Source organism: Neofelis nebulosa, chromosome 14, assembly GCF_028018385.1.
Source record: "Neofelis nebulosa isolate mNeoNeb1 chromosome 14, mNeoNeb1.pri, whole genome shotgun sequence".
NCBI classification, from domain to species: domain Eukaryota; kingdom Metazoa; phylum Chordata; class Mammalia; order Carnivora; family Felidae; genus Neofelis; species Neofelis nebulosa.
Window position 1 is genome coordinate 61,079,385 of NC_080795.1, and position 144,179 is coordinate 61,223,563.

Genomic DNA, 144,179 nt, shown 5'->3' on the forward strand with positions numbered 1-144,179 from the left:
GTTTCAAACTTTATTTTTTCTGTGCCCCAGGATATCCAGGAGAGGTGTGTGGGCATTTCCTTATAAGAAATGTCCCAGGGGTCATTGAGGGAACTGGCTGGCTATGGTGCAGGGACTGTGCCCCTAATCAAGGTAGAGTGGGAATGTAAACCCCTCATACCTAGAGAGAGTTCCAGCAGTTCTTCCACCATTTGGCAGGGTTCTAGGGCTGGATCTTTTATATACTGGTTGCTCTTTTCCACCACGGCTCCTTTTCTGTGCCCCAGGGCAGATGAATCTGCAGTCAGTCCCTCAGTACTATCCCTCCCATCACCATTCATAGCATCTGATTCCCTTGTTGTCCTGTCTGCCTCTTGCTTCTGTATGTGGTCTCTCTTGTGAAGGTGTCGTCCAACCCTCTTCTTCAGGAACAATGGTCCTATAAATAGGCATAGATTTGGTGTGTTCCTGATCTTTCTACGATGCCATCTTGGACCCTAAATCTAAGTTATTTTCCATCTTTTAAATGTTGGCCAAAAGATTTTTATTTTCTGGGACGTTTTCTGGACCATCCCCAGATATTTTGGCATGCTGTATTCTAGACTCCATCACTTTCACATTAGGTTATAATTTTCCCCTAGTCTGTTTTACCATAGGTGGTGAGCCTCAAATTGAAGAATGTTTGGGTTTGAGTACAATAGGTGCTTAGTAAACACTGGTTTTCCTATTACAAACAGCAGTAAACTATTTAATGCTTAAGATTTAGCAAGGCTTAAACCATCTTAGTTTCTTAAAGCTCACAGTTGGGAACAGGGTAAGGCTGAATGTGCACAGGTAGGGACATGTCAAATTACTGAATGCCCAGGCTTTCAGTAGCCTTCTCAGATGGGCTCAGGAAACCTCCAGTTCATCGGCTAACTTTGTTTAGGGCTGCAAGGGCATATACCAATAGGCACGTCATAATTTGCAGGTACTTAGCAGTTACAGGGATATATCTGTGCCCCAAAGATTCCTCAGCACTAGCCATTGGTTACTTTCATTTTAATTTCATTACATGCTAATATATATCTACCCAAGTTTCAGATCATATGGCCCTTCTGTTTTTTTAACCCAAGACTTCTTTTTTTTTTTTTTTTTTTCAACATTTTTTATTTATTTTTAGGACAGAGAGAGACAGAGCATGAACGGGGGAGGGGCAGAGAGAGAGGGAGACACAGAATGGGAAACAGGCTCCAGGCTCCGAGCCATCAGCCCAGAGCCTGACGCGGGGCTCGAACTCACGGACCGCGAGATCGTGACCTGGCTGAAGTCGGACGCTTAACCGACTGCGCCACCCAGGCGCCCCTAACCCAAGACTTCTTGAAAAATTCACTATCTGTATGAACAATTATTCTAGAGAAGGCAAACAAAAGATGAGGCATAATTAACATTTTTCCTGGGGAACACCATCAACAAAACAATACTCCAAAATTTACAGCTTATAACACAACTTTTATTAGAAAAGTTATACATAACATAGCATCAACTATTTTCAAGAACAATATTAAACCCGATAAGCAACAAAACCAGACTAACAAAATGTGTTAACAAGAAACTAATGACCTTTCTATAATCAAACATTCAATTATCTACAATGACTTTTTACAAAGGGAGAAAAATCCATGGTTTACAGGCACATATTGAAAATAAAGCTGCAATAGCAATTTTATACAATTACCATTCTCAAGAAACTGAATCATCAAAACAGTAATTACGAGTTCACTAATTTAAAACATTTCACATAATTTAAAATTATTGGGTATACACTGAAGTCTGAGTTTGAAAAGTGATTTTTTTCCACAAAAGTGCCAACATTTAAGCTAGAACTTTCAGTGTAATTTTGCCCTAAAAAGTTAAGACATATTTTGAGAATCATAATAGTCACATAATTTCTGGTGCTATCTGGTCTGTTAATAATAAAGCCTTTATTTGGATGTTTTTCTTAAATTACAGGAAACCGGATATAGGATTTCTGTTGCAAAGCCATTAAAAATAAAGTTCCAAACATAGGAGTGTGCAGCATTGGGAAAAGATCAGTACTAAAACTTGTAATAAATATCAGAGAAGCCATTAGTTATTAACAGCATTGTCTGCTTAAGGGCTAAGTCAACCAGGTGTACAATTTCCCATCAGTCTGTCCTTTCAGTTGGCATAGCAATTTCTATTTTCATGATCTGAATACTCAAATATATCCAAACATCTTTTTAAAACTTTGATTTATAGCTTCTGGAAAGTTATAAAATGTTTTTATATTTATTCTACTCTAAAAAGTCTACTTTGGCTCATTTTAGAGCCTCACTAAAACAACAGATTTCAGGATAGTCAGGTTCATTAAAAAGTTTCAAATGGAATGACTTACAAAATAGAACACTTTAAACCAAGTTCTATCATTTTGTAGCTGAAAGGTTTTACTTATATATAGCACAATTTCACACGCCCTCTTGGTCATTAGGGAATTACACTTTAAAATGTATCTCAAGAGGACAATTTGTTTTGGGCACCATCCCTAAAAATAGGTGTTAAGATTGCCAGTGTTACTAGTGGGAAAAGACAACTTCTTTCTGTCAAAGACTCACACCATAGTTCTTAATTAAACTGTCCAGCGTTTTTTTCCTGACATGTTTTCCTTTCCACTGCAATAATGGAGAACTAAGATAAAAATCCCGACTTTCAACTGCTATTCATCATCACATGCGCCAATATTGCACACAACTGTTCTGAACTGTTAAAATGATCTTCTGGGTCCTCGGGTGTGCTTGTTTCTCCATCAGAACACAAACACATCCATATAAGCAGTTTCTCTTAAAGATGAAACTGATAAATTTAAAATACTGGAAAATGAAGAAAAAGGCAGAGACTTTGTACAGACAAAAACCTAAATTTTCTCAAAGGGTTTTGTGTGCCCTACACATGGGGGCAATTTGTATACACTAGTGAAATGAACACTAGCTATAATGCTTCTAGCTGCTCAAATAATGTGGAACCTTGGTCCAGGTGTTGCAATGATGTCACTGTATGGTTCTTCCTGTGTCAGCTCGATAGCTTGTTGCTTTTTAAGAACCAAAAAACTGTAGAATTTTGCTGCAGCTTGCTTTCTGTTTGTGTTTCGACATAACTCAAGCAAACTGATAGATTCAGCTCCAGTTTTAGCAAGAGCTCGCTGAAATAAAACAAAGGAAAAATTAAAGTAATCTCACAGGAAAGTGCTATTTTTTTTTTTAATGTTTGAGAGCCAGAGCATGAGCAGGGGAGGGGCAGAGAGAGACAGAATTGGAAGCAGGCTCCAGGCCCTGAGCTGTCAGCACAGCCTGAGGTGGGGCTCGGAACTTATGAGCTGTGAGATCATGACTTGAGCTGAAGTTGGACACTGAACCGACAGCCCCAATAAAGTGCTAACATTAAAAAGATGCTAATTTTGGATACTAGGAAGAGTATACTATGTATTCTGGGGGGAGTGGACTTTTTTCAACAGTGAGTGAAGGTAAAGGGGAAAAGCAAATGTGATACGATAGTAAAACTGAGCACTAACTCTTCCTAAGATTTCAACTTATTTTTTTAATGTCTTTGAGAGAGACAGAGAATGAGTGGGGGAGGGGCAGAGGGAGACACAGAATCCGAAGCAGGCTCTGAGCCAAAGTCAGGTGTTTGACTGAGCCACCCAGGCGCCCCTCAGCTTATTTTTAAAAATCTCTCGATCCTTTGACTCTATTTTGGGAAACCTTAGGCAACATGCCTGGTATTTCATAGATGCTCAAATAATGATCCAACAAATACATTCAATGATCCCTAAAAAGTAGCAGACACACAGAGGAATTCCATAAGCCACCACCACAGTTTACCTTCGCAGCATAACCACTGCAAATTGTTCACCTGGATGCTTTTCAGGCTTACTCTTTCTTTTTAAGGCCTTATTTGTTTGAAGGGGGAGAGGCAGTGTGGAGCATGACACAGGGCTCAACCCCACAAACTGTGTGATTATGACCTGAGCAGATATCAAGAGCTGGACACTTAATGGACTGAGGGAGCCCAGGCTTACTCTTGGCATATGTATTGGAATACGTAGTGCTGGAAAAAGTGTCACAAACGTAGACTTTCTGGTTATAGCATGTTGCTTTTTGAGGGAGCAATGTCAAGTTTTCACTCAAGTCTTTCTAAGTCTGGACTGGCACACGTACCTGAAGACCATGAAGCATCTGCTGAGTCCTTTTATTCCATCTTCTTTCTTCTTGATCCTGATCACCTCCAGAAGCATCTTCATCCTGAATGAAAATGACCCCACCCGACACATAAAAAAGCTGACAAAAGTGTTCTGCAAAATGTTATCCTTAAAGGTCTAATTTAAATTGTGTATTGAGTAACAGAAAGTATCTGTGTCTAGTATGAACTTGCCTAACTTACAGAAGAAAGTCTTCTGTAAGCAAACACTTAACTGAATATATAGCTCATCTCCTTGCGGACTAGTACCAAAGAGCATACAGATTAGCAGATGAGGAAGTACTACTGGTCTGGATAGTGTTTTAAAAGAAATGGGCTAATACTTGATTTTACTTGAGCTGCCTGGCTCCCAGTCACCTGCAGACCTGTCTTCTGTGAAGCTGGCATGGGGCGACTGCTGAGACCTGCTATGCCGGAACTACATACCCCATTTCCAAGAACCGGGAGTTTACAGCTTCATACATAATAAAATGCACAAGAATTTTAAATACTGACTCAACACTGAGTCCGAGATAATGTGGCATACATTAGTGCACAGAAGAGCAGCAGCTCTGGGGCTAAATCCTGACTGTAAAAAAAGGTGGTACTCAAGCACTAAATGGTTATAAAATCTATGGTTGGCATGATGATGATAAATTATAAATACAGATACTCATGAAAATATATACCCAATCCATAACCTTTAGTCTTTAGAAGAAATTTAAACTTCCTGGAAGATATTTTATTAACATTTTTATTGTAAATTTAAAATATCTGACAGCATCAAAATAATAAATCTTAAGTTACCTAGAACAGCCTCAAAGGTCCAGAAAGACCCCAAACAGCCAAGAAAAGCCATTCTCAAAGCACCTCTTCTTTTAAAAAAATAAAGCCATTCAAATCTTTCTTTTAGCCAAGTCACATCTCACCCTAATCTAATGAAAACAAAACTCATGGAAAATGGTTATGTGATTTCCAGGCCACAGAGAGCGAGGTCATACCAGAGGCAGACACTAATAGTAAGAATTGGCCACAGGATAATAAAAGCAGGTACAAACCACCTAGACTTTAAGAAATCCGTGAGAGGGCAGTCGTGTGTCCTTCAAAAGCCCACAAGGGAGCCAATAAGGTATAGCAGAGCATAAAACTTGATGTTCTTAATGATGATCCAGATCATTAAGAATTTGGTTAAATTTTGTTTATGTGTGAACATTTTTCATCACTGTGATGCTCAACATCAATTACCTTAGCTCTAATATGAGAAGTAAAAGAGAGCTGTTTTAAGATTTTTGCTAAATCTGGGATGGGAATTTATTCATCAGATCTCTTTTCCAGTATTTCCTTACCTCCTCTTCCTCATCATCTTCCTTCTCCTTCTCTTTCTCCTTCTCTTTCTCCGGTAGAAGTTCTAACTCTGGAATTAACTGACAGATATTTGGAGGCTCTTCTGGGGGCAGCTCTACAGGGGGGATTTCCACCTGCTCTACCTGCTGGGGCTGAAACAGTAGAAAGAAATACTGGGTCATATTGCCATACTTCCTTAAAACCAAAACTTGATCTGTTCTTCTTAAAGAGCTTTAACATTAGGGTACAGAAAAAAATTAACCCATTGTAACAAAAGTGTTGTGTTCTTATACTTACTTTTTAGGCATCAAATACCTATAAAGTCCATGTGAGAAAGTTGTAAATCACAAGAAAAACTAGGAACAGAAAACCCCCCGAACTTTGTCTAGTAGCATTTTAGGAAAAACCATACAAAACAGACCCACCCACTAACTCTAAGGCAACGCAAAAAGGCTTTAACGTTAAATAGCCTGTACTACCAACCATTACTACATACAACTGTCTTAAGATTATTACAACTAATAATGGGCTTGCCTTGGAGCTCTTACTGGCAGCAAATTACAGGAATGAGGAGACTATCTTTCTGAGTCCATCTCTTGAATATCCTTCCTCTCACAGGCTTAATGTAAACAGTGAAGAACATTACAAAACAAGTTCCTCCAGGATAGTAGTACTAGAGTAACTCTCTTGATACCTGTTTCCACCCTCATTCCTGAGCTCATACAGGAAGATGCTCTCCTTGACAACTCTACCATCAGAGGGCACAGGAAACTAGTTCTTAAAAATTGGCATTAAAATTGGCAGAGGAATCTTCTGCCAAAACCTCCTGATGGAGGCTGAACCAAGAGCCTAAGGTTATAAAAAATCATCCTTTTGCCCAGATTCATTTATTCTATAAACTTAGGATTAGGGAGCCTCACGCTACACCTTACTCCCTTTATACTTATTTTAGTTTTCCTATCCTACATGAACTTGAGGGTAGCCAGATGTTACTTCATGACCAGTATATTCTGATTATTTAATAAGATAGCCTAAAATGGTCTCATACTACAGGAACCTGGAACAGAATAGAGAGCCCAAGAATCAACCCGTGTATATACAGCCTACAATGCAGAAATCTTATTTCAATAATGGTTCTGGAAAAATTGGACCCCTATCTTATACCACACACACAAATCAACTCAAAATGTATTAAAGACTTGAATGTAAGATCTGAAACCACAAAACTACTAGGAGAAAACACAGGATGGGTAAGCTCCTCAAAATAGGTCTTAGCAAAGCATAAGAGACTGTTAAAAACTGAGAACAAACTGAGGGTTGATGGGGGGTGGGAGGGAGGGTGGGGGATGGGTATTGAGGAGGGCACCTTTTGGGATGAGCACTGGGTGTTGTATGGAAACCAATTTGACAATAAATTTCATATATTGAAGAAAAAAAAATAGGTCTTGACAATAAAAGAATAGACCTACATCAAACTAAAAAGCTCTGCAAAGGATGCTATGGATAAAAGGAAAAGGCAGTCTATAGAATGGAAAAAAATCTTTGCAGATCATTTATCTGATAAGGGGTTAATATCCCTAATAAAGAATTCACACAATTCAAGAGCAAAAATAAAACCAGTTTGATTCAAAAATGGACACAGGAGGTGAATAAACATTTTCCAAAGACCCTAGAGATGGTCAAAAGGTCCATGAAATGGTGCTCAACATCTCTGAAGCAAGGAAATGCAAATCAAAACCACAATGAAGGATCCCCTCACACTGTTAGAATGACTAGCATCAAAAGAGAAACCCTTGTGCACTGTTGGTGCAGCCACTATGGAAAACTGTATGAAGGTTCCTTAAAAGATTAGAACAGCACTTCCACTTCTGGGTATTTATCCAACAGAAATGAAATCACCACCTTCAACAGTTATCTGCACCCTCATGTTCACTGCAGCATTATTTATAACAGCCAAGATATGAAAACAACGTGTCCATTAATGGATAAAGAAGATATGATACATATACTATGGAATATTTACCACGAGAAAGAAAATCCTGCCTTTTGTAACAACATGGATGAACTATAAAGGCATTATGCTACTTGAAGTAAGTCAGAGAAAGACAGATACTGTATGCTCTCACAGGTAGAATAAAAAAAGGTTAATTCATAAAAGAGTACAACAGTAGTTACTAGAGGTTAAGAAGATGGTCCAACAGTATAAACTTACAGTTGTAAGTTCTGGAGATCTAATACACAGTATGGTGATCTTACAAGTTCTCAGGACAAGAAAAAAAATCATGTAAGACAATATATATATGTATGTGTGTTGGGAAATGATTCCATAGTATCAAATCATTATGTTGTATACTGTAAAGTAATACGTATGTCATTTGTATCTGTCAAACTGGAAAAAACTGTTCAATCTTGCTTACAAGGAGAAGAAAACCTATTAAAAAACTGGTCAGACACCTGGAACTAGGTGTTAATTACAAAAGTGACAACCTGTGTTCACTTTACTCATGACATATTTGATACTTAAAGAATTTAACAGGTTCTATATAATGATTTTCATCTTTAATCTAGAATTGTCAGATTCACCTGGACTATTGTCTGAGAAAGAAAAATAATAAACTGGACCCAAGTTCAGAATCAAGGATTTCACATTAACCAAGGATGGTCATGTTAGGCCCCTCTGAAACAAAACTATCCAAGAAGAGTCAGAAAGGCTCAAACTCCCAGGTATCTTCTCCCACTTAGGACACACTGTGTTCACATCTTCGGTTGCCATTCTTTCTCTCTAGACCCATTCCCTGCCATTAATACTTCATAAGAGCTCCTTAGATAACCTTATTACTAGGGATCTAAAATTCTTTTTATTTATTTATTTATTTATTTATTTATTTTTTTAAATTTTTTTTTTCAACGTTTTTTATTTATTTTTGGGACAGAGAGAGACAGAGCATGAACGGGGGAGGGGCAGAGAGAGAGGGAGACACAGAATCTGAAACAGGCTCCAGGCTCCGAGCCATCAGCCCAGAGCCTGACGCGGGGCTCGAACTCACGGACCGCGAGATCGTGACCTGGCTGAAGTCGGACGCTTAACCGACTGCGCCACCCAGGCACCCCGGGATCTAAAATTCTTAATGACTGATATGCTTACTTACAGGGATCACAGGCTCTGGGTCAATTTGTCCTGCTTTTCGCTTCACTCCCTGGGGAGGTGGTGGGGGCATGGCTGAGTCATCCAAGTTTGTCCTGCTGGTCTCCATCACGGACTCCTGGAGGCGGCTTGGTTCTTCCAAAATGGGCTCATCTGCAATTGGTCATATGAAAAGGAGATGTGGATCATACACTCTTTAATAATATTTTAGAGAATTTACTTTTAATATTAATATATTAAGAGTACTTTTTCTCTAATGAAGAAGGCCAAATAAATTTTTACCACCTCTCCCCACCCCCCCCCCCCCAAATATTACTCAACTTGTCAATACATTTAAAGGTGGAAAAGGGCCTTAAAAGGACAAGTTTCACCACCTCCAACCCAATGCAGGATAATCCTTTTAGTAGAAGATTACTCAGCCAGTCCTACTTTAAACCTTTCCAAAACCAGAAAGCTTATATTTAACAAAGAAATCGAACGCTATAGTAAGGAATGTATTTCCAGGTCCAAAAATTTGAGTATACCCCTTTGTTCCTGATTTCTTCTACTCTGCCAATATACAGGTAAGTCATCAAGGAACTATTCTAACAGAACATACCGATAACATCACGCTGCTGGTGCTGCTGCTGCTGGTCCTCTCTGGGAACCTCTGGATTTTCAAATTCTTTGAGGAATTCATCCAAATTATCAGCCTCTCCTCCTTTCCTCCTTTTTCTAAGATCTTCTGGTACTAGTGGTGTAAGACAGCGTGTAAAGAGCTAGGGAAAAAAAAAATCTCAATTATAAAATAAAAATCATATTAAAATCCACCACTGACATTTCTATTTTCCATTAAGTACATTTTAATATAGTTGTATGATTTCTACTTCATGTTAAATCCACACTTCATTCCGTCTTAATTTTTAAATACAGGTTAACAAATTATAAGTACAGCAATTTCAGAAAAATCAATAAAGAAAAATTATCCACTATCCTGTAACCTGGAGAGAACACTAAAATTTTAAATTTGTTTGCCTGCAGTTTATTTTTTTTTTTTTTAATTTTTTTTAACATTTATTTATTTTTGAGACAGAGAGAGACAGAGCATGAATGGGGGAGGGGCAGAGAGAGAGGGAGACACAGAATCGGAAGCAGGCTCCAGGCTCTGAGCCATCAGCCCAGAGCCTGACGCGGGGCTCGAACTCACGGACCGCGAGATGGTGACCTGAGCCGAAGTCGGACGCTCAACCGACTGAGCCACCCAGGCGCCCCTGCAGTTTATTTTCATATTCATACACTTACTCTAACTGGAAACATACCAAGTGGTTTTACATCCTGTTTTTTTTCACTTAGTTAATAAGATTTCCATATAATACTATCATTTTTAATTTTAATAACTATTTAATATTCCAGAGTGGAGATATATATGTACATGTGTACATACCACATTTGAACCATTTTTTTGCTATTTTGTTGTTGCTCTATTGCAAACACTGTAATGGACCATACTCACAGAAACGGCTTTTTTTCCATATTTTGAATTACTTCCTTAGGAATTTTCCTAATAATGAGATCACTAAGTCAAAGAGTAGAAATACCTTAAAGACTTTCTTCCAAATAATTCCATCACTCAGATTCCAATAAATAAATTTTACAATAGCATTGCTGCTCTGAAATACTTTCTAGTAACATCTATTGTAAAATCAATTCTATGCATATTTCAACTTTAGAATAACAGTCTAATAGTACTGTTTCACTCAGCATTCTCCACTTTTGGACCTTGTTTTGGAATAGTATGGAACCTAAAATGAGTAGAAAAGAGCCTAGAGATGTAAGTAATTTTTATTAAATAAATTTAAAGCCAGAGAGATTTGTTTTGTTGTTTTTTTTTTTTTTTTTTTTTTTTTTGAGAGTGAGCAAGTGCACAAGCAGGGGAAGGGCAAAGAGAGAGAATCCCAAGCAGGCCTCAAACCCACAAACCATGAAATTGTGACCAGAGTGGAAACCAAGTGTTGGACGCTCAGTGGACTGAGCCACCCAGGTGCCCCATCAGAGAATTCTTTATTCCAGGAAAAGGAGAACCACGCCATGGTTTGGCTTGAAAGCGGTATCTAAGGATTGTAGGCTTGAAGCACAGTGTATGCTAAGGTAATAGAATTAGTAATTTATCAGAGGTTGAGGAGAGAGAATTATTAAAAACCACAGCAGCTTTTTCATACAGAAAAAATTCCTTCTGCATCTTTTAGAAATACAGGTGTCAACACAATCTTTCAGATAGGTTATGTTCAGTATATTGTGATTTAAGTAAAAAAAAGTGCTATATAGTTGAAAATACTTGATCAGAAATGATTCAAAAGTTTTAAAAATTAACTTAAAAAAATTCTGCAAACTCTATTACCTTCAGTAGTCTGTTATTCCATAAAGGCTGAGCAGGTAAGGAGAAGAGTTTTTCCACTCCCCCTGTTTCTTTCCACATCATCAATTTCTTGGTGGGTGGTGCCAGATCCAAAGTAGTGACAATATCAGAATAATCACTGAGCTGGGCTCTAATGGTCTTACTATCCAACTCTTTGACACTATCAACAATCAGCTTCCTCTTCCTCTTGGCTTTTGTTTCTTTGACTGGAATGATAGAAGAAAATAAGGTCATTTTCCTGTGAGGCCATCATGAAATAAAGAGCCACCAGAGTTGGTCTCATTGTATCCCTGCTTTTCTATATACCTGGTAGAAAAACATCAAGAGGGCAGAATCCGTTTTAACTGATGTTTCTGCAGTACCATGTAGAATAGAGACTGGCATACACAATAGGTGCTTGATAAAAATTTGCTGAATTATTTATAGACTTTAGGCACAAAATGAGTAAAATAATTCAAGTGCCAATATATTTTTCCCATGTAGGTTTACAGTGTAAAAAGGACCCTATCATACTTGATTCAGATCTGGGCTCAAGAACTGGGTTTTGTAATTTATTATTTAACCCAAGTGACCACTTAGAAAAGTTAACTTCACCTTGCTTATCCCTTTATTTTCTCACTTGAAATAATGCCTACCACTTATAGGAGTTGTAAAATACTTAGTCTTCTGTAAATGGTTGCAATTATTATGATTTTTAGTGGAGAAGTTACAATTCACATATGGCACTTGTACAAGCAGACTGATGAAGTAAAACAAAAGCCCACACCCAGATGGACCTGGAGCTCTACTCTCCATCCTGCCTGTACACTCACTCATAATCCTTACCAAAAACTCAGCAAAGTAGGCAGCATTCTCTCAATTTCTTAAGCTACAAATTCCTCAACATCACATCCTGTCAGAAATGTTATACCTCCACTGATTTTTATGTATAAAACATTCAGGGAGTTCAAAATTCAAGATTCAAAAAGATGTTATACAGTGACAGCCCCTGTACAACACTTATTCTCCAGCTACTGAGTTCCCGTCTCTGAAAGTTGAAGTTCTTAAAACAGACTGCAAATCCTGATTATTATTTTTTTTACTATTTTTTTAGAGAGTGCAAGTCAGGGGGGAGGGGCAGAGTGAGGGGGACAGAGGATCCCAAGTGGGTTCTGTGCTGACAGGCTGACGGTAACGAGCCTGATGTGGGCTCAAACTCACCAACTGCAAGATTACGACCTGAGCCGAAGTTGGACGCTCAACTGAACCACTCAAGCGCCCTCTGATTATCCTATTTTAACCAGTGCGGTGTACCTATTTTGCCTTATTTATAGCTCTCTACAAAATCGGTCACTAATACAGTACATATTGTACTTACTCATGCTCCCCTAACTAGTACTTAAGTTCCATGGGATAAAGAATTGTTTTTTGTTCTATTTTCAGTTTCTAAATAGATGTCTACCAAGCACTCTTTATATACCAGAAGCCCAAGGCAATTTTTGGTGATCAAATTCTAGTTTTAGGTAGAAAAAAAGTTTATCTTGTTCTATTTAAAAGTGATAGCTGTATCCTGAATTATAGTGTAACTAATTTCAAGTATTCACCCCAAAGTACCCATAAACCATCTAGAAATTTTAGTTTCACATCTAATTTACCTATCTTAAATTGCCCTTTTTATTGAGAAACAGCACCCCAGTATGTTTGGCTTTGTTTCTTAATAAGCACTAAAAGTGCTTATTTTAGAACCACATTTCCAGTTAAAAAAATAAAAATAAAAAAATAAAAAAATATAAAATATTTATAAAATATAAAAATAAAATAAAAAATAAAAAAATAAAAAAATAAAAAAAGAATATGCTTAGCTTTTCCCAGATTGTAGCCCAACTCTACAGAACCTAGAAGAACTTTGGAAGGTAATCAATCTTGTAAAATGCCTTGTAATGTTTTCTAATTGTTACCTGTGATCTTTTTTGGGAACCCCCAAAGACTAAGATACATGTTAGCAAAAAACGTGTTCTCTATATTTCAGAGCGACCTGTACAGATATTCTGTAAGATATCTGGATTATAACTGAAGATTCTATAATAGATACCTGACAAAAAGAAAGAAGCTTAGTTATCTAAAACAAGAGTAGCAGATTAGAGAAGAGCAGCCAGAACCAGGACCTTATATTCTAAATTTTGTATGTCGAAAAAGTCTGTTTGCTCACCAGTGATATCAATAGGTTCCAAAGCAAAGGCTTCTTCCTCATTTGGAACAAGTGTTGTCTGATCAGTCATAGTTGGCATTGGTTCAACAGGATCCACCGAATCAGGACTATCAGGCCCACCCACTATAAAAACAGAAATTTGGTCACAAAAGCCTTGGGTATGTAATACATCTCCTACAAATGGCAGGACAAAATCCCCTTGAGAAACTGAAAGAAACCCACTGGTAACAATAACCAACACTTTTCTAGTTATGAAGGAGTTGCTCCAGACGTGAACCCTACTGGCCACAAAAGGGGAGGGACAGAGTTAAACATGAAAGAGAATAAGAACTAAGCACTGTTTTTTTAATTTTTTTTTTTCAACGTTTTTAATTTATTTTTGGGACAGAGAGAGACAGAGCCTGAACGGGGGAGGGGCAGAGAGAGAGGGAGACACAGAATCGGAAACAGGCTCCAGGCTCCGAGCCATCAGCCCAGAGCCTGACGCGGGGCTCGAACTCACGGACCGCGAGATCGTGACCTGGCTGAAGTCGGACGCTTAACCGACTGCGCCACCCAGGCGCCCCAAACTAAGCACTGTTTTTAAGAAGATTTACAATTCATTAAAAGCTGGAACTTTTAGTTTATGGTCGTCTACATTAAATGCCTTTCTAGCTACCATATAATCATGTCCAGGTCACTGAACAGGAAATGCTTACTTGATACGTTATCATCCTCATCCATATCATCATGTGCAGGCTGTTCTGGCAACATCACACCTGCCTCAGACAGGGCAGGGGGATCGTCAAAGATACCACCATCATTATTACTTATAAGTTTGTCATCTGAAATAGGGAATGTAATTTAGTTATAACTTGAAAAAGAAATGCTAAAAGAATAGCTAATCACTAGGAAATACAATTACATGAAAATCAACCAAATTAAAAAACTTCAACTTCCATCTGTTTCTCTTCAAGGTAGCATACAAAAGTATAAAACCATATACAAAAATATTTCTCATTCTTAATTTAGATTTTCTGGTTCATATCTCTATTTAAAATATATTTACTTAATACAGATATCAAACACAAACAGAGAAGTTTTAAGAACTAGTAAACCTTAACACTCTGAGACAAGCACCTTTAAGAAAATCAGGTACATCATATTTTTAGGATAGTTCCAGAGAACTTCAATGAAATCAAATGGTCACAATACACACATCTGTACCAAAAGAGCTACTTAAGGCATAAAATTAGTGACTGCTCTAAAACACCACAACTGAACAAAGAAATGTTATAAAATAACCACCTTGTTGTGACCTACCTAATATACCACCATCATTTCCTTCTCCAAAATTGTCATCCTTATATTGGTCTTCATATTCTAAATGGTTAATTTTCTCATTCAGATTGCTGGTGCTCTGTTCAGGCTCTAACAGGAGGTTAGAGGCGCTAGTGCTCACTAACATGTCGTCATCCTCAAAAGCGCTGCCTTCTCTCATTATCTCACGATCATCCATTCCAAAGTCGCCTGAACAAATTTTAGTGATAAGGTAAACAAAGTTACAAACATCACTGTTATAAAAGAAAGCACCTAACGATTTATGATAATTGTGATGCCACATCTACTTATGGAAGTCTTACTTGAGTATTAAAACATCTAGTTTAAACTTTAAACCTTTAGCATTTATATTTCATAAACTGATTCTGGGGCATGACTAGCAAATTCAAAAGTAGGATCCATATTTACATCATCTTAAATATATCAGGTAAATTTAAGTATGTATGTAGGTTAGGTCGCATAAATACTCAGATTTTGTTACAATGTGTTTTCATCAAGAAAATACTTCCCCTAACTTGTTTTAAACACTATTCAAAAAGAATAGTAGGTACATAATGAAATTGTTCCAAAGTGATTAGTTTAAATGTATTACTTCAATATTCAAACTTTTCACACAGATCCATACATAGGTTCTATCACTGTGTATGGGGGACAGGAGTAGACAAAATCAAGTTTGGTGCATAAATGGAAATGACGGTTCATATACTGGTAGGAAAGCAAATTCTTTTTTTGATGAAAATACAGGAGATAAAATTTTGTTTTTCTGTCATCATAAATGTAACATATGTCTGGGTTTTCTTTTTCAAGTTGCTAGTAGTGCAACAACATAATTCTAACATTAGCTAGTGTCTAGTGATCTGTTTCTCTATTACCAAAATCATTTTCTTGTAGAATACTGATGTTCCCAACTTCTTCTCTCATGGTTATTTCTTCCACTCTACTCTGGTTCAGGCTGAACTGCTGGGCCACATCTATGTCACTAAAAGAATTTCAAATACGTTTTAGTCTCAAGACTTACTGTAACACATATATATATATATATATATATCCTAATTCTCTCTATAAGGAAAAAACATGCACACAAGTTATCATGGTTTATAAGTCTTAATATAGAATACTAAATACAATTAAAGAATCTTTTTCAGTTTTTTTTTTTTTAACGTTTATTCATTTTTGAGAGATGGAGAGAGACAGAGCATGAGTGGGGGAGGGGCAGAGAGAGAGGGAGACACGGAATCCGAAGCAGGCTCCAGGCTCTGAGCTGTCAGCACAAAGCCCGATGCGGGGCTCGAATCCATGAACTGTGAAATCGTGAATGACCTGAGCTAAAGATGGGATGCTTAACTGACTGAGCCACCCAGGCACCCCTACAATTTAAGAATTTTAACAGTGATTTGGAATTTATTTTGTATGCTTATTTAAAAATCATAAGTGACCGGCAGGCAAAATAGAATATGCTGAAATCACTACATAAGGTAATAGAGTATACAGAGGAAAAACTTAGAAGTGCATGGTCTAGACAGGCATGAGTTTTCATCAGGGTTGTGAAACTTACAGGTGTTATGAACACTGAAGCTACCCAGCTTTTCTGAGACTTTCTTCTTCTAACAAATAATCTCTATTATTTAAAAAATATTAAATAAAAAACATGTAACATTAAACAATGTAGAATATCAGGAAAATTCAGAATGTAAATGCTTCAAAACAAAACATCCGGTTTTTTTTTGTTTTTTGTTTTGTTTTGTTTTTTTTTTAGCAAATGCCAACAAAAACACGAGAGACTTCCGAAACATACCACCAACCAAATGCAGCTTACAGAATGTGTACAGACCCTAACTTAAACTGGGGGGAAAAAGGCCTATGTGTCAACGGGAGACATTTGAATGCTGACTGGATAGCACGTTAAAGAAATATTGTATTTTTAAGATGGGATGTTGTTATGGATATATTTAGAAAATTCCTGGGGCGCCAGGGTGGCTCAGTCGGTTAAGTGTCTGACTTTGGCTCAGGTCATGATCTCACGGCTTATGGGTTCGAGCCCCGCGTTGGGCTCTGTGCTGACAGCTCAGAGCCTGGAGCCTGCTTCAGATTCTGTGTCTCCCTCCCTCTCTGCCTCTTCCCAATTTGTGTTTGCTCTCTCTCTCTCTCAAAATTAAATGTTAAAAAAAAATTAAAAAAAAAAAAAAAAGAAAATTCCTTACCTCAAAAGAGATACATACTGAAGTATTTACAGAGAAAGGAAGATCTATATTCTTTAAAATAATCCAGTGTGGGTTGGAGGTTGAATTGGGGAAATACATATGAAATAAAACTGGCAATATATTCAAATTAAACAACAGTGCATGGGGTTCATTATACTAATCTAATTTTTGGCTGTTAAATTTCCATGATAAAAATTTTTTAAAAATGGAAGTTTAAGAGGAAAAAGAAAACGGGAAAGGAGCTAGATAGCACCTAGCATTATTTCACACACACACAAAAAATAAATCAGAATTAGGAGTCATAGATCATTTTACAAAGCAGAAAAATTTGTCAAAAAAAAAAAAAATGGGCGTAGTGTAAGAGTTTTCTGGTTGTCACTTGTGCTACTAAATCACATGGAAAGTTATAGGCACATTCCCTGTCATGGTAACAGCTCAATTTTGAGGACTTGAGAAAAGAGAAATATACTACAGTATTATGCTAGAATGGTCATCTCTGTACAACTTTCTCAATTGGATGTTGTGACAGTGACCCTTTCTTGCTCTTTAAGTTAGCTTGGCAAAGAGAATAACTATAGATGACTTTAATATATACCTCCAGAGAAAAGTCATGAACCAATAGTTCATGTTTACTAATATCCTTATGTAAAGCACAAACCTGGGAAACTGTTTACACAAGCTTTGGCCTAAGCACATGTGAATTCTATCTTAGCTTTGTTAAAGTTGACATCTGTACAGTTTTCTTACAGAAGAAACAATTCTAGGTTATATGTTTCATATTTATACATTATCCTAATTGAAAGCTTATACATTTGAGCCTCATGTTAATTTGGTGTCAAAACATTCCAAGGAAGGGGCGCTTGGGTGGCTCAGTCGGTTGAGCATCCAACTTCAGCTCAGGTCATGATCTCACTGTTGGTGGGTTCGAGCCCCGCGTTGGGCTCTGCACTGACAGCTCAGAGCCTGGAGCCTGCTTCCGATTCTGTAACCCCCTTTCTCTGCACCTCCCCCCCTTGCATTGTGTGTGTCTATCTCTTGAAAGTAAATATTAAAAAAAAAACATTCCATGGAAAACTATACATTTGGAAACCAATAACGTTATTCGTAGACCAAGTCAACAATTAAAAGAGGGAGAGACATACTCTAAGTCAGGCAGTGGCTGATCAAAGTCATGAAATTCTTCAGGTAAGGTAATAGCATTGTAAGCAGCTTCTCGATTTTCTTCAGGTAGGTCAACAACACCTGGAAAGGAAATGGTAAGCTTGAAGGCCTGGTTATATCACAGGTTATCTAGGGATCAGAGGAAGGTAAAGTCAGTATAATCTCCTAAGGTTATAGTCCCGAAAGATTGATAATGTATGCAAAGTACCACCAAAGCTCAAGTACTTTTGTTTTTCTATACTCATAAGCCAAATTACTTGCTTTCCAAAAAAAGTCAAAGCACTAATAATGCATTAAGGTGGTAAGTCTTGAAAAGGACCTGACAAATCAACATTAATAACAGTTTTCTTCATAAACATGACATTTATGAAGAAGGGGAATGACTGGAAAGGAACACCCTAAATATCAAGAGGAGTTGGTTATTTTAGGGTAAGTGGGATTACATTATTTTGATTTTCCTTATATTCTTCAGTGTATGCTAAAAACGCATTGCTTTAAATAAGAAAAAATAAAAAAGCATGGTTACTTAAGCAAAATGCAATTATCTGCATGTTAGAGATCATTCAAGTACCATAGCCTCTACCTAAACATTTTGCTTTTAAATAAAATCTTAGATCTCAAAAATTTCACTGTTCATATGTTAAAATAAACTGAAGTAGTAAAAATCGGTAAAAACTACCATATAAGGCATCTCTTCATTATTTTAATTAGAATAAAATTCCATCATTGTTTTAAAAATCATAAAATGACATATGAAGTCAGATAAATATCATAATTATTATCTATGCAGATGGAAATTTGGTTGCTAGAATCCAGTTTTAGAGCCAATCACTACCTAAAACAACATAACACTATAAAGAATGTTTAATAAAAGTCTCAAGTTAAAAGTGAATTTTAAGAATATGCTAAACATTTATTTGGGAAAAAAATTTTAAATCCTAAGATTTTCTTAAGTTACATTTAAAAAATTCATGTAACAATCAGCTTTCAACGTTTCAATTCTGACTCAGTTCTATGTAAGATAATGAAAAGGCATTTAAAAAGGGGTGACTGCCATAATTCCATATGTACGACTGAAGTGGGTTTCTTCCCTTGAACCACTGCCTCTCCAAGCCTAGCCCTGTTTTTGAAAGGTTCCCCTGTATTAATATTAGAACAAAACAAATGGAACTAGAATATAGGTTTTGCAATTTTTCATACTGCATGAGAAAATCCAAGGTTAAAAAAAAAAAAAAAGTCAACAATACCTGGCCGAAAAGCCATCTTTATCTTAATGAATGCTTCATTACAGTCTGCAAGGAGATATTTGGCTTTTCTGTGATAGATTCGAACTACTCCCAGTAAGAGATGTCCTGATGTTCGGAGCGCCATCTTCACCTAGTAATAAAACATTAATATTAATCTAATTTACAAAGTTATTTTTTTTGGTTTTAGAGGTAATCATACTTCAAAGCTTGTATTCTGTGCAATTGATGGGCAGTTTTCACTTTCTCTCTTCATACTTTTAATCATTTATTTGAAGTTACCTTATAAATCACCTATAATTATTTTACTTGTGCCTTACCTATAAATTTCGAGTATCTGTATTGACCAGGACTAGACTAGCAGTAATTCACGAGTGAACACAGACACAAAGGAAGCTATGCAGCAGGTACCAAGGCATCCCACAGACTGCCATCATAAGCACATTAAGGAATGTGTGGCGCTTTTGTTTGCCAATCCAGAGCGATTGCTTCTTGCTAGCTAGCTGAACTCTATTTTGTCCGGGGAGTGAATGTTCTCAGCCTTGAAGAACTCTTTCCTCTTTGCTAATGCTTTTTGAGTGGGCACATAACCCAGTTTAACCAACAAGAAAAAGTATAAAGTATGTCAGCTTCTGAGAGAGATTTTCCCAATAAGAAGAACGCCTCCCTCTTTTTTCCCTCCTGTGTTGTGAGCAGTGGGGTTTGGAGCTGCTTGTAGTCATGAGGCTGTAAGTACAAGAACAAGAAGCCAACAGGAGACTGGTGAATCCTTAGATGAATGACATCATTGAATGAACTCAACTAAACCTGAATCTTCCTATCTCTAAACTTCTAATTAAGTGACTGTTAATTTCTTCGCTGTTTAAGACCTTTTTCACTGAGTTTATCGGTTGACTGGAAGGCATAATAACAGTTGAAAGGTCATGGTAACCCATCTTTTTTTTTTTTTGTTTGTTTACAAGAAAATACATTCCTCAGCCTGTTTTTTTGTTTTTTGTTTTTTTTCCCCTTTCAAGGTAGATCTCAATCAATGCTTGTGTGGGATGAGATGCAGTAGTTGGGAAAAGAAAGCGCAGTAAACACCGAACTAAACAGCATGATTCACAATTCCTCTAGCTAGAATATGGAAAAGTTTTTGAGAACAAGACAACATGAACTCAAACTTTCCCAGATTATTTTCCAAATCATACCACAGATCTCAAATTCTAAGGCAGCAAAGAAAGCTGTTAATCATTTGCTTCAAATATAATTAGTATGTTACTTATAAAATGTTACTTATAAAATGTTATGTTACTTATAAAATGAAACACTGTATTTCTCAGTTATATATGTACTGTCTATAGCAGCCTAGGATTCCATTTACAAGGACTCTCAGGCTCTGTCTTAATTTTTTTTTTTTTTTCAACGTTTTTTATTTATTTTTGGACAGAGAGAGACAGAGCATGAACGGGGGAGGGGCAGAGAGAGAGGGAGACACAGAATCGGAAACAGGCTCCAGGCTCGGAGCCATCAGCCCAGAGCCTGACGCGGGGCTCGAACTCACGGACTGCGAGATCGTGACCTGGCTGAAGTCGGACGCTTAACCGACTGCGCCACCCAGGCGCCCCACTCAGGCTCTGTCTTTATGGCAATTTCACATGACTTACAACATAAATTATAAAAGTTACTGCTATTCTTAGTATATCTAAAATTAAAAATTTGTCATCAAATCCAGGACTTATCATCCTTGATATGAAAAGACCCAATTAAAACACTGTTCCTAATGGAAAGAAAGAATCTACTTTTATGATGTGGTCTTAGAAAATTTAATATTGACTTCACCTTTACCTAAGAAAGGAGGAAGCATTTAAAATTAAAACCCACTGCATGCCATTATCTTGTAAAGAATTGGAAACTTTTTAAAAAGGTGGTGTTTGGGCAAAAGATTTCTTTCTGGATGAGTTTGGTTCAGAGTTTAGCAAAGAAGTAGGTAATATGAAGTATGGCCATTTTTGCTGTTGAGCTAGCTCACGTTAAGAGTATAGGTGTAATACGGAACACAGGCTATGTACGCAGGGAAAGCTCTACAGAGGTTACCAGTGGCTGTTCAAACAGAGGAGTGTCGTGAGGGGGCAGAAGCCACACGGTTACAACTGAGCTGTATGTCTGACGCTTGTTCTAAAATCCCTCACAAGAACTGCACAAGAGCAAACAGACATTTTTGAGTTAGTACACCTGTGGAAATATATATTCTATCAAAATAAAACAAGATCAATCATAAAAACCCACTTAGACGGGTGCCTAAGTGGCTCAATTGGTTGAGCACCAACTCTTGATTTTGACTCGGGTCATGATCTCACAGTTTGGTTCCTGAGGTTCATGAATCAGAGGCCCACATCAGGCTCTGGGCTGACAGGGCTGAGCCTGCCTGGAATTCTCTCTCCTTTGCTCTGCCCCTCCCCCACTCACACCTGCTCTCTCAAAATAAACATTGAAAAAAACCCACTTAGAAATGGTTTTTAAAGTAAGTTGTTCTTTCTCACACCCTCCACAGTTTTTTACATTATTCTTGAACTGCATGCCTTACTTTTGTGGCAACTGCTACATATCTTCACGTATCAGATTATCTTGTATTCTTTTGTAGTGTCCCTAAAGGTGTACAAAGTACTCTGCACATACTATGAAAAAATGTTATCCTTTTAAGCCAAATCACCCTTAATATTTGCTTATGGGTGTTAAAGATTAGTCACACATATCAATTTCAAGAAAAGAGCTCAACTTCTCCTTTTTCCATTCACTTCTCTCAGTAAGCATACCTATAAAAAGTAGAAAACCTCATATTCTCATACAATTCGACCAGCAGTGCAAACTGGTACTATCTCCCCACAGAGCAAAGTATTAATGCATATCAGAAATATACCACCCGGCCCATCATTTATCTTCCTAAACATCAACACTAAGGAAAAATTTACAGATGGGAACAAAAGATCAATGAAAATGCAAGACTGGTTTTGATGTATCCTAACCTCACATAGTAAACAATCTTGAGTCAAAAAAAAAAAAGAGGGGGGGCATCTGGGTGGCTCAGTTGGTTAAGCATCCAACTTCGGCTCAGGTCATGATTTCATGGTTTGTGAGTTCAAGTACCTTGCCTGGCTCTGTGCTAACAGCTCAGACAGAGCCTGGAGCCGGCTTCAGATTCTGTGTCTCCCTGTCTCTCTCTGCCCCTTCCAGGTTCGTGTTTTCTCAAAAATGAATAACAACAACAAAAAGTCCACAGATGTGACCAAAAGATTTTGCAAGCAATGTTTATTCAATGGTTATTTTTTAAAAAGAGGAAAATAAACCTGTAGTCCTACCAAGTAGAAAAATCTTTGTAATTTTAATGGTTGCACAGTACAGGACCAGTGGAAGTAAAATTCAAAAAATTAGGAAAAATTATAGATTATCTAAAAAAGACACTGGTAAAATAAATCATGTATAATCGAAACAACGAATTACAGGTCTATAATCTTTTATGTTAAATCCTTGGGGCCAAAAGTGTTTTAGAATTAAGGTAATACAGTGCATACGACATATATTAAGACATTCCCAGGATCATCTAGTTCAAGCTGTTTCCAATAATCATTTACATTAGTAGTTCTACAGTGAACATATGAATACACAAATGACCTGTTTCTATGTTTTGTATTTAAATTCTGTGGATAAGAGACCATGACACTATACAATGCAACCATGAAAAATGATGGTAAAGTTATGAACAGAGCTTTTCCTGAATGTAGTCTTGTTATAAAACATATAATGCAGTTTGTGTATACATGCTTATGTGTAAAATATATGCACACATTTTAAATGCATACCAAAATACTAAAACTTTCTCTAGGTGGTAGGACTAGAGGTCACCTATTTCCCTGTTAGTAAACTTTTCATTTTATAATTTTTCACTTTACATCTTAGAAATAATATGATAGAAATTTCCTTAAAACCAATAAATGCCACCAAATTTAACTCTAAAACCAGCCAAAATTCTGTAGACAAGTGGAAACTCTGTAATTTAGCTCTCATTACACATATAAACTTTCACTTTTCTCTCCTAAAACATATCCTCTCCCACACGACTTTTCTGAACAAGTCTTTTCTAGATCCCAGCTTTATTCATCTGAGATCCCCTTGCTTCTTCAGCAATAAAGAACTACCCTTATTTATTTAACACATCATGGCAGCCAGCATCATCCAAACTGCCAATTCTAAGAGTAGCTCTCAATGCGGTCCAGACAGCTGTATCTGGACTATTTTCACGACAGGACAACTAGAGCGCATATGGGTTAATACAAGGTCCACAAAAGGACCTTTAAAACACAGACGTAACGTGTGTGTGTGTGTGTGTGTGTGTGTGTGTGTGTGTGTGTGTTGTATCATATTTAAGGACTTTTCCTTTGAGATTAGTCCTTATACATTTTGAAGTCAACGTTATCTCAACAAAGTGTTAATGATGTTAATACATGTAATTGTGTATGTTGTAAAGGTCCTTTCTTGGCAACACAAAAAAACATGGATTATTTCTAGTTACACTGTTTGTGAAATCCAAGGGTGAAAACCACTGTCTCAGAACAGTTTCACAGGATGTTAATAAAAGCTCCTCTAGGAACAGAGCCGTAAACAAGGCAGATAAGGTAAGGACATTCATGAGGCTTCCATGCTAGTGGGAGACACACAATAATTAAATATTTAGGGGAAGAGAACAGCAAGTATAAAAGTTCTGAGACAGGGAAAAAGCTTGATATCTTTAAGAAACAGCAAGTAGGCCTGTGGAGCTGAGGAGGTACAAGAGTTATGGATACTATTTACTAGATGGCTACAATAATTAGATCTGATCCCTACAACAGTTTCTAATTAAAGGGTCCTTATTTTGAATATTTTATAAATTCCCAAATTAGAAACACCTATACACATGTTTAAGTACAAAAACATCTAGAAATATATTTGGGTAGTGCCTGATCTCACGCTGATCTACCATGAAAACAGGCAAATGAAAAGATCTGTGCACTTACAGAATTTTTAAAGGGAATAGCATACCAAACTGGAACTCTGGGTAATCTAGAAATTTTTCTTTGCCTCCAAAGAAGACGTAAACCTAAAAAGCTGTTTTACAGAATTGTTTCACATATCAATAAACAATCTACAAAGTGAATAAAAATATCAACAACAAACATACCTTTGGTGAGATGATACTCTCCACACTGCTCTCTAAATTACACTCAAACACATGGGCTTTGGTTAGCTTCTTATCCCAATGGGCCGCTAGCCAAATTTTGGCCAGAGGCCCTCTCTTACTAAGGACAAAATGTGCGTAGAACATTGTTCCGGCTGATTATGAAACAGGAGGAAATCTGAAAGGGGAAAAAAGTTAATATAACTACCATATGAAAACAAACATTAATCAAGACATAGAAGAAATATGAAAATAAAAGTTTCCTATTCTTTTTAATATGGAATCATGAAAGGTGGAAGAAAGTACAGTATATACATTTATGAAAACAATCTACTGTGTTAGTTTTGAGAGGGCAAGAAAAAGATCCCAAAATAGCAGCTGAAGAGAAAAGGGACAAAAGAGTCAAATCATTTTCATACCCAAAATAAAAGGGCCATTTTTTTTTAAAGTAAAAATTGTCACCAGAAAACTCTTTTCCATTTTGAAGTTCCATCAAGTGTTCATTCCATTCCTACCCTGATCACTAACTTGTGGAAAAGAGTCTGCCTCTGGCCAAAAAAAAAAAAAATTCTTTATTGCAAGAAAAGTATGTCCAAGAATACTCAGGAACAGATATTAAACAGTGTGTAAATTTACATTTTTAGAACCCCATTAACAATGGATTCTCAGCTAGATGCTTTATAGGATAATTGCTACCTCATGACAAGTACTGTGCTAACAAGTATTTCATATTGTACCAGATAAAAGTAGGTGGGTTGGTCCACCTTTACAGGTGAGTAGTTTAGAAAAGCTGAGGCTTAAACAAGCATTATATATATAGTTTTTCCAACTCAAGAACTTGAAAAGCACTTGTCCAATTATAATTTAAACACTAACAGGACATTGTATCAGAACAATGATACAGCGTAACATTTATCTTATGACTGAAATAGTCTTAGTGGAAATACAAGTGCACATTTTTCTTTTAGCAAGCTATGTGTTGATATAGAAGGAAAAAAAAGGCACCCTAAAAAATCCAGTTTATAGAGTACATTAACTGTGTATGTTTCCTTCATTTCCTGTGTTGCTATTTCCTTTATTTATTTACCCTTACATAGAAGATTAAAAAAATCTATTTCGCCAGATGAATTTCTTTAAAATGTCTACGACTACAATACGATATACAAGTCATGTTTTTACAGAAATAAACTCAAGCACACCCATAGCACATGAAAAGTACATGAACATTTTTATAACATTTTTTCTCTTGAAATAATTATAGGTTCACAGGAGTCCCAGAAATAGTAGAGAGGTCCCACTTACCCTTTAACCAGTTTCCCCCAATGGTGACATCTCACATACAGTATCAAAACCAGGACAGTGACATTGGTGCAAGTGTATGTATAGTTCTATGCCATTTTATCACATGTGCAGATTTGTGTAACCACCACTGCAAGTGAATAAGATACAAAACTAGTTCATCAACACAAAGCTCTTCCTCTCTATCCTTTTTAATTGTCACCCCCATTCCTTCCTCTCTACCATTCCTAAGTCCCAGCAACCACCACTCTGTTCTTCATCTCTAATTTGGTCATTTTGAGAAGATCATATAAGTAGAATCATATAGTATGTGACTTTTTGGATTCAGCAGTCTAACACTCTTTTTGAGATCCACCCAAGTTGTTGCCAGTTATCAATAGTATGTTCCTTTTGATCACTGAGTAGCATTCCATGGGATAGAGAGGTACACCACTATTTGCTTTGTCAATCACCTATCGAAGGACATTTGGTTGTTTCCAGTTTGAGGCTGTTTCAAATAAAGCTGCTATAAACACCTGTGTATATAGACTTTTGGTGAACAGAGTTTTCATTTCTCTGGGGCAAAAGTCCTGAAGTATGATTGCTGGGTAGCACGACAAGTGTATGTTTATTTATTTTTTTTCATGTTTATTTTGAGAGAGCACATGCATGTGCATGCAAGCAGGACATGGGCAGAGAGAGAAGGAGAGAGAGAATCCCAAGCAGGCTCCAGGATGTCAGCACAGAGCCCAAAGTGGGGCTTGATCCCCGGAACTATGAGATCAATGACCTGAGCTGAAATCAAGAGTGGGATGCTGAACTGAGCCACCCAGGTGCCCCTGTATGTTTAGTTTCAAAAGAAACTTTAACATCATGCCTATTGAAATTCTTTTGAGTTTTTTTTTTATAGCCATTGACAAGATTTTTGTAACATTTCTTTGGAAAGGCAAAGGAACGAGAATAGCTAAAACTACTTTTTTAAAAAAGAATACAGTGGGATGAATTTGTCTAACCAATTTCGAGATTTACCTAACAGCTACAATAGTCAACATTATGTGGCAGAAAACACACACACACACACACACACACACACACACACACACACACACACACCAATGAAACAAGACAGAAACCCAGAAATAAATCCACATAAATAACTCCAACTGATTTTTCACAAAGATGAGGAAGCTTGACAAAGGAGAAAGGACAGTCTTTTCAGCAAATGGTGATTGGATATCATCCACAAAATATGAATCTTGATCCAAACCTCATGCATTATATAAACAGTAATTCAGGGGTGCCTGGGTGGCTCAGTTGGCTGAGGTCCAATGCTCGATTTTGGCTCAGGTCATGATCTCATGGTTTCATGGGTCTGACCCCCGCACTGGGCTCTGCATGTGACTGCAAGCTGGCTATGCAGAGACTGCTTGGGATTCTCTAGACTCTCTCTCTGCCCCTGCTGTCCCTCTCAAAATAAGTAAGCTTAAAAAAAAAAAAAAAAAAAGTAATTTAAAATAAATCACAGACTTAAATGTAAAACTATAAAATTTTTAGAAAAAACCAGAGGGGAAAACCTTTAGTACCTAAACCTTGGGAAGAATTTTTAGACAGGACACCAAAAACATGTCCCATAAAGGAAAAAAAGGTAATAAATTGGCCTTTATCAAATTAAGAAATTTTGTTATATAAAAGAGTTCACTGAGAATGCAAAGATACAAAATGGGGAAAAAATTGAAAATGACATATCTGACAGGAACCTAGATCCAGAATAAAGAATTCTAAAAACACAAGTAAAAAAATCTAATTAGATAGGTGCCTGGGTGGCTCAGTCAGTTAAGCGTCTGACTCTTGGTTTCGGCTCAGGTCATGATCTCAGAGTTTCCGGAGTTGGAGCCCCGCATAGGCTCTGCACTGACACCCTGGAGCCTGCTTGAGATTCTCTCCCCCTCTCTTTGCCCCTCCCCCACTTGCACATGTGCACTCAAGGACTCTCTCTCAAAATAAACTTTAAAAAATCTAATTTGAAAATGGGCAAAAGAAATGAAGAGAAATTTCACAGAAAAGGATATACCAAAGGTAAATAAGAACGAGAAAAGATGTTCAACATCACTAGTCATTAAGAAAATGCAAATTTAGACCCACGAGATATTACTGCACATTATTAAAACGTAAAATAAAAAATAATGGCAACATCAAAGGCGGGTGAGGATACAGAGAAGCTTCACCTCTTATACACTGCCAGTGGGAATGTAAAATTTAGAATTAGCTTAAAAAAAATATCCAGAGTAAGTTAACTCTAAATTTTCAAGTTTTTGCAGAGACTGTAAATCTTAAAATGAGAATCTGTAAATTTTATGAGAATTTTGCTTATTGTATTTTGAATTAACAACTGTATCCATTCTTTCCAGTGCTGTACAGGAAATATATATTAGTTAAACATATTATAGGCAAGAGATTTCATGCCTGTCAAAAAAGTTTGAAAGGGTAGAGGGTGGTGGTGCAAGAGTAATTCAGTCAGGTTTGCCTCCTTTCCATTTTTCTATTACTTAATGGCAAAGGGTCCTGAAATTTTCAATCGCTGAACCAGATGTGTCCAGAGGATCATTATTAATTCACACTAGGAAAACTGTTTCAAAAGAAAACAAAAAACAAAAAACAAAAACAGGCTTCATCAACTGCCCAATGTTGTGAACTCTCTTAAATGTGACTAAGGAATGTGAAAAGTAGGAAGAATTCAGATTAAACACTCTACGACAGAATTAAACACTAACTCCTCAAGTGTATCTTATATCCTGCTCAGCAGTATTTTATATTTCCAAATATGCTTCCCATAATCAAAGAGAGCCTATGTTGCAAAGCAATGCTTTTACTTTAAGCCTTAATGTTTGTTAGCCTGAAAATTAAGCTGCCTCTACAGCGCTATAAATAAAGTCTACAGGATTTTGTAGAAATCCAATATGGCAATGTGTTCTTAGAAATACAGTTGCTGTCATACACAAGAAGTCCCAATTTTCACTATAGAAGATAGCTGTATTCCAAACAAATATCTCCTTAATATTTAGGTTTTAGAATACCGCCTGCTACATAACAACTACTAAATACGTGCTTAATGAATAAGGAAATGAGATACACCAAGTGATCTCATAATTGACATATGTAAAAAATTCTGGAAATTTTAGAAATTAAAGCTACTGGCACTTTTCAACAGGTGTCAGTAACTCATGGCCAGGACTTAAGCTGCTAGTCAGAGTACCATGCCTAAAATATCCCAGTTATGTGGAGGCAAAGATTCCTAAATAGATGCTTTCTTGGCATGGGATGGGGTAACTAAAGCAAAGTGGTGCGAAAGTTATTCTGGGAAACAATTAGCAAGAGGAAATCACCCTAATAACTATAGGACGTCTGAAGCACAGTGGTAGATCAACAACTGGCTTATATCTAAATAAAGTACAATCTTTTGAACAATCTTTTTTCTTAGTATTAGCATACTTTAATTAAAAAAGTTGATTAATCTCTGTAAATGTTGAAAATTCTAAGTCTGTTAATCCTTTGTAAAAGATCTTAGCATAAAGCCTGTATTTGGTCTGAGAGGATAGCTTATGCAATTTCAGGATTTCTCATTTTTTTCTAAAGCAGCAAACTTTTTTCAATATAGCCTAAAAAGTAATTTAAGTCTAAAGTGAAATGACAAATCAGTATTTTTGAACATATTTAGAAACGGAAAAAATGACAATTTATGATCTTACAAAAAAAAGGCAAATTACAGCCTTGTTTCTACAATGTAGATACAATGTTTCTACCATGATATTAGTCATTATGATATTTCACTCATCTGTTAGAAAGCAGGGCAGGACAATGGTTGTATAAATTGGGATAACCTCTTTTAAGGGCAATTTGCCAACATCTTATGAAACTCTCAAACACTCGAAATAGAAACTGCACTTCCAGTAATAATGCCAATGGCATACCTTGAGATATATAATAACAACAAAAAATGTTAAAAACTGATGTGTCCATCCTTTTAACGACAGTCATGAGGTAAGCACCAGCCCATTTTACAGATGAGGAAACAGAGAAAATGGACAATGTACCAAGGTCATTAGCATTTAATGCAAGCGAAACTTGAATTTCAGAGCTCACACCTCTAACGCAACACTGTGTTGCCTTGCCAGCATGTCTTTTAACAGCAAAACATTAGAAATAATTTACCTGGCTGCTAATTAGTGACTTTTAACAAATTAATACAGCCATATAACAGAATTCCATGCAGACTTAAACAATGGTATACATATATGTATTCTTTAAAGGAAGGCTCTCTCTGTAAGATATATTTAATGCACTTACATAAATTATCTGTGGTGTACAAATGAAACTGATGACACTGGTTACCTTTGGAAAGCGGGTCTGCTGGGAAAGTGACACCTATCTTTTTGTACTGTTCGACTTTAACTTGGAACATACACAAGTATCACCCAAAATAAAAACTCTTATATTGCAAGTCAAGACACAATCCTGCTTTGCCATTAACTAACAAGTTAAGCTGCTTAGTCTGTGTGGTTCATTTTCACAAACTATAAAAACCTGGAAGGTTGAAATTCAGTGATTTACTAACCTTGGAAAACATCTATACCTAAAACTCAGATAAGAATGTGATGATCTCTGGAGGTTTGGGGGCTGTCTCAGGAACAGAAGTTATTTCCAACCCTGCACACTAGAGCTCCCCACCCTTCTGCTACTAACATTCTTTGAACAACAATTTTACAATCAAAAGGTCCTAGATTCAAATTCAGCTCCCTCCTGAGTTGTTCTGTAATGGTTAAAAGTTATTTAACTGAGTCTTAGCTTTCGCATCTATAAAATGAGGATGTTAACCAAAAAGGATGAGAATGAAACAGAACAGCAAACTAGCACAATCCTACCGGGATGTAAATAAACAGTAAATTTGAAAAAAATCTCACAGCAGAAAATAAAAAGCATGATCATGCCTAACAATCTGACATCACAACATTTAAACAAAATACACAAAACCTTTATTTCTTAAACATTAGAAATTTCCCTTCTGCACCAAACTGTGAAAGATAAAATTTTTTCAGAATACTTTAAACCTACCACTCTAAGTGAAAAACAAGTGTAGAGTGTACTAATGTGTCGTCTTTATAAACAAAAAAGTTATTAAGGTTACTCTTTACCAATGTAATTCTGACTTGTTTATGAAAAGCACTATGTCCATCAGTTATGCACTGCTGTCACCTCAACAATTTACGAACTGTTAAATAATTTAATCACTGGTTACGGTATATGTCCTCATCAGTGTCTTTCTAAAAATAATTGTAAATTGCCTCCAACATTAAAAACAAAAATAAATTTAAAGACTCTACAACTTAGGAAAGCTTCTCCAGCCCGTCTCTAAAATTCTGCCGATTCACACAGCTCATTGGCATTTGCATTCATTTTTAAAAAGAATTTTTTTCTGGATTTCAGTGATGATTCTAAACAGCATTATGAGAGCAAATATTAAACTTCGCTTGCAAAGAAAGCTGACAGACATAAGCCTTTACCAGAAATCATTAAAAGCACTAGCGCGGTTTTGCACCCTTAAGACAGCGTTACAATCATAGGGTGGGCAGACAAACCCTCCAGCGTTTCCTTCTTCCAAATTTGAAAGAATGCCGCTAGGTCTGGCACCACAAGTAGATAGTGTCACCCCACTCTATCACAGCAGATCAATCGCAAAGACTTTCTCAGAAAGGAGAAAGACTTCAAGCATTTGTCAGAAACCACCTTCCCAAAGCGTCTCTATATCAATTATCAAAACACTCAATATCCCTAATCATTAGAAAAGTAGGGTGGGGGGGGGACCAATTATGCTAATTTCCTAAGAATCAGAAGCAACTTCCCTTGGTCTCGTTTTCTATTGGTCTGTCCAGTGTGTAATATTCCCAACGTAAAATATTTCCTTAAAAAAAGGGGAGGGGGAGCAGCAGCAATCCCTGGCGAGGGGCCCGTCGCCGTGCTATGAGTCCACAGCGCCCGCAAGGGCAGTGCCCGCACGTCTCCGACCCCCCGCACCCAAGCTCGGCAGACGGTTGCTGCCCCACCGAGCTGCCACCGCGGGCGCCGACCCGCCGCCGCCGCCCGCCCCGCGTCTTCCTAGACAGCCATTTTTGCCCGAGTAGGCGGCCCAGTCCCAGAGCGGGCTCGTTCAAACCTCCTCCTTTCCCTCCAGGACCCAAGGTTTCCTCTGCCTCCTCCGGGAGATGTGGCTCCCGAGGGACTGGAGGAGTAACGGCTTTTTCGGCCTTGGAACGGACCAGAACCATTTGTTACCAGACAAGCGATAATGCGGGCCCAGGTTGCGCGGGTCCTGGCCGAGGGCGGGCCCGGGGAAAGCGGCCTGGGCAGGCGGCGCTGCCGTTCCAGGGCTCGGAGGGTGGCAGCACGGCCACCGTCCCGGGATACGGCGAGTGCTTTCCTCCCTCGCTCCCCCCCCCCACCCCCCCCTCCCCGAGCCCGGCTCCTAGGCGGCAGGACGGCAGGGAAGGGGTAGGGGGAGGGAGCCGGAGGATAAGAGGGGCCGGCCGAGTATCTTACCTTGTACTCCGCCGGGAGCTGGGCGGGCTGGGTGGCCTGGGGAGGGGAAAAGGGTCGGGGGAGGGGGCGGGGAAAGGGGGGGGAGCCCCTGTGAGGTGTAGCTTCGGAGCAGCTCCCGCCGCCGCCACAGCCACCGCCTCCTTTCCGATTCACTCAAACAAACAAGATGGCTGCCGTTACGCCGAGGCTCTTCCTGCCGCCCAAATCCTCGGTTCAAATCGGCAGGATGTTTACGGTCAAAATGGTACATATGCGCCTGCGCAGCCAGCCTAGGACCCAGAAGGAGCGGACGCAGGCGCAGTGACCATTTCCTCCTCTTTGGACCCCGCCCTCTGGTTGTGCAGCCCCGAACTAAGCAGGCGCTAAGGTGATTTTCTGGCCAGAGCGTCTTCAAGAGTTGAGAACCTGGCAGATAGCGCACGCGCAGTGCTTGCCAGGGAAGTGAATCTCTCCCTGGCTTTTACCTTTATTCTTGCACTTGTTTTAGATGGAAGAGCTATCGTTGTTTGCCACGACACAAAAACTCATTTTAATGGCTCTGTAGCGACAAAAGTAACATAAAACCCTTAAACAAGCTCCATAAAATCTAAGGGTTCAGTCAACCTAGATTTATAGATAGTTGGGGTACAACAGAGATAGAACCTGCCTCCATGAAGCTTTCAGTATAGCTAGGGAGGGATTTTTAAATTTTTAGACATGCCTGTGGCACAAAAAAAGTCAAATATACAAGGAGACCCAAAAGTAGGGCAGTTGGGAGTGGAAGAGAGGTCTTTCTTGAGGAATTTTGCAGCTGGGATGTGGAGGTTGAGTCCCAGGAAGAGAGAACAGCATGTACAAAAGTCCTGTGGCGGTAGAGAACAAACTAAGGACAGAAGAGAAAAAAAACGAAAGTCATGTATATGGACACTGATGGAGGATTCTGCATTTTAGAAAGACCATCCAGGCATATTGGAGAGGACTAGAGTAAATGACCAAGTGTAATTTGTGTTCGTTTGTGTGTGTGTGTTTTGTTTTGTTTTTAAGGAAATAAAACCAATAGGAAATGGTAACTGATTCCTTATGGAGTTGTGGTAGAGGGAGTTGCAAAGATGATTCCTCTGGTTTGGAACTTATAAGGATTATATGGTCTAGACTGGGTAGCCATACACTGACACAGAGCAGATGGAGGAAGGTTATATAAAGGTTAGTTTTGTTCTGTTTTTGTTTGTTGTCCATTTCACCAAGTTTCTATTCTCTCATTGACTACTTTAACTGGTCTCTCCTCTTCCACTCTCCTTCAATCAATTCCTTGCAATGCAGCCAAAAGAACCTTTGCAAAACACGTGTGAACAGTCCCCTCCCCTTTAAAAACTCTTCCATAGCTTTTAGGCTATTACCCAGAATACTTGATGTAGCCCCTGTCTCCTGCTCCAGCTTCCTCGCTGCACCACCCCTGCGCCCCTGTACTGTGCTCCAATCACTCCACTTTTAAAATCATCAAATGCACTATGAGTACTCCTGCCTCAAGAATTTTGCACTGGCTGTTCCTTGTGCTTAGAATAGTCTTGTATTTCCACCCCCCACCCCCAGTCTTTTTTTTGTTTTTTTGTTTTTTAATGTTTATTTAGTTAAACAGTGCTGTCAGCACAGAGCCAGACATGGGGCTCGAACTCACAAACCATGAGACCATGCCCTTAGTCTAATTCTTAATCTTCCACAATCTTAGTTCCACAGTTATTTCCTCAAGAGAATCTACCCTGATCTTCTGTATTACTTAGGGTAATGTTATAACTGTAAAGTAAATCCCCTCCCTGCCCAAAATTTGAGGGCTTTACAAAATGGCCCTACCAATTACCGCCTGTATGGGGATAATAATTTTCATGATTGTTGAAAGAATTAAATGAGATCATATATTCAAAGTATGTAGCATAATGCTTGGAACTGAGTTATTACTCAGTAAATTGTGGCTATTGTTCTTGTTCTTTCTGAGCAATGAAATAGCAAGGTATGGCAAATATTTATCAGATACTCAAGTTTTAAGAACATTGAAAATACCTGGATACTCTTAAATGTCCCTCTTAACTATACTCTGTGTCCATCTTGTACTCCATATTTGAAAATGTCTCTCTCTCTCCCCCTCTCCCCTTCTCTTCTCTCACTTTTCTTCCGCTCCCACTTTCCCTCCAGTACTGAATTCCCAAGGTACTATCACTTCTTTCCTCTTGAACCATTTTTATACTTAGTCATTAGATCTCCACCGAAGCCCACCTTCCCTTTCATGGATTTTTATATAGTTTCTTCACATACAGCCCTAGTCACCTAAATCTGCTGAATATGATTCTTTTGACCAAGGTTTATGTTCTGTTCTGGCTTAAAGTCCCATCCTATCGACATATTCATTGATCTCCTTGTACCAGAATGTCAAGTTAACTTTTCTTGTTATAGAATTTAGCTGCAGTCACTATCTCCTTTACCTGGCAATACTTATTTGATGATTCTGCATGTTAATTTTAATAACTGTAGATTTGTTTGACTGAAACCATGACAGGACCAATTTAAATCGGCTTTCATCTTCTTTGGTTGAAAATATCCTGTTTTCCTTTTCTGATTATTCAGTTGATGACTTGTGTGATTTGGGACAATCCGTGTCTGAAGAACTGGAGGCTGCCACTGTTCTGCATATGTTTATGAAAGCAGCTGTGTTCTTTCTTATTTCACAATGACATGCACACACACATGCATACACACACAACACATGCATACACACACAACTGAGAATGTGAAACAAAAATAGTTACAGAGAAAAATTACCAACTAATTGGTAATTATTTAAGGTTTACACACAATTTTGTAGACTTATTCTTTTGAGTTGCCAAATTTTAAAAGGAGGGTTATTTGGGGCGCCTGGGTGGCGCAGTCGGTTAAGCGTCCGACTTCAGCCAGGTCACGATCTCGCGGTCCGTGAGTTCGAGCCCCGCGTCAGGCTCTGGGCTGATGGCTCGGAGCCTGGAGCCTGTTTCCGATTCTGTGTCTCCCTCTTTCTCTGCCCCTCCCCCGTTCATGCTCTGTCTCTCTCTGTCCCAAAAATAAATAAAAAAAAAAAAAAAAAAGGAGGGTTATTTTATAATATAAAAAATATAGGGGCGCCTGTGTGGCTCAGTCGGTTGAGCGTCCAACTTCAGCTCAGGTCACGATCTCATGGCCCATGAGTTCGAGCCCCGCGTCGGGCTCTGGGCTGATGGCTCAGAGCCTGGAGCCTGCTTCCGATTCTGTGTCTCCCTCTCTCTCTGACCCTCCCCCGTTCATGCTCTGTCTCTCTCTGTCTCAAAAATAAATAAACATTAAAAAATTTAAAAAAAAATTTAAAAAACTATATATGGTAAGTAGGAGGCATTCGATTAGGAGAGATATAAGGCAAATGGATAGATGTTCAGGAGTATTTCAATGTTAGTAATGGGTGAGTATTGAGCATGTGGCACCAGAATTTTTAAAATTTTTATTTAAATAAAAAAAATCAAAGTATAAAATATTTGTTGCATGAAACTTCTAAACTTTATTTAAGAAAATCTAGAGTGAATAGCCTCGTTAAGATTCTGGACTAAGCAGAGAAATGGACAGAAAGTAACTGGGAAAACAATCGTATATTCTGGCTTTTCCTCTAATGTCAACAATATCCATTTTATCTTTAAAAGGGACTGGAGGGGCACCTGGGTGGCACAGTTGGTTAAGTGTCTGCCTCTTGATCTTGGCTCAGGTCAGGATCACTTGGTTTGTGAATTTGAGCCCTGCCTCCAGTTCTGTGCTAATGGTGCGGAGCCTGCTTGGGATTCTGTCTTTCCTCTCTACCCTTTTCCCACTGTGTGTGCATGCTCTCTTTCTCCCTCTCTCTCAAAATAAATAAGCTTAAAAACATTTAAAAATAGAAGGGACTTTAATATTTTGATCAAAGCGGGAATGCATTTTTTTTTTTAACGTTTATTTATTTTTGAGACAGAGAGAGACTGAGCATGAACGGGGGAGGGTCAGAGAGAGGGAGACACAGAATCTGAAACAGGCTCCAGGCTCTGAGCTGTCAGCACAGAGCCCGACACGGGGCTCGAACTCACGGACCGCGAGATCATGACCTGAGCCGAAGTCGGCCGCTCAACCGACTGAGCCACCCAGGCGCCCCTTTTTAAGTTTTTTTTTTTTTAACGTTTATTTATTTTTGAGACAGAGCGAGACAGAGCATGAACGGGGGAGGGTCAGAGAGAGGGAGACACAGAATCCGAAACAGGCTCCAGGCTCTGAGCTGTCCGCACAGAGCCCGACACGGGGCTCGAACTCACAGACCCGTGAGATCATGACCTGAGCCGAAGTTGGACGCTCAACCGACTGAGCCACCCAGGCGCCCCAAAGCGGGAATGCATTTTAAGGACAACCATAGTCAAAAATATTATAAAGAGACCTAGAAATTATACAAGAAGACATAAGAAATTATATCAGATTGAGGACAAAACATGGAAATATTAATTCTTAATGTGCTGAGGTATTAAGTAAATGACTGGGTAATGGGGTGTGTGTCAGAGAGGGCTTTGTGAGCCACATAAATGGTAGGTTTCATTCAGAGCCCCATGCTTTGAGCATATGGGTTTGAGTCAGTATCATACACTGGAGAGGGACTGCAAATCTCTCTGTCCAAGTGTACAAAAGATCTGATCAGACAGGTAGGTGTCAGCAAAGAAAAATCACCAGAGGCGAGCAGGCCCAGGGATGCTATAGGTCTGTGGGCCAGGTGAGACTGTGCGTTTGTCAAGAACTGAGGTTGAGGCCAGGTGAAGCTGCAAAAGCAGAAGCTGGGTAGGGGCCTATGTTAATCACTTGGACTTGCCTCAGAAACTTTCATCATACTAACTGCATTTCAATGCCGAGAGCAGTTTTAACTCTTTGGCTGGGGATTTTTGTCAGTGACTATTTTAATGCATTTCTTCTGTCTTCAAGCCCATCATCTCTTCTGTGCATTGTGCTGCACCTTTGAGAATAACGGGTATTTATCCAAAAGTAGATGGATAGTGTTTCTTCTGAACCCCTCTAATCATTGCAGAATGTGGGCATTTGTGTTGTTGTAACACTATATACTTTGTTCCTTTCATTTAGCAAAACTGCTTTCTAAAAATAATAGGGCAAACTGGAAGAAAATTAAGCTGGGTAGGTCTCTTAAATCCTATACAACTATCAAAAATGTTAACATCTTAATGAAAAATCCTTGCAAACTTAAAAAAGACATACTAAGTTACCATTCATCAAAGACGTAACATAGTAAATAGAGTACTTTTCCTAAAAAGAAGGGGAAGGTGGCTTGATGGAAGGGGTGAAAGGGAAGGTGGGAGCTGCTAAGTTAAGAGGCAAGGACAAAATGTACAGAGATAAAGGAAACTCCAGCAGTAAGCACTTTAGAGACACAGCATGTGGCTAAACTGAGCCAAGTACTGACTTGAAGTGATTGGGAGTGATGTACAGTCTTGTGCTTTCTGTGGCTAGGTGCTCAACTGTATTAATTGCTTTGCATTAACTTGATGGGGGCAAAAAGTTAATGTGCTGGGGAAAGGAATCATATTTGAACTAATGTAATTTCCATGTTATTTGGAAATTATTCCCCTATCTGCTAATCCTATGTGAGGAATTAACATTCTTATATAAACTCACACTAAAATATAACTGACTGAAATTCTTTCCCTAAAGAATAAAGGCGAACTTTATTATCAGTGAGGTCTGATATATTTATGGCAGAATGGCAGGGAATGATGCTTGTCCAACTTTAATAGATTTACAGTTCAGGAACTTGTTAAATTGCAGATCTGCATTTGGCAGTTTAGGGTGGGGTCCAAAAATTCTATTTTTTGTTTGCTTTTTTTTTTTTTTTTTGGCGGGGGTGGGGGGGCAAGATTCCAGGTAATTCTGAGGCTGCTGGTACACGAACCATATCAAGGACCAAAGATTTTTACAGAACAGACTTTGGAACCAGGTAGACCTTGGTTTATATCATGGCTTTTCCATAGCTGTGTGACCTTCAGCAAATTGCTCAACTTCTCTGAAACTCAGTTTTCTTATCTGTAAAATTAGGCTAAATAGTATCTATAGCCTCATGGCTGTGGTGTTCATTGCCCAAGATGAACTAAAGCATCTAGCTCAGTAAATCATAGTTACTATTTTAATATTATTGTAGTTGGATCTGATAATTTTCTCTTTCCTATTGATATAGAATAAAGATCTATATTGAGTTCCATGCTAAACTGAGAACTACTTCCCACTATCTTTCCCTTTTCCTTTAGTTTGGCACATGGCCCCAGGTAAAACATTACATTTCCCAAACTCCCTTGCATGTAGGTGTGGCCAAGTGAATATGTTCTACTCAGTGATACGTGAGTGTTCCTAAAAGATTTCTTTAAAAGCAGCAGCCCGGGGCACTTGAGTGGCTCAGTTGGTTAAGTGTCTGACTTCTGCTCAGGTCATGATCTCATGGTCTGTGAGTTCGAGCCCCACATAGGGCTCTGTGCTGATATCTCAGAGCCTGCAGCCTGCTTCGGATTCTGTGTTTCCCTCTCTCTATGCCTCTCCCCCACTCATGCTCTGTTTCTCTCTCTGTCAAAAATAAATAAACATTAAAAAAAAAAAAAAAAGCAGTCCAGACTTCTTTTTCCTCCATTTTGCTGCTTGGAATGTAGATATGATAGCTGGTGCTCTGGCAGTAATCTTGGACCATGAGCACAAGGGTTATGCTAAGGATAGTAGAGCAGTGAGATGGACAAGTTTGGACCCATGATAACTTTACAGAGCTCTCATGTGACCTCTCAAGTGTCCATCTTCAGGCTTCTTTCTTATAACTTAGAAATAAAGTCATGTCTTGATATTTTTGTTTTTTCTGTTATTTGCAGCGGTATCTAATCCTCACTGATACAAACACTTACCTGGTTCAAGTGCTTTATAAGATACAAGGGATATAAAAAGGAATGTCTGGTCTTTAACTTCAAGTAGCTCAGTCTTATATGTTACACATTTAGTTGTCTTTCATAGAGTACTGTTTTATAATTTCATTGAAAGAATTTTGTCACCTATAAACTTCACTTTCAAGCACCCTGTCCCCTCATTATTTTTTTGGCCATGCAAATAATAAATCTTCCACCAAATATGTTCTTCCAAGTCTTTGTCATATATTCCATTTTTCTTTAAAAAACCCATTTTAGGGGTGCCTGAGTGGCTCAGTTGGATTAGTGTCTGACTTCGGCTCAGGTCATGATCTCACAGTTCGTAAGTCTGAGCTCCATGTCAGGTTCTGTGCTGACAGCTCAGAGCCTGGAGCCTGCTTTGGATTCTGTGTCTCCCTCTCTCTCTTCCCCTCCCCTGCTCATGCTCTGTCTCTGAAAAATAAACATTAAAAATTTAAAAAACAAAAACAAAACAAAACAAAACAACCCATTTTAAATCATGAGGGAGAAAATCAGGACCCATCAATCAAAAGTCATGGTCAGTTTCTCCAGCATCTTCCTTTAGCTTTCCCAGTAACCACCTTCATGGTGAAGAAATAAATTTACATGTTTCATCCCAAGACTTGGCAATTCCCTATTTTAGACTTTAAGTTCACTGGCAATACTTCATGGTTTTCCTTGGAAGGCAGCATTTCATGTTATCTGAAATTGTTAGTACATGATGAATTTGTTGAGCCCCAGAAAGCTCTCTATTACATTTCTCTCCAAGATACTATCTCCCAAACCAAGCAGCATTTTTGTTTCGCCTGTCAAGTCCATATGGGAAATCTCTGCACATACTGTAGAATTATGAAGGTGTAGCAGTCATGGATTATTCCTGGGAGATGTTTTCTCACTAGCACCTTTTCCTCCTTAGCATTATATGAGTATAGGTAACAATAACTGCTTCTTTTGATGGTCCAGAATTGATCACCGTTTATTGGCAAAGGTGCATCTGATATAAAACTCTTTTCTTATGCACTGTACTTCTTGTCTGGAATCAGTTGGATTTAATTTAAATTTTACTTCAACCACTGATAGGATTTTAAGTTGCAGAATAAAACTGGGCAATCTCAGGGCATCTGGGTGTCTCAGTCGTCTGAGAGTCTGACTTCAGCTCAGGTCATGATTTCACAGTTCAAGAGTTTGGGCCCCACATTGAGCTCTCTGCTGTCGGTAGAGTCAGCTTCAGATACTCTGTCTCCCTCCGTCTCTGTACCTCCCCAGCTCATGCTCTGTCTAAAAAAAAAAAAAAAAAAAAAAAAAAAAAAAATTAAAAAAATACATTTAAAACTGGACAAACTCTTTGTCCACTAGCTCATGGAAGGTCAGGTTCAAAAGGATGATAGTAAAGAATTATTTAGGGGCGCCTGGGTGGCGCAGTCGGTTAAGCGTCCGACTTCAGCCAGGTCACGATCTCGCGGTCCGTGAGTTCGAGCCCCGCGTCAGGCTCTGGGCTGATGGCTCGGAGCCTGGAGCCTGTTTCCGATTCTGTGTCTCCCTCTCTCTCTGCCCCTCCCCCGTTCATGCTCTGTCTCTCTCTGTCCCAAAAATAAAATAAAAAAAAAAACGTAAAAAAAAAAAAAAAAAAAAAAAGAATTATTTATTTTAGATATGGAATGGTATTGTGGTTATATTTTTATTTTATCATTTTTTAAATGTTCTGATGCTTTATGTCTTTACTGATTTTTTTTTTTTGTCTAGTTGTTCTATCAATAAGGCATGTTAAAATCTCAAGCTATAATTATGGAATTGAATATCTCTCCCTTTATTTCTATCAATTTTTAATTAATATATTTTAAAACTCTGTTATAAGACTTAACTTCCTAACAACAAATTCCTTTATCATTATAAAATGTCTTTATCATTGATAATGATCTTTGTCTTGAATTCTGTTTTATCTGCAATTAATTCCACTCCCCTCTTCTTATGGTTACTATTTGTATGGTATATATATTTTCTGTCCATCTACTTTTTTAAAAATTAAAAACACTTTTTTATTAAGTTTTTTATTTTAATTTCAGTATAGTTAACATACAGTGTTATGTAAGTTTCAGGCATACAATATAGTGATTCAATAATTCTATACATCATTATTCATTGATCATCATGATGAGTGTACTCTTAATCTCCTTCACCTATTTCACTTATCCCCCTACCCACCTCCCCTCGGATATGTTTTGAGTGAGTACCCTCAGTTAAAGTAATTTTTTTCAACAAGAACATTTTTTACTTGAGGCATACTTCAGAATAGATGGTTCTAAAAGATAAGTATAAAACATTCTATCCAAGAAAAATAGAAAGAATATGCATTTTCTTCATGTACACAAAGAAGAATCCTCTGGTTAAATCACATACAAAGAGAAATAACAAATATTACAAATTTAAGAAGACTGAAATCATACCAATTGTATTTTCCAACCACAATCGTACAAAACTAAAGATCAACAAAAACATACTGAACAATCAACAATGTAAATAAATATTAAATATTTAATTTGTAAATATTAAACAGTACACTACTGCACTAGCAATGAGCCAGATAAGAAATAAAATGGCAAATCAAAAAATGCCTCAAAATAAGAGAAAAAGAAAACACATTATTCTCAAATCTATGGGATGCAGCAGAAGCAAATGTTAGAAATTTATGCTATAAATGCTTATATTAAGATAAAAATTTAATATAAACAACATTACATCATAAGGACCTAGAAAAAGAAGGAACTTAGCTGAAATTTATCAGGGAAAAAGAATAACAAAGAAGAATCAGAAATAAATAGGGACCAGAATAAACAATAACATAATATTGAAAGTAATCACCAGCTTAAAAAAAAATAAAATTGGTAATGCTTTACCTACATTAACTAAGAAAAAAAGAGAAAAGATTCAAAAACCAAAATGAGAAATGGAAGAGAAAACAATACAACAGATAACCACAGAAATAACATAGTATGATAACATTACTGTAAATAATTATATAATAACAAATCAGATAACTTAGGAAAAAACCCAGATAATTCCTAAAAATACATAATTTATCAAGATTGAATCATGAATCTTGAATCCAAGAGGTGGGAAATTATCTTAGATCAATAACAAGAACGAATGTTGTATTAGGAATCAAAAATCTCCCAGCAAAGAACAGCCCAAGACTACATGGGTTCATTGGTGAATTCTAATAAACATTTAATTAATGGTAATCTTTATCAAAATCTTACATATAATGGAACAGAGAACACATTCAAAATAATTCCATGAGGCCAGTACTACCCTGATACCAAAGAAGGATAAAAACAAGAACAAAAAACCTGGTTTGTCCAATTTTTATATCTTTCTTTTTACATCCATTTGCATGATAAATGTTTCTCTACCCCCTCACTTTCAATCTGCAGGTGTCTTTAGGTCTAAAGTGAGTCTCTTATAGGCAGCATATGGATGGGTTTATTTTATTTTATTTTATTTATTTAATTTTAATTTTATTTTTTTTAACCCATTCTGACACCCTATGTCTTTTGATGGGAGTGTTTAGTCCATTTACATTCAACGTAATTATTGATAGATACTTTTTTGTGTGCCATTTTATTACTTGATTTGTTATTGTTTCTGGAGATTTTCACGGATTCTTTCTTGTCTTTATTACTTTTGGTCTCTCCTTTGCACTCAGAGTCCCCTTTCATATTTCTTACATGGCTGGCTCACGAAATCCTTTAATTTTTGTTTGTCTGGTAAACTCTTTATCTCTTCTTCTTTTCTGAACGATGGCCTTGCTGGATAGAGTATTGTTGCCTGCAGATTTTCCCCATTCAGCACATTGAATATATCATGCCACTACCTTCTGGCTTGCCAAGTTTCTGTCGAGAAATCTCCAGCTAGTCTTATGGGTTTTCCCTTATAAGTTAAGCCCTTCTTTTGTCTTCCTGCTTTTAAGGTTTTCCTTTATCACTGCATTTTATAAATTTAATTCATGTTGGCCTGCTTTTGTTGATCTTAATGGGAGTTCTCTGTGCCTCAAGGATCTGGATAGCTATTTCTTCCCCCAGATTTGAGATGTTTTCTGCTGTTATTTCTTGAGATAAATTTTCTGCCCCATTTTCTCTCTTCTTCTTCTGGGTCTCCTATAATACAAATGTTATTATATTCTAATGGAGTCACTGAGTTCGTCAAGTCTATTCTTATGTTGCATAATTTTTCTTTCTCTCTTTTGTTCAGCTTCATTATTTTCCATTACTTTGTCTTCTAGGTCATTAATTCATTCCTCTATTTTTTCCAGCCTGCTGTTCATTCCATCAAGCTGTTTCCAATCTTGTTTATTGCATTCTTTATCTTTGATTGATTCTTTTTTAAAATTTCTTTGAGAGAGACAGAGAAAGCATGAGTGGGGGAGGGGCAGAGAGAGAGGGAGACGGATAATCCCAAGCAGGCTCAGCTAGTTTAGCACACAGAGCCTGATGTGGGGCTAGAACTCATGAAACTGTGAGATCATGACCTGAGCCAAAATCAAGAGTTGGATGCTTGTCTTTCATTCTTTTCTCAAGCCCAATGAATATCCGTATGATTTTTGCTTTAAAGTCTTCATCACGCATGTTACTTATATCTGTTTCACTTATATATCTGACTGTGACCTTATCTTGTTCTCTCATGTGGGATACATTCCCCCATCTTGGCATTTTGCTAAGTCTCTGCCTTCTTCTGTGTGTTTTCTAGAAAAGCCTTTTTTGCCTCCTGCTCCTAAAAGTAATGGCTTTATGAAGAAGAGGTCACGTAGCACCCACGGTCTGTGCTTCATGGAGTGTCTCCAGTGTGTACTGTATGTGCTCTGCTGTTGCGTTTTTGCTGCTCTATATCCTTTAGACCATTCATTTGCAGAGGCTCTTCTTGCCTGCAGTGGGCATTGTTTGGTCCTTGGCCTAAATGTGGCAACTTTAACTAGGTGTGCTCTGGTCTGCTTGTAAAATGAGATCCAACACCAACTCCACCAGAACTGAGGCCCTGTAGAACTCTCTGGTCAGGAGACATGGTGTGGATAGGGGTCTGTGCTGGTGATGAGGTTTGGGGTGATGGTGGGGACAGCCAAGAAAGAATTCTTGAAGACATCTTTGGTGCAAAAAGGTGATTTTGTTAAAGCATGGGAAAGGACCCATAGGCAGAAAGAGCTGCACTGGGGTTGTGAAGAGTGACTGGTTATATACTATGGAGTTGGAGAAGGTAAAGTCAAGGGAAAGTTTTCAAAGAGATTTTCATATGCTCAAGAAGATTCACAGGATATTAGAGGTCTAGCTATTGTCAAAGTAAGGTTGTTTTTCCTTCTAGCAGAGCATTAACATTAAGAGAATAGGGAGTTCCTGGAGAAATGTTCTACTCTGCCAGTCCCAAGTATTTGTCAATGGGCTGCAGGTTATAAGGAAATTTAATTTTACCTGCTATTTTCCTTCTTGCCTTTGTTCCCCATATCACTATGGAGGGGCGATGTTGGGGCTCCAAGAAACTGAGTCTACAGGTTTCTGGAGATTAGGCTATTGATAAGATTGCCTTTTTGTTGTAATTTACTAAGATATTTGTAAACTGATGGAGACCCATGTATTGTATGACTGTGATCTCTATCAGTTAACCATTTGTTTTCTTTCCTTTCCTTTGTTCTTGGGCAGCCAGGAGTGCCTGAGGAATATCACACATATCCCACCTGGGGTGGGGGTGGTGGTGGTGGTCATGTGCTAGCTTGTGCTTTGCCCTTAGCCTGTGTTAGGTTTCCACATCACTAGTGTTCTTGGGAAAGGGTCTGCCATGCTGGTACTGAGGCAAGGTTGACTGAGAAGAGCCATCCCTCCAGACTGCAGTGGGGTGGGACTTGGTGTAAGCAAGTTAGGTAGCCTGTGTTGGAGCTGCGCTGCTTCCTGTGGGTGGCTCTGTGTTTATGCTGAGGGGTAGGAGAGTGAAATGGCACCAGACGGTCTTTTGTTCCTGGAGAGGAATCACTGTGAAAACTGCCTCACAGGGAAGCTCCTAGACTAGTGAATAATATCTGTACTGTGTGCCCCAGGCATTCTTCAGATTGCTGTTTTCACACTGTCTGTCCCAGCCCCTCCCCCTGTTGTTTGCCTGCCTTCTCTCCTGGAGCAGGACAGTGCCCTCAGGGGTCTATCCCAGCCAAGCTCACTGACTTTTAACACTCCAGGCTTTAAGCCCTGATGGTTTCATGAACTCACAAAATTCAGCCCCTCTTGTTTTCCAAGCCAATGGCTTTGGGGAAGCATCCTCCTTGTGTGTTCTCCTGAGTGCTCCTCTCTCTCTCTCACCCTTTTCTGTGACCATGGCTCCCTTCCCTTTGCAGCACCTATGATCCATTTCTCCCTAAACCACATCCTGCCTTCCTGCCATCTTCGATGTGGCCTCTTCTCTCCCTTTAGTTGTGGAATTTGTTCTGTATTAAGGTCAATTTCCGGGGTATTTAGGATAATTTGATAGTCATCTAGTTGTGTTCATGACACCAGATGAGCCTAGTGTCCTCCTACTCTGTTGCCATCTTGTTCCACTTGTAGTTATATTTTTAAAGAGCATTCTTATCCTTTAGAGATTCATACTAAAACATTTATATGTTAAATGATAGGATGTTTGGCATGTATTACAAAATAATCCCCAAGAAGGAGGAAGAGGAGTGGGTAAGGCTATAAATAAAACAGGATTGTCTCTGAGCTGACAGTTGTCAAATTTGGGTGAAGTGCATATAAAGGATCACTTTAAATTCTTTATCTTTGCATATGTTTAGAATATTGAACATTTTTAAAAAATAAAAAAAAATGAGATTGAGAAGTGAATAATTTTAACCTTAAATAAGCAAATTTCCAAAGATTCACAGAATGGTTTTCAACTGGCATTTGCTGTTGACCACTTGGAATTTATTAAAGTACACTTATGTATAAACACTCAGTTCAACAAATTTTTTCACCATCAATTGGAAACTGAAAAGATTTCTCATTTACATACCTTGTTGTTAAGCAGAGAGCCTTTATCCACTGTCTCACTATAGGAAGATCAACTGGGGTGAAATCTACTTGATATTTTAAGCAATGCATTAGTTAGGCTCTATGGTTTTCCATGCCTTATGTTGCTTCTCTCCTGCCATGATTCATTTCTTTAGCAAAGTGAGGCTATGAGTATCAGAGGCAAAGGTGGATCATGATGTCATCTGTCAAGGATCTGGAAGATCAATGGCAGTCTTCATCTTTTCATTCCCGGGTAAGCTCTGCCTACATCTAATCATCCATTCAATAAGCATCTATTTGATAACTGTTACATAGCAACAAGATTTCCAATGTTTAAAAAACTTACTCGTCCTTCCACATCCCCTTTCAACTACTGTACCATCTCTCATTTTCCCTTTAGAACAAAACTTCTTGAAAGAATTGTTTATGCTTTCCACCTCCAATTCCTCTCCTTTCATAATTTATCTTTTTACTGTGGTAAAATACTTATAAAATTCACCATTTAACCATTTTGTAGTGTACAATTCAGTGGCATTTAGTGTAGTGCATTCACAATGTTGTATAGCCATCACTACTATCTAGAATATTCTCATCACCCCAAAAGGGAACCCCATACCCATTCAGCAGTTATTTCCTATTTCCTCTTCTCTCCAGCCCCTGGAAACCACTAATCTATGGATTTTCCTATTCTGGATATTTCATATACATGGAATTACACAATATGTGACTTTTTTTGCCTGATTTTAACTTAGCATAATGTTTTCTAGGCTCATTCACATTGTTGTCTGTACTTCACTCATTTTTATGGCTGAACAATGTTCCAGATATACCAGATTTTGTTTATCCATTCATAAGTTGATGAACATTTGTACTGGTTCTATCTTTTGTCTATTGTGAATAGTGTTGCTATGATCATTTGTGTACATTTGTTTGAATGCTTGTTTTCAATTCTTTTGGGTATATGCCTAGGAGTGGAATTGCTAAGTCACATGGTAATTACTGAACAGCATAACTCTTTTCCAGTGTCTGTACTATTTTAGATTCCTACCAGCAATGTATCAGAGGTCCAGTTTCTCAATATCCTTACCAACACTAGTTATTTTATGTTGCATTTAAAAAATTCTGAGTCGATATGAAATGGTATCTCCTTATGATTTTAATTGACATTTTTCTGACTAATGACATTAGGCATTTTTTCATGTCCCTGTTGGCCATTTATATATCTTCTCTGAAGGATGTCTATTCTAACACTTTGTCCATTTTTAATTGGTTATTTTGTCTCTTTGTTGAGTTGTATGAATTCTTAACATATTCTGAATAATAGATTCTTATTAGATATGTGATTTGTAAATATTTTCTCTATAATTGGTCATTTTTGACAAAGGATAGTGAAGAGCCTAAGGATCTCAAATGTTCTGATATTCAGTAGGATGGAGTGCAAGTGTAGATTAAAAAATGTAGTTTGCCTATAGTCTCACTATTAGCAGGAATAAAAAATATTTCAAATTCTTGAGTTGTAGGCAATAGTAGTCCATTTCTGATACCCAAACACGCCCCCAAACTTGAAATATGTAGATGTGCAATTTTTTAAAAATTTATTTTGGGAGTGGGAGGGGCAGAGATAAAGGGAGAGGGAGAGAACTCCAAGCAGGCTCCACACTGGCAGTGTGGAACCAGGCACAGGGCTTTTCCTATCAATCTTGCAATCATGACTTGAGCTGGAAACAAAGAGCCAGACGCTTAACCAATTGAGCCACCCAGGTGCCCCGAGATGTGCAATCTAATTCTCAGACTGATATTTGAAATGTTGTCTTGGACCACAATTAAAATGAATCTTAATGAGTTTAAGGAAGATCACCACAACTGAAATTCAATGTTTTTGAGTCTTTCCTTTTCCTGGACCTTTGCAAAATAATATATATTGATTAAATTTAATGTACTGGATTTCCAGGTTTGGAAATTTGGCCTGACATTACAACTGATATTTGGAAGTTAGTAGACTCCTGACCTTTGTGTGAAATAAAGATACGCCACGCAGAATTCCTATGAGTGACCTAGAGATGATGTGTCAGTCAGGATCTATCCAGGAGATAGAAATCGCTCAGTAGTTTGAGTGGAACATTTTAACATAAAGTGTTACTATTTAATAATGAACTAATAAACTTATCCCATGGAATTAACTACTAAGGGATTAAATAGTTAACTAATAACAGAGGATTAACAACTAAGCAATAAAGAGAACTCAGATTACAAGAATAGTAGGTAGAGGGAATAACTTCTACAGCTCAGGATCAGTACCTATGAAAGGAAAAAACTTGAAAGGAAGCAAACACTGACATCCAGACCCTGATGGAGAGGGTGTGGCTGTGCCCTACTTAATGGCAGAGAAATCTGCTGCAGTGCCACCAGTCAGGGCCAGCTGAAAACCACCTGCCACCACCTGCTGGGGCCCCAATGAAACTAGGTGGTAATCAGTGTTCTGGAATGTTGGGGAAACTCACTGGGAAGCCACCCTCTGCGGTGCTAGACACTTTGCAGTGGTTCTGGCATTACTTGCTGGAGTGTGAACTCCCCTGGACGTCCCCTAGGTTTCTTGCTTTTAGGGGGTGGGGGAGCAAAAACTGCACAGAGGAACCGGGAAGTGCAGCCCCTTCCTCCAGTAATGTCTCTTCAACGCCCCCTGCTGACAAAGCCTAACATTGCACCAGCTGCCAACCGGGAAAAGTTCACTTAGTCCAGCCCCTGTATCACAAAGCAAGACAAAGAAAGGTGGATTTGGAGCTGACAGACAATAAATTGATAACTGGCACAAAGGGTGTTTTGTGACTATTTGAGGGAAGAATGCAGAAAAAATATGGTTGATGAGGAAAAATCCTCAGAGGTGTTATGTGTGCAATGCATGGTAGCAGTGCGATTAATTTGAGTACGAAAGCTTAGCAATAGCTGAACCAGGAAACCTGTAATAATTAAAAAATAGATATGTTGAGGATTATCTGAATTTGTGAGCCAAAAGTTCCCAAAACAGGAAGTTCTCTTTTGGAGCAGACCCAAAGATAATGCCCAAAGCAGGTGCTATACAATCAATTATGAGTCAATATCACATTTTCTAGATAAAGTATTCCATTAAATGAAGAATTGCAGATATCAACAAGCAGATGACTTTTTTGTTTGTTTCTTTGTCTGGGAGTGTTGTGATAAAGGGGTCTTGAAATCAGACCAGGCCTATTTTTGAGGATAAAAGATAAAATTTTCCTTTTAGGTGTGTATCAATTAAGAATGCATTTTTTTTTCTGAAAGTAATAAATGACCCCCTCCCCCACAAGGAATAAAAAACAGTGGTTTCAGGAACAAAGAATAAGACATTTAATTATCTCACTTGACAAAACATCTGGTGGAAGAAGTTCCTTGATAGCCTCACAGTTATGCTCTTTCATCCTTAAAATATTGTGGCTTCATGGTTGGAACATGGTATCTGTTGCTCTAGGTATCACTTCACCATTTAAGACAAGAAGAAGGAAGAAAGGAGTTGTCATATGCACCAATGCTCAGCAGACATCATTGGTATCAAACTGCGTTTGACAAATATTTTAATGAGCTATCATGTGCGTGGCAATGTGTCAGGCTGTGAAATTTAATGCTTTATATTCTGGGCCTTTCCTACATATCCAAATATGAAACTTGTCCTTCCTAGGGATTCCTTTTCCACTCTATGCATGCCTGACCTTGCATAGCAGGGTCTTTCTCCAATCCCTATATACCTAAGGTAATTCCTCTGCTTTGAGCCTTCCTGGTACATTTTAAGAATTATCCTATTATTTATTTTTCCTATAAAATGTTTTTAGGATAACTTTTTCTAATTTTTTTGTGATAGAATTAATATAAAATCATTTTTAAAAATATAATTTATAGTGATGGTATGAAAGATTAAAAACATTTTTTTCTTAACGTTTATTTTTGACAGAGAGAGTGAGAGACAGAGCATGAGCAGGGGGAGGGGCAGAGAGAGAAGGGGACACAGAATCCAAAGCAGGCTCCAGGCTCTGAGCTGTCAGCACAGAGCCCGACATGGGGCTGGAACCCACAAACACGAGATTGTGACCTGAGCCAAAGTCGGATGCTTATCCAATTGAGCCATCCAGGTGCCCTGATGGTAGCAAAAAATTTATTCTTTCTCTCTCCCCTCTCTATCTCTTCTCTTTTAAACCTAATAAACTATTATGCTAAATAATATGAAAGTGCCATCTTTCAGGCACATTCTTTGTTATGAGAGTCTGATTTCTATTTAAGCAGGGGGTGATTTATGGTTGATTTTGATGGCAGAAAGAATATTTCTTTTCTTTTAATAACTTTTACTAATAATGACAATTTCTTATTATCTTACAACTTTAGAAAGACTGTTCATTCCTTCTGTAATTTCTTGGACTAATTCTTTTTTTTTTTTTTTTTTATTTATTTTTGGGACAGAGAGAGACAGAGCATGAATGGGGGAGGGGCAGAGAGAGAGGGAGACACAGAATCGGAAACAGGCTCCAGGCTCCGAGCCATCAGCCCAGAGCCTGACGCGGGGCTCGAACTCATGGACCGCGAGATCGTGACCTGGCTGAAGTCGGACGCTTAACCGACTGCGCCACCCAGGCGCCCCTCTTGGACTAATTCTTAACACTCATGGAATAACTCTTTAAGTGAACAGAAAAAAACAATTTATTAAAAATTCAATATAGGTGGGCACCTGGGTGATTCAGTTGGTTAAATGTCCAACTTTTGATTTTGGCTCAGGTCATGCTCTCACAGTGGTAAGATTGAGCCCTGTGTCAGTCTCCGTGCTGGGTATGGAGACTGCTTAAGATTCTCTCTCTCTTCTCCTTTCTCCCACACCCCCTCCCCCACCAAAAACCCCCATAACATAGTTAACACATGTTATTTGACAACCTTGTATTACTAAGTTTCAAGTATCTATGAAAAAATTCATCCTCTGATATCTTCTCCTTCATTTGCTTCCTATATTATGGAATCCTCTCTTACCAAGTTTGTCTATTCGGAGAAGTAGCCTGTCCTTGGCTTGTTTGTATAAACATGATATAAATAATGGAGAGGATTTCCCCCCATGATATTTTTCTGAGATGGTTTTTTTTCTCCAAAAACGTTTTCAGTTTCAAAAGCAAACTCCACAGATCCACGAAAGATAAGTAGACACAAAAAGAGTTTAGCTGGTTCAACAGAATGTGCAAAAGACAGGAAGCAACAGCTAGATTCTCAGTCTTTCATTGTCCCAAATCACAGAAGTCATCAACTGAGTAATCACAGAAGGAAAACAAGCCACTTTTAGTTGCAAGAAGATTTGAATCCGTAATATGCACTGTAAACCCACAACGGATGTTTCATAACCATACCAAATGATTTTTGTGACTTAATTGGAGTTTCCCAGTACAACATACACTGAAAATTCCGCAAAAATACCATACAGGATCATTGTGTAAAAACACTCAAATACTGAGATACAAGATTTTCTTGCCTCTTGGGAGCAGTCTTAACAGGCATCAGTAGCAGGTGCAAACTATTCCAGGCAAAGGGCGGCTGGAAAGAATATATGTATTCCTCAGTTCCAGAAATCGATGTTTCTGAGGGATTAGGAGGAGGAATATCTGGTACCAAGTAAATCTTAACTATTCTGAGTCACTGAAAGAGGAATCTAGAAGTGTTCATTTCGTTTGTGTGATCATATAAACTTAAGCTTGACTTATTGTTCTTTAGTGTTCCTGATGTTCAGCTTCCTAGTTGTAAAATGGGGATATACTGTTGTGTCTAATAGGCAGCATCTGGATAATCTAAGGTGAATGAGGTAGATTGTGGAGAAGGGCTGGCTCTAGCTGTGTCTCCAAGAGTGACTCTCAGAATATCAACTGAGGAAGAGTAACTTCTACCACTGTCAGGAAGCTGAAAAATCAGGAAGGCATTGTTGGGACACTTGGTTCCATGATCACACCACCTTGGCTTTGGATTGGAGTTCAAACTGCCACTAGAAATAGCGCTCCAGAGCAGACCATGCCTACTAAATCCACTCCAGCAGGACGGATGTTGCTGGCATCCCCATCTTTCCTTCCTTTTTATTTACTAAACGAACGCAGCACACATTTATTGAATACTTACTATAACAAAAAAGTAAAATATCTGGCATGTTAGACAGCGATGAGCGCAGTGGAGAAAAGTAGTGCAGGAAATGTGGAGAGTATCGAGGGGGTGAGGGAAGGCCCCCCAAGAAAGTGACATGTGAAGACGTGAAGGGAGTAAGAGGATGAGATGTGTGAGTTTTGGGGAGAGCGAACAAGGTGAAAATCTCTGAGACAGAAGCTTCCCTGCAAGTTTCAAGGAACAGTATGGAGACCAGAGTGGCTGGATGAAGTGAAGACATGAGATCTCTGTCAGAGATTCACACTTACTCCAAAGTAGAAATTTCTTCAGAGATTTCTAAAGTAATTAATCTCTTGGTTTGCTATATTATTTGTATTTTGAACTAGGATATTCAAGATTCAAATAGGATTCAAACTAACATAAGCTTCTTGAAATGAAAGAACTGATACCAATCTATTGGAAGCCATTGTGCTTTTAGATAACATTCTGTGCTATTAAAGATGTTATGTTTTTTTTTATTTATTTGTTTTAGATATTATCAATGAAAAATTTAAAAATACATGCATCTTTGACGTAACATTTTTGTGTGAAGAATTGATGGGTTACATGATTAAATCAACTATTTAGGGGATTTTTACGATAGGCTTCAGGATTATTATAGTACAGTCATTATATCTGAAGAAAATCTGAGTATAAGTTGTCAGATGCATCATGGAAACATGTCTTAAGGATGGAGAATAATAAGCAGGCTGTCTTTGACATACTACCTATTTCCAATGGAAGGCTAAGAGTGAGAAAATAAACTCATTTCTGTAGGAGACAGCAACTTACATTTATCTTTCTATGACAAATACTCCACCCTCACAAATAATATACATATTCTATGAATATTAGTTTCTGTCTGAGGCAAAAGAGATCTTATTGTAAAAACCACTGTGTGGTCATTATAATCATGTATAACTCTAGAGATTAAGAACAACACATGGAAGGTGGGCTGAGAAGAAAACTACTCAGAAGACATCTGAGAGAGAAAGCATTTGAGCAGAGGTTCTCAGCCTTGGCATTATTGTTATTTTGGGCTGTACAATTATTTGTCATGGCAGCTGTCCAGTGCCTAGGATTTTTAGAAGTATCTCTGGCTTCCACCTACCAGATGCCAGTAACATCTCCCTCTCCCTCCCTAAATTACAACCAAATATGTCTCTAGGCATTGCCAAAATGTCTCCTGGAGGCAAAATCACCCAGGTTTGAGAACCACAGAGTAAGAGTCAGAGGAATGAAACAATTTTAAAAATAAATCTGAGCTTGAAATTTGGAAGAGACAGCTCCCTTCATGAATATGGGAGCAGAAAGACTCAGTGAAGAGAGACGTAGTGATTTAAAATTGGATCTTAGAGACAATTTTAGTATTAATTGCAACTTTAGTTACATAATTATTGGTAATAATTGCTATTTTAATATCTAGTTTTCAGACTAGATTGTAAGCTACATGAAGGAAGGGACTGTATCTCTTACTGTCAGAGTCATATCATAATACTAAGTCAATCACCAGTTATTTACTGCATTGCTATTAGAGGTTTAGCAATGGGCTATTGTGCTTTGGAAATAAAACTGAGGATTTAGGCTTGAGTCCTTAGAATAGTTTCTTATCTAGTTGCACATAAAAGAACTATTGTATATAAAACAACGAAAGAATAAGCCATGAACTCAATAGTACTCAGGACCCTTGCTGGAAGAAGGGTGAAAAGAATATGAAATAGACTTTCAGGGAGGGAGAAGGACTGGACTGGAGCTGCCTCTTGTTAGATGCACAAGTGGGTGGAAGAAAAAGCAAATGAGTGTCCAGATATGGCGACCAGCATAAGCAAACTCCCTTTGATGGAATATTTAGTTGGGAAGGTGGCCAATGTTTATTGGTAATAGGAGTTTGTGTTATCATAATAGGACTTTGTTTGGGGTATTTTAAGGCTAAAACAGGTCTTTGATGCCAGATATGAGTCTAACAACCAGACAACCAAAAGGACATATCTTGTTTGACACCAGAATCTTCATGGGAAGATACAGGCAAAGGCATATTTTTGGATATCATCTTCTAAGGGAGTAGATTAGACTATTATTAAAGGAATTAACCAAAAGAAGAATTGCTTGCTGAAGCCAGAGCCTTAAAGACACCAGGTGTTGAAGCACAGAACAATGACTAAAAGGCAGCAAAATGGGTAAGAGAGAAAGAAATCAAAAAGGAAGGAGAAGAACCAGGAAAATACAAGGTCAAAACATGTTTAGAAAGCAAATGATGTATAATCTTTAATATTTTCTACTATTCTGTGAAATACAAGGGAGACAAAGCCAGTTTGGGGAGCCCCTGAAGTCATCAGACCTGAGTAATTAAAAAAAATGTTTAATGTTTATTTATTTTTGAGAGAGAGAGAGAGAGAGAGAGAGAGAGAGAGAGAGAGAGAGACGAGCGAGTGAGCGCAGGGGAGGGGCAGAGAAAGAGGGAGACACAGAATCTGCAACAGGCTCCAGGCTCTGAGCTGTCAGCGTAGAGCCTGAACCCACGAACCGCAAGATCATGACCTGAGCTGAAGTCGGACACTTAACCGACAGAGCCACCCAGGCACCCCTGACCTGAGCAATTTTATCAAGAAGATGAAGAGCTCCATTTGACCCTTCAGTTCTCATGGCTACAAAACATCATGAGAGGATGATTCAGTTACTCTGTAGTTTGTATTTCTATCTGTGGTTACAAATTGGATGGTTTACACTTGGTAACAATTTTTATAGAAAAACAATTAAATTTTAAAAAAAGGAATTACTGTAAAAGGGTGAGTGTGGAAGGACAAGTGTCACATGTACAATTGACAATGAGATCTAACACAGATCATAACAAAGTTCTCTAAACATGCTCAGTGTTACAATGAGCTAGAGCAACATGTCTTCTCTCATGTATCCACCATTATAGTATCATACAGGGTTATTTTCACAGCCTTAAAAATCCTCTGTGCTCTGCCTATTCATCCCTCCTCTCTCAACTCTTGGCAACCCCTGATCTTTTTGCTGTCTCCATAGTTTTGCCTTTTCTAGAATGTCATACAGTTGGTATCATACAGTATGTAGCCTTTTCAGATTGGCTTCTTTCACTTGGTAATATATATTTAAAGTTCTTCCATGTCTTTTCATGGCTTGATAGCTCTTTTTCGAAAAGTGTTGAGGGGCATCTGGGTGGTTCAGTTAAGCATCTGACTCTTGATTTCAGCTCAGGTCATGATCTCACATTTCCTGAGACCCAGCCCCACATCAGGCTCTGTGCTGACAGCACAGGAAACTGCTTGGTATTTTCTTTTTTCTCTTCTCTTCTCTTCTCTTCTCTTCTCTTCTCTTCTCTTCTCTTCTCTTCTCTTCTCTTCTCTTCTCTTCTCTTCTCTTCTCTTCTCTTCTCTTCTCTTCTCTCTCTCTCTCTCTCTCTCTCTCTCTCTCTCTCTCTCTCTCTCTCTCTCCTGCTCATGCTCCCTCTTTCTCTCTCTCAAAACAAACATTAAAAAAAGTGTTGTATAATAGTCTACTGTCTGGAGATACCAGAGTTTATTTATCCATTCATCTACTGAAGCTAATTTTGGCTGCTTCCAAGTTTTGGCAATTGCAAATAAAGCTGCTGTAAACATCTGTGTACAGATTTTTGTGTGGACATAAGTTTTTAACTCCTTTGGGTAAATGCCAAGGAGCATGATTGCTGGATTTTATGGTCAGAATATGTTTAGTTTTGTAAGAAGCCACAGCTATCTTCCAAAATGCCTGTACCACCTTGCATTCCTATCAGCAATGAAAGTTGATCCACATCCTCATCAGCATTTGGTGTTGTCAATGGATTTGACCATTTTAATATGTGCATAGTAGTATCTCATTGTTTTACTTTGCATTTTCCTGATGACATATGATATGGAGTATCTCTCTGTATGCTTATTTGCCATCATGCATTTTCTTTGGTAAGGTGTGTGTTAAGGTAGTTGGCTTATTGTTGAGTTTAAAAGGTCTTTGTATAATTTGGATAACATTCCTTTAATAGATATGTATTTTGAGAATATTTTCTACTATGTGGTTTGTCTTTTTATTTTCTTGATATCTGGAAGATCAGAAAACTTTAACTTTTTAAAATGTTTATTTATTTTGAGATAGAGAGAGAGCATGCATGAGACAGGAGGGGCAGAGAGAGACAGGGAGAGGGAGAGAGAATCCCAAGCAGGCCCTGTGCTGACAGTAGAGAGCCCCATGCAGGATTCCATCTCGCAAACCATGAGATCATGACCTGAGCCTAACAAGAGTCAGAGGCTTAACCAACTGAGCCGCACAGGTCCCCCAGAAAATTTTAATTTTAAAGAGGTCTAGCTTATCAATTATTCCTTTCACAGATTGTGCCTTTGTTGCTTTATCTAAAAAGTCATCAACAAACTAAAGTCATTTAATTTTTCTTATAGTTTTGTGTTTTACATTTAGGTCTGTGACCCATTTTGAGTTAATTTTTGTGAAGAGTGTAAGGTCTTCCTGGTCTTCCTCATCCTCCCCCTTCTCCCTCTCCTCCCCTTCCTCCTCCTCCTCCTCCTTTTTTTTTTGCATGTGGATATCCAGTTGTTCCAGTATCATTTGTTGAGAATCTAAGCACATTTTAGGTGTTAATTTATTTAACCCTTATGAAAACCTTATGAATTAAGTGCCATACTCATTTTATAGACAAGGAAATTGATAGCAGAGAGGTTTAGTAACTTATCCAAGGTCACTAGGAAAGAGTGGAGGTTGTATTTAAACCTTTAGTCTAGGTTCATAGACTGATTGTAACCATTGGGCCAGTGTTAATTCTTGCCAATAACTATAATAATATTGATAATCACTGATATTTCTTCAGCATTTTCTATAGTAAAGGAACTTTGATAGGTGGGGAGTGAAATTAGACATGGCACTATTTAGTTTCTAGAAAGAAATACTATATGCATATATTATGATATCTATATATTATTTATTCTGCTGTAGGTAATATTTTTATCCCATATCATAGCTAGAGAAACTGAGATGGAAGGAGGTTTAAATATCTGATAGTAAGTGGCAGACACACTCTGAAACGAGGTCTGTCTGACTTCATAACCATGTGCTCAGTTGTACTTGGCTTTTGGAAATTTAGTTTTGCCAGTTGTCTCTGCTGCATCCTGCAGGTCTTTCCCAATAAAAGGAAATAAAAACTCTGCCTGAAGCCTAAAGATGGGATTAAGAACCCAGTGTCTCCTTTAAATTGTGCCATTCCAGCCCATCTAGTGTGGTTTTACAACTCATCCCAGATTGCATTTATTATTCTTGTTCCAAATACAGGCCATAGAGACCAACTAGTCCAATTCGTGAAATATGGGAGAACAGACAGTCTTTTGGTTTTCTAATGGGGAAGTAGAGGATGCCAGCAATAACTTCCCATGTTTCCATTAAGATATATTATTGGAGGGGCGCCTGGGTGGCGCAGTCGGTTAAGCGTCCGACTTCAGCCAGGTCACGATCTCGCGGTCCGTGAGTTCGAGCCCCGCGTCAGGCTCTGGGCTGATGGCTCAGAGCCTGGAGCCTGTTTCCGATTCTGTGTCTCCCTCTCTCTCTGCCCCTGCCCCGTTCATGCTTTGTCTCTCTCTGTCCCAAAAAAAAAAAAAAAAAAAAAAAAAAAAAGATATATTATTGGTGTTTGCATTCACATAGTTGGATCCATAAATTTATGGAAAATTGTACTCATTTTTTCATCCCAGAAGTTGAAAGTTTCCAAGTAGGAAAGCAAATTGACTTTCATGTAATTTTCTTAGTTCATTTATGTTGAAAAGCCTTTTACTATCTGAAGTTTTCTGAGTGTAGCTCAGAGGCAAATGAATCTTTCACTTTAAATAGCATGAAACATCTGGGAGTTAGTTCTTATCTGTTAAATTAATAGTTCATGGAACTCCACTTCTGTAGAGTTTGTCCTAAATTCAGGGTTGAATGAAAGTCCTTTTCCCTGATGGAAAAAAACCTTTGCTGCTATGCTGAGATTGGTTTTGCCAAAGATTGAAGTTTGCTCATTGATTTAATTAGGTGATTCTCATTTTATTTGACTTTAAGAAGATATCTCTATGGGATTAAGTGAATTTTTTTTAACAGATATGATGCAGACAAAAATTAGCTATCAGCCAATATCAGAAATTGTTGATTCAACCATTAGACTGTCAAGCTGAAGTCACCTGAGGTTGAGATACTTTTCAGGAGCACTCTTCAGATGGTAAAAATTGAACAATGTTCCATACAAGTTCACCCTGTTCTATTAACCATTTCACTTTTTAGAATTCAGCAAATGGTAAACATGAAATTCTGTATTAAACACCTTTCTATAATAAATACTGTTAGACATTTTCTATGGAGAATTTATTTCACTAAAAACTTGCAAGCCCAAACATGCAATTCCATTCAACATACAAAACTGTCCCCTTTTGATCCAAACATAGCACTGTTCTTCAAATGGGGTCTGACCTTCACAGAATAAAACTGATTGATCTCCTTTCTCATTGTAAACCTTTAATGATAATATGGAAGACCCAAACATAGTGTAAAATAAGAAGTTACTAAATATTAATTGCATTTGAAAATAGGCTAAGTTCATATGACCTTTTTTCTGTATCCTACATTTAACCCATAATAAGCCGTCAATCAAAGCCCCTCTGATTTTTAAAATTATTATTATACCTGGTGCTGTTAAGTCACATCTCCCTGGATTTGTGCAATTGTTTCCTACATTTGTTCTTAGTTAACTTCTTATTTGTGAATTTTTGGTTCATCTTAGTTCATATAGGTCTTTTTCAGTTTTGATTTTGTTAACAGTGTCTTCTGGAAATTTTTTGGCTATAACTTTATCCAAGTCATTAACAGTAAACAATGAAGTGAATAAGAAATATTACCTGGACAGCACCAAGGACAGAGTCAATATCTAGTTAAAGCCTTTGGACTGATTCTGTTACCTTGTGTGTATATACAAGGACTCAACTTTAGCATTAACACAGACTTTTTTTTTTAATGTTTATTTTTGAGAGGTGGGGGGGAGCAGAGAGACAGAGAGGGAGACACAAAATCTGAAGCAGGCTCCAGGCTCTGAGCTGTCAGCACACAGCCCAATACAGAGCTTGAACTCATGAACCATGAGATCATGACCTGAACTGAAGTCAGACACTTAATTGACTGAGCCACCCAGCTGCCCCTAACACAGACTTTCTAACTTACAAAAGACTAATTCACACACCAGAATGCCAATGGATTGATTTGTAACAGAAGATTTATATACTGTGACTAATGTTATCGTGTCCATCAGCTGAAATTCTCCTTCCTATTATCAAATACCTGGGACTTTAACTCAACTAATCAGAGTTGCTTTTTTGAGAATGATCTTGCTGAGCATAATCCAGTTGAATTTATCTAAGAATTATTTTCATCATTTTATATTCTCTCACACAGATAGCAAGAAGTCTTGAATTACCAATTGGCTCTGTTTCAAATGTCAACTTGGGATTTTTTTTTTTTTTTGGTTAGAATTTGTAACATATTTTTTCATAAATAATGACATTATCATGGTGGTTGAATTCCAAGCCATTCCCAAAAGATTTGCGTGAGCTGTCACATAGGTAAAACAATGTACTTTTAGCAAAAATAGGTAGGAAATGATACCTATCTTATAACTAATGATTAAACAGACACATTGAATGAAAAGTGGTCCATGAAATATTCACAGAAATTCTCCAACCTTCAATTTCTCTTGTGTTAACCCAGTCCCAGTCTACTTTCAACACATCTCCATCTATCACACTGGATAGATTTATAAAGTGGCATTATTACACTGCACTGTAATTATCAGCTTATTTCACTGTCTTCTTTAATAGAAGATTCTTTTGTAAACTATGATGCTAACGGAGATGTTCAAAAAAGTTTTTGGAAGAGTTAATTATGAGCAAGACACAAGCAAAAAGGCATCTAGAAGTTTAATTCAAGGATTCAGTCTTGGTAAGGACACTTAAAGGAAAAGGGGATGATTATCTAATCTATATTGAATCATAGAAAGTAATGTTTTGTAATAGTCACTGAGTGAGTCAGCTGGGAGGGTGGATGAATGATTGCTTTCTCAGAAGTCTTAAACCCATTAGACCTCATGAGAAAATGCTTATCCATTTTTTTCAGGAGGGCTAATTTCTTCCCAGAGGCAGGTTTGGAATAACATTACAAAATAGGGCTCTGTCTCATACTAGGTGTTGATTTTTTTTTTTTTTTTTTACAAAGCTAATGAGGTCTTGTATATATAAACAACATTAATGAAAAAATATGTGGTTTAGTTCAGTCTTGTTAATGAACCCAAATTTAGCTCTTCACTCTTGGAGATCACAGGTGTATAATTAATGAGGATATTACAGACAGAAAGTGTGTGTGTGTGTGTGTGTGTGTGTGTGTGTGTGTGGTATGTGTGTGCGTATAAGCTCCATCTCTACAGATATGAGATCAGGAAAACCTTGCCCTCAAGCACTGTGATCGTTTATGATAAGGCAGATGTTGCTGAGCACGTTGAAACAAATAGCAAGAATGCAAGTGTTAACCACATTACATTTCAAGCCAGTAAGGGCTAGTTCAAGCATATGAAGACCTTAAAGACCTGCAAGGTATTAAAATTGTGGAGAAATCATTTTTGTCTTAGCAAAATGATACCATAGCAATGTATCCTGAACAACAGAAGAAGGTGATTAATGAGAAGTGTTACCTAATATGTCTGGGTTTTAATGCCATGGATCTGATTTGTTTTGGAAGCTGCTTCTTTTAAGAATATATTTAAAATTGCCATTTCAATCATTATAACTCCCTATTTTATATGAGACCCTGGTTTGTGCCAACCTAATGCTTGACAAAAGTACGATTTTCCAGGATGATAGACCCCACAGGTTGACAAGAGATTAGTATATATATTCACCTAAGGCAGGGATTATCCCTAATTTGTTTTTGCTCAGTGGGTGGTTGGAAATTTTTCATGGGTGAACTTATTGGATAGAAGAGAAAATGTTTTCTGCAGTTCTGTTTAATCTATCAGGGGTTAACCAGTGCAGGATACTATGCCAAGTCACAGTAATTTGATGAATGAATGAATGGAATTACTATTGATCACCATATCTGTCTTTAGTAACTACTCATTTCCTTTACTCTTTTTAACATATCATTTAAACTAAAATATTTTACTTTTTCAAGAGGCTTTATTATTATTCCTTTTTATTTTTTAATAGCTTAAGAACAGCTATTAAAAAGATTAGACGGAATATAGACGTTAAAGTAATGTGATGCCATTACAGATTTGTCTTGTGATTATATTTTTCTACAACTAGTATTACTTTTTATATAAAAACACATAAAAATATCTTATACCTAATGTTTACTTACTTTCTTCTCAATTCCTGAGTTTCCTCATACCCAGAGCTAAATACTCACAAAACAACTGGACCCTATGCTCACATTCACGTAGCCCTCAGTAGATATACTAGAAGAATTGTAGTACAAGGAATTCAAACAGCAAAAATAAGATTGGACTAGATTTTATGTTTCTACAACATTCATGAAACAGCCTACATTAAATAAAATTTATTATTTATTTTTGAGAGAGAGAGAGTGTGAGTGAAGTGCAGAAAGACAGAGAGAGAGAGAGAGAGAGAGAGAGAATATCCCACAAGGGGCAGAGATAGAGAGATGGAGGGAGAGAGAGGGAGAGAGTGCAGAGCCTGAAGCGGGCTTGAGCTCACCCAATGCAGGGCTTGAACTCACGAACCGTGAGTGTGCTGTGCCTGTCCTGTGCCAAAGTTGGATACTTAACCAACTGTGCCACTCAGGTGCCCCAAACAGCGTATATTTCTTTTAAGCACATAACTGGTATGATAAGGAAGACCAAGATAAATAAGATGCTGGTCCTATCTCCATGAAGCTTTTATGTAGGCAGGTACACATACTGTCTACAATTCAAGTAGTGAGTGATAGATGAGTAAAATTCCAGGGATGCTATGGAGTCCAGAGGATGTTGTGACTCATTGCACTGTCCCAGGAGTATCAGCACGTTTTAAAATAGGCAACTGATTCCTTTTAATCTGAGTGTTGAAGGTTTGAGAGTTGTGAGGTAGACAAGGGAGGAAGTTTAGTCCTGGTAATGAAGAAGGAACCTGTACAAACATGTAGCCAATGTCACAGATGGCCATGGTAGTAACATGGTTAATTTAGAATTGGTGGTCATCACAATTTCTGGGTTCACTTTCATTGTTGCCACTAAATGGAAGCAACTCACACAAATTGGCAATTGTTAAAATGATAAGACTCAATAGTACAATAGAAGAGGTTATATGTCTGTTCTCAAAGTATTAGAGTCCCCTTGACATCAAGAAAAGATCATGAAGTGGGGAGCCTGGGTGGCTCAGTTGGTTGAGCAACCAACTCTTGATTTTCGCTCAGGTCGTGGTCTCATGGTTTGTGGGATCGAGCCCTGCATTGGGCTCCATTCTGACAGTGTGGAGCCTGCTCGAAACTCTCTCTCTCCCTCTCTCTCTCTCAATCTCTCTCTCGCTCTCTCTCCCTCTCTCTGCCCCTCCCCTGCTCTCTCTCTCAAAATAAATAAACTTAAAAAATCCTGAAGTTTCAGTAACTATATGACATTCTATTGAAATGCTATTAAAAAAAAAAAAAAAGAAAAGATTGTGAAGTGAGGCAGATAGTGCTTTTAAATGTAGATTCTAGAGTCAGACTGCCTGGCTTCATATTTCCAGCCCCACCATCTGGTCCAACTTCCAACATAAGATTACTTGGCTTCTCTCTGCTTCAGTTTCCTCATCTGTAAAATGGGAATAGTTCAAAGTGACTATTTTACAGGGTGTTTGTGAGCATTGAAAAGTACAATATAAGAAAGATCACTGTGGGTTTCTGTGTGTGCATGTGTGTGCATAATGGAATATTACTCAGCCATAAAAAAGAATAAGATATTACCATTTGCAACAAAATGGATGGATCTAGAGGGAATAATGTTAAGTAAAGTAAGTCAGAGAAAGATAAATCCCATATGATTTCACTCATGTATGAAACTTAAGAAAAAAAATGAACAGAGAAAAAAGAGACAAAAAAACCCAGACTCTTAAATACACAGAATAAATTGGTGGTTGCCAGATGGAACGTGAAGTGGGTAGGGGGATGGGTGAAATAGGTAAAGGAAATCAACAGTACATTTATCAAAATAAGTAGTAATGTATAGAACTGTTGAATATTACACACCTGAAACTAATATAAGAAATTATTCTTCAATTTAAAAAATGAATGGAAACAATGAAATAGAAATAACCTAATGCATTTTTTTTTTGCCTTCATTGAATGTTTCTCCTGACAATTTACTATTAGCACTACTATTGCTACTATTTACTCATAGCTTCTTGGAGAGACATTTGTTTTCTGTTGGAAAAATCCCATACTTACTGAGTTATCCAGGAAACATTGAAAATTGAAGAATATATAACAAAGGGTTTGCTTTGGCCTGTTCATGAGTCAGTGTTTTGGGGATGCTGGTAATGTGCATTAATTTTATCAAAAAAATTTTTTTAATGTTTATTTACTTTAAGGGGTGGGGGTGGGGAGAGACAGAGCGTGAACAGGGAAGAGGCAGAGAGAGAGGGAGACATAGAATCTGAAGCAGGCTCCAGGCTCAGAGCTGTCAGCACAGAGCCTGACGCAGGTTTCAAACTCATGAACTGTAAGATCACGACCTGAGCTGGTTGGACACTTAACCGACTGAGCCACCCAGATGTCCCTGTGCATTAATTTTAGACTTAATTTGTCTTCTTTACCCTCACATTGCTGGCATTTTATTCTAGGAGGAGCTTCATGATGGTTTAACTCATCCTGCATTGTCATTCTTGATGGTATTCATCATGAAATAGAGACATATGGATGCAGCTCAGGATAAGAAACTAAATTAAAATTTGTTAGTTTGAAGTTAAGACTGGTTATAGTTGTGAACCTAAAACTGTCTTTATCTGGAAGTCAACCCTACCCATGTACCTTGCCTTAGATTTAGAATGCAATTCCTCTTTTTTATTTGATGTTCACATTTTTCTTCAACCCATGTAATTTATTTTTATGATTGGCATCTTGGTTAGATTAATTTTCATCATTTATGCTCAGTTATGTTAATACTTACACATAACTTTATTAGTTCCTGCTTTGACAAGGTACAATTTATACTTAATTAATGAAATATCCTACCTAGGCTAAATGATATTCACAGAGAATTGTAATAAATGTATCAGAGAAATAAAATATATTGAGTTATTTTTAGAAAGTGAATCAAGATAAGTTTTAGTGAGGAATAGCATTTTTTTTTACATCCACCCCTTCATTAATAATACTGTTTGATTGCTATTACTATTAAACATGTGCCTACAATGTTTATTAATTAATATAATAAAATATTTCTACTGAATTTCATAATCTCAAGTAGTTACTAGAAAGACAAAAATTGATTCTCTGGTCCAAGACTCATAAATATCCATTGAGAGGTGTTTAAAAATTTAAACAACTCCTAGAATAAGATCTTTGGCTTATAGCTTTTTTATTTAAATAGAAATGTTCCCGTTCTGGTGAATAATTTTAAGGTATAAGACAGAGCCGATTTATAATGCTGACATTGGAAGAAAGGTTCACACTTGATTAATAAGTTTATGTATTATGTTTAGAGGAAAGAATGTACTATAGGAAGTTTATTTGACTCTCAAGCTGGTTACATAAATATGAGCCACATTTTTGCTTTCTGATTCGTCAAACAAAAAGAGCCACCTATTAATTTGCCATAAGAAATACAACTATCAAGCCAATCAGAACATTCTTATTATTTTTAAATTTTTATGTATGTATACACACACACACATTTAATTTGAGAGAGAGTGTAAGTGGGTGAGTTGGACAGAGGAAGAGAGAGGGAATTTCAAGCAGGCTCCATGCTGTCAGCCTGGAGCCCGACATGGGACTCAATCTCACCAACTATGAGATCATGACCTGAGCCAAAATAAATAATTGGATGTTCAACTGACTGAGCCACCCAGGTGCCCCTTTCTTTTTTAAATCAAAGTATAATTAATATACAGTGTACGATATAAGGATTCAATAATTCTATACATTACTCAGTGCTCATTATGATAAGTATACTCATGATCTCCTTTATCTATCTCACCCCTCTCCCACCCACCTTCCCTTTGGCAACCACCAATTTATTCTTTGTAGTTAAGAGTCTGGCCTTTTTTTTTTTTTTTTTTGGTCTCTTTTTTCTCTGTTTGTTCATTTGTTTTGTTTCTTAAATTCCATACATGAGGAGTGCCTGGGTGGCGCAGTCAGTTAAGCCTCCGACTTCAGCCAGGTCACGATCTCACGGTCCGTGAGTTCGAGCCCCGCGTCAGGCTCTGGGCTGATGGCTCGGAGCCTGGAGCCTGTTTCCGATTCTGTGTCTCCCTCTCTCTCTCTGCCCCTCCCCCGTTCATGCTCTGTCTCTCTCTGTCCCAAAAATAAATAAAAAACGTTGAAAAAAAATTAAAAAAAAATTCCATACATGAGTGAAATCATATGTAACTTATGTTTCTTGGACTGATTTCACTTAGCATTATATCCTCTAGATCCATCCATGTTGCAAATGGCAAGCTCTCATCCTTTTAATATCTGAGTAATATTCCAGTGTGTGTGTGTGTGTGTGTGTGTGTGTGTGTTTGTGTTTGTGCATACACATACCACAGCATCTCTATCCATTCCTCTATTGATGGATACTTGGGTTGTTTCCATATATTGGCTATCATAAATAATGCTGCAATAAATATAGCAGTGCATATATCTTTTCAAATTAGTTGTTTTTTTTTTTTTTTCCTTTGGGGAAATACCAGTAGTTGAATTACTGGATCATATGGTAATTCTTTCTTAATTTTTTGAGGAACCTCCATACTGTTTTCCACGGTGGCTGCACCAGTGTGCATCCCCACGAACAGCCCATGAGTGTTTCTTTTTCTCCGCATCTTTGCCAACATTTGTTATTTCTTGTGTTTTTTATTTTAGCCATTCTGACAGGTGTGAGGTGATATCTCATTGTGGTTTTTATTTGTATTTCCCTGATGATTAGTGATGTTGAGCATCTTTTCTTGTGTCTGTTGGCCATCCATTTATTCCTATGTTTTCTTTGGCAAAATGTCTATTCAGGCCCTCTGCCCGTTTTTAATTGGATTATTTGGTTCTTTTTGATGTTGGGTTGTATAAGTTCTTTATATACTTTGGATATTAAGCCCTTATTGGATATATCATTTACAAATATCTCCTCCCATTCAATAGGTTGCCTTTTTGTTTTGTTGGTGGTTTCCTCCAACATGCAGAAGCTTTTTATTTTGGTGTAGTTCCACTTATTTATTTTTGCTTTTATTTCCCTTGCCTGAGGAGGCATATCTAGAAGAATGTTTCTCTGGCTTATGTCAAATAAGTTACTGCCTATGTTTTCTTGTAGGAGTTTTATGGATTTAGGTCTCACATTTAGGTCCTTAATCCATTTTGAGTCTATTTTTGTGTATGGTGTAAGAAAGTGATCCAGTTTTATTCTTTTGCATGTAACTATCCAGTTTTCCCAACACCATTTGTTGAAAAGACTATCTTTTCCCCATTGTATATTCTTGCCTTCTTTATCACAACTCAAAATAATAAAGGTCATATATGAAAAACCCACAGCTAACCTCATACTCAGTGGTGAAAGTCTGGGAGCTTTCCCACTCTCATCATTTTTATTCAACATAGTACTGGAAGTCCTACCCACAGCAATCAGAGAAGAAAAAGAAATAAAAGGCATCAAGTAAGGAAAAAGTTAAGTTTCACCACTTGCAGATGACATGATACTGTATACAGAAGTGAGTTTGGTAAAGTTGCAGGATACAAAATTAATATACAGAAATCTGTTGTATTATTATCCACTAATAATGAAGTAGAAGAAAAAGAAGTTAAGAAAATAATCCCGCTTACAATTGTACCAAAAAGAATAAAATACCTAGGAATAGACTTAACCAAGGAGGTGAAAGAACTATACTCTGAAAACTATAAAACACTGATAAAAGAAGTTGAAGATGACACAAACTAATGGAAAGATATTCCATGCTCATGGGTTGGAAAAACCAATATTATTATAATGTCCATACTACTCAAAGCAATCCCTATCAAAATACCAACAGCATTTTTCATACAACTAGAGCCAATAATCCTAACACTTGTATGGAACCACAAGACCCTGAATAGGCAAAGCAGTTTTGAAAAGGAAGAACAAAGCTAGAGGTATCACAACCCCAGATTTCAAGACATATGGCAAAGCTGTAGTAATTAAAATACTTTGATAGCTGTTACTGGCACAAAAATAGACACACAGATCAGTGGAAGAGAATAGAGAGCTCAGAAATAAACCCATGTGTATATGGCCAATTTTCCATTCAATTTTTAAATTATAATTTCTAATTTTTTGCAAAATTTCCCCTTAATTGACACACACCCATATAGAAAAAGTTTCAAAATAAAGAGAAATCAAAAGCAGAAAAATATCCTATGAAATATTTACTACTTAAAGAAAAACACTCTAAATATTGTACACTCTCCTAAACAGTTTTAACCTAATATGTTCATACTGAATATACATTCAAAATGTATATTGCATTCTTTATTCAATATGCACACATATTATATTCTGTATTTTATTCATTTATCAATGTATCATAAACATGTATCCATGTTATCATTTGTAACAATTTCACAGTATTCTGATAAGTATACAGTCCCAGAATACATGAACATTTTATTAAACTGATACATATAGACCAGTAGCTTTCCAAGGATTGTACCAATTTACACAAATAGATCTTCATATTATGTGGGAGTATTTCCCTATTTTTTAAAATATTAATCTGTTTTTAGATGGTTTGTTCCATTTCTTAGATCTCTTTATCAATTCTTTTTATTTTTTTATGTTTATTTTTGAGACAGAGAAAGAGAGAGAGAGAGACAGACAGAGTGTGAGCAGGGGAGGGGCAGAGAGAGAGGGAGACACAGAACTCAAAGCAGGCTCCAGGTTCCAGGCTCCGCACTGTCAGCACAGAGCCCCACATGGGGCTGGAACTTACAAACTGTGAGATCATGACCTGAACCAAAGTGGGATGCTTAACCAATTGAGCCACCCAGATGCCCCTCTTTATCAATTCTTAGGTCAGCACCACAGTTTAAATAATAAAGCTTTAGAGCATGTTTTGGTTTTGGACAGGCAAATGCCCCCAAAGATTCTCCTTTTGCACGTCTTTAAAAAATGTATTAGGCTTGGGGCGCCTGGGTGGCTCGGTCGGTTGAGCGTCTGACTTCGGCTCAGGTCACGATCTCACAGTTCGTGAGTTCGAGCTCCGCATTGGGCTCTGTGCTGACAGCTTGGAGCCTGGAGCCTGCTTCAGATTCTGTGTCTCCCTCTCTTTCTGCCCCTCCCCCACTCATGCTCTGTCTCTCTCCTTCAAAAATAAATAAAAACAGGGGCGCCTGGGTGGCGCAGTCGGTTAAGCGTCCGACTTCAGCCAGGTCACGATCTCGCGGTCCGTGAGTTCGAGCCCCGCGTCAGGCTCTGGGCTGATGGCTCGGAGCCTGGAGCCTGTTTCCGATTCTGTGTCTCCCTCTCTCTCTGCCCCTCCCCCGTTCATGCTCTGTCTCTCTCTGTCCCAAAAATAAAAATTAAAAACATTAAAAAAAAAAAAAAATTAAAAAAAAAAAAATAAATAAAAACATTAAAAAAAAGTGTATTAGGCTTTCCCCCATAATAACATTACAATTGTTTCTAAATTTTTAAAAATGTTTATTCATTTTTGAGAGACAGAGAGAGAGACAGAGCATGAGTGGGGGAGAGGCAGAGAGAGAGGGAGACACAGAATCCGAAGCAGGCTCCGGGCTCTGAGCTGTGGGCACAGAGCCTAATGTGGAGCTCAAACTCACGAACCATGGGATCATGACCTGAGCCGAAGTCAGACGCTTAACTGTTTGAGCCACCCAGGCGCCCTGCAATTGCTTCTAAATGCAGTAAAAACAACCTTGCAATTTTTATTGTGTCTTATTGCTTTAAACTCTTTAATGACTTATCTTTTGTTTAGGGCAACTGTGCTTAGCTAGGGGTGACTTTACTCTCCAAAATCTGGCAATCTTTGGAGGCATTTTGGTTGTTGCATTTGGGAGGGCAGTGCTGCTAGTGCATCTAGTGGTTAAAGGCCAGGGATGCTGCTACACAGTCTTCCATGTACTACAGAGGACAACCTCCCTTGCAACAACACACAGTTTCTCCACATTGTTCAGTGTCAACAGTGTGGAAGTAGAGCAACCCTGGCTATGGGAGAAATTGCAAACTCCTTTCCTTGGCACATCAGTGCCTCATTCGAGTAACTTAGTCTTCAAATGGGGTATATATATGTATATATATATGTATATATATATATATACACACATATATACATATACACCTTTGGTGGTCAGTTTTCAGATCCTCAAACTGGTCTGCTGGATCACCTGCCCAAGTTCAAAAAATATTTCTACATTAAAAGAGAGGGAGGCAGGGGAGGAGGTGAAGGAGAAAGAGAAGAAGGGGAAAAAGGAGGAAGAGAAGAAAACGAAGGAGGATAGAAGAAGCAGAAGAGGAGAGAAACATTTTTTACCCATCTCAAATCATACTATGCATAAATCCATGTGGCTATCCATGTGGCTTCAGCCTTTTTTTAAAAAAAGATGGAACACAGCATATTGGGTAAGGCTAGTCTTTAATTTTTTCTAGATAGTTTCACAAATTTATGATTACGTTTGAGCTTGAAAACTGGTTCAGTTAAAAAAACTCAATTCACTGGCATAATTGGATTACATTGACTTTATGGATTAATTTAGGGAGTGTGAATGGCCATTTATCCTTCTTTTATATCCTTCAGTAAAGTTTCAGAGCCTTCTTTCCATTTCTTATTATTGTGAGTCAGATCTATTCTCCCTTGACATTTAAAATGGTTAGAGTTTGAATATGAAATTGATCTGATGTAGACTCCCCTCCCTGTGACTCTTGACCACACATACTTGTTTGCAATTCTCCAGCCTTGTGGGCTGGCTGGGTCTCACTCATCTTTGTATTCCCCATGCCCAGCAGGGTGCCTTATACATAGCAAATGGGCAAGAAATGTCTGCTGGATTAAGAACTGTTAAATGTTTGAGATAGGATGCCTGCATTGTAGTTCCAAGTACTTCACACAGTGCGTCGTTTCCCTCTCCCTTTTTTTTTAATTAAAAAAAAATTTACATCCAAATTAGGATATAGTGCAACAATGATTTCAGGAATAGATTCCTTAATTCCCCTTACCCATTTAGCCCATCCCCTCTCCCATAACCCCTCCAGTAACCCTGTTTGTTTTCCATATTTAAGAGTCTCTTATGTTTTGTCCCCCTCCCTGTTTTTATATTATTTTTGCTTCCCTTCCCTTATGTTCATCTGTTCTGTGTCTTAAAGTCCTCATATGAGTGAAGTCATATGATATTTGTCTTTCTCAAATTTCACTTACAATAATACCCTCTAGTTCCATCCACATAGTTGCAAATGGCAAGATTACATTCTTTTTGACTGCCGAGTAATACTCCATTGTATGTATGTATGTATGTATGCATATTGCATACACACACACACACACACACACACACACACACACACACATATACCACATCTTCTTTATCCATTCATCCATCGATGGACATTTGGGCTCTTTCCATACTTTGGCTATTGTTGAATGCTGCTATAAACATTGGTGTGACCCTTTGAAACAGCATACCTGTATCCCTTGGATAAATACCTAGGAGTGCAATTGCTCGGTCGTAGGGTAGTTCTATTTTTAATTTTTTGAGGAACCTCCATACTGTTTTCCAGAGTGGCTGCACCAGCTTGCATTCCCACTAGTAATGCAAAAGAGATCCTCTTTCTCCGCATCCTTGCCAATATCTGTTGTTGCCTGAGTTGTTAATGTTAGCCATTCTGACAGGTGTGAGGTGGTATCTCATTGTGGTTTTGATTTGTATTTCCCTGATGATGAGTGATGTTGAGAATTTTTTCATGTGTCGGTTGGCCATCTGGATGTCTTCTTAGGAGAAGTGGCTATTCATGTTATTTGCCCATTTCTTCACTGGATTATTTGTTTTTTGGGTGTTGAGTTTGATAAGTTCTTTATAGATTTTGGATACTAACCCTTTATCTGATATGTCATTTGCAAATATCTTCTCCTATTCAGTCGGTTGCCTTTTAGTTTTGCTGATTGTTTCCTTTGCTGTGCAGAAGCTTTTTATTTTGATGAGGCCCCAATAGTTCATTTTTCCTTTTGTTTCCCTTGCCTCCAGAGACGTGTTGAATGAGAAGTTGCTGTGGCCAAGATCAAAGAGGTTTTTGCCTGCTTTCTCCTTGTCCCTCTCCTTTTTTTAACCAAGTATTTAGATTATTTCATTATTATGAAGGAAATACATGTATAAATTAAGCAATTGCCTTGTTTATGTTTTTCCCAATGACAATAGCAATGATAAACATTGAGCAGCTATAATATGCCTGGCATTGTACTAAGAGCTTTCCCTATAGATAGCTTATTCTATTCTTCCCAAAGCCCATGATGAAAGTATTGTTATTAGTTATATTTAAAAAAAAATAGACTATAATTTTTAGAGCAGTTTTAAGTTCACAGCAAATTGAGCAGGAAGTAACAGAGATTTCCCATATACCCCCTACCTCTGCACTCCCACCTCCAAGCCTCTCCTACTATGAATATCCCCCTACCTGAGTGGTACATTTGTTTTAACTGATGAACCTACATTGATACTTCTTCATATGTATACATATACATCATTAACATACTCATACTACCTTTGTGATTTTGGAGAACTGTATACTTTTTGTGTTTCTAGTTATAAAATGCAAATAATCTTTCCTGAGGGCAAAGAACAGGATCTATTTCCCTCTGTCTGAGGAGCTCTTTCTAGAATTATCCCAGAAGGTGGGTGGGAGAATTCGAGAAGTGTTGCACTTGAATACAGGGTGGGTGGGAGAGAAATGTGAATATCAGGTTCCCCGAGTAAACCAGTGAAATCAAATAAAAAAGCTAACTCCCACTAAAAGAACAAAAGAAAGACTAACCTCCTTTTCCCCCAAAAGAGAACACAATGAAAACACAAAACACTACACTAAAGTTGGTGGTATTATGATCCTTGTTTTATGAGGGAAACAGGCTCAGAGCAGTAACTTGACTCAAGTCATAAATCCATGAAGTATCTAGACTAACTCAAATCTATCTGATGACCATATGGCCAGTTTTTTTCCAAACAGCAGTCTTTTGGGTTTTACCTCCAGGTGTGTGTGTATGTTTCGAGGATAGTTTTGTCCTAAGCAATAATTTCAGGGAAATTATGTTTTTGATGTGTTAGTTATATTTCCCCCAAACAAGATTGAACACATTCTACCTGCAATTCTCTCAGAGACACTGCCTTTCTGGTTTGTGTGCAGTTAGGAGCACCTTGCTTGAAAGGCTAACACAACAATAGCCTAAAGGCAGGGACATGAGTGTTGAGTCTAATAGGCTTCAGGGTCTGTTATGGAGGGAGGGACTAGTGACCAAAAGAACTCTTGTCCTCAAATACTTTACCAATGGCATTGGATTCCTGAGCTTGTCCTATTCCTACATCTCAGGCATCCAAGAGTGATGTGTCTTGTAAGTTATTCCTTCTCAGTCACTTATAGGAAATATCAGTCATTACACCAATAAAAATTATTTTTTAATACCACCTATGCTAATTAACACACCCTCTGGTGTAGATATCAATAAGCATATTTCAAGGACACATTAACCAATTCTTAATCACCTGTTGCAACCACCCATTACACAAACGAAAGATTATTTTTAATACTGCTTATATTAACTAACACACCCCCTGGTATAGCTACTGAAAAGAGTACGTTAAGTACCAAATAATCTCTTAAAATGTCGATCCTTTTTAGCACATTTGAGGTAGTAATTAATTGCCCCTACAATGTGGATTAGGGATAATTTGCATTACACTGCCAATTGCATGCCTGCAACCCCCCTCCCCCTCTCTCCCCACTCCCCCACCCCTGCCCCATGCTATGTTGATGCAATTTAAAGTAAATGATCATGCACACCACAGAACAGCCTCAGCAAGTAGTAATTACTAGGGTATTCATCCCAATGTTATGTATACGAATGCATTTTATTTAAATGTCTAATAAGAATGGCTTGTTTAAAAAAAAACATGATACATTCTCAGTTTTCTCAATCGCAGCACTTTTGAAATTTGGGGCTGGAGAATTGTGGGGGATTTTCCTGTGCATTGTAGGATTTTTAGCGGCACCCTAGATGCTCACTTTCCCCAGTTGTGCCAATCAAAATGTGCCAATCAAACTTTCAAAATGTCCACTGGGGGCGAAATTGCACCTGACTGAGAACCACGTATTCTACAGCACGGAATACTATACTATAAAGCTATTATATATATATTGTAAAGAATTTTAAGGGCCTAGGAAGATGTTCATAATATTTTAATAAAAAAATCATGATATGAAACAAAAGGTAAGTATGACTCCGATTTTGCAAAATTAAAAATAATGGAGATAGGCGTTGAAATATAATGACAGCTAATCTTTTGTGTGTGTGCATACTCTGACCAAACATTAAGCTTTCACGTGTTTTATCTATTTAATTCTCAGAATAACCTTATGAGGTTGGTACTATTATTAACTTCATTTAACAGATAAAGCAACTAAAGCTCATAGAGGTTAAGAAACTTTGAAAACCATAATATTAACAGCAGTCGTGCCCAAGTAGTGAAACTGAGTGGTATTTATCCCTCTGTATTTTTCAAGCTTTCCTCAATGAACATTACCTTTTATCAGAAAACTTAAAAAAAGATACAGAGTCATAAACCTTTCTTTTACTGAGTGCTTTCTGATTGTTTCATCTAATACCTACATCCTTAGTCTTTTTCCTATGCCTTAACTTTTAAAAAATGTTTCTTTTTTTATTGAGATATAACTGACACACAATATTATGTTAGTTTCAGGTATACAACATAATGATTTAATATTCACATATATGTAAAAGGATCAGAAGTCTAGTTAACATTTGTTACTGTACATAATTACAACTTATTTTCTTGCGATGAGAACTTTTAAGATCTACTCTCAGCAATTTTCAAATATGCAACACAGAATCGTTAACTATACAGCATAGTCACCATGCTGTACCTTGACTTCTTTCTAGATAACATTTTCTTATTTGATTACTAAAAGCTGTAATGAAGAATCTTCCCCATTATTCTACTCAGATGTATGTTTAGTGCTTCAACCTAAAGCCTTGAATCACTAAAATAAAACCTTGATGAACTCCTTCTTGAGAAGCAAGGTACCCAGATACTTTGAAACATTTTTTTTAATTAACTTATAATTACCTAGAAAATCAAAAATCCCTGTTGAAGATCTTTTGAAAAGAGATCACCCAATGTCTCCCTCCTTGGTGAAGTATATTAACAGGCCGAACAAGTAAAAACAGCATTCCTGTTCTTTGAGGATGGAGCTTCCTTGGGGCTGTAGATGCATAGGTTTCATGATTAGGACACAATACTGATGTTGAGGAAAGACATTTCTGACCACTGGAAACTTACATATGTTGCTCCTTGCCTGTTTGAGGATTATTCAAAGTTGCAGACATAGTTGGTTTCTGATTATTAATTCAGGTATTTTCTGTATCTTACTTATTTATGTTATACTCCTGATAGGACAGAGAGAAGCCTTCATGATTGGCCTTGTCTTTCTCTTTTGGCCTTGACTTTTCTTGGCAATTCCTCCAATTTCCCGATCCTCATCCAATCTGCCTTAGTAGCCCTCTCTTTGTATTTTCTTAGAAGCCAGTGAGCTACCATCACAAATTTATCACAGTGCCATCAATGGAAATGTTCAACTTCATAAGCTGCCTCTTTCTGGAAGCAGGTCGGGGTATTAGTGATGAATAGGTATCAGCGTTGAGTGGTAAACATCATCCAAAGCTCACATTATTTTTTATATATTTTTTGATGAAAAAAATTACCAAATGATATTTGACTTTAAGCTTCCAAGCAAGTTCCAACTTATGGAACATTCAGCTCTACTTTTCAAGTTCCCATTCCTACAACCTGCTCACCAAGAAGATATTTCGCAAAACAATCATCAAACAAACACACACAGTTTTCACATGTATATTGGATCTTTGTCCAATATTCTCTTCATTCAATACCTTTTTCTTTGGAGTAATTCTGTAAGAAAATAAAAGTCAGGTATAAATTTTAGCCAAACGTACTTTAAAATAGACATCCAGAGATGGAAGAGCTAGATTCAGTATTAGCCATTTCATTACAATATGTTTGAGCAACCTTAGAATCAATGAGGTCTTCTCAGGTTGGTTTTTGCCTCTAAAGTAAATCTTTATCAGCACCCAGGAAAGGACTCTGCAATCTGTGAGGTTCAGACCACTTTTGTCCTCTACCTATTCTCTTCTTTCCTATCCCCCACAAATGTATGTGGCTAGAGGTGAGAAAGTTTAAAACATCTTAGTGTATATGATGGGAAAGAGGAGACAACTGGGGGAGGAAGGAGAATGGATTCTGCATACTCAAGTGCATTGAAATGTATCTTCTATAGAAATCAAATCAAATCAAAATGCTCAAATGTGTGTGCCAGTCACTTGTTTGAAATTATCTGCTAAAAGATTTTAGGTTAAAAATTAGCAAAGTGAACAACGGCTCAATCTATATTCAACTAGCATGCATTTACTAATGTATGTTACTAGTAAAACATTTTAATAATTCAAAAACATAAATTATCATTAATGTTAATTTGTATTTGCTCTTACAACATTCACTTATCTAATGATTATTTCATATGCTCATATCTTACCCTTCACAAAACACCTAGTAAATGCTATTGTTACAAGTTAGGTAGTCAATTAATTATAGGTATTATTATTTCAAAGTTTTTTGGGGAAGAGAGTATTAAGAGTGTAAAACAATGGAATTATTAAAATTCATTTTGTATTATCTGTACAATGACTTGGGGAAAATATTTTAAATATTCAGTTCTATTACCACATTAGGCTAGATGGTAAGTCTTGTTCAACATAATGCAATTAATAGGTAGCTAGCTAAGCAGGGGCTCAAACCCACATGTCTCCAAAACCAACTCTTCCAGTTATTATGCCATTGGTAACCCAGCTTTGGTGGAAGAACACAGAAGTTGAGGTAGTGCTGTCAGCATTAGAAGACAACAAGAAGTCTGTTGGGCAGACTCATGACAAGATGGGAAAGAGAGATCAAGTAAGTCTCTTAGACTTGAAACATGGCTTTAGGACTTTAAAGGTCAAAAGTCCAGCAATTCTAGAAAGAGTGGATACTTCTCAAATGTTAGGAAACCAGTTAACCAAATTGATAAAACTAATGGTGAAATATCAGATGTCAGCAGAATGAAGCAAGAGGGGAGGAGCACAGCCAGGACTTTTATCATGGTTCAGGTGTGATATAATAAGGAGCTGAACTGTAGTAGCACAGGGCTTTAAAAGGAGGACTCAGGCTGGATGCAGAAGCAGTGGGTTGGAAGGGAACACCTGCTTAAGAGCTCTACAGCCAGAATTCCTGGTTCAAATCCCAGCTTTGGGCCCTGCCATATCTATAACTTAAGACAAGTTACTTAACCATCTTAAGCCTCAGTTTTACTTTCACAAAAACATAATAGCTTGTCCTCAATAAGGGCTATTGAGACTACTGAGAGATTAAATGATGTTTAGTGCATGTGAGGAGCTTAGTACAGTGCCTGACACATAGCAAAGTTCAATACATGACCATGATTGCTGAGAAAGAGGATAAGGAGGAAGGACGGTTTGATCCAGGATGATGTGGATCATGGTGGTACCATTAAGAAAAACTGAAAACTCCTGGGGCGCCTGGGTGGCGCAGTCGGTTAAGCCTCCGACTTCAGCCAGGTCACGATCTCGCGGTCCGTGAGTTCGAGCCCCGCGTCAGGCTCTGGGCTGATGGCTCGGAGCCTGGAGCCTGTTTCCGATTCTGTGTCTCCCTCTCTCTCTGCCCCTCCCCCGTTCATGCTTTGTCTCTCTCTGTCCCAAAAATAAATAAAAAACGTTGAAAAAAAATTTTTTAAAAAAAAAAGAAAAACTGAAAACTCATAAAGAAGACTTGGGTGATTCTTAAGGAAGATGTTTTTTTTCCAACGTTTTTTTTTTTTTTTATTTTTTTATTTTTTTGGGACAGAGAGAGAGACAGAGCATGAACGGGGAGGGGCAGAGAGAGAGGGAGACACAGAAGCAGAAACAGGCTCCAGGCTCTGAGCCATCAGCCCAGAGCCCGACGCGGGGCTCGAACTCACGGACCGCGAGATCGTGACCTGGCTGAAGTCGGACGCTTAACCGACTGCGCCACCCAGGCGCCCCAAGGAAGATGTTTAATAAAAGCAGTTGATAATGATGACCTGGTATAAGAGATGGTGAAAGTAAGTTTTTAAGGTTTATGTTAAAGTGTCTAACACCATTAGCCTGGGGGGAGGTTGCAGTATTTATTTTTATTTTTCTGGACAGCAGGGGGCTCCAAGGCACTGGAAAGCAGTAAGCAAGTCTACTGTTTTCTGTACTTTGCAGTTAACTTTCTTACTGCTGGCAAAAGCGAGCTGGCCTCATCTGATGTCATGGTTAAAAAGAAGTTATGTAATTCTAGAATCATAAATGCACAACTTTCTCTATTAGGTACCTGACATCCACTGAACCTTATAGAGCTGGAACGTATCTCAGTCTATAGTTTAACATCCATCCATCCAACCAACCATCCATCCATCCATCCATCCATCCATCCATCCTTTCTGCAGCAATTATGGAACAGTCGCTAGACCCCATGAATAAGACAAGATGCCTTCATCAGAAACTCACAGGTTAAAGGGGAAAACAAAGGAAGAGCATCTAGCATAAAAAGGAATAAAAGTTGGAGTTACAGATACAGCAGTGGAAACTCACAAGAGGGAGGTTGTATTCCTGCTCAGGGAATTTGAAGACTCATCATAATAGCTGGGTAAGGTGAGAAGGGCATTCCACACACAGGAACAGCACATGTGAGAAGGCGTGGAGGAAAGAAAATGTCTGAGAAGTGTTCCAGGAGGAGCAAATGTAGTTTGTAGAAAAGGAACACACAGGATAAAGAGAAGTCAAAATTCAAGTGAATAAAGAGTCCACGTCTGTAGATTTCTAGTTCCCTACTTTCTTCACTTCACTGTTTTATAGAGAGTGGGTCACAGAGCTATGGGTGACTAAATCACAGATTCTGTAATTCTAGACATGGTATTTCTATCAGCATATTTTTTAGTTACTAATTCCTTTCTTCCTCATTCAAAGAATCATGTCTCAGAAGTCACTTTTCTCTCTTTTTCTAATTTTGATATTACATTTTTTCTTTAATAATTTTTCTGTTATTTAAAAAATAAATTTTAAAAAAGTGGGTATCTACATAGTCTGACTTTAACCCAAAATAGCAAACAAGTAGAATCCACTCCAGGTACTCACTTTTCATTCTCTTAGTTCACATGTAGCACTTATCTGTCCTAAGCAATGTGAGTGTACATGTAGCCAAATAAATTAAAAGTAAACCAAGATGCCAGGTCTCTTTGAAAACTTTAGAGTCTAATCATTAGATGAATTTAAAGCAAGAGAGATGCTGTTGTTTTTATCTTATTAGTGGAGTAGTTTCAGGTATGTAAGTTAATTTTGAGCATTACTATTTTTCAAGACTGAGAAATTTTTACTGTGTGGATTTGAAGGGATGGAAGGAAATAAAAGGTTAGTAAGGACAACCTAATTAATGTAAAAACAAAACAAAACAAAAACAAAAACAAAACCAACAGTGACACGAAAAATGTCCACACTAGCATCTAGAGCACTGTGCCTGGCAAATAATAAGTGCTCCAAAATACTTGAATGTTGAATGAATGTTGATGCTCTGCCCTTTACCTCCAAAAACATTAAAATCAGTGTGAATTGGTGCACATGAGTTCAGATGCTAGGCTATTTCAATACTGCATAGAAACCAAGCCTCTACTTGATAGCCTTGGTGTTTTTTTTCAAAACAACAAACTGTAAGTTGAAGTACAAATTGTTTCTTCTTATCTTATGCCCATCTAAAATGCCAGGCTCTTTTTTTTTCTGTTATATGCATCATCATTTATTAAGTGTTTTTCTATTCTGTGTCTGCCAGAAGTTGTCAGTATGGTTATGATGGTGATGACTCTATTAACTGTTCCTTTAATAGAGAGATTCCATAAAAAGTAATACCGATGTGTAAATGAGGTGTAAGGAGCAATGCCCTTCATTTCTCTACCCAATAAGAGGGAAAAGAGTGACTAATAGAATTCTTTTAGAAATTCTGATTCTCTTTCTGATTAACTTGACACAGGTCAGATGGAAATGGTCTCTTGGTAGAAAACAATGGCATTTTTCTGCCCAATGGAGAAATGGAGAAATCTTATCTGTTCCCGGTAAACTCCACTTGGTTTTATTGATCTATGAGTATTGCTAGGTTAAGTTGTAGTTAAATGTTACCTTGTTTTTCCTACTAGAAATGTAATGTTTTCGAGACAGGTTGGAAGATGGGGGCATAGGGGGACGCTGGGCTCACCGCGCGTCCTGCTGATCACTTAGATTCCACCTACACCTGCCTAAATAACCCAGAAAACCACCAGAGGATTAGCAGAATGGAGTCTCCGGAGCCAAGCACAGACGAGAGGCCCACGGAAGAGGGTAGGAAGGGTGGCGAGGCGGTGCGCGCTCCACGGACTGGCAGGAGGGAGCCGGGGCGGAGGGGCGGCTCGCCGGCCAAGCGGAGCCCCCGAGTCTGGCTGGCAAAAGCGGAGGGGCCGGACGGACTGTGTCCCGACAGCAAGCGCGACTTAGCGTCTGGGAGGTCATAAGTTAACAGCTCTGCTCAGAAAGCGGGAAGGCTGGAGGACAAAGGGAGGGAGAGCTGCTGAGCCCCCGGACGGCAGAGCTCAGCTTGGCGGGGAACAAAGGCGCTCACCAGCGCCATCTCCCCCACCCATCCCCCAGCCAAAATCCCAAAGAGAACCAGTTCCTGCCAGGGAACTTGCTCGCTCCGCGCAAACACCCAACTCTGTGCTTCTGCGGAGCCAAACCTCCAGCAGCGGATCTGACTCCCTCCCGCTGCCACAGGGCCCCTCCTGAAGTGGATCACCTAAGGAGAAGTGAGCTAAGCCTGCCCCTCCTGCCCCCATGCACCTTGCCTACCCACCCCAGCTAATATGCCAGATCCCCAGCACCACCAGCCTGGCAGTGTGCAAGTAGCCCACATGGGCCATGCCACCCCACAGTGAATCCCGCCCCTAGGAGAGGGGAAGAGAAGGCACACACCAGTCTGACTGTGGCCCCAGCGGTGGGCTGGGGGCAGACATCAGGACTGACTGTGGCCCTGCCCACCAACTCCAGTTATACACCACAGCACAGGGGAAGTGCCCTGCAGGTCCCCACCACTCCAGGGACTATCCAAAATGACCAAACGGAAGAATTCCCCTCAGAAGAATCTCCAGGAAAGAACAACAGCTAATGAACTGATCAAAAAGGATTTAAATAATATAACAGAAAGTGAATTTAGAATAATAGTCATAAAATTAATCACTGGGCTTGAAAACAGTATAGAGGAAAGCAGAGAATCTCTTGCTACAGAGATCAAGGGACTAAGGAACAGTCACGAGGAGCTGAAAAACGCTTTAAACGAAATGCAAAACAAAATGGAAACGACAACGGCTCGGATTGAAGAGGCAGAGGAGAGAATAGGTGAACTAGAAGATAAAGTTATGGAAAAAGAGGAAGCTGAGAAAAAGAGAGATAAAAAAAATCCAGGAGTATGAGGGAAAATTAGAGAACTAAGTGATACACTAAAAAGAAATAATATACGCATAATTGGTACCCCAGAGGAGGAAGAGAGAGGGAAAGGTACTGAAGGTGTACTTGAAGAAATAATAGCTGAGAACTTCCCTGAACCGGGGAAGGAAAAAGGCATTGAAATCCAAGAGGCACAGAGAACTCCCTTCAGACGTAACTTGAATCGATCTTCTGCACGACATATCATAGTGAAACTGGCAAAATACAAGGATAAAGAGAAAATTCTGAAAGCGGCAAGGGATAAACGTGCCCTCACGTATAAAGGGAGACCTATAAGACTTGTGACCGATCTCTCTTTTGAAACTTGGCAGGCAAGAAAGGACTGGCACGAGATCTTCAGTGTGCTAAACAGAAAAAATATGCAGCCGAGAATCCTTTATCCAGCAAGTCTGTCATTTAGAATAGAAGGAGATAAAGGTCTTCCCAAACAAACAAAAACTGAAGGAATTTGTCACCACGAAACCAGCCCTACAAGAGATCCTAAGGGGGATCCTGTGAGACAAAGTACCAGAGACATCACTACAAGCATAAAACATACAGACATCACTAACAGCACACCTAAAGGAAATAGAAGCAGAACAGCAAAGGCAGCCTAAACCCAGCAGAAGAAGAGAAATCATAAAGATCAGAGCAGAAATAAACAATATAGAATCTAAAAAAACGGTAGAGCAGATCAATGAAACCAAGAGTTGGTTTCTTGAAAAAATAAACAAAATTGACAAACCTCTAGCCAGGCTTCTCAAAAAGAAAAGAGAGATGACCCAAATAGATAAAATCATGAATGAAAAGGGAATTATTACAACCAATCCCTCAGAGATACAAACAATTATCAGGGAATACTATGAAAACTTATATGCCAACAAATTGGACAACCTGGAAGAAATGGACAAATTCCTAAACACCCACACTCTTCCAAAACTCAATCAGGAGGAAATAGAAAGCTTGAACAGACCCATAAGCAGCAAAGAAATTGAATCGGTTATCAAAAATCTCCCAACAAATAAGAGTCCAGGACCAGATGGCTTCCCAGGGGAGTTCTACCAGACGTTTAAAGCGGAGATAATACCTATCCTTCTCAAGCTATTCCAAGAAATAGAAAGGGAAGGAAAACTTCCAGACTCATTCTATGAAGCCAGTATTACTTTGATTCCTAAACCAGACAGAGACCCAGTAAAAAAAGAGAACTACGGGCCAATATCCCTGATGAATATGGTTGCAAAAATTCTCAATAAGATACTAGCAAATCGAATTCAACAGCATATAAAAAGAATTATTCACCATGATCAAGTGGGATTCATTCCTGGGATGCAGGGCTGGCTCAACATTCGCGAATCAATCAACGTGATACATCACATTAATAAAAAAAAAAGAGAAGAACCGTATGATCCTGTCAATCGATGCAGAAAAGGCCTTTGACAAAATCCAGCACCCTTCCTTAATAAAAACCCTTGAGAAAGTCGGGATAGAAGGAACATACTTAAAGATCATAAAAGCCATTTATGAAAAGCCCACAGCTAACATCATCCTCAACGGGGAAAAACTGAGAGCTTTTTCCCTGAGATCAGGAACATGACAGGGATGCCCACTCTCACCGCTGTTGTTTAACATAGTGCTGGAAGTTCTAGCATCAGCAATCAGACAACAAAAGGAAATCAAAGGCATCAAAATTGGCAAAGATGAAGTCAAGCTTTCGCTTTTTGCAGATGACATGATATTATACTTGGAAAATCCGATAGACTCCACCAAAAGTCTGCTAGAACTGATACATGAATTCAGCAAAGTTGCAGGATACAAAATCAATGTACAGAAATCAGTTGCATTCTTATACACTAACAATGAAGCAACAGAAAGACAAATAAAGAAACTGATCCCATTCACAATTGCACCAAGAAGCATAAAATACCTAGGAATAAATCTAACCAAAGATGTCAAAGATCTGTATGCTGAAAACTATAGAAAGCTTATGACGGTAATTGAAGAAGATATAAAGAAATGGAAAGACATTCCTTGCTCATGGATTGGAAGAATAAATATTGTCAAAATGTCAATACTACCCAAAGTTATCTACACATTCAATGCAATCCCAATCAAAATTGCACCAGCATTCTTCTCGAAACTAGAACAAGCAAGCCTAAAATTCATATGGAACCACAAAAGGCCCCGAATAGCCAAAGTTATTTTGAAGAAGACCAAAGCAGGAGGCATCACAATCCCAGACTTTAGCCTCTACTCCAAAGCTGTAATCATCAAGACAGCATGGTATTGGCACAAAAACAGACACATAGACCAATGGAATAGAATAGAAACCCCAGAACTAGACCCACAAACGTATGGGCAACTCATCTTTGACAAAGCAGGAAAGAACATCCAACGGAAAAAAGACAGTCTCTTTAACAAATGGTGCTGGGAGAACTGGACAGCAACATGCAGAAGATTGAAACTAGACCACTTTCTCACACCATTCACAAAAATAAATTCAAAATGGATAAAGGACCTGAATGTGAAAAAGGAAACCATCAAAACCCTAGAGGAGAAAGCAGGAAAAGACCTCTCTGACCTCAGCCGTAGCAATCTCTTACTTGACACATCCCCAAAGGCAAGGGAATTAAAAGCAAAAATGAATTACTGGGACCTTATGAAGATAAAAAGCTTCTGCACAGCAAAGGAAACAACCAACAAAACTAAAAGGCAACCAATGGAATGGGAAAGGATATTTGCAAATGACATATCGGACAAAGGGCTAGTATCCAAAATCTATCAAGAGCTCACCAAACTCCACACCTGAAAAACAAATAACCCAGTGAAGAAAAGGGCAGAAAACATGAATAGACACTTCTCTAAAGAAGACATCCGGATGGCCAACAGGCACATGAAAAGATGTTCAACGTCGCTCCTTATCAGGGAAGTACAAATCAAAACCACACTCAGATATCACCTCACGCCAGTCAGAGTGGCCAAAATGAACAAATCGGGAGACTATAGATGCTGGAGAGGATGTGGACAAACGGGAACCCTCTTGCACTGTTGGTGGGAATGCAAATTGGTGCAGCCGCTCTGGAAAGCAGTGTGGAGGTTCCTCAGAAAATTAAAAATAGACCTACCCTATGACCCAGCAATAGCACTGCTAGGAATTTATCCAAGGGATACAGGAGTACTGATGCATAGGGGCACTTGTACCCCAATGTTTATAGCAGCACTCTCAACAATAGCCAAATTATGGAAAGAGCCTAAATGTCCATCAACTGGTGAATGGATAAAGAAATTGTGGTTTATATACACAATGGAATACTACGTGGCAATGAGAAAGAATGACATATGGCCTTTTGTAGCAACGTGGATGGAACTGGAGAGTGTGATGCTAAGTGAAATAAGCCATACAGAGAAAGACAGATACCATATGGTTTCACTCTTATGTGGATCCTGAGAAACTTAACAGAAACCCATGGGGGAGGGGAAGGAGAAAAAAAAAAGAGGTTAGAGTGAGAGAGAGCCAAAGCATAAGAGACAGTTAAAAACTGAGAACAAACTGAGGGTTGATGGGGGGTGGGAGGGAGGGGAGGGTGGGTGATGGGTATTGAGGAGGGCACCTTTTGGGATGAGCACTGGGTGTTGTATGGAAACCAATTTGACAATAAACTTCATATATTGAAAAAAAAAAGAAATGTAATGTTTTCTTAAACACTTAATATTAATGATATTTAATTTTAATTTAATGTTTAGTAGCATATTGATGAAAAGGAATACTTTTTTTGGTTATAATCTTATGTTTAGGGTCTGTATATTTGATATTATTTATCAATCAGGATAGATTCTAAAAAGAATATAATAAAAAAGGAAGAAGTTATGTTTCCCTCTCTATTCAGAGGTTTAAGAAGAGAATCTCAGGTGTTGGGGTTCCCCAACTCCTTTTGATTAATGGTAAAGGAGCATTATGAAAATATTCTTGTACAGATGGACATACAGAGTATACTTGGTATTCTTAAAAAAATTCATATAAATATTGTGGGTGTCTGTGTTTGGATTAAACAATGGATCCATTGTATGCTTGGCACTGATATGACTGAAGATTTCTACTGGCTTCCTGCATTTACCAATAGTCCACAAAGGATTCATTTACATACATTTCCTACCAACCCCACAGTACTTTGGCTGAGTTTTCCAAGTCAGGTAAACCTCTCCTATTGTTTATATTGGTGTCTATGCCAAAGAGAAGTGATTCAATGGAAAGGCAGGCTTGCAGCATATAGCTGCCAAGTTTCTGGAACATAACTATTTAAAAGATGTAAATTTGGGACCAATTCTAGAAGCAAGGAAAAATACAGGATAATGAATAGCTTAATATTTTACATTTTATGTCTCTATATAACATTTAAGCCCTAAGGAGAAATGACAATGAAATGTCAAAACAATGAATCTGAACTTTTAGACTCTATTTTAATGCAGTACACTGATGCATTCAGACTACTGCATAAGCATTCTTTACAAGCTACCTCCGATATTACTGAGGTAGAACTCTGTGTAAAGAAATCCCAGGGACTTATAGAATGGATTGTGATTGGCTTCTCTTTCTTCTTCTTCATCCCTATTGTTTTTATAATACAAGTAATGTAGCATATATCTGTTGTTAAAATTGAACAGTCCTGGGCAGATGTTACGACTCCACAATGTTTTTGGGAATAGGATGCCTTCGGTGTTCTGATACTGAGTGTGGTTCCTACCCTCAAAGGAATATCATGGTCCCGAAATGTCTATTGGAACTCTAGCAATCAAATCTTTTTGATTTGAGCCTGCTTCAGATTCTGTGTCTCCCTCTCTCTCTGTCCCTCCCCCACTTGTGCTCTCTTTCCCAAAAAAATAAATAAATCTTAAAAAAAATTTTTAAAAAGTTTATATGTAGGATGATTGGAATGGAGGCAGAAAGAGAAGGTGAGTGGTGTTCAGAGTCTAGAATAGTTTTTGTGAGGGATTTGAGATGGCCAAAATGGAGTGAATTAAAGGATTATTGAACAATATGGAAAAGACAGCTGAGGCTGGGAATCATGTATTTATGATGAACATGGGCACATCGCAGTACTCGACTGCTTAGGAACAGGAGTGAAGACAATGGACAAATAGATTAAATTAGGGTTAGGACTGACAGGGTCGGGCTGGCAGAAGACCCAGAGTATAGAACACTAGATGGTGCTGATATGAGTTAGAGAAACAAATTTACCATGGGGTTCTGGCTGGGAAAGAAGAAATATAAAGGCAGGAGAAGACTTCAAAAATTAATTTCTCAGGGCACCTGTGTGGCTTAGTTGGTTAAGCATCCAACTGGACTTTGGCTCAAGTCATGATCTCATGGTCATGAAATCAAGCCCCATGGCTGGCTCTATCCTGACAGCACTGAGTCTGCTTGGATACTCTCTCTCCCTCTCTCCCTGACCCTCTCCACTTACACTCGTGTGTGCGCTCTCTCTCTCAAAATAAATAAACTTAAAAAATTGATTTCTTTTGAATGAAATCAAGAGTCAGATGCTTAATCAACTGAGACACCAAGTGACTCTCAAAATAAATTATTAAAGGAGCGCAGTAAGCTACAAGAAAAAACAGATAAATAAAAACAGGAAATTAATACATGAACAAAATGAGAAGTTCAGCAAAGATACAGACAGCATAAAAAACAAAATTCTGGAGCCGAACAATACAAAGATTGAATGGAAAAAATGCAATAAATATCTTCAATGGCAAACTGGATCAATCATAAGAAACAGCAAACTCAAAACAAGTTATTTGAAATTATCCAGTCAGAAGCACAAAGGAAAAAAGAATAAAAAAGAGTAAAGAAAGCCTATACAACTTATAGGACAACATCAAAAAAAACAAAGATACCTATCATGGGATTCCCAGAGGTGAAGAGAAAGGGACAGAAAGCTTATTTTAAACAGTAATGGCTGAAAATCACAAAATCTGAGGAGGGAAATAGTCATTTGTATTGATGAAGCACAAAGGTTCCAAATAGGTTGAACCTAAAGAGGTCTATAATGAGAAACATTATAGCAAAACTGTCAGAAGTTGAAGACAAAGAGAATTTTGAAAGCAGCCAGGGGAAAATTACTAGTTAGATACAAAGGAATCCCCATAAGACTATAAGTAAATTTCTCAGCAGAAACCTTGCAGGCCAGGAAAAAATGGAATGATACATTCAAAATGCTGAAAGAAATGAATTGTTATATCCAACAAAACTCTCTTTTAAAACTAAAGGAGTGGTAAAAACTTTCCTAGGCAAACAAAAACTGAACAGGTTCATCACCACAAGACTTGCCTTAGAAGAGGAAATAAAATGAGTTCTTCAAGTTGAAACAAGGTTGTTAAACAACAACATGACACCTTATGAAATTATAAATTGTACTGGTAAATATATAGGCAAACAGAGAATAATGTAATAGTGGTGTGTAAATCACTTTTAACATTAATGTAAGAGTTAAAATACCAAAATATTAACAACTATAAGCACAAACAATTTGTTAATAGATACACAATACAAAAAGTAAATTATGCCATCAATAACATACATGGGTTGGGAATAAAATGTAGGACTTTTTGTACACAACTGAAGTTGTTATCAGCTTAAGATATGTTATAACAACCAAAAGTTTTTTGCAAGCCTTATGATGACCACAAATAAAAAAACCTATATAGACGTAAAAAAGATGAGAAAAAAAAAATCAAAGTATAGCACAATAAAAATAATCACATCATAAAAGAAGACAGCAAGAGGGAAAGAGAACAAAAGAACTATAAAACAGACAAAAAACAATGGATAAAATCACAATAGTAAGTTCTTACCAATCGATAATTACTTTCTATGTCACCAATCAAAAGACAAATAATGGCTGAAGGGATGAAAAAATAAGATTCAATTATATGAAGTCTACAAGACTCACTCCAGGTTTAAGAACACATGCTGAAAGTATAGGGATGGAAAAAGATATTCCATACAAAGGATAACCAAAATAGAGCAGGAATGGTAATACTTCTATCAGATAAAATAGACTTTAAGTCAAAACCTGTCACAAAAGACAAAGAGGTCATCAGTCAATGATAATAGAGTCAGTTCAAAAGGAACATGTAACACTTATAGATATGTATAAATCTAACATTAGAGCACCTAAATACTTAAAGCAAATACTGACATATCTGAAGGGAGAAATAGACAGGAATATAACAATAGCAATAGAACTGAACAAAACAAACCAAATGGACCTCACTGATATAGAGGAAACATTCTAAATATATATTCTTCTTAAGCTCACATGGAACATTCTTTAGAATAGATCACATGCTAGATTATAAGACAAGACTTAACAAATTTAAGAATACTGAAATAATTCCAAGCATCTTTTATGACCAAAATGGATTGAAACTAGAATTAAAAAAACAATATGAAAATGGAAAAACTCAGAAACACATATAAATTAACATATTATTGAATATCCAATGGGTGCATTTCTATACAGTAACAATGATCTATCTGAAAAAGAAATTTGGAAGACACTCCCATTTACGATAGCATAAAAAAATACTTAGCAATAAACTAAATGAAGGAGGTAAAATATCTGTATACTGAAAAGTATAAAACACTGATGAAAATATTAAAGAACACAGACATAAATGGGAAGACATTCTTTATTTATGGAACTGGAAGAATCAGTATGTTAAAAAAGTCCATATAACCTAAAATGATGTATAGACTCAATGCAATCTTTATCAAAATCCCAATGGCACCCACAAGTATATGGTCAATTAATCTTCAACAAAGCAAGCAAGAGTCTCTAATGGGAAAAAAATAGCCTCTTCAACAAACAGTTATGGGAAAACTAGAAAGCCAGCAACATGCAAAAGAATGAAATTGGACCACTTTCTTATACCACACACAAAAATAAATTCAAAATAGTTGAGAGACCTAAGTGTGAGACTTCAATTCAAACCATAAAAATCTTAGAGGAGAACACAGGCAGTAAACTCTTTGACATTGGTTGTAGCAGCTTCTTTCTAGGTGCCTCTCTGGAGGCAAGGGAAACAAAAGCAAAAATAAACTATTGGGACCTCATTAAGGTAAAAAGCTTCTGCACAGCAAAAGAGACAATAAATAAAACTAAAAGGCAGTCTATGGAAGGAGAGAAGATATTTGCAGATGACATATCCAATAAAGTTAGTATCCAAAATACATAAAGAACTTATAAAACTCAACACTCAAAAAACAAATAATGCAATTAAAAGTGGGCATGAATAGACATTTTTCTAAAGAAGACATAGAGATGGCTAACAGACACATGAAAAGATGATCAACATCACTCATCATCAGGCAAATACAAATCAAAACTACAATGAGATATCACTTCACACCTGTCAGAATGTATAAAATCAACAATACAAGAAACAATAAGTGCTGGTGAGGATGTGGAGAAAGGGAATCCTCTTGTACTGTTGGTGGAATGCAAACTGGTACAGCCGCTCTGGAAAAACAGTACAGAGTTTCCTCAAAAAGTTAAAAATAGAGCTAATTTACCATCTGGCAATTGCACTCTTAGGTATTCACCAAAAGAATACAAAAATGCTAATTCAAAGGGATACATGCATCCTGATGTTTATAGCAGTATTATCTACCATAGCCAAATTGTGGACAGAGCCCAAATGTCCATCAACTGATGCATGGATAAAGAAGATGTGGTATGTATGTGTATATAATGGAATATTATTCAGTCATAAAAAAGAATGAAATCTTGCCATTTGCAACAACATGGATAGAGCTAGAAAGTATTATGCTAAGCGAAATAAGTCAGAGAAAAACAAATTCCATATTATTTCACTCATATGTAGAGTTTAAGAAACAAAACAAAGCGGGGGAAAAAGAGAGGGAGGCAAACCAAAAAACAGACTCTCAACTATAGAGAACAAACTGATGATTACCAGAAGGAAGCTGGGTGGGGGATGGCTAAGATAGGTGATGGGGATTAAGGAGAGCACTTGCCGTGTGAAGAGCACAAGGTGTTTTATGGAAGCGCTGAAGTCACTATATTGTACACTTGAAACAAATATTATATGTATGTTAACTAACTAGAATTTAAAAAAATCTCAACAGCATTTTTTAGAGAAAAAGAAAAAAAAATCCTAACATTCATGTTAAATCACAACAGACCCAAAATAGCGAAAGCAATTTTGAGCAAGAACAACAAAGCTGGAGGCATACTTCCTGATATCAAAACATATTATAAAGCTACATAATCAAAACAGCATGGTACTGATATAAAAACAGACATATAGATTGATGGAGCAGATAGAGAGCTTATAAATAAACATGTAGATAATTAACAACTTGTCTTCAACAAGGGTGCCAAGAATGCATAATGGAGAAAGGATAGTTTCTTCAATAAATGGTGTTGGGAAAACTGGGTATCTACATGTGAAAGAATAAAATTGGACCCTTATTTTACACCATACACAAGAGTTAATTCAAAATAGATTAAAGACTTAAGTGTTAGACCTGAAACCACAAAACTCATAGAAGAAAACATAGGGGCAAAGCTTCTTGACATTGGTCTTGGCAATGATTTCTTGGATATTACACCGGAAACATTGGCAAGAAAACCAAAAATAGACAAAGGGATTACATCAAACTGAAAAGCTTCTGCACAGCAAAGAAAACAATCAACACTATGTAAAGACAACCTATGGAATCAAAGAAAATATTTGCAAACTATACATCTGACAGAGGATTAATATTGAAAAAATATAAGGAACTCATACAACTCAACAGCAAAAGCCAAAATAGCCTAATTAAAAAATAAACAAAGGAAGTGAATAGACATTTCTTCAAAGAAGACATTCAAATGACCAACAAGAATATGAAAAGGTGCTCAACATCACTAATCCTCAGGGAAATACAAACCAAAACCACAATGAGATAAAACTTCACACATGTTAAGATGGCTATTATCAAAACAAAAACAAAGATAACAAGTGTTGGCAGGAGTGTGGCAAAAAGGGAACCCTTGTACACTGTTGGTGGGTATGTAAGTTGTTATAGCCATTATGGAAAAACAGTAATGGAGGTTCCTCAAAAAATTAAAAATAGAACTACATTATGATCTGGCAATCCCGCTTCTGGGTATGTACACAAAGCTAAATCAGGCTCTGAAAGTGATATCTGCACTCCCATGTTTACTGCAGCAATTATTCACAATAGCCAAGACATGGTAGCAACCTTTACACCCATTAATAGATAGATGGATAAAAAAAAATGTAGTGTACACACACACACACACACACACACACACACACAGGAATATTATTTAGCCATGAGAAGAAAATCCTGCCATTTGTGACAACACAGATGAACCTACCACAGATGAACCTGGAAGACATCATGCTAAGTGAAATAAACCGGAGATAGAAGGACATATTCTACATAATACCACTTATATGAGGAACCTAAAATAGTCAAACTCAAAAACAGAGAGCAGAATGGTGGTGTTCAGGGGCTAGAGGAGTGGGCAATGGGGTATACGGCATACACAGTTTCCTTTATATAAGATGAATAAATCCTCAAGATCCACTGTACAGCATACAGCCTATAGTTAACAATCTTATACTTACTTAATCCAAAGTTAATCCTATACTTAATCCAAACACTTAAAATTTTGATGAGAGTAGATCATTATTATCACAAATAATAAAAGAGGAAAGGAGTAAATTTTTGGAGGTGATGGATATGTTTATGGCATAGATTGTGGTGATGGTCTCATGAGCGTATACTTAAGTCCAAACTCATCAAGTTGTGCACATTAAATATGTTCAGTTTTTTGCATGTCAGTCACATCTCAATAAAGTTTGTTTTTAATTAAAGAAGTTAAACTTTACAAGCTTAAAATAATAAATATTTATTATCTTGCAATTTCTGTGTTCAGGGATTTCGTATTCTCTTGTAAGGATGCAATCAAGGTGTTGGGTGGAGCTACAGTGTCATTTGGAGGCTTGACTGGGGGAGGATTGTTGTTCAAGCTCATGCACATGGTTGTGCCAAGATTCAGTCCCTCATGGCTACTGGATTGAAGACTTCAGTTTCTCAGTGGCTCCTGACCAGGGGCCTCCCTCTATTCCTTGCTACATGGGCCTCTCCATAGATCAGCTCACTGTACAACAGCTGGCTTTCTTCAGAACAAGCAAGAAAGGAGATAAAATTCACTCTTTTTGTAAATCTAATCTTAGAAATAACATCCCATTCCAAGAGACCATTTTAAAGGCTGCCTACCTCCAATACTAAAACCATTTCTGTCAGTTATCACCATTTCAATCAAGTTGTGTCATCAGTTACAAAAGGAATACATTTGTTAACATACTTCCTTGCTTGGGTATTCTTTGAATGGTGCATTGCACTAAGTACAGTTCAACAAACGTTTATGATGATTCCATAATATTTTGATTTTACTGAAAAGAAAATTAAATCTTAAAATGAGGTAGCAATGTTTTCCAGCAGATACTGCTTCTTGAGTACTAATAACTATTCTTAGAATTGAAATTGCCAAAGAAAACAGTTAACTTGTATATCTTATTCTAAAATATATTTATTAAAGCTGTTTGGACAAATTTGACATTTATTCTATGTCTCAAAACTCTTGAATGTCACAGTACACAAAAGGCCCTACAGAAAAGTGCCATAAGTTTTCTAGTTTCTATGATTTTCTGGTGTCATGTTTAGTTGAATCTTAGAAAAAGGCTGTAATTGAAATGTCTTCAAGATACAGAGCATGAAGAGAAGATAAACAGCCAATGCTATATTAAAAGAAACATATCTCTTTTTATACTTCCTATAGAAATGAAGTTGTGATATTCTTTTCAGACTATAAACTGACAGTCTAAAATTATACAGTATCCTGAATATGAGCTTTAATATATTCTCTGTCAATAAAAAAGTTACTGTTATCTATATTTCATACATGACTTTCATAAGTCATTTAGATTCATCTAATAAAAGAGCAAATGTATTTGGACAGATACTAGAAATGCTTTGTACCTTACAAGAACTAGATTTTTCTTGTTTGAGGCAAATAAGCTTCTGTGCATCTCTACAGAAACTATTCAGTAAAACTTCTATTTATTAGATAAAACTCAGTCTTCTGGATGTCTTTTGCATACTACTTTCAGAAAAGGAAATAAATCAAAAAGAGAAACTGATACCAGGGCTTTCAAGAAAGCAAACATCCTAACCTCCTTGAATTACTACATATGTTTATTTCTCAATCAAGCTATATATTCATGACAGGCCAGCTTCCACTCTGCTTGATGCTATCTTCATTTCAGGACCCAGGATGAAGGAGCTGCCTGCCTTAAGACACTGAAGGAAAAGAAAAGGCGGATTGTGTGATGGCACCAAAGATGTCACTGGGAAGCTGCATATGTCCCTTCTGCTCACAGTTTACTGAGTTAAGCAAATCCTGTGACCAAGCTTGAGGTCAGTGGAGTGGAGAAATATAATCTTCCTGCCATAAGACACAGAGAATATCTTGAACAGTAACACAACTTACCATACAGTTACAAGATGCGATGGGCATGATTAAATGTGTCCGATATGATCACTGACAATTTAAAATGGTCATCCAACCCACTGGAATGGGCATTGTCCAACTCGATTTCACTGTTGTAGGTCAGACCTCATTCAGTTTCCCTCGTAATCCTAACACCAATTCTCCTGGATCTTTTAGATCACATAGTACTGTGATGTTCATTGATGCAATGTTCAGAAACATGTGCCTATGGCAAGAACCCGACTCATATCCCTTATGTCAGATGGAAGAACCACATTTATAAAGGTCCTATTTGGTTCAGTGAACTCTTGGGTACTTTAATCTACTCAGCAACCAAGTGAGAAAGAAAAGATTATTCTCATTTTACTTGTGAACAAATCAACCCAGACAGCTTATACAAAGTCACGTGGCTAGCAACATGTGAAACTGGGATTTGAAACCAGCATTTTGACTTCAGAGTTCTGGAAAACTGTCCTAGAAAGACAATGACTACATTTTGGACATTCCATAACCAATAAGGAATTTTTGCCAGCCGCAAGACAACATGACTGTGTTCCCCAAACACTTCAAATGGCTCAAGCCACTAAACTGTTCACTGAAAAAATTACAAGTATTTGTTTTAAGCCTTATAAGGAAAATTTCCTCTCTCTGATGCCTAGAGAAATATTTTTTTTTTCTTTTTGCACAGAGCACTCAGAGGCATTCTGTTTGCAGTTGGAAAACATAGGGCCCATTGCTCAAAAGAATAATTGTCAAGGGATGGTTGAAGACGAGGCAAAGAAGTGGAATTAGATCTAAGGTTCCTAAGGCACAGCTAAAGAACACATAAAAGGGGTGCCTGGGTGGCTCAGTCGGTTGAACGGCCGACTTTGGCTAAGGTCATGATCTCGCGGTCCCTGAGTTTGAGCCCCGCGTCGGGCTCTGTGCTGACAGCTCAGAGCCTGGAGCCTGTTTCGGATTCTGTGTCTCCTTCTCTCTGACCCTCCCCCATTCATGCTCTATCTCTCTCTGTCTCAAAAATAAATAAACGTTAAAAAAAATTTAAAAAAAAAAGAACACATAAAAGAACTGGGGACTAGGTTTCCTAGGGAAAGGTGAACAGGCAGGAAAAAAAGATAAGAAATGAGTTGCAACAAAGGTAGATATTAAATGATGAATTTATGTAAGAAGATGCAGAGAGACAATTGGGCTTTTGTGTAAGGAGTTTCAGGTTTTTGTTTGGCTGCTGTTCTGCATGAATTAGGAAGGGAGCTAAGGAAGATTGGTCTAGGTAATAGGAATAAACAAAATTTAACTTTCAACCTCCTTTAGCTGAGTTTTAAGGCTTGATGTGGTATAAGGGAAAGAGCATAACCCTTGGAGCCACCTGGTTCTGGAGTCAAATCCTACCTCAGCTGTTTCCCTGCCTACTATGTGACCTTCGGCAAGTTTCTTACTTTCTTTGAACCTCAGGTTTCCATCTGAAAACAAAACAAAACAAAACAAAACAAACAAAACAATCTAACACAGAATTTTTGTGATTAAATGAATTGTATACCTACCTGTATCTGTGCCATATCTGTAGGGCATCTGTATACTACATCTATATTTGTGTGTGTGTGTGTGTGTGTGTGTGTGTGTGTGTATACATATATATCTGCATCTGTACTTGTATCTGTGTCCACATCTATCTAATGCTTAAGAAATGCTCTATGAATGTTAATTGCCCCTGCTGTATCAATCAGTTTAATCAATATTTACATGTATCTTTTATGCTAACATTGTGCTAGTTTCTAGAGAGGACGAAAAGGTGATGAAGATCCAGAAACTATCCTTAAGAAGCAAAAATGAAAAAGAGACATAGAGACCACATAATTCCAGATATTACATGATTTCCGAAAGTTGGCTGAGACTGCTGAGTTCAGAGACTGACAGCTTGTTGCATTTGGAGTTGATGTCATGACCTCTCAATGAATCATGTGATCCACTTTATACAAGTACACTGATAAAATATGCTTCAAGGCCAGTTCTTTTTCTTTTCATTAGAAGATACTGTACTCTTTCAAGCAAGCCTGACTTACCATTTTGGACTCACTGTGGAAAATTTCATTAACTTACACATGTTTGCTTCAGGTGCTAGCCTAGTCAGTGCCTTCCTCCTTCTCTGTTTCCCGTTCCTCCTTTCCCATTCTGCTGTTTTCTTTCTCTTTCCTTCTCTCTTTTTCATTCACTTAACAAAATTTTATGTAGTGCCTATTAACTGTAGGTACCATTTTAGGCATGGGGGATATAGTTAACAAGAAAATATTTGTTCTCATGGAGATTATGTTCTATTAGGAGAAAATAAACAACAGCATAGGAAACAAATATATGACAGTTGGTGTGTTAAGAGAGAAAAAGCAGGATAAAGACACAAAGAATGACAAAAATGGAGGCATGTATATACACTAGATCAGGGAAAGCCTCTCTGATGAGGCAATATTTGAGCACAGACCTGAACACAGTAAGGGAATTAGCCATCCACATAACTGGGAAAAGAGAATTCTAGGCAAAAGGAACAACAAATTCAAAAGCACTGAGATGAGAACAGCATAGAGACCAGGTGGCTGGGGTGGAGTAAGTGAAGGAAAGAGAAGAAGGAGATGAGATCAGAGAAATGGAAGAAATGCCATATGGGATGAATTAGGAAGAACCTTGTAGGCTATGGCAGAACATTGGACTTTATTCTAAGATGGGAACACACTGAAGATTTTGAATGAGGTGGCATGATCTTCTTCAAGGTGAACAATGTAGGGAAGAAAAATAAGGGCAATTATGCAGGGTAAGACCCTATGCCAATAGTCTAGATAACAGGGAGTGGGAAGATTAGTCTAGAATGGTAGCAGTTAGACACTCTTTGATTTTGGATCTTTCATAAAGTACAGCCATGTTGATAAATTGCATGTAGGGTGAAAGAGGGAGAAGCAAATTGTGGGTGATTCCAAATTTTGTATTCTGAGTAAGTGACAGAATTGAATTTCCATTCTATGGGGATGGGGGACTGAAATTAGAATATAAATAAGGGATGTGGGGAATCAAGATTTAAGAGTGAGATATATTAAGCTGAAAATCCAAGGGTAAAGATAGAGTTAGAAGAGATATCTGACCTAAAGATAAAAGTTTGAGATGTTGGCATACCACATAGATAGTAATAAAAGCCATAAAACAAGATGAAGTCACTATGCAGTGAGGAGAGAAAGACAAGAGAAGAGGTACAAGGAGAAAACATGAAAACATTCTAAATATAAAAAACTCAAAGATGAGAGGAATCAGTAAGCAAGGCTCAGAAGGATGCTCACAAAAACTTCCTTCAGGGACCACTGTCCTTCTTTGCCTGATATCCAGTGTCATAAAGTCTGTTCTATCATATATTTTGTGTTTCTTGGTTGTTCAGAATTGAGGATAAATCTAGTTCATGTTACTCTATCTTTACAAGACACAGAAGTTGTATCTTTGTATCTAAAGTGCATCTCCCCTGTAAAAAAAGTAATTAAAAACAAACTGCGTCTCTTTTAGGAAGAATATATTTGTTTCTTGCTTTTGTCATCTCTACCTTTTAGTTGGAATATTTAGTACATTAATATTTAATGTAATTTTTGATATGATCTAATTTAGATCATTTTACTTGTTTTATGTTTGTTCCCTTTCTGTTTTGATTCTGTGTACCCCATTTCCTACCTCATTTTGGATTAATGTTTTTAGAAAACCATTTTAGTTTACCTAATGGCTTAAAAAAACAGACTTTATTTTTAGAGCAGTTTTAGATTCACAGACAAATTAAGCCAAAAGTACAAAGAGTGTCCAGTACTCCTGTCTCTCTCCAGCTACATAAACTCCCCACTATCAACATCTTTCACCAAAATGGTACATTTGTTACAACTGATGAACTTATACTGACACATCATTATCACCCAAAACCCATAGTTTACATTAGGGTTCACTCTTGATGTTACACATTCTATGAATTTTGACAAAGGTATAATGACATGCATCCACCATTGAAGTATACAGAATAGTTTCACTGCCCTAAAAGTCAATATGCTCTGCCTAGTCATCCCTCCCCCTCCAACTCCTGCAACCACTGATCTGTTTACTGTCTCCATAATTTTGCCTTTTCCAGAATGTTATAGAATTGGAATTATACAGTATACACCCTTTTCAGATTGGGTTCTTTCAATTAGCAATATGCATTTAAGGTTCCTCTATGTCTTTTCATGGCTTGATAGCTCATTTCTTTTTAGCTGAATAAAAAGAAATGATAGCTCATTTCTTTTTAGAATTCCATTACCTGAGTGTACCACAATTTGTCCATCTACCTACTATATGATATCTTGGCTGTTTGCAAATATTGGCAATTATGAAGAAAGCTGCTAAAAACATTTATGTTCAGGTTTTTGTGTGGATGTATTTTTAACTTCTTCATACAAATACTAAGGAGCATTATTGGTGGATTATTTGGTAAGAGTACACTCAGTTTTGTAAGAAATTGCCAAACTATTTTCCAAAGTGGCTTTACCATTTTGCATTCCCAGCATCAATGAATGAAGGTGCCTATTGTACCACATGCTTCCCAGCATTTGGTGTTGTCAGTGTTTTTGATTTTGGCCATTCTAATCAGTGGATATTGATATCTCAATTGTTTTAATTTGCAATTCCATAATGACATGCAATGAGCATCTTCTTATATGCTTGTTTTCTGTGTATCTTTGATGAGGTGTCCAGGTCTTTTACCCACTTTTTAACTGGGTTATTTTCTTATTGTTGAATTTTAAGAGTGATTTGCATATTTTGGATCACAGACTTTTATCAGATACATATTTTGCAAATATTTTCTCCCAGTCTGTGGCTTGTCTTCTCATTTTCTTGATAGTGTGTTTCACAAAGCAGAAGTTTCTTTAATTTTAATGAAGTTCAGGTTAGTATTTCTTTTATGGATTGTGCCTTTGATATTATATCTAAAAAGTCATCACTATATCCAAAGTCATCTAAATTTTCTTTTATCTTCTAAAAGTAGTATAGTTTGCATTTTACATTTAGGACTATGATTCATTTTGAATTAATTTTTGTGAAGGTTGTAAGTCTAGGTCTAGATTCTTTTTTTTCTTCTTTTTGGCATATGGATGTCCAGTTGTTCCAGGACTATTTATTGAAAAGACTGCATTTTCTCCATTGTGTTGTCTTTCCTCTTTTGTCAAAAATGAGCTGCCTGTATTTATGTGGATGTATTTATGGGCTCTCTGTTCTGTCCCACTGATCCATATGTCCATTCTTTTGTCAATACCACACTCTTTTGATTACTGTAGCTTTATATTAAGTCTTATAGTCAGGTAGTATAAGTCTTCAAATTATGCTCTTCTCCTTTAATATTATGTTGGCTATTCTGGGTATTCTGAAATTCTGTATAAATTTAGAACCAGTTTGTTGGAATGCACAAAATAATTTGCTGAGATTTTGTTTGGTATTGCATTGAATCTATAGATAAAGTTCGAAGAACTGGCATCTTGTCAATATTGAGTATTCCTGTCCAGGAATATGGAATATCTCTCCATTTATTTAGCTAAGTTTCATTTTTTCAGTTTTGTAGTTTTTCTGATATAGATCTTGTACATATTTTGTTAGATTTATACCTAAGTATTTCTCTCTCTCTTTTTTTTTTTTTTTTTTTTGGTGCTAATGTAAGTGGTAATGTGTGCTTTACATTTCAAATTCCACTTGTTCACTGCTGGTATATAGGAAAGTGATTAACTTTTGTATATTCTACTTGTATCCTGCCAACTTGATGTAACTGCTTCTTAGTTCCAGAAGTTTTTCTGTTGATTTTTTTAAATTTTCTACACAGATACCCATTCTATCAGTATTTTAGCTGTAACTCTTGGCACTATTTTTTGGTGGTTGCTCTAGACTATAAAATATATGCTCTTAATGTTTTACAGTGCACATAGGATCAATACCATACCACTTCACATAAAATATATAGCTCCATTTATCCTCAAGAGGTAACCATCGGTTTGTTCTTTATAATTAAGAGCCTATTTCTTTGTTTGCCCCCTTCCCTCTTGTTTTCCCCTTGCCCATTGTTTTGTTTCTTAAATTCCACATACGAGTGAAATCATATGGTATTTGTCTTTCTCTCACTGACTTATTTCACTTAGTTCTCTCTAGCTCTGTCTACTTCATTGCAAATGGTAAGATTTCATTCTTTTTTATGGCTGAGTAATATTCCATTGTGTGTGTGTGTGTGTGTGTGTGTGTGTGTGTGTATATATATATATATATACACATATATATGTGTGTGTAGGTATATATATGTATATAGATACATATATACATACATATATAGACACACATATACACATATAGAGAGATCTATATCCATATCTATATCCATAATATCTATATCTATATCTATATCTATATCTATATCTATATCTATATCTAATCTATCTATCTCACATCTTCTTTATCCATTCAGCAATTGATGGACATGGGCTGTTTTCATAATTTGGCTGGCTAGCTCAATTGATGGAACATGTGACCCTTGATCTTGGGGTCATAAGTCTGAGCCCCACGTTGGGTGTAAAGTCATATATTTTTTGAAAAACAGGAATGAAAGTCATTTATATATATACACAGACATTTATAATTTCTTATGATTCTCATTCCTTTGTAAAGGTCTAAGTTTTCCTCTCCTATCATTTTACTTCAGCCTGGGGTGTTTCCTTCAGTTAGACTGGTAAGAAATTTTCTTAGTTTTCTGCTACATCAAAACATGTTTATTTTGCCTTTGAAGGATATTTTTGCTGGATATAAAAATATCTGTTAAATCTTTCCTTTTTTCTTTAAAAATTTTTTTTTTAACATTTATTATTAAGAGACAGAGCATGAACAGGGGAGGGGTAGAGAGAGGGAGACACAGAATTGGAACCAGGCTCCAGGTTCTGAGCTGTACAGCACAGAGCCCAATGTGGGGCTCGAACTCACAAACTGCAAGATCATGACCTGAGCCGAAGTCGGATGCTTAATCAACTGAGTCACCCAGGTGCCCCTTCTTTTTCTTTTGAGAGAGAGAGAGAGAGAGAGAGAGCATGAGCAGGGGAGAGGGGTGGGGGGGGTGGAGGGAGAGAGGGAGGGGGAGGGGAGAGGGGGGGAGAGAAAGAAAGAGAGAGAGAGAGAGAGAGAGAGAGAGAGAGAGAGAGAGAGAGAATCTTAAGCAGGCTCCACACTCAGCATTAAGCCCAAGACAGGGCTCGATCCCATGACCCTGGGATCATGACCTGAGCTGAAATCAAGAGTTGGATGCTCAACCAACTGAGTCACCCAGGTGGCCCAAATTTTTCCTTTCTAAATCTAAAAAATATTGTCCTAATATCTTCTAGCTTTCAATTTTTCTAACAGGCAGTCAGCAGTCATTTGAATCGTTTGCATATATTTTTCCCATGGAAAATTAAAAATATATCTGCAAAGTTTTTGAGACACTTGAAAAGGTGGAGCCTAATTTCCCTCCATTTGAATGTAGTCCAGACTTAAAGACTTTATTCTAATAAACAGAATAAACAGTGGTGGAAGTGAATCTGTGTAACTTCTAGGACTAGTCATAAAAATGTAGTTCAGGAAACAAAGAGCTTCTATCTGGCTTATTCTTGATCTCTCTGTCTTGTTCTAAGGGAGGGTGGGCACCATAGTATGAGGACACTCAAGCAGTTCTGGGAAAGGGTTCCCAAGGAGAGGAATGAGGTCACCTGCTCACCATCAGCACCAATGCCTGCCATGTGAGTGATACATCTTCCACGTAGATCATCCACCAACCCCAATCACATCCAGCTTCAAATGACCACAGTTTTGGTGACATTTGACTACCATGCTATGAAAATCTCAGATCATAACCTTAGCTTTTTTCAAATTCTTCTCACAGAAAATGTGAGACATAATAAACATTTATTGTTGTTTTAAGCCAATAAATTTGGGGGTGATTTGTAATACAGCAACGGATAACTACATTTCCTAACTAAAATGTCTCTACATGTTATAGTCACTCTAATTCACCAATGCTTCAATTCACTTCTACCAAAAAAAATTGTAAAATTCAAGATACACTGTAGCTGAAAAAATCAATCTATGGAAGGAAATTATTAATTTTTGATAACTCCAGTCTATTTTAAAATACCATTTTGTCTTTCTGGTTTACCTTTCCAGCCTGAGCACCTTGTATAATGTCTGGTATATAATTAGACATTGATTAAATATTGCAGAATGAATAAATGAATTTGCTCCTCCAGGTTTTAGCTTCTGGAGGGTAAAATCTGTGTCTTATTCATGGTACAATACTTAACACTGAACAAATAGGCCCCGTTTGCTGTTGAAGTAAGTCAAACTTACCTGAAGTTCTTGTTGAAGTAAATGATCTGGAAACAGAAGTGAAAAATCATGGCAGAAAACTCATTTTAAACATTTATACTGTACATTGACCAGTGCTTATTTTCAAGCCCCACCTCCTATCACCGTAACAAACAAAAAACCCACCAAACAAAAATACCCTAAATTTATATACTCTGTCGGTTCCTCACAAACCTTAAGGATTTTTACAATCTCCATCACTAGAACCCATCTTCGAATATTTCTAGAGAATCTTTATGAAACAACATACAATGATAGGTATTTGTGCTTAGATTGTAAACTATTGTTAAGATGTTGAATTTGGCAAATTAGCCTCAGAGGCTAATTTGGTAATCTGAATTCCTCCTTACCTAGTCAAAGCCTTAAACCATTTTAGTAGAGCTGAATTTTATGAGCATAGGCAGTTTGAACACCTCATGCAACATATAAATTGAGCAACTACTTTTCCCTCTTGAGGCAGTGTGCATATTTAGGTGTGGTCCGGTGGTTTACAGCACAAAGCAGCCTTCCTAGGTGCAAATCCCCACTAGACCATTTAACCAGCATTGCGATCTTTGGCACACAGCTTAACCTCTGCCTTAGATGCCTCATCTGTAAAATGCAGAAACTAACAGTACCTCCCTCACAGGACCGTTGTGAAGAATAAATGAGTACATGAGAAGTGCCTGGCACATCGTAAGCACTAATAGAAAATAGTTCTTATTGCCTTCAATGCCTACCACGAACCTAGATCGTTGTAGGGGGCTTGTAGATCTTTACTGAACAAATGAGTAAGATAAGAGTACTGTATGAACATCTCTGCCACATTTTTTGGAGGGGAGTGGGGGGGGATTGTGTTCGTGAAAACACAAAGGTTTGGATTGTTTCTTTTTAGAAATTCTCCATTAGATCAAAATGAGGCAGTTGATTATGCTCATTGAAAGAGGACATACAAGTCATACTAGCACATGATTACATTGAATTGGGAACTATGAGACAACACATGTTGGGGTAAGAGGAATTTTCATGGTTCATTTCAGCCCCTTCATAAACTTCATGAAAGCGGCAGAAAGTCAAATATAAAAAGGAGCACAGAGTTTCTGAATATCAAGTGCTTTCTGCACTGTTGGGCACGTGGAAAGGCTATTCTTACTAACTCAGAGAGACAACTTCCCAGACTGTGAGCAACACCTGTGGAGAGGTTACGGGCCTAATTAGACTTTAAACCCCCAACACCAGGCCACAGTGCCTAACCGACCGGAGAAAAGTCAGAAAAACATATTTTACAGGAATGGAGTATTCAGTAATCAAGGCAACTGGGGCAGACTTTGTGGCAAGATATTCTACGTTTGGTCCCAAACCTTCCGTCTGTACCTCAACTTCCACCTACCTGGAGAGATACAAGTCTTCCTCTTAGACACTCCAAGGAGCAAGAAGTGATCCAGTTGCAACCTCTTCGCGGAGTTACGGGGAACCACCTCCTCCGATTGCCGCTAAAATGGGAGGAAGGCCAGAGATGAGTCTGGGAGAAAGGAAGCGCCTCCGAGGGGCTGAGCGACAGCCGCGTCCCACTTGCCAGCGGTCCCGTCGGTTCTGTTAGTTACCCCCGTCCCCGCCCTCACCCGCCCTAATTCTCGCACTTGGAAACCAACGGTTAGCGATACATGCCTGGAATGGGCCCCGCCGCCTCTGGAATGGACCCCGGGGACTCCGGCAGCCGCAGAGAAGCGACTTCCCGGGGACCCCACGGAGTCCCAGTCAGTGTTGGGCTTTGGCCCCGAGGCCCTTGCCCGACGCGCGGCTCCCCCGGGGGCAGCAAGCGCACGGACGGCCAGGAGGAGGCCTCCGTCGCCCCCATGCCGGCTGCCGGAAGACCTCAGGCGGCGGCTGGCGGGCGCCTTCCAGCTGGCTGTGCCGCGAGGGGGCTCCCGGCGCCCCCCGGCGGAGGCGGAAGCCGAGGCGCAGGAGGAGCAGAGACCCGAGCGTCTAGAGCGCCCGGGCCGGGCTGCAAGCCGAGCTGGTGAGAGCGCGCGTGTGCGACCGGCTCTCGGCGACACCGTCGCCTTCCTCCTCCCCTCGGGCACCAGAGCCTTGTGGTCCATTTGAGGACTTGAGAGGCCGCGGGGAGCTTTTCCCGGAGAGGAAGAGATGAGAGCGCGCAGCGAGGTCGAGCTGGGCACTGGCCGTCGGTCTTCTGGCGCCGGCCCCCGGCTCCCGTCCGGACTCGGTGCTCACGCACCCACCTCTCAGCGGCAGCCTGGAGCGAGGAGGGCCTTCGGGACCCAGGGTGATGGCACCTGCCCGGGGCCGAGTCTACTAGAGACACACCCAAGACCCCAGTGACCAACCCCTCCAACTTGTTCTATATTTTTCTGCCATATGGAAAGCTCCCTGTGGGGTGGGGAGGAGGTGGAGAATAAAATTCCAAACAGATGAGGGTTCAAATCCCAGCATTAACATTTACATGCTCTTCTAGTTCCTACTGGGTCTAGGACTTCAGGAATGGTAATGAGCAACTTTGGGTTTCAGTTTACTTGTATATAAAATAGAGATAATAACCTCATAGGACTGCCATTAGGATTATATGATAATGTTATATAAGCATCTAGAACATAGGCACTATTCAGCAGCTATTATTATAATTATTATTTTTTAAAAATTTTTTAACGTTTATTCATTTTTTGAGAGACACAGAGAGAGTAAGAGCGGGAAAGGGGAAGATAGAGGGAGGCACAGAATCGGAAGCAGGCTCCAGGCTCTGAGCTGTCAGCACAGAGCCCGTCACAGGGCTCGAACTCACCAACTGCGAGATCATGACCTGAGCCTAAGTCTGACGCTCAACCTACTGAGCCACCCAGGCGCCTCTTTATTATCATAATTATTATAGACCTTGGAAACGGTACCAAGAAAACAAAAACAAAAACAAAACCCATAATGACAAATACACAGGTATGAAAGATCAAGGTTTTTTTTTTTTTTTTCCAGAAAGAAGCCAGCAATTTTCACACATACACAGATATTCTGTTCTTGGGTTCTAGACCGTGGTCAGCATCTTGATCAACCATTTCACCAAGGTGTATGACTGGTCATGAGGAAGAGGCAAAAGGGTCTGGTTGCTTTACCTTAACACCATCACCACTAGAAGAAGCAGTTTCTGATAAAAGGCTGTTACCAGATTTCTGTAGGAATCCACACACAACCATATGCATATGTCCATGTGTCATGTGTTAGGGTGGTATTTGTGTAAGGAACAATGGTGAACAGGTTCAGTTAATTTAAAGACGTGTTGCTATTTGTCAGTTATGCTATTATTTGTTGTTTGGTCTTCTTAGGATGCATTGATTTCTAGGGTCTGAATTTTGAGAGTTCCATATACCTAAAATTGTAGGCAAATTATGTATGTGCATAAGGTGCACTTCTGACCAGCTGCAGTGGGGGCTGGTGTGGAGACAAGTGCGGGAAATGAAGCTAGAAGACTAGGGCAGGACTGGAGAGCACCTGTGCGGTACTGGAGAACTGAGGCTCCCTGGAGACAAGGGGCAGGGGCTTTCTGTGTGGCTCACTGTGTTACTCTTAGCGTGCTGTATGTTCATTTACTTTGTCCTTTGCGAATTCTCTCGCTATCAGAAAAGTGGTTCCAGGTGCTGAAGAATAAAAAAACAAAACAAAAAACCGTGGCAGAGGAAACTGAAAAAAATTTTTATCCAATGATTTTACTTTGCAAATTGGGGTGGGGGAGACCAGTATTTGCTTTTTACCACGCTGGTTTGTCCTGGGGTGGTTCTGTTGGTAAGTTGCTGAGGGTTTTAAGCCGAGAACAGGGTCCTCCTGTATTAAACAAGGCCCTAATTGAAGAAATTTGCAAACATTTAATTATTAGTTTTCAACCACAAAATAAAGATTATGTTGGACTAAGCTTTGTTGGGCAGTCTTATAGGTAAACTGCCCTAGAGATTTATTTTTTAATACATGAGGACCTTCATAAACCCCCAGTGGAGGAGGGTATAAATCAGTCTTGCTGTATAACAGATTTCACTCTAGAGTGAAAATTGTTAGATTATATAAGTACATCTAACTGCACATGTGCCTCTAAGGTGTCGTTAAATGGTTTTGCTCGGCAGGGTGACCATTTAAAATCCTAAAAACTTGAAATGACAAGTACCCAAGTAAATGGGCCCAGGTCCTGAGAGCTCAGGTGGCCCTGGGTAGCTATCCTGTGGCTCAGAAAGCTCATAAAGATAAATGATTTCATTGCAGATCACACGCCATTGCTTGAAAACAGCCTTCCGTGCACAGGAATTTTTCATATGGACAGCTTTGTGCGTCAGCTATTTTTGTTTTCATTTCAAGGCCATTTCAAAAGCTATTTGTATATCTGGATTTTACCTTGTCGCATAGAAAGTCAGTTTTATAGCCAGGCCAAACAGTCAGAAATGGAGAATAAGATGAGAAATACATCTTTCTTGATATCTTATTTTCCTTTCCTACAAAGTCCTTATTTTTCCTGTGCAGAAAGCAGTTTCATTTGATCCGTTATCTCAGGCTAATAAAAATCCTTATTCTTTTTCTAACTTTTAGCTGGAAATGCATTTCCAAAACCACCAGCTGGCCAGAACTTTCCTGGATTTAAACAGGAAAAGGTCGCAGTTGAAAAAGGGTATGAACTGTAAATTGTATCCGAATCTCAAAGCCCTGAGGAGAACGTTGTGACTCTGAAAGAAGAATATGCACACTTGAAGATCTGAACCTGAAAAGTAACACGACTCCAAAACAATTCTGCCGCTTTGAGAGAAAGGAGAGAGAAAATGGTGTGTTATCAAGTTTAAAAGTTATATATTCATAGTTTTGACTGGGAAATAGAAATGCAAGAAAAATATATTGAAGAATGCCTAAGGCCAATTTCTAGCATTCTGTCTTGTGCCACCTCAACTTTCTGTCGTTACCTGAACTTTTAGAATCCATGCAAGTTTTTGTTTTACTTGATTATTCTTGGTTTGTCTGTCCAGTTAGCTCTCAGTATCTTCCCCTGCCTCTTTATTTGATAATTATGTCCACCTAGATTCTAACCATACCCTTAGGGTAGAGTCTGTCAATACAGATGCCCCACCTCCCTGGATAGAGTCACTCAGATCAAGGCAGATTGATCAGCTTGTCCTAGGAGCTTTTGAAGTAAAACAAAAGAAGTGGATGAGTATTGCCTGATGGTAGAGGCCATGGGGTGGGGGGCTTGGAGGCTGCTGGTGACCACCATGTGAGAAAGTGCCAGCTCTAGTGAAGGAGGTTGAAACTGAACCAGAGTGCACAAAAGTGAGGGAAAGAGCCAATTTTCCTTGTCCCTGGGGTTGAGCTGCATAAAATCCCAGCCCTGAATCCCACATGAAAATACTGTGATATCCTCCCAATAAAATCTCCTTTGGCCTAAGTCAGTTGAGTTGGATTTTTATGTCTTGCACCCCAAAGATTCCTAACACAATTCCTTTGTTAAGTTTTTAGGACTTAAGAAGATTCATGTTGAATTAGAATATCTATCTTATCCCTAAAAGTATTGCCTCTGTAATGCAAAAAATAAAGTTAATAAAAAAAAATAGTTGCAGATTTAAGTGATATTCACAGTGGTCATTATCTGTAAAAATAAATATTAATTTACAAGACATATAATTTTATTATTTAAAAATAAAAATTAGTTGTTGAAGAGAAAGGAGAACAGAATGGACATGGTCTTTCTCTTAAAACAAACACAAGTTGTTTTATGTGTGTGAGGATTTGAGGATTATCTGGACCACATTTCATTTGTCCTTAACTTTTTTTTCCCACTAGAAGTGAATCATTCAAGCCTTTTGGTACTTTATTTCTTCCCTCTGTAAAACTGAGGTATTACTATGTTCAACTTATAGGACATTGTCAGCAAGCAGTGGGTAGCATCCTGATATCTGATCTCTGGATTTCTTGAGAAATTCTCCATATAAGCTCTTGGCTGATAAATATCCACTGATTTCTTAAATCATTTTCATAAAATAGATTTTCTATATGTCTATCCCTCAAAGTTACAGAAATTCTGGGGAAAGAGTGGAATTCCTTGTGATCTGTTCTTTGAAAAAAATTGTAATTTATTGGAGCAGTCATTCTCAAGTACATTTTTAAGGTTAATATTCATAAATTGTGATTTTGTGTTTAGAAAATATTCAAGATGATTCATTTTATGAGTTAAGTTCCTTACAGAATACAGAGAAGCTTATACTGATTAGTTTTCATGTGAATAATTCAATTATACTGATAATGTACTCTATCGGGAATCAAAAGAAACTTAGAAGAGAACTTCTTTAATGTTTGTTTAACTTTGAGAGAGAGAGAGAGAGAGAGAGAGAGAGAGAGCGAGCATGAGCAGAAGAGGGGCAGAGAGAGAGAGGGAGACACAGAATGTGAAGCAGGCTCCAGGCTCTGAGCTGTCAGCACAGAGCCCCATGCTGGGCTCAAACTCACTAACCACAAGATCATGACCTGAGCTGAAGCCACGCTTAACTGACTGAGCCACCCAGGTTCCCAAAGAAGAGCTTCTAAATAATGGATCCCTGTCTTCCACTTTTTCAGACATAAAAGTGCTGATCAGTTTATTGTAAAGTTTTTGGTCACTGCTTCTCTGTCCCTCATCCTCCCTCTCCCAGTCTTCTAGTGATAAGCTTTGGATCACTGTATCTTTTAGGAGTGACAGATGCAGAAACAGAGTAAGAAACTTTTTTCAAAAGCCTCTGGTTTGGGGGAGCCCTAACCGGTGGAACTGGCCTGGGATATCAGCTGGCCATACAGAGATTAATGAGAGCCTGATATGTGGGACACTACCGTTATTCCAGGTTTTTGCTTTGTTTCCCCTTGCAAAGTGAATTCTCTCATATGACATCACCTGGTTTTTGTTTGTTTTAAAGTAGCAGAAGCCACATTGTTTTAATATTTTTTCTTTACAGTGGCACTCATCTGTTTGTTGTTAGCTTGCTGGATTCTGGTCCTGTCCGCCGTGGCACATGGAAAGGCAGCAGGGACACTTTTCCGAGGGATGTGGATGTGCCTACAACAGCTACATTTCCTGGCTTTCCAGAGTGTTTAAACAAGCTAGGGCAATAGTGTGACATTTTAAGGAAATACAAGGTGGAAGGGACCAAACTAATGCCAGCTGGAGGGGAAAATGAGAAAATAATTATAGCCTAAATTATGCAACAGGGAAGCAGCAAGTGGATAAGCCAAAGAAAGTAAGATGTTCATACCAAGAGTGAGGAGAGAGGGCCAGAAGAAGAGGAACTTAAAAACAAAACAGTTCAGTGAGGAAAATGTGGTGTTAAGTTTTTTCAAATGACACAATTTCTCACAGCTTTAATTATGGAGGGAAAAACCATGTTAGCAGGAAATGGGCTTTCCCAGTACAGTATGATACTTGTTTAGCACCTACCAGTGAAGAGGTGCCAAATTAATTATGACAATTAGAAGCCTCGCACAGGTTGTTAGGCATTAAATCCCTTTACAGGTGGCCTGGATGAACCCACGTTTTGTTTGGCTTGCCAAATGACGTCTGCTGTAACAGGTGTTTCTGGAGCTCCCATCTGGGGGCAGATCACAGTAAACCCATGATGGCTGAGCCCACACCAAGTGTAATTACAAGAATCCCGCCTCCCCCAGCCCCTTCCCTGGCAGGGTATGGGCCCCCGGTGCAGCCATCAGCTCTGTTTATTTACCGCTGCAATCAATGCCGGAGTCCCTCCAGGCCCTGAGCCTGGCACAAGGCCCTCCAGGGCCAGCTGCTTTTTCTCTCGGTGCTCTGGGTGCTGCTGCCGCCAACACAGCCATTTCCCCGCTGCCTCTCGGTCACGTGATTAACGAGGGTTATGGGAGGATTAGAGACACGCATAGGTTTGGAGCGGAACCTTTGCCACCCTGCCTCCCTCTGGGTCTGGCAGCCTCTTGTTTCACCTGAACCAAGTGCTGGGCAATAGAACTCTGAGACGGGCACCGCTTCTCAGAGGGCCGCATACTTCTCGCTGCTTCCTGATCCTGGCTGGGATGAATGCTGAGGGTCAGGAGACTCCGCCTCTTCCTGAGGAGTGAGGGCGCCGCCATCTTTCCCTGCCGGGGCCAGTGCAGGAGGAACCATGGATTGTAAGGATAATAAGGAAACTAGCCGTGATATGAGCCACTACTCCTGTACCAGTCCCCATGCCGAGAACTGCATGCGTATTAGCTTAGTTAATCCTCACGATGATTCTAGGCAGGTAGAACAGAAATTATAACAGAAGCATGTATGAAGTATAGGGATGCTTTTTGCAAGAGTAAGTCAAAGCAAGAGCTTCATTGAGGACATGCCTGCAAGTTGTCTGTGTCTCCCTGATAAAAAAGCCCTTATTTTGGGTCTCACATTCTACATAAACTAGCTGGGTGCTCTTAGACAGTAACTCCACTCTGTACGGGACTCATCTGTCACATTCGAAAATGAAAGAGTGGAGGTGGCCTGTAAAACATTACTGGAACTTCTAGAAACTATTCTGTTCTAATCCTGCCTGTGGGAAGTGGACTCTTCAATCACTCACCTTCCCTTGCCCAGGCTTTCTGATACCTGTGGTGGCACAGTAGGTCACGGACTCGATCAGTGGCCCTGGCCACGAAGTGGACTCTCCAGGCCCCAGCCCTTGCCCTGATCACAGCCCTGGCTATTGCAGCCTTGATGATGACAGGAAGCAATTCTTGTCTCTCTGGGAAGCCTCTCTGCTCTTCTCACCCATACATGACTGCAGCCTGGGGAAATGTCACATTTGCACTTCAGAGGGAGACAGGCACTGCTCAGACTTTTTATGTGTTAGATTTTAGAAGCAGCCTGGTGGATTGCCTGCTGTGGCAGGCACTGTAGGCTGAGAGCAGTGTTATGTGTAGTGTGGAGAGCAGCCTCTGGAGCTAGACAATGGAGTTCGAATCTTGGCTTCACTGCTTTGCTCTGTTACCATCTCCGAGTTGAGTCTGCTTCTCTGTAAAATGGTAATAATTACACCTACCCCCATGGGCTTGTTGTGAAGATCTGATGGATTAATACACATGAAGTATTAGAATACTCTCAAGTAGTGTCTATTATTCTAACAGCCTACCCAACAGACGTTTTGCTCATCCTTCCTGCCTATTAGAAGAGCCCAATTCCAAGACAGAGACTGAGAATGCCAGCTTCACTTTTCACAGACCCCCTGGGGGCTCAGGTTGCCTATGGAACCCAACTTTGTCCAATAAGACATAAGGGGGGAAGTTTGCTGGAGGGTTTCTGAGAAACACGTGTTTTTCTTACAAAAGGAAAGACAGGAGGTAAGCTCTCGTCCTCCTTCTTCCTTTCTTGTTTAGGAACATTGTCACATGAGGGTGTAAAGCTTGTACCTGCTGCAGCCACCCTGTGACTAATGTGGGAGATATATGGACACTTTGAGGATGGGAAGATAGGAAGATGAAAAGAAGCAGTGTCTCTGATGGCATCATTGAACTGCTGAGCCAACCCTCAGATTGCCTACCTGTGGTTAGTCTTGACCTGTGAGGCAGCAGCAATGATGGGATTCTATTGTTTAAGCCACTTTCATTTGGGCTTTCAGTTTCTCGCACCTGGAGCATCCTGACACACTTAACAACCTCCTGGGATAAAGTTCAGGATGATGTGTTGGTCTGGTTGCAACCATGCATATCATTAGAAACTATGGGCAAAGGACTCCAGAGACATCACCTGGGTGCTTAAGTGCCTCACACATGCCTTTAGTGAGAACCCATCTTCTGAAATAGGAGACCAATTAGAGTATACTGGGGGAGACTTTGTCTGAGAGGAACAAGCCTCTGGAACCCTGTGGAGACTCTAGAATTCTACAGTGAATGTTCTGACCATCAAAGACATTTCCTCATTCTCACACTTGTTAAAAACAAGACAACATGGTGTGTGAGAGGCTCAGTAAGTTAAGTGTCCGACTCATGATTTTGGCCCGGGCCATGATCTCACTTTGTGAGATTGAGCCCTGCATCAGGCTCGGCGCTGAGTGCTGAGTAGAGCCTGCTTGGGATTCTGTCTTCTCTCTCTCTCTCTGCCCCTCCACCACTTGCACTCTCGTGTTCTCTCAAGAAAACCAAAAACAAAACAGAAAAACAAGACAACAAGCCCGAAACTATGTTAAGCCCAAAGTCACCAAACTGAGACTTATGGTTTCAGCTCCCCCAGAAATGGAATCTTAAACCAGTGAGACAACAATCGCCTGATCAGCACCATTAGGTAATCAGCCTGATAGACCTCTGCCAACCCCGAAAAGAAAGTGATTTTGCAATAACCAACCCGCTTGTTTTTGCCCAGTATGATTTCCTTGTTCACGCTGCCTTCTGCCTATAAAAGCCTTTCATTTTATATAGCTCCTTGGAGCTCCTTTCTATTTGCTAGATTGGATTCTGCCCGATTCAAGTCGATTTTTGTTCATATAAACTCTAAAAATTTTTTAACTCCATCAAGGATCTCCAAATGCCTATGGAACCTACCACCTACCTAATTCTGTCAGAGAAGCCACTTTCATTTGTCACAGTTGGTGATGGGAAAACACTGGGTTTCAGAGTGTCTATAGTGAACAATTAAATAAGAGAAGGGAACAGGAAAAAAAAAGAATACTAAATTTAAATTCTCTATACCTTATCATTTTGCCTTAAGTTCAATTAACAACATGAATTTAAAAGTCCAAATGTTCTTTGTTTCTCTCTTTCTTTCTCTTTCTCTTTCTCTCTCTCCCTCCCTTTCTTCCTTTCTTCCTGTCTTTCAAACTTATTGTTGTGTCTACTAGGTGTCAGGCATTATTCTAGGTATGTGTTGAGCACCCACTTTGAAATAAATATCTCACTGGGTGTTGAATTTAGGACAATAAACACGAAAGATGAGGTTCTCCTTCTCACTGTGCTTACACTGTAGATGAGGGGGCAGATAAGTCAGGAAGATATAACAGAAGATACATGCTGTGGTAGGGGAAAATTCAGCATGCTAAGGAAGTGAGTAAATAGGAAGCATGTTTAACCCAGATGTGATGGGAGAGGAAAAGCTTCCAGAAGCACAGCCAAGAGAAGGCTAGGAAAGGAAGAGGAGGAGCAGACAGTTTTAGGCAGAAACAATGGCTCAAGGAAAGTCCCTGAGGTGAGCAAAGTCATCATCTACTAAGAGGAGGTGAAAAAAGCTCAGTATAGTTGGAGCTTAGACGGAAGGGGTAAGGGGTCAAGGAGCAGGACTGGAACAGTAAGTGGAGGTTGCTATAGATGACAGGTCTTTCATGCTCTCCTTTGGGTTTCAGACTATTTTTAGGAATAAGGGTAGCTATTAATGATACTTTAAAATTTAAGTTTTATTATGGTAGTACATGTAAATAATACCTAAAAAATAATAAAGTCTTACACAAAAACTGTCAGTGCCCTAATGGTATCCCTATCCCAACCCCATACTGCCCCAAAGAAAACCACTTTCAGTTCTTTGGCCTTCTAAATAATGTGAGTATGCTTCTTTCTTTTGTTGATTTTAGACATGAAGCTTTCATTGTACAACAAAGGAAAATTTGAGTTCTCTTATACTCACTCTTTCAAATCCCTCCATTCTTGCATTTTTAATATAGGGGCAAATGATTCCTTTTTGGAGATGGCCACAGACAGGTATCCACACACAACATAGTAGTAAGGGACAGTGAATGATTCCTTTTAGTCATGTAACAGTTATTGTAAAAACAACTCTATATGTTCATTAAAAAATCAGCTAAGTATTTTGAGATACTGTGTGTAATTTGAGATACTAAGTAATTTGAGATAATTTCTGTCTACTTGTTTAGGAAACTCAGAGGGTAGAATCTGGAAAATTTCTACATAAGTTGAAGCAATCACATTTGAGGAACTGAGGGAAATGCAGGTTTCCACAACTTTAAAGAAAATTTAAAGTTAGGAAAATCTCCTTTTTTATTTTTGTCTTAAAGAATGGGAAGATCTTAATACTTGCATATTGTTGTGACTTATTTTATGCTTCTCCTCTTTATGTCTCTTATCTTAAATAATGAATATTCCTAAGATTTCCTCAGTGTCCTTAGTAGAGAATAAAGGAAAGGAGGAAAGAAGGAAGGAAGGAAGAAGGGAAGAAGGAAGGGAAAAAGAGAAAGAAAGAAAGAAAGAAAGAAAGAAAGAAAGAAAGAAAGAAAGAAAGAAAGAAAGAAAGAAAGAAAAAAGAAAGAAAAGGAGGGAGAAAGGGAAAGAAAGGGAGGGAGAAAAGAAAGGGAGAAAAAAGGATGAAGTATAGTTGTTTATTTACTCATTCATTTAAGACATAGTTGAGAGGCTTTTATTTATATATAAAAAAACAACTTGTTTTAAAAGGATTTATGTCAACCTCCAAAAACATATACAATGTAAAGGCAGAAAATAAGATACAGATGAAAAAGTGAAATGAAGAAAAACAAAACAGGGTGAACAGTTGAGACAAGGTTAAGATCAGTACTTGAAATATTAAATCTTGAGTATTTGCAAGTAATGGGCTGAATTTTGAGTTGCAGGATCTCTAACAGTTAACAACAATAAAAACAAAAAAATAATCTAGTCTATTTCTGGTGTACCATCGAAGACAAATTGTTTGCAATATAGGTGTCTGGGAACTGAATAAGTTAACTCATTTTATTGGCTCATTAACCATAAAGCAATTAGGATCAATGAAGGCTGCCGGAAATGATGACTTTTGGCTTTAGGATAGTTGAACAGTAGGGCTTACAGAGCAGTAACTAAAAATAAGGACAATTTTTTTTGTGTGTGTGTTGGCTAATCTTTGGTTATACCAATAAAAGCTATGCCTCCTCCATATTGAAAAAAAAAGTTATCATAATTCTTTTCAGTAATCTCCCTTTTCCCCACCTCTGTTTTAACTTTCTCATTCTACAGTGATGTCAAGACATTCATGTAGATTTTATCCCATCATAGCATTTATTCTCCCTGAACTTTCACAAAACTGTCCTTATTGATGCCTGCTCTAGTCATGCCGTTAAAGTCATGACATTTTATGAGCATCAATAGCCTGGGAGTAGTTTGAGTTTATGATGTTTAGCCAGTAGTTGATTCATTTTCAAAGAATTAAAAGTTAAAGAAAGATCAACTAAAGTCACAAAAATCTCATGTTGCTCCCGACATATCTAGATCAGACAAGGTCGGGCCGTTCAGGGTGGTATGGCCATAGACACTCCTGATATATCTAATCACCAGGTAGGAAATAGTATAACCACAGCCATGTCTAAAGGCACTGCTTTTCTTGTATAACACTGCCCTGCAAAGATCTGGTTTCAGTTCATTGGAAGGGAAACTGACATACTGTTCTATGGAGGATTATTTGATGCATTACCAGGTCGATAATTTGGCAGCAGTGTATGGTTGTCATTTTAATGCACGAGGTAGAGTGATTTCTGACACCTCTCCTGTGTGTCCAGGCAGAGTGCAAGCACCACAGAAAAAGACAAGACTCAAGGAACGTAGAGTCCGGTGGGGAAGGGAGATGAGCTAGCAAACAGTTATGACATATGTGGTAGTATTAATATATGTTCTGTATAATACCTATATTTAGGAATTATCTAAATTGGATCAGGAATGGGAGAGGTCAAGAAGTTTATTTAAAAACTTAGGAGATCTTGGGGGTGTGTGGGTGGCTCAGTCAGTTGAATGTTTGACTTTGGCTCAGGTCATAATCTCGCGGTTCGTGGTTTTGAGCCCCGCGTCGGGTTCTGTGCTGAGAGCTCAGAGCCTGGAGCCTGCTTCAGGTTCTGTGTCTCCCCCCCCCCCCCCACCCTTTGCCCCTCTCCTGGTGACGGTCTCTCTCTCTCTCAAAAATAAATAAACGTTAAAAAACAAAACAAAACAAAAAACACTTAGGAGATCTTCAGGCCTGGAAGGAGAAAGCTCACTTCATGGAACTAGAATAACTTAAATTGAGCCTCATTTATTTCTCTGGAACACCAGATCTGAAAGGAGCCATGAGGCTGTCTAAAATTCTCCCTAAGATTTCAGGCAGGCTTGTGGTGTTACCCTTCTGGAAACATGAGAATCAAACTTACTAAAAAAAAAAAAAAGGGTCTTTTAGAAAAATTGTGGAAGAATAAACATAAAGCTGACCATTAGTGATGTTTAGTACATTCACAATGTTGTATAGCCACCCTATCTAGTTCCAGAACATTTTCATCACCTCAAAATGAAACCCATACCCATTGAGAAGTCACACTTCATTTCCTCCACCCCACAGGCCTTGGAAACCATTAATCTGCTTTCTGTATCTATGGATTTGCCAATTCTGGATATTTCACATAAATGGAATCATACAATATGTGGCTTTCTGTGTGTGGCTTCTTTCACTTAGTGTAATGACTTCAAAGTTCCATAATGATTTCTTGCATATTATAGGATATATGAACATATGCTATATTCATTCCCGTTATGGCTGAATAATATTCCATTGTATGGATATACCACATTTTGTTTATCCATTCATTAGCTGATGGAAATTTGGGTCCACTTTTTGGCTATTGAGACGGTTCTGCTATGAATATCCATGTACGAGGGTTTTTTTTTTTTTTTTTTTTTTTGAACACCTGCTTTCAGGTCTTTGAGGCATATAAGCAGGAATGGAATTTCCGAGTCACATGGTAATTGTATATTTAGCTTATTATGGAATTGCAAAGTGCTTGCCACAGTAGCTGTACCATTTACTGAGCTTACTTTTAATGAGAAAAGTATTTCTTTCAAGGCTACCCTGTGTCTTGGTAATTTATTCTCTCTCCCAACTTCAAAAGATTGTTCTGAGGACTAATAATCTTTGTGATACTGTTAAAGGCCTTCTGAAAGCAGCCTTTATATAAATTAAACATATTATGTACTCAGGCATTCATTACAGTGTAGTTTGCAAGGAGTTTGATAGTTCAATAAATTTACATGAAATTCGATCTGTATAGGTGTAAGCTTTTACAATCTTGGAAGACCCGAAACTGAAAGGAGACAAATTGAGTTGAATTAGTTTGCCTCCATTTGACCTGTTTTTCCTAATGAGATATTGGAGGCATAAAGAAAGTGCAATCCTTTTGAAGTATGGGCACGCTGATTCAGGTTGTTAAATCCATTAATTAATTTATCTCTATTCAGAACATTCTAATGAACTGAAACCCAAGATTGCTGTTAATTCAGAGAAGAAGAAAAGCATGGCTGAGTAGAGGATGTTTGCTGCATTTTAGCAGACTTTAGTAATGGTTTTTGAGAGATAACCAAGTGAAAAACAAATTAGAACTATTTTTACGGCTTTAGACAAGTGTTTTAAAACCTCTTGTGAAGGGGAACACAGAGCTCCTATTCCATGTTTGACTCACACGGTGCTTTTGGGAAGCTCATCCACTCAGTATGTAGCACCTCTCCCCCAGAGTGTCTGGGTTCCTGGATGCCAGACTGTCTGAGAAAAATCTGTTTCCTAGACCTGAATCAATCCAAGATGTGTATAATGGAGCAAGGTGTCAGAGAGGCTCACACAGCAGGCACAGAAACCAAAATAAAATATCAATACCTCTGTCTATATTTTACTTTCTCAATTTCAAAATTGCCTGACACTACATGAAATCTTTCTTTGTTTTTCTTTCTAAAGTTTATTTATTTTGAGACAGAGAGAGAGCAGGAGGGGCAGAGAGAGAGAGAGACAGAGAGAGAACACCCCAAGCAGGCTCCACCCTGTCGGTGCAGAGCTGGACACGAGGTTCAATGTGGGGCTCAAACTCACGAACTGTGAGATCATGACCTGAGCCAAAACCAAGTGTTGGATGCTTAACGGATTGAGCCACCCAGGTGCCCCTACACAAAATCTTTCTATAACCTACCCAAGCACTTTGTTGGGTAAGGTACTTTACATACTTTACATATGTTAACTCAGCAAACACCGAACAGGATTCCAAAGCATGAAGTTCTTTGCAACACTCTACTATGTGTTATATATTTTATATTTCTTATTTTACATCTTTAAGACAACCATGCGAGTGGATAGTACTTTTATGTTTATTTTAGAAATGAAGAAACAGGGTCTCCAAAGGATAAGTAATTGTCAAAACTAAAATGCACACCGAAGGATGGCTTATTCCAAACTCTGAGATCTTGCCAATACTCCGGTAACCTTCTAATCAAATAAGAAAAAAAGTAAACATAATAACAAATATTAAAAAAATTTTAAATTTGCTCCTCCAAGCCAAGATATACATTAGATTATTTAAAAGATATATTGGATTTATCTTCCTACTACCTAGATGTCAGCTGAAGTCATTCTGTTCTTTGGGCTTTAAATGAATTTGACTGTATTCCTCATTCCTGTGAATTTCACACCTTCCCCGGATTTTGAGGGGCTTATCTTTCGCTGACTCACTCTGACTCCAAGCTACAGCTTCTTCTGAAACAGTCATTTCTGGAGCTTTCCCTTTCATTTCTCTTCCCAGTCCCACCCCCCTTCCAGCAGTGTCTGCTATTGGAATAAAGAAGGAATAAAGAAAAAAGTTCACTGGCTCAAGTCAATTTTGACTTAAATAACATTTTATTCTTTTTATGTGAAACTTGAGCAGAAAAATCCCTGAATAGTTCTTGTCACTAACCATCTTTCTACTACAATGAAAGCTCCTTATTAGAGGTTCTTCCTTAGGAATGTTTTTGATTTTATTTATTCATTTAAATTTTAGTTAGCACACAGTGCAATACTGGTTTCAGGAGTAGAATCCAGTGCGTCATCACTTACATACAACACCCGGTGCTCATCCTTAATACCCATCACCTATCTAGCCCATCCCTCACCCACCTCCCTCCGTCAACCCTCAGTTCATTCTCTATCATTAAGAGTCTCTTGTGGTTTGTTTCAATTCTTAATAAGGTGAAGTGAACTAAGGGTGCAGCTGAGGGCTCGGTACGAATCCCTGGGAATCTGTGGAGAGTGTGTGCTCAAGAGAAGGAAGACACTGAGGGTTTGGGATTTTATCATCTTTACTTTTCAGTTGAGAGCACAGGGGATCAGCGTGGGCTCTGGTTTGCTCTAGTTCAATGGCTACTTAGATAGACTTTTTTTCCTGGACTCCGCATTGCTACCATTGATATCTCTCTACTGACCCTTGATTGTGTCTTTTTCAGACCTCCTTGAGGTGACAGTTGGAGCTTCCAGCCCCATTTCCCCCCCACCCCCCTGCCAAGTTCATCTAGCCCCAGGGGCAGAAGCAGTGGATGAGGCCATCACCCTGGGAATATGTTTCACCTTAAAGGCAATGCTACTAGTCTGTCATATATTTAATGAGGCCCTCCTCCTCCTTCTCCAGCATTCGCAGTCATGGGCAGCCTCTTAGCCTGTTACATTTTAGGTTCTCCAGGATCTATTAATTATAAGGAGATATAGATTCTGATGAATTTGGCCTTGGGTAACCTACTTTATAAAATAAGAATGAGAATATCAATATTCCCAGGGTGACATCAGATTCTTGTAAAATACTTGCTCAATTATGGAAGAAAATTGCCAGGAAATAAGAGAGGAGAATATGTTGTTACTTGGGTACAAAACAATGACAACAAAGGCCATGAAGACAATGAAACTAAGTCCCAGAAGACACTTTGCTGCTGGCTTCCCATCTCCTACACACACGCCAAACTACAAGGACCAAACATTTGAATGAAATGAGTCCCTGACTCATTCACCAAAGGGAGATTCAGGATAATTAGCAGCAATCTAGTCTCACTCCTTGAATGTTTCTAACTGTTCAGCCTGCTACTTTTGTATCTTCACGAGTAATGAATGGCTGCATCTTGTCATTGTCACAAGAGAAAAGTAAAGGTGTGCATTATAGAAAGGACCAAGAGATTATTGTGACTTACAAAAAATCCCTGAGGGTCAAGGAATGGACTTTGAAAAATGTAGAGTGAATACATTTTCAAGATTTCTCAGTCTTAAATGGTAGTCTGAATTTAAAAACACAAACAAAACCCATTAAAACCTTGGTGGTTCCAATTTAGCTTATATTGAAAAAGGAGATGGAAGAAAAGAGAGGAGATAATGAAAAGCTAGCATAAAAAAATTGAAGAACAGCCAGATAACTTTCCTGTATGATTTTTAAATTGCCTGGGGAATTAATTTAATTTGCACTAGTCTATACTCCATGAAGCAGGTTTGTTCAATCATACATTTTCTTCCATGTTGCCATGGAGATTGTCCACTCAGGATATTGGTAGTTAACAAGAGTGTGATACTTTCTGATTTCTATGTTGCTCAAGGTACATTTCAGTTCTATAATTTTGAGCCATCAAATTCAATTGGATTTCATAATCTTCAAAAGGTAATACTTTGTCTTTCAGTATTCACGGGGTAAGAAGTAGGTACCTAAATAAGCGAAAGTCCATAAATGAAAATGATTAATATTGTTAAAATATATAGTGGTTTTCTCATGGTGGCATATAGGTTTATAAAGCATAACCAGGTAGAACTGGAGGCGATAGTTCTTTCTAAATAATATAACTTACAATTGGAGGTTTTCAAGTTAGTAAAGAGAACAAATTCTGTGATACATCCAGCAACTTAGCTCAGGCTGGTTGTAGGCTGGAAGTTCTGAGTTTTCAGACTCCAGTGTCACACACTCTCTGTAGGCAATATGGGTTTTCTGACATCTTCTCTTTCCTGGAAGGAGATGCGATGTGCTATCATGAGAAAGACTTGTGCTTTGAAATCACAAAGATCGATAAGGGTTGGGGATGGCTTTGCAACACTAATGCTGTGGTTTTGGTCAAGACACTTAAGCTGAGATTAGTTTTTCCCTTTATAAAGTGAAGATAATGATATTTTCCTAGTAAAACATGTGAAGATATTTGGCTTATTCAGATACACACTAATTAGCCTTGTGAACTCTGAACAACAATGTATTATACCTGCAAGACCAGAGAATTCATTTCAACTCCTATTGGCACTCAGGAATTGCTAACTATATTAATCAGCTATGTTGCAGTAACAAATAACCCCAAATTTCAGTGGATTAAGACAACAAACACTTATTCTAGTCTCTGTTATATGTGAAGAGCTACGAGTTAGATGACTCTGCATCTATGTAGGACCTGTCTTATTCATAGCAGAGAGAGAGAGAGAGAGAGCAAGAGAGAGATTGAGAGACATGGAGGAAACACATGATGCTTCTTTAAGCATCTGTGGGAACTTGGCAGACCGATTTTCCATTGGCCAAAGTCAGTCACGTGACCAACCCTGCCATTAATGGGGAAGGGAGGTGTACTTCTTCCCCCAAGGCACTAAATCTTAAGGCAATGAATGAGTACATTTAATTCTCTTACAGGAAGAGGGAGTGAATAGTCAGGAACAATAATATAATCTACCATAATAACTATTGCTATTGTCAGAGAGGATGCATTGGATGGTCAGTAAAAGCGTAAGACTGAGCCTGGGTTTTATCCTACCTCCAGTGTTACTCGCTAGAAGAGCTTAAGCAAGTTACTTTACCTTTCTGTGCTTGTTTGCACAATTGGAAAATTGGGATAATATTATCTACCACCTCTCACAGGATTAATAAGAAAATGAAATGAGGTTGTGTGTGTATATATATTTACTTGGAACAAAAGTTGACACATATAGTGAGTACTTATGTGTTAGCTATTATTATCACTGGTTATATTGAAAGGATAGTAAATTTGTAGTGGTATTCCCTGTAGAAAACACAAATCAAATTAAAATAGCTGTGGTGGGGGATGTATACAAATTTCCCACATCTCTCAATCAACTGACCTTCTCTACAAAATTCAATATCACTTTCTTCTTTTGTCCTATAGTCAGCAGTCTTCGGAGAGGGACTGGAAGATAGGGTAAGGAGAAAGATATGACAGCTCACATTATGGCATAAGCCACTAACTTTGTTTCTTTTTTTGGAGACCTTTGATGATATTCCCTATTTCAACAGCTTTCAGGCAAAGCAATTTGTCTTTCTGGAATATTTTTCTATGTTTTCAAAGAATCAAATTCAGAAAGATGTTGGTTTCTGATAATGAACATTAGTCTTTCTCTCCCCCATGGCTTGTTTCCTTAGACAATGAGCATTGCATTCTTGTACTGCTTAATACTCTTTTTTGAGGAATAATCAGATAGACAAATTGCCCAAATATCACTCTAACAGTAATAATGCACATGGCCTCATTGCCATAACAATGATGGTTCTATAATGAAAACTGTGTGTGGTTTATACCTCTCCCTATATCACAGATTCTGCTTGAAAACTTAGCCTGGATTTCCTTTGAATAGCTCCTCTGAAATTTACTAGATAAGGAGAGATAGCTGTAAACTGAGATATTCATGCAAATAAATGTTTAAATGAAAACGATCTTTCCTACCATAAGGCAAGCAGCCTAGTGAAAAACTAGCTCAAATCCCATAACTGCTCATTTCAGACACTGCAAAAGCATGGCTGAGTGAGAAAAGATCCACTTACACAATTACTTTTCTAAAAAATTTTTACTTTCTCCCCCTTCCCATGAAACATGCCAAATTACACCTTTATGCCTCATCTTCTACTCATCAGAAATATTATGCAACATTCTTCCTAAGCCTGGTGGCACGTGATTCAGGTGACTGGGGAACAATTTATAAATTTGCTAAAAAACCAGTCCAAGGCACCAGGCTTGGATTAGAGGTCTGGTCTGGGACCTGCTTTCTGCAGGCTGCCCACAAAATAAGTGAAGTATCGTCTGTGACCTTTTGTTGAACTGAGGCAAGGAAGTGAGTCAACAGGTGAATGACTTCAACCACGGATGAATCAGGGACTGCTGTTTTTGAGCTGGTTAAGATGGTTGGGACCACCAGGAAAAGAAAGAGAAGGCAACCACGCACTCTTTTCTCAATGTAGATTTGCCACTTTCAGCGGACCTGAGCTCCCTGGAGAAGAAACACTTTAACTCTCGAAGGATGTTTGAGTTTTAATTATGATGCTTAACTAGACCTAGAAACAATACCTTGTTTTCTATTTAGGCCTGTACAGGGACCACTAATAGTTTACAGGCTTCCATCCCAACTGTTTTTCTTACTAGTGATAAGCCCTGTAACTTTGAGCTGATCAGATAGATGCCCAGTAGTGACCACATTCCCCAGCTCTCATTGCAGTTCAGTGTGGCCATTTAACTAAGTTTGGACAAATGAGTATGGGGACAAGTGCTCTCTGCAGCTTCTAGGTCACTGCCTTAAAAACAGTCTGTTTTATTTAAATCTTCTTTTCCCTATGCATGGGTAATGGCAACTAATGAAACAATTTGGATAGAAGAGCTGTGCCACCAGCATTAGACTGCTTAGCTCTGGGATAGTATATTATAAGAAAAATGAACCGTATTTATTTAAGACATTGTATATCTCAGTATCTTTGCTGTAAAGCTTAACCTGTACCCTGCTTACTATAGAAATTAGCATTCAAAACTGTGTTGCTATTATAACGAAACCCTAAAATATGTGTCCTTTCTTAGTGGTCAGGTAGAAGGTGACCAAGAAACATGTTAAGGCTGGAAGCCTCATGACCCTCCTGTAATGCTTTGGGAACATGTTCGGTAAAACTGTCACCTGCAGTGACATGGAGGGAAGACCATTTAACTTCAGGGAAGTGATTAGAAAGAGGTAGGCTCTGTGTCTTGACTGCTTCTTGCTGCTTTTACCAAGGATTTCAGAAGAAAGAAAGGAGCCCAGGTGAGAATTCACCAATTTGTTAGTGAAGATGAAAGGAAACGAACGTGTGCTAAGGAAGCTTTCTCAGCCTTTAGTCTGTCCTCCAGATTAAAGGTCTAGAAATTTGGGCCTGCAAGATTGGAAAAGTCAACTTTATCTGTACCTGAAAGACCAGGAGAGAAGATTCGTTCACAGCCTTTTTTGAGGGTGTCCCACTGAAACTGTTCAGCGAGAGGGAGGTAGTTATGGCCTCCGGAATCAGGACTTCCTGTAGTTGCTGAAATAAGGGAGAAGAAGATGGGCTGAGCTAGAACTTAACACAGAAGGGGGAGGGGCAGGTTTAGTAAGGTTTTTCAGAAGAAATTTGAGTACGATTACTTTCACAGGAAACCAGCTGATAAATACTTAATAATCACTTCTATGTTTAAAAAAGCCTTGATTTTTATTGTCTGCTGATTTTCATGGGGTAAATACTCCTGCCACAGTCTATTTTAAGCTACTAATATGATGTGACAGATCGATCGTGTGGAGTTGGGAAGAGATGTACACAGTATGTTCTCGCAAGCCGGTGTGAGCCAGACCCCGCACAGCCCTGCATGGAAGTGACTAGAAAACAAGAGGCGGGTAGCTTTCTGAGTTTTGGGAGCAAGAAATCACAAGACTGGCTTACAAAGTCCTGTGCATTTTCTCATCCCTGAAGAATCCATAGAGCTCCCAAACTTTGTAAAAGCAGAAGATGCGTCATCTTGCAGAGCATACCCTCCAACATCTACAGATGGGGCCACAGAAAGTAATGGCTAAGGAAGACTCTTCCAGAGAGGAAAACCAGGGTCACAGACAGCAGTAGACAGGAGAGCCATTTCCAAAGAGCACAATCCAGGTTACCTACTTCCTTGACAGAGCAGGAGGTCTTCACAATTACTGCTTGGCAGAGTGTCATCGGTGCTAGGGACCCTAGAATATAAAATAAAACAAAACAAGAAACCAAAAATCAACTCCACAGTGTTCCCCATTCTTTTCTTTTCTAAATGGGAGTTCCTACTGTGCACCTGCTGTTCCTGCCCTACCATTGTCCACTGGCTATGTGGAGGCCTGGAAAATGGGGAGGTGGAAGTCACTTGTCTACTGGTGTTAAAGTCACTGGACCAATGGAAGTCACCCTCAGACCTGATGCAGATTACCCTATGTCAGCTTGAGATTCTGGGAACTGGGCCGGATGCAGTAATTGGGCAGGGTTTAGATCTATTTCCTTAGGAGAAGGAAGGGGTATTCTGTGAATGGGAAGAAGGGTGATTGATCATGGATACTTTGGTGGTGAGCAAGGCACAATGGGGAGGCATTGATAATTGTTCCTTGGCAGCCAGTCTCCCTGTCTTCCTTTTAGTAATAACTCCTCCCACCCCCCACCCCCGCCTTGAGTTTTTAACTGCACATGAGGAAAATGTGCATGCCAATGGGCTTGCAATGCCATTTTGGACTTCGGAGAACTCTTCCCATGCTTTTGTGATTTAAATCTGAGAAAGGACCCATCCTGAAACAGATTAACAATCCTCTTCTTAATCAATCGAATGATCCCTTCAAAATCTTGCCTTATTGAGGCAAAATACATTAGGTCTACCCTTTCACTTTTAACTCACTGAACTTGGTTTTGAGTACTGTGGCTCTCTTTTGCCTGACAAGAAATAAATTCAGCTTAGTTTTTTTTAGCTCTGGTGGTTGTATTTTTATCCGCCATCCTGAAAGATAAGCTGCTTGCCATGAATCTTCCCTGTCTTCCTCTGCTTGATGGGAAATGGCTTCTTTTTGAAGAACCTTGGAGTCCGTGAGTTAAGGATGGCATATCTATCCTGTGAGCTTTGAGCTGTTCCCCTCTTCATTGTCTTGAACAAGAAATATAACCTTTCCATTGAAACCACTCTATTTTGGTCACTTTTTTATACCAGTGGAGGCTGTACTATAACTAGTTCTCCACATGGAAGTCCAAGTCTTTCAACATACTGTTTACAGATGTAAAGTCAGCACTGTGGCTTACATACTGTATGTTCTCAGAGTTTGCTATTATTCACAATAAATATGCCTGTTGACCAACTGAATGGGGAACAGACACTTAAAATCTGTGTTACCATTAAAGATTTATTTGGGAGGGCGGGAGGAATTTCTGAACAGCATCTGCATCATTTAACAAAAAGCAGAAGCAACAAATAGAAAAGCATCAGCCATGAACCACTAACATTATTTTCAGCATGCACTATGATTGATGCTTTATAAATATAACAAGAGATATGACCTCTTCTTAGCAGGCTCCTAACCTAAATGAGATGATCAGTAGTGCTGCAAACCAAGGATAAAATGTGGGCAAGTCTGACAGCAGGGTGTTGTTTGTTCTTCTTCTTCTTCTTCTTTTTTTTTTTTTTTTTTGCAGATGTTTTCTCCAAGTCTATAGCTAATCTTTTCATCCTCTTCATTTGAGTCTTTCACAAAGGATGTTTTTAGTCTCAATATAATCCAATTTATCTTTTTTTTCTTTTATGAATTATAGCCTTGGTATTAACTCTAAAACCCCTTCATCCAGCCCCAGACAGTACCTTTTAATGTTTTTTTTTGTTGTTGTTTTGTTTGTTTGTTTTTTTTTTACTTGCTGTTAAAATTTTAAAATAGACTTACGTGGTCAAATCTGTTGATCTTTTCATTTATGATTTCTGGGTTTATGTGTAGCTTAGAAAAGCCTTCTCCACCCCAAAATTATAAAATTAACCTGTGTATTATTTTAGACAGAAGTCTTTCTTTACTAATTTGTTTTTAATTTATAAAAGTAACACATGCCCATTAAAGAATTTCAAGTGCAGAAAGGTAAAATTCAAAGAAAAAGTGAACTTTACCACTGCTCATTTTATTTCCTGAGGTACCCGCTAATTTTTTCTTGTGCATCTTCCTAGAATGTCTCTAGACATATAAAAGCACACATACACAACTATCTTTCTTTAAACCCAAAGGGGATTATACTGTATGTACTGTTTTGTAACACTTAATATTTTCTACTTGACATATCTCTTGGTAGCAGTACATCAAGATCATTCTCATTATTTTTGACAGCTGCAGGGATAAACCATAATTTATATAATCTTTCTCCTAATAATAGACAATTGTTTATAGGAGTTTTATTTACTATGCTAAATAATGTTACAATAAATTTTCTTGTACATATAATTTTACAAGTATTTATTAAGAATAAATTCCTGTATGTAAAATTCTTAAATCACAGGGTATGTGCTTTGACAATTTTGATAGTATTGGCAAACTGTCCTTTAAAAATGGAGCATCAAAATATGCTCCTGCTAATGATGTATCGAAGTGCCAATTTCCCAATATCCTCACCTACTCTGGAAATTAATCAATTTTTTATTCTTCATCTATCTGAAAAGTAAAAAATGCTCTCAGGTTTTTCTGAATTCTAAATAGATTTAAGAGATTGTGTGTGTGTGTGTGTGTGTGTGTGTGTGTGTGTGTGATTGTTAAGGAACACAGTTTTATATGTAACTCTATAAAATTCAAATTCTTTGGAATGTGTGCTGGTGGAGGTTTTATAAAATAAAAGAAACGATGTACTTCTAAAGCCGACAGAGATGAGTTTTACACTCTGGAGAGTCAGCAACTTTCTGCTTTGTTGTGCTATGAGGAAGCCAATGAGATTTGTCAAAACATCATCAGTAGGAAATATCCCATCCACCATATAGTTCCAGAAGTCTGACTGTATCATCTAGTAGTTGTAGAGTGAGGGAAGATTATCTATAAACAGAGGAATATCTGATAGATAGTTTCGTCTTAATTTATCTCAGGGTTTAACCATCCATTCATCCATCCACTCATTTGTTTGCTTAACTACTATTTATTTACCATCTAACTGGCATAAGCCTAGGGCACCAGGGATAGGAGGATTGTGTCTACTGACCCACAATCTGAAATGTGGGTGGGGAGGGAAAAGAGTAAACAAAGCCTTGCCATCCAGGAAGAGCCTCCAAAGACTCCTGGACAGGAAGTCAGGCCAAGACAGAGGAGGACATGCTTAAACCCCATCCTGATGAGCAGATGATTAGATACAAAGGGCAATTCTACTTATTGAACACTTCAGAAGCTGGATCGAAAACTTAATTAAAATTCAAATTAAGAGCTGAATCAAAACAATTTCCATTGATGATCTGCAGTGGGAATCAATCACTACGTCAGAAGATAGGCCTAAAAACAAACAAAATTAGCAGCTCATCTTGTATGGTGTTCAAAGAGAATTAATCAGTCATACCCCAGTCAAGAAAGTTGCCTAACAAGCAATGATCGTCTACTCAGCCATCAGCAAACACAGTGCAAGCTGGCGGGGGGGGGGGTGGGGGGGGGGTGGGGGGGGGGTGAGGGGGGGGGGGAAAGGCAGGCAGACGGGGATTTTATAAGCAGACAGGTAGTGTGAGGTGGATTTTCACTACAATTTGTAAGGAAGGTCCTTATAAGTAAGCATTTTCTAGTTTTATTTTTTTTTAATTTCTTTTTTTAACATTTTATTTATTTTTGAGACAGAGAGAGACAGAGCATGAATGGGGGAGGGGGCAGAGAGAGAGGGAGACACAGAATCGGAAGCAGGCTCCAGGCTCTGAGCCATCAGCCCAGAGCCCGACGTGGGGCTTGAACTCACGGACCACGAGATCGTGACCTGAGCCGAAGTCGGACGCCCAACCGACTGAGCCACCCAGGTGCCCCGCATTTTCTAGTTTTAAAAAGACTGGTTATAATGAAGCCTACGTGTAGACTTGAAAAAATCAAACTGCTCTACTCCATATATCTTTATTCCTCTTACCTCACCACCTTACATTTTCTAAGGAGGATGATAAAGCGATATATTACCCAGTCTTTTACAGATTTATATTATCACTGTTCGGTCCTTGTATGTGAAAACACGTCTCTAAGTAAAAGACATAATATGATATCCCACCAACAATAGCACATTGGTGTAGGAGCAAAATCAACTCTTAGAGTTAGAAATGGGATAAGTATTGCCCAAGTTAGAGGATCCAGTTTCTATTCATGTCATGGTATAGAACTTCTTCAGTAGAATATCTTTCTGAAATGCGTCTTTTTAATAATGGGCAGGGGGTTCTGTGAATAATAGAGGATTAAAAGAAACATTTACTAGTCTGGACTTAGAAAAATTAAACCCCACACCTATGAAATCTTTGAATTCCTCTTTCAAGTCAATACCAATAAGAAGTTCCGTTAGCTATTTCATTAGCATCATATCCAGGCATCTCACCACCATCTACCAAAATAAATAAATAAATAAATAAATAAATAAATAAATAAATGTATTAATTAATTAAAATAAAATAAAATAGAAAGAAATACATTTCCTGTGAGTTACATAAAGTTTGATCTATATTTTTATTTATTTAAATTTTAAAAAAACCTTGTTTTTTTGGTGGGTGCTCTGTTTCTGCACACTTAAACTGAGCTGTCCCCATTTGGTACTTTATTAAGTTAGGGCTGAGGTCCATGTTTTAGATTTACACCCTAGGACCATGTTCTGCATCATTGGGATCTTTCTGTCCTGTCTGGCCCCACCAGCTTTCTGCCTTGCATACTCTTACTCTGACAAACTCATCCATGCAGATGTGATCTCGATGGGCAACATAGTCAAGGGGCATTCCGGAGGCAATATCATGATCCAAAGGAACTCATGACAGGTGACTAGAAGATATTTGAGTGTAACCTCCATTTTTAATACTGTTACATTATGCTACACAGTCAGCTGGTGAGTTAAGTACTATGAAGCGTGGGTCTTCATCTTCATTCTTCCTTCCATACACTGCCTGGCTCTCCAGTGCCATTTTGCATGGGCAGCATCCTTTCCTCTTATCACACCAAATCTCTTTCAGGGTATACCATGCAGCCTCTGGCTTTGGAGGCTTCCCCCAAGCTCTTCCCTCTCTGAAGTGGTGTTCTGGTCCTATTCATAGAGTTACCTCCTATTCATCCTTTAAAACTTGGCCAAAGAGTCACTCCTCTAGGAAACCTGCTAGAGTTTTTCCCTTCGTTGCCCATAAATTTTTTAGATGATTTTCCTCTTTGTTTCCTTAGCATCTTATGCATGCTCCTCTCAGAACACTTGTCAAAGACCATGCCTGTAATTTTGTTCATCCAGCACAGAGAAACCTCTGATTAAAAGTAATTATTGATATTATTGTTATTATTATCACACTACAATCCCCAGTCTCCAATAAAGCCCCTGGCATATACTTGGAATTTGATAAATATTTGTAGAATGAATGGATAAACCCAGACTCGCACTGGGAACTATACTTGCCTTTTGTGCTGCTTCCTTTGGATTATCTTAGAGGGAAGTGATCCCCTTCTTCCTAGTGCTTGTAATACTCTCTGCCATTTATACAGACTTTTCATTGCATTCCCTGATTTATGCAGATGTCTCCTTCTGCAGAATATAATTCTTTGAGGGAAGCAGCACTATCCCAGGAAACTTTGTGTCTTCTCCAGAGCCTAATACAAGTCACTGAAGAAAGTAGCTATTCAAAAAAAATTTTTTGAACGTATAAAAAGTAGGTGACAAGCAGGGTCACCTTGGTTGATTTCCTAGAATTACTGTATATTTTTGCTGAATTAAACACAGAAGAGGGGATGAATAAAGATACTCAAGTAACTCTGAATGTCCTATGCAATTCTAGCTCCTCAAGAAAGACCATTGAATAATACTAAAACATTTGCTGAAAGCATGATGGTAGAGTTTGTAGCAGTGTTCTTCAGTGCAGGAAACAAAAGAAATGATGTTAGGCTTCTACCTACACATCTACTACCAGCGCAGTTAATAATGAAAGAGCTCCAAAGCTACATTGGATAGAATTGGAAAAGATTCCTTCATTGGTCAGTGATGTCTGCCATGAGAGTGGGGATGGCAAGCCCATGCATTTACCATTTTAGGACTATGCCATCTACCCAGTCAGTTGAATAGCAAGAACTGAAAATTAATTTCTAATTCCTGCAGTTAAGACTATGGCATTTAGGATTTTGTTCACTTGGGTTCTGCAATAAGATATACTATAAACTCGTTTTGGAGTTGTTACAAAACCTGAGTGAAAGAGGTAGGGTTTTTCGTTTTTTTTTTTTGTTGTTGTTGTTGTTGTTCTTTCATGCTTATTCCTAAGATCTACGTTTTGGGGCGCCTGGGTGGCGCAGTCGGTTAAGCGTCCGACTTCAGCCAGGTCACGATCTCGCGGTCCGTGAGTTCGAGCCCCGCGTCAGGCTCTGGGCTGATGGCTCGGAGCCTGGAGCCTGTTTCCGATTCTGTGTCTCCCTCTCTCTCTGCCCCTCTCCCGTTCATGCTCTGTCTCTCTCTGTCCCAAAAATAAATTAAAAAAAAAAAAAGATCTACGTTTTGAAGTCATTTGTTGCCCCTTTAAATAGATAGAGCCTAATTTCTCCCATTGCCCTTGAGGATGGCTTCCAAAGAATAGCATACACAGAGGGAAATATATATATATATAACTCTCCAGTGGAGGAAACTGGCAAGCCCTTTCTAACCAACTGCTCAGGGTCAACATCCCCCATGATAAATCATATTGATGGCATGTACTCTTTGATACATGATAAGGGCACTTTGTGTCTGTGGTATTCCTCCATGAATCCTAAAACTCCGAGTTTAATCATGAGAAACCATCAGCCAAACCCAAATTAAGGGGACATTCTACAACTTATCTGACCAATACTTCTCAAAACTGTCAAAGTCACACAAAACAAGGAAAGACTGAGAAACTGTCCACACCAAGATGAGCCTAAGGTGACACCACAATTAAATGCAGTGTGGCATCCTGAAAGAGAAAAAGAATGTCACAGGAAAACCAGGGAAATAAAATAAAGCCTGAAGTTTAGTTAATAACAATGTACTACGTTGGCTTCTTGGCTTTGGAAAATGTACTGTGACAATGTAAGATGTTAACAATATGGCAAGCTTGGTGACAGATACCCCAAGTGAGGAACTTTTTGTTATCTGTGCAATTTTGCTATGAATCTATAATCATTCTACAATAAAAATTTTATTAAAACCCAAACAACTACACAAAATTTGTTAATGAGCTGTGTGTATTCTTTTATGGTGTATGTGCCTATGTGCGTGTGCACTAAAAATTTGTTCAAATACTATAGATCTGAAATCTAGCCTTCAGAATATTTCACCTGAGGGGAAATGTTCAGGTGGATGCCACTGGTGACCTGTTTAGTTAACATTTATCATTCTACTTTTGAGTCTTCCTTACCTCACAGTAGTTAGAATTTTTCTTCCTCTTTTTCTCTTTATAAATGAAGTACCAGAAGAGTCAGTATTTTCCTCGTACTTCCTCTACTTTCAAATACTAATTCCACTATCTTCTATCAAGAATCTATCCTTTTTGATGTCTTCCCGCATTTTCATGTGCTATTCCGAACTACTTTACTTTCTGTTTTCTTCCAATTTACTCGCAGAACTCAGACACACGTTTATCATTCATGACATCAGTTGTGAATCTTAATCTTTAAACCAAATAAAAGATTTGGCTTAACAATAGATATGTAAATTCAGCCCGTTTATCTTTTATTTTCTTGCTGCTATTAGTCAGTACATATTCATAATATTGAAGTTTAAATTACTTTTCCTGACTAGAACAATATATTCCCTCTGATTTATAGTCAGAGGGAATCATGCGAGGGTCTACTGCTAATGTGAAAAAAAGGATAACATGAGAGCCACATTTGATGATGCTTATCAAGGTCCGTTTCATTCCATATTAAGTGTCCTGTGGCCCTGAAGACTGGCAGTACGGGGTCTACAACCTGGGAGGACATTCTGCTCTTCAACAGCTGTAAAATTAACTTAAAATTTATAGTTCTGGCAAATACTTCTGGCTTTTTATGTGTTAGTTATTAACTAAGAATATTTCACTGGGGAGATTTATTTGACTAAAATGCATTGAAATTACTTGCATCAATGAACTATATTATAGGTGAAGCACGGTATAAATTATGTAGGAGGGGATTCAAAAATAACAAGGCGACAAAACTTAGAAAAACCAGTCACGCCATCTCTTCCCTTGATTTGATTTTAGCTTAGTTTCACTCTAGGGCCAGAACTAAAAAATGGTTCTGGTAGAAAGTTAAAATGAAAATCCAAACGGAGGATTTTTGCAACGACAGAGGCACTTGTATCAGGCTAAGCCTTCCACTGAGAACAACTATCAAAGTTGAATTAAAGCACAAAACAAAGGAAATGTTGACGTCTAGAAGTGGCCAGACTGTGACCGGAAGTATGGGGCCAAGATTCAATGGAGAAAGAACATGTATCATAAGCCCTCAATTTGTCATGATTTTAACCCCTCAGAGCATTTGCCTCTATGCAATATGAGGCTTAGAAGCTAAGAAAGGGTGGTATCCTAGAGCTGGGGCAGTCTTATGGATGGGGAGACAAAACTGGGAGAGCAGGATGACCAAGGCAGTCCCAAAAAAGTGAGCCTGAGAGTTTGTATGCAGTTTCCCCATGAGGCATCTATTAGTTACAAATGGCTGCATGTGTGGGACCGGAAGCTTAGAAACCAAGCAGAGGCTAAGAGTCATACACCTAAGGGGAAGAGACTTCTCTTAGCTGGTATTGGATTTACCCTATTGTTACAAACATATGTAAGAGATGCACAAAATACCTAGAATAACAATTTGCGGCTATTGGACAGCAACCAGCACACAGAGCTTTAATCCTTGAGAGAAGGAAAGCATAAGACGTGATCCCCACATTCCTGGTGCTTTCTCTCTGATGGCAAGATTCCCATTTTCAGAGCAAGAAAATGGAGCCTAAGCAAAGAATTGTGGTCTTGCTACATGATGGAGACAGAGATAGAAATTTTAGGCAGCCGAGGTGTCTGGGACTTGGGAGCATGGTCCCAGAGAAAAGGCAACCAAATTATTAGGGAGAAAAGTCCCCCAAATCTGAGTAAATAATTCTCTTGAAACCTTGGCCTACTCCTAAACTACGGGCACAGTGTGCTGCTCCTAGAGGCTTAGCAGAGAATAGTCGTGAGGCTTAGGTCTGAGCAAATATTTCAGAGGCTGCACAGGGCTGGAGAGACAGTTTGGAGTCGAAATCCAGGAAAAGTGGAGAAATCCTGGAAACACCTTGGACTTCAGTTGACACAACACAAAGGCCACATGCTAGGAGTAAGGACAATGCCCAACGAATGTGGGCAAAAATAAAACCTAAGACCCACACTTACACAACCTAAAAGAGGTCAAGGTGATTTATTTGTAATTTTACTGTCCACCAGAACAAATTTAACATTCTTGAGATGGAGAAAATGTAATTCAAAGCATGTACCATGCCTAAACAAATTGCTGACATGCAAAAAAGCATGCAAGGTGATCAATAATTTGGAGAAAAGATAGAGTCAGACCCCAGAGATAAACCAGACGTTGGAGTTCACATTTAAATATGTTAGAATAACCACAATTATTATATTAAAACATAGAGGATGAAAAATACATGAAAATATGGAGAATATTAACAGATATTCAACATCTATAAAAAAAGAGTCAAATGGACCTTTCAGAACTGCAAAGCACAGTATCTGAAATCAGAACTGATCAAATGAGTTTAAAGTAGACTGGATATAACATAAGACAAGACTCATAGACTCAAAGACATGCCAAGAGGAAATATTCAGTTTGCAAGACAATGTAAGAAATAATAATAAAATAGAACATGAAATGAGAGAACACAATCAAAAGGCCTACACAGCAATTGATAGTTCCCCAGAGAGGAGGGAGACAAAATGGAACGGAAACAATACTTGAAGAGATATTGACCAAGAACTTCCCAAATCTGATTAAGAAGATTTTACTCCACTAATTCAAGAACCTGAGTAAATGCCAAGAAAAACAAACAAACAAACAACAACAAACAACAAAGAAAACCACACCTGGCAAACTAGAGCCAAACTGCTAAAATTCAAAGACAAAGAGAAAAATCTTTTTTTTAATCCAAGTATAATTAACATATAGGTGTTATATTAGTTTCAGGTGTACAATATGATTCAACAATTCTATACATTTCTCAGTGCTCATGATGATAAGTGTACTTTTAATCCCCTTCACCTAGTTCATGCTACCCACCCACCCAGCAACTACCAGTTTGTTCTCTGTATTTAGGAGTCTGTTTTTTTGTCTCTTTTTTCTTTGTTCATGTGTTTTGTTTCTTTTTTAAAAAAACTTCTTTAATGTTTATTTATTTTTGAGAAAGACAGAGACAGAATGTGAGTGGGTTAGGGGCAGAGAGAGAGGGAGACACAGAAGAAGCAGGCTCCAGGCTCTGAGCTGTCAGCACAGAGCCCAACGCGGGGCTCGAACTCACGAGCTGTGAGATCATGACCTAGCCGAAGTCAGACGCTCAACCGACTGAGCCACCCAGGCACCCCCATTTGTTTTGTTTCTTAAATCCCATATATGAGTGAGATAATATATGGTATTTATCTTTGTCTAACTTATTCCATTTAGCATTATAATTTCTAGATCTATATGTGTTGTTGCAAATGGCAAAATCTTATTCCCTTTTATGGCAGAGTAATACTTCACTGTGTACATGTATGTGTTTGTGTATCACTTTTTCTTCATGCATTCATCTATTGATGAACACTCAGGTTGTTTCTAACCTTGGCTATTGTAAATAATGTAAATAAACATAGAGGTGTATATATCTTTTTGAATTAGTACTTTCATTTTCTTTGGGTAAATATCCATAGTAGAATTACTAGATCATATGGTAATTCTATTTTTAATTTTTTGAGAAAACCTCTATACTGTTTTTCATGGTGGCTGCACCAGCTTGCATTTCGACCAACAGTGCATGCGGGTTCCTTTTTCTCCACATCCTTGTCGACACTTGTTATTTCTTTTTCTTTCGTCCTTCCTTCCTTCCTTCCTTCCTTCCTTCCTTCCTTCCTTCCTTCCCTCCCTCCCTCCCTCCCTCCCTTCCTTCCTTCCTTTTTAGGCCACCCTGACAGATGTGAGGTGATATTTCATTGTGGTTTTGATTTGCATTTCCCTGATGATTAGTGATGGTGAGCATCTTTCCCTGATGATTAGTGATGGTGAGCATTTTTCATGTGTCTATTGGCCATTTGTATGTCTTCTTTGGCAAAATGTCTATTGATGTCCTCTGCCCATTTCTAATTGGATTATTTGTTTTTTTGTGTGTTGAGTTGTATAATTTCATTACATATTTTGGATATTAACTCCTTATCAGATATATTATTTGCAAAAGAATAAAACTGGACTACTTTCTCACACCATGTACAAAAATTAACTCAAAATGGATTAAAGGCCTAAATGTGAGACCTGAAAACATAAAATTCCTAGGAGAAAACACAGGCAGTAATTTCTTTGACATTGACTGTAGAAATGTTTTTCTAGATATGTTTCCTTTGACAAGAAAAACAAAAGCAAAATTAAACTACTGGGATTACACCAAATAAAAAAGTTTGCACACTAAAGGACACTATCAACAAAACAAAAAGGTAATCTATTGAATGAGGAAATTTGCAAATGATGTATCTGAAAAGAAAACCTTAAAAGCAGCCAGAGAGAAAAAAAATACATTAGAATTAATAGCTGAATTCCTAATGGAAATAATGGAAACCAGAAAACAATAGAATGACATCTGTAAGTGCTAGAAAAATCAACCTCCACTGCCATACCTAGCAAAATATTACTGAAAAAATGAAAGCAAAATACACACAATTTCAGACAAATTGAAGCTGGAAGACTGTCAGCAGCAGACCCACAGTTCCAGAAACAGAATTCTTCCTACTCAAGGAAAATGATCCCAGATGGAAGCATGGGAGCATAGGAAGGAATGAAGTATGTGATAAAAGGTAATATGTGAGTAATTATAATGAATATTGACTGACTGAAACAATAAAGTCTTTTGCAATTTATAACATCAATACAAGTAAAATATTTGACAGCAATGGCACAAAGAACATAAGAGAAAAATGGATGTAAGCTCTCTACATTTCTTGTGTTGTTTGGGCAGTAGGTAAGGTAACAACTTAAAGTATGTTATAATAGGTTAAGGAGGCATATTATAATTTTTAGTGTGACCCCTATGAGAATGACATTACAAAGTATGACAAGGTGGCTAATAAGTGAGACATGAGACACAACAGAATATTAAAAAGACTTGATTAATACAGAGAATGCAGAAAGGAGGACTAAAGAAACAAAGAGCAGATAGAACAGAGGGAAAATGTCAAAATAACCGACAGTAACCTCAACTATATTAGTAACAAAGCTAAATGCGTATGAACTAAAACACACCAATTAAAAATGAAAATTATCATATTTGAGTAAAAGAAAGGAACAGAAAAGAAAAAAAAACATTTAGTTTACAAGAACCACATATGAAATCAAGACATAGGTTGAGTTTAAAAGCATGGAAAAACATATACCACACTAACCAGAAGAAATCTGGTATGTTTATATCTATATCAAAGTAGGCTTTAAGGCAGAGCAATATAGGAGATAATGAAATATATTTCATGGTGATAAAGGGTTGACTCAACAGGAAAGTGGAACAATGTTAAGTGTAAATGCACCTAATAACATAGCTTCAAAATCTATAAAGAATTACCCAAAAGAGAGGTAACTCTATAATTGTAGTTGCAGGTTTTTAATACATTTCTCTCTCACTGATGGAATATACAGACAGAAAATCAGTAAGGATATAGAAGATATGGGCAATATAATTAATAGACTTGATCAAATCAGAATACATAAAATGGTATAACCAACGCTATAGCTAAAACTTCAGTACATACACTGTTTTCAAGTGCACATGGGTTATTTAGAAAAGCATCATACTCTGGGACATAGAGCAAGCCTCATCATATTTCAAATAATTTAAGTCAGCAGCATATGTTCTCTGTCAAGTTTGGAATTAAGTTATATTTTAAAACTAGGAAGTATAAAAATATCCAAATGTTGAGAAATTAAGAAACACACTTTTAAACCATTCATGGATCAACAGAATGAAAATTATAAAATAGTTTGAACTGAATAATTTGCACACTAATGTATCAAAACTTGCAGAATGCAGCTATAGCAGTGATGGAGAGAAATTAATAGCTTTCAATGTATACAAGAAGAAAAGATAAAAGATTAAAACTAGTGATACATTATCTAACTCAAGAAATTAGAAAACAGGGGTGCCTGGGTGGCTCAGTCAGTTGAGCGTCTGACTTTAGCCCAGGTCATGATCCCGTGCTTCGTGGGTTTGAGCCCCACGTCAGGCTCTGTGCTGACAGCTCAGAGCCTGGAGCCTGATTCAGATTATCTCTCTCTCTCTCTCTCTCTCTCTCTCTCTGCCCCTCCCCTGCTTGCATCTGTCTCTCTGTCTCCCAAAAATAAATATTTCAAAAAAAATTTTTGAAAGAAAACAAAGGACAAATAAGATACAATTAAGTATGGGATATAATAAATTAGAGCAGAAATAAATGAAATAGAAAACAGGCACACAACTGAGGAAACAAAGTCAAAATTTAGTTATCAGAAAATCTTATTAAGTTAATAATTGACTGATGAGAAAAAAGTAATTAGCCTAATCATCAGGGGAATGTAAATCAAAATCACAATGAGATATCACCTGTCAAAATGGCTACTGTCAAAAAAGAGAAAAAATTACAAGTGGGAGGATGTGCAGAAAAGGAAGCTGTTGTACACTGGTGGTAGGAATGCAAACTGGTCCAGCCACTGTGGAAAAGTCTGAAGGTTTCTAGAACAATTAAAACTGGAACTAATCTATGGTCCAGTAATTCCACTCTTAGGTATTTATACCAAGAAAACATAAACACTAACTTGAAAAAAATATATGCACACTCATGTTCATCGCAGCTTTATTTACAATAGCCAACATATGGAAACAACCTAAATGTCCATCCATGGATGAATGGATAAATAATGGAATATTATCCAGCCATAAAAAATAATGAAGTCTTTTTATTTGTGATAACATGGATTGTTGAGGGCATTATGCTAAGGGAAATAAGTTAGACAGAGAAAGACAAGCACAATATGATCTCGATTATATGTGGAAACTAAACTTCCCAACCCTCTAAAAAACCCCAGAACTAATAGATACAGAGAACCCAGATGGGGCAAGGGTGGGGGTTGGGGAAAATGGGTGAAGATAGTCCAAAGGTAGAAACTTCCAGTTATAAAATAAATAAGTCATAGTATATAACGCACAGCATGGTAAGTATAGTTAACAACACTGTATTGTGTATTTGAAAGTTGCTAAGAGAGTAGATCTTAAAATTTCTTATCATAAGAAAAAAATTGTAACTATGTATGGTGACAGATGTTAACTATATGTACTGTGATGGGCACTTTGTAATATATACAAATATCAAATCATTATGTTGTATACCTGAAATGAATATAATATCATATGTCAATTATATCTCAATAAAACAATATATATTTTAAAAATAATGAAAACTAGAATAGCAGGAATAAGAAGAGGCATTAGTAGAGGGCCTACAGAAGATATCAAGATAATAAGAAGATATTATAAAAGTATAGTAACAATGAATTTAAAATTTTTAGACTTAATGGAAAAATTTTTTGAAAGTCATAATTTTTCAAACCTGATAAAAGAAATACAAAATCTTAACATTCCTATATCTATTAAAGAAACGGAATCTATAATAAAAAATCTTAAACAAACAAACAACAAACAAGCAAACAAACAAACTTCAGGCCCAGATAGCTTCACTGGTGAATTTTCCAAACTTTTAAAGAAAAAAAATATATATAACTAAATTCACAGAAATGATTCAAGGGTAAAAAAACAGAGAGAGTGCGGAGCAGGAGGCCCTCTCATAAATTGCTTGTAGGAATTTAAATTGATTTGTGTAACCACTTTGGGAAACTGTTGGTACTATCTACCAAGTCTGAACGTATGTAGGTGCCAAGACCATTTTATACCACATTTAGATATAGACTCAACAAATATGAGTACATACGTGCATCCGAAGGAATGAAGAGGAATGCTCATAGCCTCATTGTTCAGGATAGAAACAACCCAGATGTTGAGGCAGAGTCAAATGGATACATTGTGATCTAGTCACATGATGGAATACTATACAGCAATGAAAAAGAAATGACAGCTACACAGGTACACATTTCAACATGGATGAATCTCATAAACATATTGTCAGCTGAAAGAAAGGCACAGAACAGCATAAAATTCTACAGGATTCTATTTGTTCATGTTAACACGGGCAAAAAACTAATGCTATGTGGAAGGGTGATTCCAGGAAGCATGAAGAGAGAGGCTTCCAGGCTCCTGGAAATATTCTGTTCCTTGATCTAGGATCACTTTATAAGAATTAATTACACAGATGGATCAGTTTTTAAGAATGAATCACATGGCAAATTTATGATTTATAAATTCTTTTGTTTGTATACCATACTTCAATAAGAAGTCCCCTACCATCCGTCCCCAAAGCAAAGTAGATCCTCAAAATTTAACATGAATAATCCCTATTTGACACCATGGAAAATAACATTTATATGTCTTAGCTTCTATAAGAAGGGGTTTCTTTAAATGAATTACAAACCTGATCATGGAGCAAGATTGCAAAAATGTAGTGCAACTAATGTTAAGCTACTGATTGTTTTCTCTTTCTCTCCTTTCTTTCATTTGTGGATGTGTGCTCCCATCTGTAATTAGTAAGTCCTTGGAAAGTCAGGCTAATGCCTCTTCAGATGCTAGTGACAAAACACCCAGGAGTGTACCAGACACAGAGCTGCCTGGGAGAGAAACCTCGGCCTCTAAACTGATTCTGCCTTACTCTGCAATGGCTGTGATGAATTTTTCTGCCCCAGCGTGAGGTTTAATAGATGTTTATAAAGTGTTGGGAGATGCTTGGTTATGGTGAGCTTCTGAAATGCCAAGAATTCATTAGAAAGAGCATGGGTTTTAGACATGAAGGGCTCTTGAGCTAGATAAGTATCCAAATAGGCCACTAAGGGCCAAATTTCTACCTCTATTTAATCAATTCATTGTGACATCTCAAAGGTGCAAAGACTTCATTTCACTTAGATGTGACTGTCCACTGGCAGTATATAGCAAACTCACACTTATAATAATATCAAAGCCCTCTCTTCTTCCCTGGCTATGGAATTTAAATCTGGAAGTGCAGGCCATGGAATATGTCTCTCTAGAAACCTTTTCTGGCGACTGTTATGTGCTCCTCTGGCTAAGACTCACACTGTGACTAGAGCCTAGGGTTGGGGAAGGCTGATATACTGCACACTGGGAACACCGGAGGTATGTGGCGGGGCGGGGGGCGGGGGGGGCGCATCACTGTGTCCAAGGCTTCACATCTTCAAAACACAATAGTTTCTAATAAGTAAAATGGATTGTAAATACTTTATAGACTCACAAAATGTTAGTTCTGAAAGGGATCTTCGAAACTCTCTTGTCTAAAGCTCTCATTTCATGGAGGAAACAGGCTCAGACAGTGAGCTGGGTGAGAATTTAATGCCTCAGACTTTTAGTCCTGGACATCTTGCCATGGTGATCCTGTCTACTTCCAACTCCCTCTGTCTCTCTCTCCGTTTCTCTCTCTCTTCTCTCTCCTCGGTCAGAGAGGGCAACTGCACCTTTACCCTGAGGAGGTCTTAGGCCACCACCCTTACACATGAGTGCACAGGCAACCCCCCCCCCCCCCACCACCACCATGCATGCTGTTCCATGAGACACAGGCTTGTGAGACACCATGCAGCTGTACATTTATTCGGTAGCCATGGAGCCTTGAAAGTTTGCATGTACCATGGTCCCTACTCAAGGGTATCTGGAAAGGCACATTATCATCAGCAGAAAAGTGCAAAACAAATGGAAACACAGCCCAACTCCAAAACTCCAGTATCTGTGCTATTTCCTAAATAGAAAGTGATGTAACAGAAAAGCCTGGAGTGCTTCAAGGTGGAAGTGGGCTCAACCATCAGTTCACCCTTCAAAATCCAATTTAGTAAAGAAAATACGTACGGTGTTTGCATCTCAAAAGGTGCTCATGACCAGAATGATATGTGAGCCCAGTTTCTGAAAACCTGTTTGCACATTGAACTGCCAGAAACAGAAGTCTACAGGTATGAAATTGGCTTCATAAGGCTCCTTCCTACACTTCCATCCACTTCCAGAAGCATGACCAACCAGAGGACAGTGGGTTACAAGATGAGGAACTGAACAATTTGCCTGTTATTCTGGTGATAGTTTTTATGAGATGGGATCCCAGAGCATGCTTTACAATGTAATCTATAGTTCATTGCAGATGAACCATAAAATGCAAAAAACATTAATTTTTACAACAACTCTCATTATTTACAACATTTTCCCTGTCCTCTATTAAAAATATTTCTTTGTTGGGTGTATAGAATGTTCACAGCTGCTAGATTATTTACAGGGGGCATGATGAACAGTTATAATGTTTAGCCATTAGAAAATTAAAGCAGTTTAAAAAAGGTAAATTGTTTCTGAGCTGTTTTTACATCAAATTAAAACCAGAACAGGAGAATGAAATTTATTTACCAAAACATAATTGCCAAGTGAAATTGATCTAAAAATAGGACTTTGAAATTTTATTTTAGTCAGGGTATATAGCAAACCACCCCAGGTGGTGGTTTGAAAGTGAGGAATATTTACTGGAGGAATTTCTTTGGAATGAGGAAAAGGTAGAAATGTAATGAAATGGGACCCAAGACTTATGAAATTATTGATGTGGCTCTCTGCTCATTCAATCAGTGAGTATGTAAGAGGCACTATTGTGCTAGATATTAGGGATATAACTATGAAAAATAGGGTGTCTGCTCTCAAGTGGTTCATAGTCTAAACATGAGATAAGCACCTGGAAATGATGCTATCTGTAGGCCACTGCTGCAAAGGAGCTGAATATACAGCAAAGAGGTCCACTTTGTCTGACTATGGTATCTGAGAAGACTTGTCAAAGTTGGGACACCTGAGCTAAGCAGAGGTTGCAAAGTGAGATGCTTATTTTGTTTGATTTACATAGTTGTCTAAAAAAAGTTGAAGGGGAAACCCATCAAGATGATGTAGTAAACTGATGCTTTGAGGTACCCAAACATATAGCAATGAGAGATAAAATGTAAACAAGGAAAGCTTAACAAACATAGCTAGGTTCAAAAACAAGGCTAACATCTTCAAGAACTGAAGATGGAACAGAAACATGAACAGGTGGTAAGACTTGAGTAAATGTATACTGTGCTCTTAACTGGCAGTGATGGTCAGGAATTTGGCTTCTTTAAGGGACAGGGTTCTCTCTGAGGATCCTCTCCATGACACAGACATTGCTTTCAGAGCATTAAAAAAAAAGGGCTGGAAAAAATGCTGTTCATTGCTGTCTGGGTCATGATACCTAGAAACAGCCTTGTGACTGGGAGCTGAATGAAACCATCCAATAGTTTGGTAGCTTGGTGTCTTTGTTCTTTTCAATGTAGTCATAGGGCCCATGACCTGTAGTGGGTTGAATAAGATCCCTCTTCCTCCAAATATATGACCATCCAGAACCTCAGGATATGACCTTATTGGGAATTAAGGTCTTTGCAGATGTAATTAGGTAAGGATGTTGAGATGAAATCATCCTAGATTTAGGGTAGTTTCTAAACCCAACGACCAAGATGTCTTATAAGAAGAGGAGAACACACAGAGACACACAGAAGAGAAGGCCCTGTGAGGAGAGGGACAGAAATTGGAGTGATTCAACTGGCAGTAAGCAAAGCCACCAGACGCTAGCAAGAGGCAAGGAAGGATTCATTCCTAAAGCATTCAGAAAGAGCAAGGACCTGCTAACACCTTGACTTCAGGCGTTTGTGCCCAGAACTGTGAGAGAATAAACTTCTGTTGTTTGAAGGACTGTGCCTGTGGTAATTATT

The 144,179-nt window shown here is 38.2% G+C and overlaps 2 protein-coding genes and 1 long non-coding RNA gene across 4 annotated transcripts; 1 reads left to right on the forward strand and 2 right to left on the reverse strand.

Annotated features, from left to right (window-relative positions):
* Positions 1-1,449: 1,449 nt before the first annotated feature.
* On the reverse strand, positions 1,450-32,444 carry RAD21 (RAD21 cohesin complex component). Of its 2 annotated transcripts, XM_058698888.1 has the most exons (15): positions 32,271-32,444; positions 25,704-25,830; positions 24,405-24,579; positions 19,214-19,343; positions 17,948-18,047; positions 15,477-15,583; positions 14,587-14,793; positions 13,983-14,108; positions 13,285-13,407; positions 11,079-11,302; positions 9,300-9,459; positions 8,706-8,854; positions 5,559-5,708; positions 4,194-4,277; positions 1,450-3,178 (listed from the first exon to the last, which is right to left on the reverse strand). In XM_058698888.1, exons 3-15 carry the CDS (start codon positions 24,546-24,548, stop codon positions 2,987-2,989), a joined length of 1,896 nt encoding a protein of 631 aa, XP_058554871.1. In that variant the 5' UTR covers positions 24,549-24,579; positions 25,704-25,830; positions 32,271-32,444; the 3' UTR covers positions 1,450-2,986. The 2 variants fall into 2 exon arrangements, with proteins under 2 accessions (XP_058554871.1, XP_058554870.1); XM_058698887.1 differs by lacking the exon at positions 25,704-25,830.
* A 9,817-nt stretch (positions 32,445-42,261) lies between these two features.
* LOC131494469 (uncharacterized) lies at positions 42,262-103,968 on the reverse strand. The gene is made up of 3 exons (XR_009253418.1): positions 103,824-103,968; positions 102,437-102,462; positions 42,262-46,447 (listed from the first exon to the last, which is right to left on the reverse strand). It is a non-coding gene; the product is annotated as an uncharacterized LOC131494469 (long non-coding RNA).
* A 129-nt stretch (positions 103,969-104,097) lies between these two features.
* On the forward strand, positions 104,098-107,855 carry AARD (alanine and arginine rich domain containing protein). The gene is given in 5 exon segments (XM_058698962.1): positions 104,098-104,295; positions 104,297-104,409; positions 104,411-104,453; positions 107,012-107,087; positions 107,090-107,855. Coding segments are annotated over 5 exon segments (519 nt in total). The 3' UTR covers positions 107,179-107,855.
* The last annotated feature ends 36,324 nt before the right edge of the window (positions 107,856-144,179 follow it).

What these genes read in the sequence shown, in the direction of transcription:
- RAD21 (XM_058698887.1), bottom strand. Translation starts at nt 24,548, where the DNA reads ATGTTCTACGCACATTTTGTCCTTAGTAAGAGAGGGCCTCTGGCCAAA. An exon ending in AAAGATGGCTTTTCGGCCAG is followed by an intron (nt 18,048 to 19,213) that starts GTATTGTTGACT and finishes TTTCCTTTCCAG; the next exon opens with GTGTTGTTGACCTACCTGAA. An exon ending in AAGATGATGAGGAAGAGGAG is followed by an intron (nt 4,278 to 5,558) that starts GTAAGGAAATAC and finishes ATTTTCATTCAG; the next exon opens with GATGAAGATGCTTCTGGAGG.